Source organism: Rhineura floridana, chromosome 11 (genome assembly GCF_030035675.1).
Source record: "Rhineura floridana isolate rRhiFlo1 chromosome 11, rRhiFlo1.hap2, whole genome shotgun sequence".
Lineage (NCBI taxonomy): Eukaryota > Metazoa > Chordata > Lepidosauria > Squamata > Rhineuridae > Rhineura > Rhineura floridana.
The window spans coordinates 25,587,301-25,718,539 of NC_084490.1; the positions used below are offsets into that span (position 1 = coordinate 25,587,301).

At 40.8% G+C, this 131,239-nt stretch overlaps 4 protein-coding genes across 4 annotated transcripts; all 4 read right to left on the minus strand.

Moving 5' to 3' along the window:
- Positions 1–875: 875 nt before the first annotated feature.
- Positions 876–10,511, minus strand: LOC133367585 (vomeronasal type-2 receptor 26-like). The gene is made up of 6 exons (XM_061591680.1): positions 10,294–10,511; positions 8,740–9,031; positions 6,459–7,295; positions 5,536–5,763; positions 3,439–3,565; positions 876–1,777 (listed from the first exon to the last, which is right to left on the minus strand). Exons 1-6 carry the CDS (start codon positions 10,509–10,511, stop codon positions 876–878), a joined length of 2,604 nt encoding a protein of 867 aa, XP_061447664.1.
- Positions 10,512–21,107: 10,596 nt separating this feature from the next.
- On the minus strand, positions 21,108–67,820 carry LOC133367586 (vomeronasal type-2 receptor 26-like). Its single transcript, XM_061591682.1, has 5 exons — positions 67,536–67,820; positions 65,001–65,843; positions 60,424–60,651; positions 56,837–56,963; positions 21,108–22,021 (listed from the first exon to the last, which is right to left on the minus strand). Exons 1-5 carry the CDS (start codon positions 67,818–67,820, stop codon positions 21,108–21,110), a joined length of 2,397 nt encoding a protein of 798 aa, XP_061447666.1.
- Positions 67,821–81,184: 13,364 nt separating this feature from the next.
- Positions 81,185–89,337, minus strand: LOC133367587 (vomeronasal type-2 receptor 26-like). The gene is made up of 4 exons (XM_061591683.1): positions 88,546–89,337; positions 86,867–87,094; positions 85,463–85,589; positions 81,185–82,086 (listed from the first exon to the last, which is right to left on the minus strand). Exons 1-4 carry the CDS (start codon positions 89,335–89,337, stop codon positions 81,185–81,187), a joined length of 2,049 nt encoding a protein of 682 aa, XP_061447667.1.
- Positions 89,338–103,468: 14,131 nt separating this feature from the next.
- LOC133367588 (vomeronasal type-2 receptor 26-like) lies at positions 103,469–127,454 on the minus strand. The gene is made up of 7 exons (XM_061591684.1): positions 127,285–127,454; positions 116,971–117,259; positions 108,886–109,719; positions 106,771–106,989; positions 106,369–106,495; positions 104,649–104,651; positions 103,469–104,370 (listed from the first exon to the last, which is right to left on the minus strand). Exons 1-7 carry the CDS (start codon positions 127,452–127,454, stop codon positions 103,469–103,471), a joined length of 2,544 nt encoding a protein of 847 aa, XP_061447668.1.
- Positions 127,455–131,239: the final 3,785 nt, after the last annotated feature.

Here is a 131,239-nt window from a genome sequence, read left to right on the forward strand (position 1 = left end):
AATCCCCACAGAGCCATAAAGCTCACTGGGTGACCTTGGGCCAGTCACTGCCTCTCAGCCTCAGAGGAAGGCAATGGTAAACCACCTCTGAATACCGCTTACCATGAAAACCCTATTCATAGGGTCACCATTTTCCATGGAGTCATTGGTTTAAATCATTGCTTTATTCATGGGTAGCACTATTTACTTGCAAATCAAGATGTCCTTGGCTACCAAAGTTCAGTATGTAACAGACAAAATGTGTTTTCCTTATTATAATTCTAGTCATTTATAGACTTGTAAAACCTATAAACCACCAGTGAAAGTGAATAAGTGACTTTATTAACAGAGATCTCTGTAGACTGTTTCTACATTTCATTTTGACCACTGATGAAGGCCTTGTAGAGTGTACAGCTTTGATTGACCAGCAGAACCAGAAGTCCAGTAGCGTTTTAGCGTGCTTAGTTATGCCTGCTGCAGGATGAAATAATAGACCACCAGCCAAGACGTTCAGGAAGATAAACTTTACTTGTTTCAATAGGTTTTTCACACCGTGCTCCTTCGCGCTCTCTCTCCAACCAACCATAACACATTCCTATTACCCCCCACACCTCTGTGTGCTTACTCAAGCCTTTTATTGCTGCTTCTTTGATCTGTTACAGCTGCAGCCTGACCTTAGGAGTTTCTCCCAAGTGCTTTCAATTAATGGCTTAACTCTTTCCTTAACTCCTGCTGTCCTGTCTGGAAAAAAAGGCTGTGTTGCCCACCTAAGCCTGACAGGCCTAAATTAACAACAGGCCAAAATGCACTGCTCCCCCGGTTTTTATAAATAACATTCTTATTGTGGCAGCTTCAGATTTTTTTAATCTCTCGTTTTTTGAAACACCTGAAGATGCCTAATATTTTCTCTTAATTAGTTGTTCCCTGTTGTTCAACTCAGGCCTCAGCACAATAATGTAACACTTTGGGGAAAAGATACAACCAAGCAAACCAGCGCTGGAGGCTAAGATGGAGAAGATCTCCACAGCTACCATGTATTTTCCTTTGGTGCTCAAGTAGGTTGGGACAAATGATAACCAAACACTGCAAAAGACCAACATGCTGAAAGTGATGAATTTGGCTTCATTAAAACTGTCAGGTAACTTCCTGGCAAGAAAAGCAACACTTAAGCTGACAATGGCCAAGATGCCCATGTAGCCCAGAACACAGTAAAACATGATAGCTGATCCCTCATTACATTCCAATATAATTTCTTCAGTCACTGAGTTCATGTCAGCATCTGGGAATGGAGGACAGATTGCCAGCCATATAATACAAATCCCTCCTTGAATAAGGGAGCAGGAAAGAACAATGGATTTGGCCAGTTTTTTCCCCACCCAGTTCCTCACCCTGCTTCCTGGTTTAGTAGCTCTGAAAGCCAAAACCACTGTGAGTGTTTTTGCTAATACACAAGAAAGAGCCACTGAGAAGACAATGCCAAAACTAATTTGTCGTAGGAGACATGTAACCCTCTCAGGTGGGCCAACAAATAGCAAAGCACAGAGGAAGCAGAACAATAGGGAGATAAGCAGAGTGTAGGTAAGGCTCCGGTTATTGGCTTTGATGATAGGGGTGTCATGATGCTTCATAACTGTTCCTAGAACCAAAGCTGTGAACAAAAATAAAGAAAGTGACAAAATAATTAAACTGATTCCTAATGGTTCTTTATAAGACAGGAAGTGATTTTCCTTAAGGATACATACATCTTGGTCCTTGTTTGGATATTGTTCTTCTGGACATTTACAACAGTCATCCATGTCTGAAAATGAAAATATTTAGCCTAAAATTTCTCAAACACCCCATACTTTTTATCCTTCTCATAAAAAGCGTACTGTACATCCCACAAGGTTATTTTCACACGGAAAGTTCCATCTCCAATTATCTTAAAGGTAAAGGTGTCCCCGCACTTGTAGTGCGAGTCATTTCCGACTCTTAGGGTGATGTCTTGCGATGTTTACTAGGCAGACCATATATATGGGGTGGGATTGCCAGTTCCGTTCCCGGCCTTTCTTTACCCCCCAGCATATGCCGGGTACTCATTTTACTGACCACGGATGGATGGAAGGCTGAGTGGACCTCGACCCCTTTTACCAGAGATTCGACTTCCTCCTTTCGTTGGAATCAAACTCCAGCCGTGAGCAGAGCTTCGACTGCGTTACCGCTGCTTACCACTCTGCTTAGTAAAAGATGAATCCTTTGGAATACAAACTCATTCTGCATGATAGACTTTTTTGAAAATACCACTGAGTTCATTTGGGTGTGGAATAATGATGATGGTAACAACTGTCATTATAAGGATAAAGACAGACATATCTTGGTAGTGGTCTCGGAATTACAGAACCGTTTTACTGAAGTTCATAAAATTCAGGGCTTTGGCCCCTTCAGCTGGCTTTGAAAGACTTTTTGATATAGACAAGTCTTAAAAACTAATATGCCTATTTTGTTTTATTTGTTGTCATATCTGCATGTTTCCAGTTTATTTTCTTTTTCTTAGTTTAATTCAGGTTTTAATCAATTTAATTTAATTGTTTTGTTCTTATTCTCTATTTTGATAAATATTACACTGATATATGGCCTATCTATTATCTAAATGAAGAAATAATAATATATTTGGTGGACTTTAGTGACAATGTTAATCTTTGTTTTAGTTGACTGCTTGGAACTTATCTGCCTTATTTTGATATCTGTATGATATATCCAGATTTATTTTAATTTGTAATCTGTTCTGGGATTCATTTGACATGTACTGAAGATAAGAAATGTTTTAAATATTATGTCTGTCTATCTATCTAGATATAGATATAGATATGTGTGTGTGCATTTATATAGTGCTTTCAAATGTTTTATGTACACTATCCCAGTATTATTTATTTATTTATTTCATTAGTGACCTCCAAACTAATTCTGTAGGCAATGTACAATTACTATGTAATAATATGAAATTTATTACAAAAATTACATGAAATTAGAAAGCTAACCACAGTACAATCCACTTCAACATTAAAATATAGAACAAACCTGCAAAAATGGCACAAATTGCCAAGTAAGCCTTACATGTGCCCCATAAGGTAGGGCATTGTTGTTTCCTCCTGAGGCAGAAAGTGGTTTTGATTTGGGAAAAAAAATGGGGTGGGATCTGTCATAAGGACCATCTAATCTAGCGTTGTGTTCTTGGTTTGGCCACCCAGATGCCTATGAGAAGTCTGCAAACAGGATCTAAGTGCAACAATGCTCTCCCCATACTCTCTCCAATAGCAGAGGTAGACCATAGCCATCAGGGCTAGTAACCATGGATACTCTTACCCTTGATGGCTTCTGAACTTGCCCAAATGTGGTCTGATATCTACTCTGACATGAACATAACTCTATTGTATAAACTCATTGGAATCTTAAGATAACCCTGTATATTGCTTTTCTTACCCTTCTGGCTTGAAATTTTCCCTTCTGGACATGGCACACAATCATAGCAACAAAATGGCTTCCCCTCCTGTGTTCTCTTGAAATATCCAGGATAGCAGCTGTCAGTACACACAGAGATAGGCAATACCTAGTACATAAATGAAAAACATGTAGAACATAACTCAGCTCATTTGAGTAATTTGTTGGCTTATAGATTGGTGCTGATTGCATGAAAAATTGTGGAGAGCACATGGCATGCAACTCACTTCCTGTGCTTTCCTATGCATTTGAGATTACCTCAGTGGAGTTCTATATATATTTAAACAACAAGAACAAGAACAAAACAAAATAGACACCCATGATAGAGATCTGTTCATCCAGCTGGGAAAGCCCATCAGAACAAAAATACCTTGAAGTACATATATGAGTGCCATATCTGGAAAGGAATGCTGTTCCACAGAACAGGGGCAGCCACACTGAAAGTCTTGGTCCACGTTTGGAAATAATAATAATAATAATAATAATAATAATAATAATAATAATAATAATAATAATAATAATAATAATAATAATAATAATAATAATAATAATAATAATAATCCAGCTTTCCCCAACCTGGTGCCTTCTAGATGTTTTGGACTACAACTTCCATCAACTCCAACTGTTCTGGCTGGGACTGGTGAAAATATCTGGAAGGCACCAAGTTGGGGAAGGTTGGTTTATTCACTGCTTAAATTATGTGAGATCACTGTAGCTGCTGAAGCTAATTTTGTTGTAGTAATTCTAGTCATGGCCTGCTGCTAAACCAAGCTAAACCAATTCAGCACCAGTTTTATTTCTGCATCTGATATATTGTTCAGAATTCATTGGATCTTTTTCATTTTCTTGACATGTAGTCACAAGGTATGAATTAATAATAAAATTCCAGTAAAGAAACCGACAATTTTTATAACTTTTAAAATTCATTCATTATATCATTTTGCACATTTCCACAAAGAAGCTCAAGGTGATTTCTCCCCTGCCCATTTTATCTTCCTAACAACTCTGTGAGGCAGATTAGACTAAGAGACACTGACTGGCCTATGGTCTCTCAGTAAGGTTTTTGGCTAAGCAGTGATTTCAGCCCTGGTCTCCCAGATCTTCATTTGATCCTTTAACCCAAGGGATGGAGAACCTCAGGCCTGAAGACAAAATGCAGTTCTCTGGGCTCTCTCTTTGGCTCTTAAGACTTTTCCCAGGCCATATCACCTCTTTAGTCACACCCCTTACTGGCCTTGCTTGCAACCCCCCCCCCAATCATTTTTTGTCTGGCTGGAATGTCTCTTTAAACTCTGATAATGCTTCTTACTTCCATGAATGGAAGACAGAGAGGGTGTGTGAATGTGTGTAGGAGATTCCCTGATACACAAAGGTAAACATCTGCTCTGTCCCCTTTTGCTGTTGTTGCCCTGCGCACCACTTACATATAGTTCCTGGAAGGTTGTCCAGGAGGAAATGTGGCCCTCAGAGTGGGGGAAAGAAAAAAAGGTTTCTCTTCCATGGTCTAAGCACTATAGCCCACAGTTAGAAATGTAAATAGAAGAAAAATCCCTGACCTTGGCTTGCTTTCCATTGACAGGGTTTTCCACTTATTTGTGTTAAATTTCATAGCAATGAATTGTGTCCATTTGTTCAGGAAAATATGTTTTGTATTTTGTTTGCCATCCTATCCAGTTATCCAGCTACAACTAGTATCAGGAAGTCATTTTTTTCCCCCAGAGACCTAGCAACATCCAACAACATTATGTCTTGGAAGAGCTAGACCTTAAAAAGTAGCCTAAAAAGGCAGCTTCTCTTTTGGGGTTTTGGCAGCTAAAAACATACTTATTCACTTAGGCATTTGCAGGATATTAGTGTTCAGAACTGATTTGTTTGTTTGCTCTTGTTGTATAGTACAATTGTATTGAATGATGTTATTGTTATGTTTTAGCACACCCTGGGATCACTTGTAATTAAGGACAGGTTAGAAATATTATAAATAAATAAATAACCACCCTAATAAAAAATAAAATAAAATAAATACTCTCAATATTCATTAAGAATTGGAAATCTTCCAGATTAGCCACAGCCAGATTCTACCTGGTTAAAACTGTTGTGCCATGTGATGACATCATCATGAATGGTGAACATCTTGCTTTCAGGTGCCTGAGGATTCAGATTTCCAACTTTCACTCTATGAAATGATTGGTTTGGGAAAGTGATCCAGTTTATAATATCAAATCCAGCTATCAATTGCCCATTCTGGTCAAAAGAAATCTCATCCCCAACACTGTTGTTAAATGAGACTCTTCTCAGAAAGTGATGGAGCTGGATATAAAAGGAAAACACAATAGATAGCAAGAATTTGTACATGGATAACATATGATATTACCTTATAATGAGTTTGGACATTATCTAAGGTATACCACTGGAAGCAGATCTCCAAGGTCTAATCAAGAGCTGACTTGAAAGTTCTTAGAAAACAATTTTCTGAGAAAGCTTGGAAATCTTCCATTTTCTAGCTCACCCTAGAATGTTGGAGAATTTAATTTGTGGCTGGAGAACTGATTCACAGTTGCACTCAAAATTCACAGACTGCAACACTGGAGAAGCTGTTTCTCAGACTAATATGCTGCCACATTTCTGCTCTACTGATAGACATAATTAATGAGATATGCACATACTAGCTGTTGTACATTATACCTACATTACATTTGCATTTTTATACTGGATCTCAATAGAATACTATTAAAGTAGCAGGTAAATAAATTGCTTTGGCAGGAGGTTTATATCATCCAATATATTGCTGCCACATTGAACCAAATACTGGTTGTCTTTCTCTGTGTCAATCAAAGTATTTTAAGGTGCACCCATCTGTTATTACCAACAAATGTTGGACTGGTTCAGCCTATCCTGTGCAACATTCTAAACAGCCACAAGGGCTCTAAATATGGGTTTGGCACTAGAACCTCTTACTGCAGCCACAAAAATGAGTCCCCATCATTGGCTACTCCGGTCATTACCTGCCATGGCTGTTGATTTTGAAGGGTCACCAATGTTCTGTGTTTGGGTTTGCTTGACTGCATGGCATGCAAAGCATGTGCCACGACATAGACAGCATTATAGATATTGTAGCTGTGCCCAACCATGTTCATTTCAAATAAAGCTCCAGGAAGGCTCCCCAGCTTCTCTCCCCCAGTGCATGTTTCATTAGGTTTCTTGCTATCAAATGGATTTGGAAATGCACAATCAAATGCCTGTTCCCAGAAGACCTGGATAAAGCCATCTTCTTTGGTCAATGCATGGTTCCTTGTGTAAAGGAAATTCTGGAATCCTAGTACATCATTTGAGTGAATGGCAAAGGACAGAGCACCATGCATAGTTAATATACCCCAATTCTTTTGAAAAGGTAATGCAATAAGCTCCTGCTGGACTGTCACAATCCACACTTTACCATTAGGGGGCATCACCACCCATTCCATTTCTGGTAGATGTAGCAACCATCTTAAATTTATGATATGTTCTTCATAAACAATCAATGCATTAGCTTGGCTTTGCAACAAAACACTATATGTTGTTGTCATCCAATTCAGCAGGTTGAAAATGTTCCCGATGTAAACTGTCATGATTCTTTCCAAGAAAGCAAGACAGATTCCTCTCTGATGAAACATGGAGACTATGCCTTGTACAAACCTTTCACCATTGTCATCATCTTTAGCAAAGACCCCAACCCATGTCCACCTGAAGTGCAACAGTAGTTGGAGAATCCCCATATATTGATACGCTTCATTAGGGACCATCTGGTAGAAGGAATGGACTTCAGGTGTTTCATTCATGAATGGAACAGAGCCATATGCGAGCTATGGAAAAATAAGGTGGGTTGGTTTTAATGTGAGGGGAGACAAATGTGAAGATTTTCAAAATGAAATATCAATATATTTTCCACTACTCTTGCATTGTAGTGATTGTTCCAAACTGGGTCTAATCCACATTTCAGTTTGTATTTTTAAGCGAAAATATATGCACAATCAACATATATACATATTTTCTTGCTAGTTGGAAATTACAGACACGCTGTCATTTTTAATGTACTGTGGAATAAGACCTGCCCCAGCAGTTGGAACTTTCTTGTTTGTTAAGTTTATTTTTGCTCTGTGCTTCTGTATTTAAGCCTGTATTATTTATTTTGTAATGTTTAATTTATTACAAGTTTGCTAAACTGTTGATTCTTGTCCATTTGAATTTACTGATATGTCTTGTAAAACTCTTCCCCACCCCAGTGTTTTAGGTTTTGATGAGTGAACATTTGTTGTAAGCCTCTGGGTATAGCTGTGGAAAGGAGGCATATGCATAACCTCCATCAATCAAACAATAATCAATCAATCAATATGAAAGGACCCTTAATTAAAAAATGATTTAAGTTCATTGACTATTTGCATTTTGTTGTCACCTCTTCTCCTCTGATGTGAACCATAAGGACTCTAGAACAATCATTCATGTACACACCCAAGGAGTTGCATCCAAGTAAGTTATACCTAGGGAAGGTCAGTTGGCTGGTATCCAACTAAACAGATCCACTAGCTCAAGGATTTCTGCTTGCACAATGGAACTTCCACTCCCTCTTCTTTTCTTGCACATCCCACACCCTTCCCAAATCTGCTCTGAAGAGTTGGAGGAGCCCCAGAACAGATTTAGGGGGCATGAGGCATGCACTGGGAGAGGAGTATTGGAATTCAACAATATCTTGGGAGCCATGGGTTTCCCATCCCAGTTTTATAACTTTCTCAGAATTGCCTTTTTTTCTTTTTGTGTACGAAAAGCAGAAAATGTCACTATTCTGTATAATGATGATGATGATGATGATTTAAGCCATGTTCATTATTCCTGCTGGTTTAAGAAATCTATATCTATTCCAGAGATAAATAAGGAAAAGAGAGGTCACCTCTTTTGCTTATTCAATATACATTTATTTGTGTATTAATACAGTATTCATCCACTGTAATTGTTATGGTTGCTAATGCAATTTTACCCTAACTCCTTTGGGAAAGGACATACTTTCTATATGAGCAATACAGTAAACTTCTAAAAATGCTTAATTCTTTAGTGTTGAATACAGTAAAATATTTTCTGAGTAAACAGGCATAAGATTGTACTACTTGTTTTATAACCAGCACACTTCATGTGGAAATCTGCAAGTCTATCTTAACCAAGACATACTCTGCCTTCATGCTATAGACACATTTAGAATGAGAAAGCAAATGCTAATGAATTATTAAATTCCCACATTTCACCTTAACATCTTACCTGTGGAACTTTGTAGATGCTCAATATCTTTGCCATGTGGAGGGAGGTTTCAGAGTAAAGGCCCCCAATGACAGATATCAGATTGTTCCAGATACTGCACTTGTAGTTGGGAACAAATCTGCTCTGTGTGGAGAGAAGTTTCATTGTGGCAAGATAGGTTGATGTTGCACTCGAGTAGCTTTCATAGATGTGGAAGCCCAAGGTGATATTAGGTAAGATCTGCTGGTTTTCATTGATCTCCTTGATAGCAAATACCAAGGCCAGGGTATGTTGGTAATTCTTAGCCAGTACACTATAATGAGTTTGCATGCCATAGCATAGTAAAACTTTGCACTTAGTAAAGTTGGCTTCATTGAGTTGTGCTTCACCAAGAACATCTGTTTCAACATATGACACTAACTATGCCATCTCAGTTTTAAATACCTTAAGAATCAAAATATACTAAATTGTATGTTATATCCTTGCTGAGTGCTAAGAAGCCCAGATAAGTGAGAAAATGCACATAGTATTGTTAGGGATCCGGGATTGATTTGATGGATGATTTCTATGAAGCCCCTTTCCAGCCTCTGATCTGGGATTGGTAGGGGAAGAAACCCACTCCACTTGTCAGACTAGTTTCCTTTGTTAAAATAGCCTGCTAGCTAATGTGTTTGTCAAGCCTCTGTGTGTATAAAGGTTGGTGTGTTTTCCAACTCATGTTGGGAAAACTCTAAAAAATATTAACAATGTGTAGCACAGATGACAGATCTGTGACTCAAGTGTTTTACCTTTTCTAGTCATTCAGTTTAATTTACAGAGATATGAAATAAATGGAATAACTTGGAGGATTCACAGTGATTTATATCCAGATAAACGTTCTTTAGCACAGGACCTTTGTCAGCTAGAGCAAGGCAATGACACAACTGGAGGAAGGAGGAAAATGTACAGCATAACAGGCATATGAAGAAAGTTTTAAAAAAGAAACTAAGCTTGGAATATTTAACAGATTGAGATGATCAGTGTGAGGTAGTCACTTTTAATTCATGGGGTTAATTTTTTAGAACACACACTTTATTAAAGGTTATTTTGGTTTAGAATTTGAAGGTGGAAACAAAAAAAAGGTTAAAGATGGCATTTCCTTCTAATAGTGAAGGTTGATCTTGCATTCCAAATTTTAAGATGCTTCAAATCTCTTTAAACTGCCTTCAGAATCACGCAAGGGAAAAGCCTTACTACATGCTGTGGGACTTACTTCTGATTGCCCAGTGCAGGGCAGCTATATTCACATTTTCCTGATAAGGAAATGCATTTAACTATAATAATTCATTATATAGTTACAGTGTTTAAAAGCTTAATCCCTGGAATTTACCTCCAGGTAAGTATGTTTAGGATTGCAGACTTAAGTGTCTTTGTTTAAAAAATAGATTGTACAAATGTACAAGTGTAAATGCGACAGAAAAATTGTTCAAGGAGAGTGTGAACAGAGTAAAGCAATGGCACGGGGGTATTAAAAATAGGATCACAACAAGTATGCAAGATACACAGCATGGAAAAGACAAAAATAAGGCTTCTTACATGTATTCACCAATTATGGAGAGATCAGGGTGTTCCGAAAACTCCATAGGTTCAGTAGGCATAAAGACCTGAGAAGTAATGCCACCAATGATAAGTCCTTCTGGCTGAAGATACTTGTGAAAAATAGGGATTGGTTCACTGGTTCTGCAGTTTGTTGTAAGAGCTTTGCATGCCAGATGAGGTAGCAGCATTAGCAGGAAAGCCACCACTACCACCATCTTAAATGGAAAGTTTTCCCCATCATCTGGTTGCCTCATTTTATTTAGACTTCAAGAGTACACCAGTCCAGTTTGAATGGAAATTCACTCTATTGATAATGTTGCTCTTGAGCCTGGTTTAAACTTCAAGAGTTAGAGGTCAGGCTCATACAACCATTCCCCGCCCTGGACCCATATTTGAACATTATAGTGTTTACTTTTATTATAAAACACATTCTTGGACTCTGTGGACAAGGAGCAGAACTAATCGCAGTCATTTTAATAATTACAAGGGGGAATAAAATTATTTGTTCAAATTATGATTTCTCTGTAGTATTGCTGAAGAAAACATGTTTGTCACCTCTAAACATGTGTTCTCAAATTAATTAGTACAGGAGTAGCCAATATGGCCCTGTCCAGATGTTGTTGGAGTACATCTCCAACTGTCATCAGCCAACATGGCCAATGGCATGAGATAATGGGAGTTGTAGTCCAATAACATCTGGTGGGCACCATTTTGGCTATCTCCACATTAATGGTACAGCAAGCAAATGTGTGCTTAGAATCACCAGCAGAAAGAGTAGGCCACCATATAATTGGAGGAGGGAAGTTTCATGAAAGAAGGGTCAAGTAGAAACAGGGCTTTGTGGCCAAGGGCTGAAATAAGACACATACAACAACTATTGTGTTAAACTAATGGGCCACTTTATTAAAAAAAAATAAGATTAGACAAATGAACCTGCAGAGGGGAACTTAAGTGCGGGAGCGGCAAGATGACAATAGGCAAAACCTGTTTCCAGCTGTTAGGGCAATCAACTCCCTGCCAGGCCAAGGGCAGGCCATTGTGCCTACCCCTGCCCCAACCACACCCTGAAGGTGCATAGGGAGGCCTACCTATGTCAGCACCCCAGGGCCCTAAAATTCCAAGCAGATGAGGCATGTTGGCCCTAAATTTGGCCCATAACCTTCCCCCCAGGTCCTATAGCCCTGAGCTGTAGTCCTTCTGAACTGCCAATCACTCCCAAAGCTGCCTAAAGGGGTCACCTAGCTGCCCTTTCCATTTTAACCTTTCCTGCACTTCCTAGCCACAAAAGGGGGACAAACCTCTGTTTAATCTCCCTTTACCCCACTGCCAAGAAGAATCTTGTGCAAGCCCCTCTGCAGGTTTGCTACAAAGATGTCATTACTTACATTGGTCAGGTGAACACTATGGCTGGTCAGGTGAACTGGCTGATACAGCTCAATCCTATCATGTCTTATCCCTGGGTGATAAATAATAGAGATGTCATAATACAATTTTCATACATATATGGACATAACTCATATTTCACTCATATTTTCCATATTCACATATAGATCAAACCCTGTGGATCAAACATCAGTATTCTAATACATATTTTATCAATGGTCACACAAGTACACTTCACCCAGGATTTCTGTAAAAAAATGTTCAAGGGAGCAATCCAACTTGTAGGAGGTTGGTGGCAGTAGAGCTAGTGGAAACAGAGCTGGCAGAAGGGGCCACCACATCCAACCTGGCTGCACCACAGGACACCTCAGCCCGGCATGTCTACCAGGTGGATTGTACCCAAAGACTCCTATTTCAATAGCTGGCCCTCTCCAGAAAGTTGTAATGAAAAAGCACAGCCACTAGCAAAGACTGCTTCACCCATTCCTCACCCCTATCCATCTTGAGTACCAAAACAGCAAAAGCATCACTAACTCAGCAACTCTGAAAGGAAAACAGTCTGTCGCACCAAATGAAGAGTGCATTCTCAACAGGTCTTTCTCTGACATTAATTAGAATCAGCAGAGGGCAATTGTGGACTATTAACCAGCAATCTGATTGATGACCATCTTATCTTGGTTGTGTTTGTTTTGATTGGTTTTAATAGAAGTCACTTTGTGTCACTTTTTGATGAAATAAATGAAAAAATAACAATAATGCTTAATGACAAAAAAGAAAAAAGTGGAATTTATTACTTATTGGAACAACAAGGTACAGGACTCAGCAAATCCATCTGTATTGTTGAGACATATTTAAGAATCCTAAATTATGAGTTCATTGTGGCTATGACAATTAAATTATTGTGTGATAATGTATTTGAATTCTATTGTTATGTTATTGGATGATATATGTGTGACAATTTATTGGAACAATATTGTTATACTAGTGTATTATTTTATATGTTTTTGTACTTTAGCTAGTAAAACCTACATTTTTTAAAAAGAAAGTATCATATTTAGCAGTTGCCAAAAAGACAATAGAGGAGATATGCAATGGGAGTGAGTTCCAAAGGGTAGGTACCTCTACCCTAACTGCCCCATTCTGATATTGTGTGGATATAGTATGGTATCTGCAGGATGCCCTTTCCTGTAGAACAGTGATTGCCACCGCACCAAAGAAGACTCGTGACACATATATGGAGAAATGTTATATTTATTAAAATATAACACATAATCAATCAAATTCAAATCAGCCAATTAACAAACATTAAATACTTCGGGCAGGTGAGGCTCAACCTATCTGTGAGGGTATAGACCCTCCAAACCAGGAGGCAAGTCAGTCACATTGTACTCCAACTCCCCAGTCAAGGATGTGGGAAAACTTATCCCTCCTTGCAATTGGAGTCAGGTATGTGGTTCCAACCTCCGCATCCTGGACCCGCCATACAGACATTCACCATGCTGTGCAAGCTGGTCCCAAGTGGACACTCCCCAGATCCACACCAGACCTTATGCCTTGATGTTTCACCAGCGGGTGCCCTTTACCAAAATGCCTCAGCAGCCTCAATTTTAACCCCAATTACCTCACCTGTCCGAATTCGATGCCACAAGAGGGGATCAGCTGAAGCTTGGTCCCCTCAACCCAAAGAAAACAGAGCCCCCAAACCCAACCTATAATCCTCCAATAATAAATCACACCCACTCTCCAAGAGATGGACACCATCATCCCAAAACAAATGTGGAGAATGAAAGTGAATCCTGTCATGCAGAATATAAGCCCCACCCAATGACAAAACCAAACTCCTAACCTTCCTATTCACCCACTTTCTGGATCTATCGATCCTGTTAGGGTGCTGTGCACCCCTCCAAATTCTTCTCACCAGCATATCGGACCACACTAGAACAAGGTCCGGATATGACTGGATGAGTCCAGTGAAATCCCACGTGATCTTGAGCAGGAGATCCATCCCAGGCCACTGCACCAAGTCATTTTCACCCAAATGAACCACTAGAACATGGGGCCGGTTAGTTGATGACATAATACGGCACACCAAAGGCATTAACACATCCCACAGCATACCCCTCTGAGCCTCCCAGCTAACTGTTGCACGAGCAGAAAGCTGCAGCTGCATCCCGGCAAGAGAAGAGAAGGCCCTCCGATGGGCCCAAACTAAAATCGAGTGGCCACACAGGATGACCCTCGCAGGCACTGGAAGGCTCAGCACACCTAAGACAAAAGAAAAGAAACAACACATTAGAATCAATACCTGATATAAGACTTGAAAGCGGAAGAACGCCACTGTCCTATAGCCTGAATATCCTCAATGCTCATGCCAACCATGGACAAATTATCACACCAGAAACGCACTGTACAATTCTGGAATGCTAAAGGCCAAATATATACAGCCACTACAATTGGGAAGAATTCCAAAAAGGTCATATTTGAAGTGAGCCCAGAAGCTATCCACTCCGAAGGCCATCTCTCAGCGCACCATTGAGATCCAAAAATTACACCGAAACCAATGCCACCTGCAGCATTGGAATGTACTTGTAGCTCAGCTTCCAGTAATAAGTCATCGCGCCAGAAGGAGAGGTAAGCCACATTTGAAAATCCTCTCTCATGCCTAACGTGACCCTAATAAGATGAAACGAGAACGAACACCCTTCATGGCATCACAGAGACGACGAAAGAATGCTCTACCTGGCGAAATGACTTTAGAAGCAAAAACCAAATGACCCAGAAGCTCTTGAAACTGAGCAAGTGTAAGCTTTCTCAATGCCAAGGCTGAGCGCAATCTCTGCCTCAATGTGAGCAACTTATCCTGAGGCAGACTGGAAGACTGGGACTGCGTATCCAAATGAATCCCCAAAAATGAAAGGGAAGTAGAAGGGCCCTCAGACTTTTCTGGAGCTAAAGGGACACCCAATTCCTTAGTTAACTCCTCAAAAGTCCGCATCAAATGCAGACAATGAGAAGTGCCAGCTGGGCCAACGAACAAAAAATCATCCAAATAGTGAGCAGACAAGGAAGAACCAGCCCTTGTCCGTAAGGCCCACTCAAGGAATGAGCTAAAGGTTTCAAATGCAGCACAGGACACGGAGCATCCCATCGGCATTGCCCTATCTACATAATACTGGCCTTGAAACCTAAAACCTAATAAATCAACATCATCTGGATGCACTGGGAGCAAGTGAAATGCGGACTCTATGTCACACTTCGCCATCAAACCACCCTTTCCAGCCTTCCTGACTACCTTAACAGCCTCATCAAAGGAAGTATATCGAACTGACGTATATAATGATGAAATACCATCATTAACAGAGACAGCTTTTGGGAAAGACAAATTATGAATAAGGCGATATTCACCTGGCTGCTTTTTGGGAACTATCCCAATAGGAGAAATCCTCAAATTCGCCAAGGGAGGATAAGTAAAAGGGCCAGAAATCCTATCAGCAGCTATTTCTTTATTCAATTTATTAAGAACCACAGGAGCCATAGCAAACACAGAAGGCTGGTTGGCAGGGGAAGTGGGAACCCTCGGGCCTTCGAAAGGAATATGAAAAGCCTCCAAAAACCCATACCAAAGACATCTAGCAGCCTGTTTATTGGGATAGCTATTTAATAATCTCGCCAGGGGAAGCAACCTAATAGGGCTACTGGCCCTGCGACGTACTGCCGCTGTTGCCAGACCCACGTTTAGGTTGTTGTTGTTCCCCCGATCCCCGGCGAGCCTGACGGGCTCTCTGGCAGAAGGAACTGGGGTGAGTGCTACCGCAGAGTCCACAAGCATGCCTGAACCGACACGGGCGCCTGTAACAGCGTCCAGTACTATTGAAGCTCCAACAGACCTGAGGGGATTGAACCCGCTGTCAGCCCTGGCTGGAACTGGAGGCTGAAGTCTGCACATGCACCAACAGATGCCCGCTATCGGCCCTGTCTCCCACTGAGGGTCTGGCTGAAGTCATAGAACGCAGTCAAAGACCAGGATGCTCAACATCCCAATGAAGCGTGGGGTCCAAGGCCTCCCTTTGTCTGAAATTCTCATCATACCGCAACCAAGCGGTGCCCGAGAATTCCCTAAAGGCCCGATGAATGATGTCCTGATATTTAATCATGGACATGGCCCTAGATGGATAAACCTGAGTTATCACACCCATATACACAGTAAACGCATTAAGCCAATTAGGCCATATGCGATCAACTTTCTTTCTTATCGCTACCTCACGCTCATTCGGATCAGAACCCTCTTTTGGCTTTGTTTCAGATTCCCGAAAAAGGAGTGTGAATATATCAATATATTCACCACACCAAATCTTATCCTTAGTGGAAGACAGTAGATGATCACCCAATGGCAGGGAAGTATCACCCTGTGGATAAACACCAGAGGGAACAGGCAGCGGAAGAGCTGATGTACTAGCTGAAGCCATGGATGGCTGCCAAGGAGTTACTGCCGCAGTAGGCCAAGGAAGCACAGACTGCTGTGGAACTAAGACACCACACATATAAACTATGGATTACTGTGCTCCACCTAGCACCTGAGGAGCTGCAAGACACTGCGGTGTCTGCTGAACCTGCATACTAGAAGAATGTGATGGTGAACACCACTCACCCGTATAAGCAGCTGGAGACGCAACCACTGCAGGTGTGGCTACCCTGGAAGAAACAGTAGGAAGATCTTGAATGCCAGGTTGGACAGGATGAAGTTGTCCTTGGGTAAGACCGGCTCCAGTGGAGACTGGAAGTTGGGAAGAAGTGGATACCAAAGGTGCCGCAGATGGGCAGGCTTGTAGTGCAGGAATGGTGGGCTCAGCTCTGGACGCTGCTGCTTCAAGGATACCAATTCTGGTGACCAAATCGGAAAGAATGCCTGATTTAGTTGCCTTAGCAGCCAAGCGGGCTGACTTCTTACCTGAAGGGGCGGTGCTAGGCCCAGCCCCTGGCTCTGAAGGACGCCTGCGCTCGCCCTCAAGGGCCTCAACCCTCGCCACTAAAGCACGAATTGTCCCCATATCTTCTTTGTCATCCGAGGACAGGCACTCTTGACGTGAGGGGGGGCACTTAGTCACCTGCTTCACCACACAAACCCCTTTTTTTGTTGAACCTTCTTTGGTGGCATGTTGAATTCCAGCTACACTTAAGAACATAAGAACATAAGAAGAGCCTGCTGGATCAGGCCAGTGGCCCATCTAGTCCAGCATCCTGTTCTCACAGTGGCCAACCAGGTGCCTGGGGGAAGCTCGCAAGCAGGACCCAAGTGCAAGAGCACTCTCCCCTCCTGAGGCTTCCGGCAACTGGTTTTCAGAAGCATGCTGCCTCTGACTAGGGTGGCACAGCACAGCCATCATGGCTAGTAGCTATTGATAGCCCTGTCCTCCATGAATTTGTCTAATCTTCTTTTAAAGCCATCCAAGCTGGTGGCCATTACTGCATCTTGTGGAAGCAAATTCCATAGTTTAACTATGCGCTGAGTAAAGAAGTACTTCCTTTTGTCTGTCCTGAATCTTCCAACATTCAGCTTCTTTGAATGTCCACGAGTTCTAGTATTATGAAAGAGGGAGAAGAACTTTTCTCTATCCACTTTCTCAATGCCATGCATAATTTTATACTCTTCTATCATGTCTCCTCTGACCCGTCTTTTCTCTAAACAACAACAACAATTATTAGCAATATGCAATGCAACCAAATACCGTTGTGAAAGTAACCCAGAAACTGAGTCAACAAAAACCTCAAAATGTGAAGAAATTAATCACCGGCACAACCCAATTGGCCAAATCAATTAAGCCACAATGAAATTAAAATGGGGGGGGGATAAGGGTTGAAGAATGAATCAATCCCAAATATTTATAATTTTTTTTATATTTATATCTAAAATAAACTCATTTATTTATATATATCAAAACAATATCACTTAATTATAATTAATTATCTATATGGCTTAACTAAGTAATTAAAAGGAGAAGGGAAATGGATTATAATTAAACCTAAATTAAATTTTGTTTGTTTGTTTTTATATTTATTTATTTCAAAATTACCAATTGATTACAAACCAATCAATTTTATATATCAAATGGGGGGGCTAACCTATTAATCAATTTAACACAACAGGGGGAAACTTGCACCCAGCCTCACCCAAACTCACCAACTACCCGGCCGAATCTGGAACACAGGATGATACAAAGAAGCAGGAAATTTCAACGAAATCACAAGAGGCAGGCCCAACATTGAGGCCCCCAGCTACAGGAAACAAGCTTAGAAAAGCCTCCCGCGCCGCCTCACAGCTGATCCGCAGGAAAAAAGAGGTGGGGAATTTAAAATTGGTTCGGGTGAATTCAAGCAGCCCAGCAAGGCCCTAGAGGTGGCGAAGATAAGGAACGCTGGGTCGCAGTTTAAAGCAGAGCCGTGGGCAGGCCCAGCACCACAACTATAGCGGCAGCGTACAAAATGGAATAGCTGCCCCGCACATGCTGCCCTGCCGGGAAATGGGAATCAAAGTGAGCCAAAAGGAACACCCCCACCCGCTCCGACCCGCCTAAATGATTAAGGAAACTAAGGGAGAAAAAGCAAGAAACCGCTTCAGATACAATTACCAACGACACAGGAGCAAGGTTATTAACGATGAGCCGAAAGATCTAGGTGAGTCACAGAGTGCTCCCACAGCGTGCCGCAAGGCAAAAAAGGCACGTTTTTAAGGAGAAGCAGGCTATATATAGCTGCTCAATCCCTCTCCTAATAGGTCAAGATGCCCCACCTGACCAACTACAAAATTTTCTCAAACCTTCACGAGTCTTCCCAGAAATAGAGTGGCGGCAAACCCGCCCCCGCAAAAATGCAGGAACGCTATTGGTTGGAAATGTAGGGGGATGAAGTGATATTTTAGTTATCCTTCTATTACATATATGCATAAGAGTGTATATACTTGTGTGCACTTGATTATAGTAAAATACATTCCCGTAACAGTTTTTAACATATTTTATTAGAAAACATATAGGAAGTGCTCAAAATTATAGCAAAATGGACATAAATGCCACAAAGGATGGGTGTTGACAATTTTGTACAATTCCTGTTCTACCAGTGCAACTCCCTGCAGTGAGTACATTATTGGCCACTATGCTCAAGGAAGGGCCCCACTGGCAATCAGTAGAGGCTTTTGGTCTCCTTTGGTCTCCTTCTTGCTGGTTCTGTCTGTTCACAGAACTTAAGAAGAAGCCTGCTGGATCAGGCAAAAGCCAATCTAGTCCAGCATTCTTTTCCCACAGTGGTCAACCAGGTGCCCATGGGAAGCTTGAAAGCAGGACTTGAGTCCAATAGCACTCTCTCCATTTGCTATTGCCAGCAAATAGTAATCAAAGTTTTGACAAAGGAGGTAGAATATAACCATGGTGGCTAGTAGCCATTGATCGCCTTATTCTCCATGAATTCATCTAATCCTCTTTTAAAGCTCTCCAGGTTTGTGACCATCACTACATCTTGTGGGAGCAAATTCCATAGTTTAGCTATGCACTGTGAAGAACTTCCATTTGTCTGTCCTGAATATTCCAGTATTCAGGACAACACACAAACAGATTCAGGTGCCAACTAACAATAAATATGCAACATACTTAGTGGTTAAAATGCAAAAATAAAAGACAATAAATCAAGAAGCTTTTTCAACAATTAAACCTTACTACCTTGCTGAAAAAGGGGTAAAACAGATTTGAAAAGATGGGGGAGGAATTAAAATTTTCTTGTCTGGGAAGAATTGCACTCTTTCAAGTTTAAAAATCTTAGGTTGCCACATTACTGGGAAAGATTGGAATACAATCTGGAACAAGAAGCCATTGAGATCTGTTTCAACAAAAAATAAAGGAATACACACTGAAAGTATCTAACATCATGGAAGCTCAGCTTGATTTATGGCTCAATTAGCCCAAACTTCTGGAGAAAAAGCTGGTAGATTAGGCACATATGTACTGTGCATATGTGGTGGAGGTACCTAAATATATAGATATTAGGGATGAAATAATTGCAGAATGTGGTAAGACAGCAGTTCACTCTTTCTATATGCAACCTGCTCTTGCTTTATTAACAATCTATACTGTGCAAACTGCAGAGCTTCCCCACAAACAAATGTCTTTTCTGTTGGTGGCTGTGAGGCAAATCATAGCCAAAAAGTGGATGTTAGAAGGAAGCACTCTACATAAATGGTTTAACTATGGGGGGCTTTCTAAACAAATTCAAGCATCAAGTCAGACAAGTTAAGATGTCTTTGTCAGAAGAGAGTTATGGCATTCTGCAATTGGCTTAGAATCCATTAGGATCTCCTTCAACATCTGTATCATATGGCATATGGTGGAGAGAGCTGTTGGGATAAGAGATCACTACACATTTGGTTTTCAAGATATATATGATAAACTCTTGAAAGAATATATAATGTTATACCATGGCAGTTTATAATTATTTTTGTTTTGTTTTTGTTTTTTAAATACATAGTTTTTTTAAAAAAAAAAATTACTGGGTTAACATGCCCATGTGAATTCTCCTTTAGCATGCCCTTTATTTGAGAAAGTCAACCAATTAATAATAATTTGCCTTTTAAGTAATTAATTAAATGGATGAATGAATTTCATTACATAGGAGAATTTGTATATATTCAAAATAAACACAAAAGTTCAATATATTTACCTGTTTGAAATACTGAAGTATGTGTGATATATCACACAATGTATTAAATAAAACAGACACAAAAGAAAATCTCAAAAATATGTATGTTATACCTTTTTAATTTAACACGAAAGAAATGATCCTCAAAATAAGCATGTGGCACTTACTCTCAGATCCCCTGACCAAAATGTGCTTCACTACGAACAAAACAGACAGTGGTAATTATATTAATAACATCAAATCATCATCATCGTCATCATCATAGCAATAAATGTCTTTTCAATATAATTCATAGAATTATCTAAAACTCTTGTTCTACTTGCAGGGAGGGTGTCCGGTGACTTCTTCAATGAAACTGTTTCATATTTCATATTTCAACCCAAAATTGTCCATTCTAAAATGAGATCCTAAAGAGTTAAAAATATGATATTAACATCTCTGAGTCACTCAAACAACACCAGCTGGATGGATGTCAGTTACAGAAATGTCCCCACTTGGGAATATGAGTATGTGGTAATGCCCAGATAGTTTAAAAATAGTATAAGTCACTGTAAGGCAGCATCAAATATTCCAAGTCTGAATTCATCTGAGAAACTCCTCTACAAGTACCTCCAAGGAGCCCCCAAATGAAATGTTAATAATGGGCATTGTTAAAAATATTGAACATCTGAAACAAGAGCTGATGCAATAGAAAACTAATGTGGGGGGGTGTCTGTGGAATGCCATTATCACAGTCCTCAACCCAACTTTCAATTTTGTTTTTCAGAAGTTCTCCTCATTAGCTGTTCCCTATTGTTTAGTTCAGGACAAAACAAAACAATGTAACATTTGGGAATAAAGATGCAACATAGCAATCCAGCACTGGAAGCTATGATAGAGAAGATCTCCACAGCTACTATGTATTTTCCATTTGAGCTGAGGTAGGTTGGAATGAAGGATAGCCAAACACTGCAAAAGACCAACATGCTGAAAGTGATGAATTTGGCTTCATTGAAACTGCCAGGTAACTTCCTAGCTAGGAAAGCCACAGTGAAACTGATAATTGCCAGAAAACCCATATACCCCAGGACACAGTAAAACATATTTGCAGAACCTTTATTACATTCCAGGACAAATTCTTCCACCCCTGAGTGCATGTCAGCATCTGGGAATGGGGGAGACGTTGCCAGCCATACATTACAAACGCATGCCTGAATGAAAGAGCAAGAAAGAACAGTAGCATTGGCCATGCTTTTCCCCACCCATTTCCTCATCCTGCTTCCTGGCTTTGTGGCCATGAAAGCCAAAACCACTGTGATGGTTTTTGCCAATACACAAGACACAGCAACTGAGAAGACTAAGCCAAAAGCAATATGTCGGAGGCGACAGGTCACCTTCCTAGGTTTGCCAATGAATAGTAAAGCACAAAGGAAGCAGAAATGGAGGGAAACAAGGAGAATGTAGGAGAGGTTCTCATTGTTGGCTTTGACAATTGGAGTGTTGTGGTACTTTATAAATATTCCTAGCACCAGAGCTGTGAGGAATGAAAAAGACAGTGTCAATATGGCTAAACTGATCCCCAAAGGTTCTTCATAGGACAAGTAGTTTACTATCTTGGGAACACAAGAATCCTGGTGGTTGTTTGGATGTTGATCTTCTGGGCATCTGAAACAGTCATCCATGTCTAAAAACGAAAAAAAGTTTTAGTCTCAAGTTTTTGTTTTTCCAAACTTGCTGAAATAGCTCAAATATTCCATATACTATTGTATGAGAGGATTATGACAGATGTTGATTAATTCTCAGTTTTTAATCCAGCAGTGTATATTATGGTACTGTTTATTGTTTAATATTGAATATCACTGACTGGATATAATGATAATTAAACATCTCCTCCTTAATATCTAGAGTTTGAAACATAGATAGTATTTTAATGTACCTATCTACAAATCCAGAGATACAGTTTTCTTCTGGCTAAATTGGAGCTAGTGCTCCAACTGTAATTTTTAAAAAAGTTTTCTCCTTATAATAGCATCTACTCATGATAATTACTAACACCATTTAGAATTGATGTAGTACTTTTTGTATGTTTGTTTAAACCTCATATAATAATCATTAAACCCACTCTATAAGATTGATCATTATTTTTATTCCCTAATGTGACAAGGCAAGAGCCAGTGTGGTGTAGTGGTTAAGGTGCTGGACTATGACCTGGGAGACCAGGGTTTGAATCCCCACATAGCCATGAAGCTGACTGGGTGACCTTGGGGCAATCACTGCCTCTCAGCCTCAGAGGAAGGCAATGGTAAGCCCCCTCTGAACACCGCTTACCATGAAAACCCTACTCATAGGGTCGCCATAAGTTGAGATCGACTTGAAGGCAGTCCAAAGTCCAAATATGACAAGGGGTTTGCTATTTTGAGTGAAAAGAGATAAAATACTCCACTATGCATGAAGAGCTCTTCATGCTGTTCCCTGAATTGTGACTCAGAGTAGTATATGAAATAATCAGAGGTTGCAACCTTCCCTGCCTTGATGGCTCAAGACAGATGACATTGTTATACCACACGTCTTAATGGAACCAAGTGGAAACAACATAAACACAACATCACATAATAAAATGCATAAAATTAATAAAGATATCATTTATCCCTGTGCTTATGGTTTTAAATTGCTACATGGTAGTTTTATTATCTATCATCATGTTCAAATTCTGTTTCCTATAGGACTGAGTTTGCTCAGGGATTTGTCTCTGCTATGACTCCAGACTGTCAAGAACCCTAAGCTTCTCTTTCCATCTGCAGGCGTGACTCTAAAGGACAAATCTCAGTTCCTGGGTATATATTTTGCACTGGAATCCCAGTGGAATCCATAAGATGACTCACCAATCATCATGAACATAATTCTCTGTTAATGAAATACTGCATATAGTGATGCTGTGCAGCTAGGGATATTATCAAATTCATGGTGGTTTTCACTGCCATGAGAAAATGAAGAGCTGCTTACAACGGAAAGGTCTTAGAGTGTTTGAGGACAGATTGGTGACTTGAAGCAGAAAGTAGGATGAAAGAGTCAAGAATGAAATGAAATAGTTGACTTTCCAGGTGTTTATATTCTCAGGATGTACTGTTAGTCATCTAACATCTTTGTACTTGTACTTGTTTACAAGTTCTTTAAATGACAATTTCCATGTCTCCCTTTCCCATATCTTTGAAGAACAATTTGACCCTGACGGCGTCTTTTTTTGTCTTGAGAGAAATAAATGTTATTTTCCCCTTTCACTGTATTAGTGTCTCCTTTACCTTTCTATAGAGAAGAACATGGATAACATCCATCACTGAGGGGACCCCCCCATAAGTGCTGCATATGGGAACATTCTTGTTGGGGATGGAGGTCAACATCTGCCTCCTGCACACAAAACGTTATAATCTCTCCATTCTGATACATGTTTCTCAGATCATATGAAAACACTTACCATTGTGCTTTGAAATTTCCCCAACCGGACAAAGGATGCAATCATAACAGCAAGTTGCTTTTTCCTGCTGCTTTTGCCTGAAGTAACCAGGGTGGCACCTCTTGGTACACACAGAAAGGGGCAATAGCTAGTTTGTGTATGGCACAAAAAAGGCAGAATATTTGATTCAGAACATATGTTTGGAAAATCTTATGAATGCTGGCTCTGCTATTAGGCTAATGGGCAGTTGGCACAGAACAGTACGACGACGACTATCACTACTACTGCTTTTGATGAAGATAATAATAAATTATTTCATTTATTTCTTGCTTTCAACAAAAGTGCCAAAGTGACCTACAGATCTATAAAAACACAAAGGTTACAAACATTTAAAAACAAATGCACCAAGAAAAATACAATAAAAAAACTTCTTTAAAAATGAAATGGGGAGTGCTCATCTAACAATAAAAATATGAACCCTACTCCACCCTGCTAAAAGTAGAACGCCACAAATAGTAAAATGGTATCCTCATTTTTTTAAAAAGAGTATTTGGAATGGATTTTTTTTTAGAATTGGACACAAGGTTCTAAGAAAATATGTTAGAATATTGCTTGATTTTTTGTTTGTTGTTTGATTTTTGCTTGTAATCAAGAAGTGAAAAAAGGAAGTTCAACAACTTGAATCTTGCACTTTGTTTATATATTTTCTGGAGAGATGTGGCTTGCATGATTATTGCTCCCAATCTGCTCCAGTAAATGTCTAAATTTCTCACCAAGCTAAAAAAAAGAACACTTTATATTTCTGTATTTCTGTTCATTTATTTCTCTTCAGACTATATTTCTCAGAATTACAATCATGTCTGTTGTTCTTCCTTGAATTCCATCCACCTTCTGCTTTTCATTCTCTTTGTGTTGTGAGTCATGACAATTAACTGTTTCCCAACACCAGCAAAATAGAACATGTTTTGATGGATCTGTGGAACTTGTTCTTTTATTGCTATGGAGTTTTTGCTTTATCTCCATATGCTCTTGGATAGTAAAGGACATTTTGTATCATGGATCAGATAGCCCTGATTTTCTGAAATGTTGAGTGCTTATCTTGTTTTCCCAGTTGTTTCCAATCTCTCCCAATTATAAATGTAAATATCAGGAATACAAAATCTAGTATGTTGAAGTGCTTAGCACTATCCACTGAAATTCACTTTTTGAAAATCATACCTGGAGGTCATACAAAATAGGACTAATTCCCAAATTACTTACAGCAAATATTTACCTGGTTAAAACTGCTGTGCCATGTGATGTCATCATCATTCATGGTGAGCATATTGTTTTTAGAAGCTTGGAGATTCAGCCTTCCAACTTTCACTCTATGAAAGGATTGGTTTGGAAAGGTGACCCAATTTACAATATCAAATCCAGTTATCAATTGCCCATTCTGGTTAAAAGAAACCTTGTGCCCAGCACTGTTGTTAAATGAGACTCTTTTCAGAACCTGGAGGAGCTGGATGTAATAGGAAAGCATAAGAGAGTTTTCAAGAGGATAACATGGATATTATATGAAACCACCTCATGCTAAGTGAGACTATTTAGCTCAGTACTGTTTAGTCATATGGTAGACGTTATTTAAGATATTATATAGTAGTTTTTCCCAGACCTGTTACCATATAATTAATATATTTAAAATATTTCTATGCTGTCCTTTTTCAGAAATTAATTCTAGGCACATTCACAGTAATACAACAATTAAAAATGCAGCCTCAGAAAAAAGCGGGGGAGGAGAGGGGTTATAAAACAAAACATATGAAATATCTGGGTGAATAAAACAGATGAACACCAATAGGAACAGTTTGTTGAAAGGTTAATATGCGACATTCCTGGCTGGTGGAGAGAGAAAGGTAAGAAATTAGTTCATGAAATGTTGAAGAAAAACTAATCTTTGCATGTTGGGACCTTCTATTAAAGGGACAGATATGGTGCGGACTCATCTTGCACGTTCGGGACATTACCTGCCAAGGCTGAGGATGCTGAAGATTCAGTTTCCTTCCATTCATCATTGCTCTGTGTTTGGACTGCCATGACTGAATTACATGCAAAGCATGTGCCACTGCATAGACTGCATTATAGATATTATAGCTGTGGCCAGTCATGCTCATTTCAAAGAAAGGCCCTGGAAGGGTCTCCAGCTTCTCCTGCCCGGTGCAAGTTTCATTAGCTTCCTCTTTAACAAATGTATTGGGGAATACACAATCAAATGCATGTATCCAGAAGTCTCTTATAAAACCATCCTCTTTTGTTAAGAAATGGTTTCTATTTTGAAGAAAATTTTGGAATCCCGGTATTTCATTTGAGTGAACTGTGAAGGACAGAACACCATGTATGACTTGTATATCCCAGGCCTTTTGATAAATGTAAGATGCAAGCTCTGCCTGGGTTGTCATGATCCACACTTTACCTGTAGGCTTCACAGTCACCAATTCCATTTCATGTAGATGTAGCAACAACCTCAAATACAAAATATTTTTTTCATACACAATGACTGCATTGGCATTGTCATGCCCGCCCGACCCTCAGGGTCCCGGGAACATGCATCAGGCTCAGACCCCCACCCTTAGGGAAATGAGACTGGAACCGAAAAGCTATTACTTCACCCTTGCCAAGGCTGTGTACGCTCACAACAACCCTGCAAGGTAGAAGGTAGGCTGCCACCACCCCTGTATACTGGTCCACTCAGAGCCAGGGGATCTCTGAGCCCAGAAGGTATATAAAACCAAGGTCCTAAAAGGCAAGAGTCACAGTTACACTCCTTGCCAGGCACCTCTGGTTTAACACTTAAAATCCAAGCTTTTAACTTCTTAACCCTCTTTGGTAGTGAGTGACTGAGGTTGGGTCAAAAACACTGAATTTAGAACCACCCCTTCTCTCAAATGAACACACCAGGTTAAATAGAAGTAGCTTTATTAAAATATATAAGTGCACATATCATATAGCAGCAAGTAATCCTTTAAGACCATTCACCCAACAGGGGTTTAGGTTCTTACAAGAGAATTCATACACACAACAAGAAAATAATAAACTAGCTCACCTAACTACTTACATACGAGGTAGTTGGTTGCGTGGCACCTCTCCTAAGAGAGATGGATGTTCAACATAAAGCAATGGAACCAGACATAGGTTGCCTTCCCATAAGCAACCCCAGGAACCATAAGGCAGAAAAGGTTTGGAACTCTGGTGCCAGTCAGCATAGGCAGAGAACAGAGAACAAAGGCTGTGGGTCCCTAGCCCTATACTTAAGGGAAAAAGATCCTAACGGTCCAACATTAATTGACCAATCAGGAATTGACTGATGTAACTTTCTTCTCGATGTTTCTCACATTTTCGCGCCTTCAGGCCCCCCTCCCAACGGTGTTTTCCAACTGCATAGGCCAAGGATGACCTTGGGTGCCAGGCACTGGCTAATCAACAAAGATAAACAGGTGCAGCTTGTTAAGGCTTCTTCTAACCGTCTTCAGCTGGGAAAATGAAACTTAACTTTGCAAATTGGCAAGGCCTGTCCTTTCTGACTATAACCATCTCCCAGAGTCCCTTACTGGAACCAAAGTGTTGTCATCAGATTTCTAATAACTCATGACCATTACAGGTTCATGACACGCCCCTTTTTGGGAAGATGATGTCAGAACTCTGAATAGTTCTGCGTCATCGCCACAGCAACCAGGAATAAGGGAACAATCAAAAAAAAAAAAAATTCCATCAACATTACAATACAGCATATAAAAAAGAAAAGAAAAAACACTTTAATACATTTTAAGCAAGTGAGCTACTTCTTGTCTTATGCCTTCTAATTAAGTTCAAAGTTACAACATAACAAACAATAAAGGAGAAAAAGAAAAAGGAAAAAAAAAAGAAATAAGGGACCCCTAAAACACCCAAAAAGAAAAGAAAACTTTATTATCAAAAAAAAAAAATAATAAAAATAAAAAAAAAATAGAATGAAAAATGGGGTGATCCAAAACTGGTCCAAGTTCAAAAAAGGTCATAAGCCATAAAATCTTTAAAAAGTCCATAAAACATGTTAAAAGCATAAAAGAGTAAAACAAGGTCTAAAAACGGTCCAGAGGTCATCAGAGCCGGGAAATCAGTCAATGGAATAGGCATGAATCAAATATCAATCAACTGGAACAGATAGGCGAGATAGAGCATCAGCTACTATATTATCACGCCCCTTTATGAACTGAATTGTGAAATCAAAATCTTGGAGGGCCAAACTCCAACGTAACAATTTTTGGTTGGAGTTTTTCATCCTGTTCAACCAACACAAAGGAGAATGGTCTGTCTGCAATTGAAAATGACGTCCCCATAGGTACGGGCGTAACTTATCAAGAGCCCAAACCAAAGCAAGACACTCCTTTTCAATGGTAGCCAAATTGCGCTCTCTTGGAAGCAATTTCTTACTAATATATGCAATAGGGTGCAATTCTCCAGCAGCATCTTCCTGGAGCAAAGCAGCTCCAAGCCCAAAATTAGAGGCATCCGTCTGAACTACAAAAGGGCTTGAAAAATCAGGAGCTTTCAAAACAGGATAGTTTATCAACATCGTCTTTAAAGCATCAAAAGCACTTTGACATTTATCAGTCCAAATGACACGCATTGGCATAGTCTTTTTGCACAGTTCAGTTAGAGGGGTAGCAACACTACTAAAATGTGGAGCAAATTTTCTGTAATAGCCGGCTAACCCCAAGAAAGATTGAACCTGTTTCTTGGTCTTAGGGACAGGCCAATTTTGAATAGCTTCGATCTTAGCCTCTAGGGGTTTGACACAATCCTGCCCCACCCTGTGTCCCAAATACACAACTTCTCCCAGACCAAATTGACATTTCTGCGCTTTGATGGTTAGTCCAGCGGCCTGCAGTCGCTGTAAAACAATTCTCAAATGGTTCAAATGCGACTTCCAGTCAGGGCTAAAGATGGCCAGATCGTCCAGATACGCACAAGAAAATTCACCTAGGCCATTAATCACAGAATTAATAAGCCTCATGAACGTGGCTGGGGCATTTCGAAGTCCGAATGGGAGAACCTTGAACTGGAACAAGCCCATATGCGTGACAAAAGCAGATTTCACAGCAGCGTCCCCATCTAGAGGCACTTGCCAATATCCCTTAGTTAAATCCAGTGTAGTGATGTATTTTGCTGCTCCCAGCCTTTCTATTAAATGGTCCATCCTAGGCAAAGGATACGGATCCACTTGGGAAATCTGGTTCAGCTTCCTGTAATCCACACAAAAACGCACTTCATTAGCTTCCCGTTTAGCCACTAGCACAATAGGGGAGGACCAGGGACTAGTAGAGGGTTCAATAACTCCCATTTCCAGCATAGCTTGGATTTCCCTCTCTACCACTTCTGCATTTCGTCCTATAACTCTGTACGGAGAAGCTTGCATAGGGGGATGATCCCCGGTGTTAATGGAATGAATAGCCAAGTCAGTTCTTCCAGGCTTACTGGAAAACATAGGTTTAAAGTCCATCAGGATTTGAACTAATTGCCTTCGTTGCTCCTGAGTCAAACCTTCGGGCAGGGTAATTTCAGTTATCCCCCCTGCTTGTTGACTCTCTGTAACCAAATCCAAAGAATCCTCTGCAAATTCACACGCCTTGGTACAGGCCATAATTAAATGTCTATTAGGAGGCTCAGATTCCTCCGCTGGTAATAAACCAGCCGAGTTAACTTCTGTTTTGCTTTTACAACCTTGAAGGCTTTCCTTCCTTTTTAGAACGGTCTTAATTCCTTGAGAGCCAACAGGCGGCACTTTACATTCCAGCAGCCCCCCTCCCCTGGGCTGCAAAAGCGAACTTTCTTTCTGAGGCTTAGGCAAGCACACAGCCCGTTCCTTTAAAGCCTTAGCTTCTCTCCCACTACCTTTCCAGGTGTTTAACAAAACTTGAGACTTAGCAAGAGCATCCCTCTCCGCCCTACGTTCAGTCTCTTTATGGTGCAGGAAGAGCAGGTCTGTTCCTATCAAAACGTCCCACAAACTGTTGGTTGAATGAACTAGAACTCTATGGCGCCCAGTCCAATTCTTGTATGAAAGCACTAGCTCGGCCACACGAGCTTGCACAGCCCTGGGTCCATAAGCCGTGACAGTCACTTGTAAGTCAGGGACATATTGCTCTGGTTTCACCAAGTGTTCAGCAACACTGGAGAGCTCTGCGCCCGAATCTACCCGTCCCATGACCTGAATACAGTTAACATATATGGGTTCTGAAAACTGCGTTTGAACCCATTCCTTGCATTCCGATGAAAGAGGTTCTGGACAGTCCCTCCCTTGCAGCAAACCATCCTTTTCTTCTCCCTCTTGGCCCCCGGATATATTTTGTACAACACTCACCGACAGGGCTTTAACAACTGGTCCACGAGGGGTCTCAGGACGGTCTTGTGAATTTGGGGCAGAAAATACAAAATCCGATTCTGCTCCTTCATTCTCCTCGGCTGACGACCATGAAGAAAGTTCAGGAGGTTCCGCTCCAGGGGACGTTAAGTCTCTCACGCGTGCAACTGGAGCAACCTTTGGGTTCTTCCTTCCAGCAGGATTGGGCTTAGACAAGGTTTTAGAACAGGAATTAGCCTTATGACCAATTTGCCCACATTTAAAGCAGATTATTTCTCCACGGGGCTTCTCTTGCAATGCAGCCTCGGGCCGGGCGGAAGGCACTTTGAAGTAGCCAGCAGGCCCCCCTTTCTCTTCCTTCGCCGGTTGCCCTGGTTTCTGCATACCTGCGGTCTCTCGCCTCAGCGGTTTCACAGGAACGTACTCCGGTCTCCGAAACAAAGTATACTTTTCTTCAGCTCTGTTTTTAAACATACGATCGGCTAGCATGCCTGCTTCAGTCAGAGAACGGGGCTGCTGGTCTCTGACCAGAGCCATCAAATCTCGAGGGAGGCGTCTGTAAAACAGTTCTTTTGCAAACAGATCTAAAACCTCTTCTCGGGTTACAGCCTCGGCTGTGTCAGCCCAACGTTCCACATTTCTGCCCATCCGTGCAGCAAAGGCTGAGAAGCTTTCCCGAGACTTCTTCTGGTCTGTTTCTAAATGCCGAAAACAATCCTCTGAAGTTAGCGCAAAGTGAGACTTGGCTACAGCATAAAAGTAGTCAAAATCATCAGCATACTCCAGTGGCAAGGAGTTCAACAGTTCTCTCAACTCGCCTTCAGCATTAATGCGTAAAGCACTCATCCAGTACTTTTTAGGCACACCTTGATCCCTACAAGAGTGAGCAAAAACTTGGAAGAAGGTAAAAATGTCATCTGTCTCACGAAAAGTCGGAAAGGATTTTTTATGGAGGTCTGGTCTTCCTCCTCGCGGTTGTTGCATCTCACGAGCAAAGCTTTCCCTACTCCGGCGATCTTCCTCCATAGCCTTGAACTGCAGGGACAACAGCTTCATTTGCTTAGCCAGGTAGCGCTGCATGCTCCTAGGCAGCTCTTCCTCATCCAAATCTGATTCCTCCTCATCTTCGCTATCCTCAGTTTGCTTAGACACGAACTCCTTTTCATCCACAGAAGGCTGAGGTATAAACGACAGAGCAGCAGCGCCTTCTTCCAGCTGAACAAGCTGACTAGGCAACGCAGTGTCTGCCAGGAGCACATCCTCGGCTCCATTCTTTTGAGATCTGGTTTTTATCTTTTGCGACATTCTGCACTAACCTTACTACCCAAAGTAACAAACAATTGTGTCAGAAGTCTCTTTAAAATTTACAACTTGCTGCAATGCACTTATCTCACACAGCGTGTTCACTTAAGAGCAGGAATGGCTTCGATCCTCACCACTGCCAGCCATGTCATGCCCGCCCGACCCTCAGGGTCCCGGGAACATGCATCAGGCTCAGACCCCCACCCTTAGGGAAATGAGACTGGAACCGAAAAGCTATTACTTCACCCTTGCCAAGGCTGTGTACGCTCACAACAACCCTGCAAGGTAGAAGGTAGGCTGCCACCACCCCTGTATACTGGTCCACTCAGAGCCAGGGGATCTCTGAGCCCAGAAGGTATATAAAACCAAGGTCCTAAAAGGCAAGAGTCACAGTTACACTCCTTGCCAGGCACCTCTGGTTTAACACTTAAAATCCAAGCTTTTAACTTCTTAACCCTCTTTGGTAGTGAGTGACTGAGGTTGGGTCAAAAACACTGAATTTAGAACCACCCCTTCTCTCAAATGAACACACCAGGTTAAATAGAAGTAGCTTTATTAAAATATATAAGTGCACATATCATATAGCAGCAAGTAATCCTTTAAGACCATTCACCCAACAGGGGTTTAGGTTCTTACAAGAGAATTCATACACACAACAAGAAAATAATAAACTAGCTCACCTAACTACTTACATACGAGGTAGTTGGTTGCGTGGCACCTCTCCTAAGAGAGATGGATGTTCAACATAAAGCAATGGAACCAGACATAGGTTGCCTTCCCATAAGCAACCCCAGGAACCATAAGGCAGAAAAGGTTTGGAACTCTGGTGCCAGTCAGCATAGGCAGAGAACAGAGAACAAAGGCTGTGGGTCCCTAGCCCTATACTTAAGGGAAAAAGATCCTAACGGTCCAACATTAATTGACCAATCAGGAATTGACTGATGTAACTTTCTTCTCGATGTTTCTCACATTTTCGCGCCTTCAGGCCCCCCTCCCAACGGTGTTTTCCAACTGCATAGGCCAAGGATGACCTTGGGTGCCAGGCACTGGCTAATCAACAAAGATAAACAGGTGCAGCTTGTTAAGGCTTCTTCTAACCGTCTTCAGCTGGGAAAATGAAACTTAACTTTGCAAATTGGCAAGGCCTGTCCTTTCTGACTATAACCATCTCCCAGAGTCCCTTACTGGAACCAAAGTGTTGTCATCAGATTTCTAATAACTCATGACCATTACAGGTTCATGACAGGCATTACTCGTCATGGAAATTTGATATGTTCCCAGAAGCCAATTCAGGTCATCAAAAAGGCTAGTGATATAAAATGTCCTGATTATTTCTAAGAAGGCTGTACAAATGCCATAGAAGGAAAACATTGAAGATAGCATCTTCACAAATCTTCCTCCATCATCTTCTTTAGCAAGGATCCCAACCCAAGTCCACCTGAAGTGCAAAAGTAGCTGAATAATCCCAATGCACTGGTAGGCTTCATTTGGGATCATTTGGTAGAAGGAAAAAGTTTTATCTTTAACAATTATTTCTGGAAGACAGCCATATGCGAACTATAGAAATAAAATTGTATTGGGGTGAGACTAGGGAAGGGAAATAACTAAATAAATATTTGCAAAATGATATGTGTATGCATCAGTACTATTTTATTAATTAATTAATTATTTGATTTACATTCCGCCCTTCCTCCCAGCAGGAGACCAGGGCAGCAAACAAAAGCACTAAAACACTTTAAAACATCATAAAAACACATTAAAATACATTAAAATAAAACAACTTTAAGAACATTTTTTTAAAAAGCTTTGAAGACATTTAAAAAAGGTTAAAAACATTGTTTTTAAAAAAGGTTTAAAAGCATATTAAAAAGCAATTTCAACACAGAAGCAGACTGGGATAAGGTCTCAACTTAAAAGGCCTCAACTGGAATAAAGTCTCAACTTAAAATAATTTGTAATGGTTATTCACAGATGTAAAGTGTATTCAAAATTCAAAATAAGAACTTCAGAAGTTTCAAATGCCTCATGCTCTTTGGAGTTGGGTCTATATTTCCCCAAAACTCAAGAACAGTTCTCAAAGCCCCTTTCAGTATGCAACCTTCCTTGTCAATTCTTCCCCATTTTACCTTCAGAATAACATTCCCATTTTAATGTGGGGGCTGGTTTACCCTCACCCCTACTTTCGCTACATGCAGTGTGGGCATTGCTGGTCATCTGTCAAGGGACCAAGCAGGTTTTTTTGGTAGGGTTCCTCAGTTTCAGAACCCTTCCTTTTTTGCCTACTTCATATTGCTGGGTTTAATTTATTGGCTGCAGGGAGAGATGAAATTGTCTGCCTGTTAATCCATTCAGTACAAGCAGGTGAGGAACTTGAGCGATATTCTTTAGGTATACTGAGGCATCATTAGGCTAAGGACACTCTTCAGAGATCTGGCAATACTTTAGGTCTGGAGAGAACTGGGAGATGCCCATTGTGTTGAACTCAAGTACAGCAGGGCCAGGGTGTCCTTGAAGGATCCACACCCAAAGTTCACCTGGCAAGGAGTGAGTGAGTTATTCCCCATCCTTGGCTGGGGAGCCATAACTACTGCCATATCCCTCCAGGGATATGGAGGGATGCTAGAATTAGTTGAAATCCCTACATGGGCATTCTTTCTAATTTGGTTAATTGGTGAAGTTTTGTTGCATCTCCTCTAAGTTGTTATATTTCAATAAATACAACATTTAATCCCATGCAATGTTTCATGAGTCTTCTTTGTGGGTGTGGGGAAAAAGAGATGGAGAATAAATATTGAAGAAAGCTTCCTGAAGATCAGAGAGAACTTTTCAGTTTTTCCTTAACTGGTGTTCCTATACGTGTACTGATTTATCATTGCTCCTGTGCATACTCAGATTTATTATTATTTTTTGAGATGATGGGATTTATAATTACTGTTACATCTTAGTTTTATATACTGTATGGCTCTAGTTTAAAACATAAATTTTAATTAACTGAAGAACTTAGTTTTGCACCATTTGTATGCCTGCACATTTTTTTGTGTGGTGAACATTATTGATTTGGTTTTAATGAATGAATTGTACTAAAAACACATGGCTGAACCCAGTGTTTTGGGAGACAAGAGACACCATACAACCCTTGGACCACTTCATGATAAAATCCACTGAAGTCCAGGTTCTGATGTGGACAACTGATCCAATCTGGGTAAAGATCTGCCTGGATCTGTGAAATCTACTTTAGAATCCAATTATGGTGGGTTTCCTCCTCCAACCCTGCTTCTGGGTCTCCACAGCATAAAAGTCATAAAGTATGAAGTCTAACACTTCAGCCACACATCCTACCTGTGGGACTTTGTAGATGCCCAAAATATCTGAAATTTCAAGGGAGGTTCCAGCATAAAGAGCCCCGATCACTGACATCAACTTGTTCTGGATTTCACAAATGTAATTGGGGATAAATCTTTTCTGCATGGAGAAAAGCTTGACTGTGGCATGATAGGCTGATCTTCCATCATAGCTGTCATAGATGTTGAAGCCTAAGGTGACATTGGGTAATATCTGATGGTTTTCATTTATCTCTTTTATTGCAAATATTAAGGCCAAGATATGCTGGTAGTTTTTTGTCAGGAGACTGCAATGACAATTATATGATCTATCATATATCAAATAAAGTTTTGATATGTAGGAAAATCCATCAAAATTAAGTTTCATCAATATCGCTTCTAACTAGGGATGGGGGGAGAAATTTGATTAAGCTCATATTTAAAGCTAAATTTATCAAATTTGCACATTCCAAAACAAAATGAAAACTAAAACACAAACATCCTTCAAAATTCGCACTTACCTGAATTTTGTGATTCAGTTCTCCAACCAATGTTTACAAAAAAGCAAATATTAGTGGAAAATTTGCATATTGCTGAAAATAACATATAAAATTATTATTATTTATTTTATTTTATTCAGCTTATATCCCACCTGACTAGCAAACAGCTCTCTGGGCGGCAAACATATACAATAATAAAATTACAAGATCAATATAACAAATATAAAAGTACATCATCTAAAATACCAATTACAACATTTACATAAATAACTTAGATTAAAATGCCTCAGAGGTTTTAACCTGGCGCCGAAAAGATAATAGTGTCGGCGCCAGGCGTACCTCCTCGGGGAGACTATTCCACAATTCGGGGACCACCACTGAGAAGGCCCTAGATCTTGTTACTACCCTCCGGGCCTCCCTATGGGTCGGGACCCAGAGGAGGGCCTTCGTAGTAGACCGTAGTGTACGAGCCGGTTCATAACGGGAGAGGCGTTCCTGCAGGTATCGTGGTCCCGCGCCGTATAAGGCTTTATAGGTTAATACCAACACTTTGAATCTGGCCCGGTAGCATATTGGAAGCCAGTGCAGGCGAGCCAGAACAGGTGTTATATGCTCAGACCGCTTAGTTCTTGTTAGCAGTCTGGCCGCCGTATTTTGCACTAGCTGTAGCTTCCGAACCATCTTCAGAGGTAGCCCTACGTAGAGCATGTTGCAGTAGTCCAAACGTGAGGTTACCAGAGCATGAACCACTGATGTAAGGTCCTCCTTACTCAGATAGGGACGTAGCTGGGCTACCAACCGAAGTTAGTAAAACGCATTCCGTGCCACCGAGGTTACATGGGCCTCGAGTGATAGGGAAGAGTCTAAAACGACTCCCAAACTATGAACCTGATCCTTTAGGGGGAGTGTAACCCCATCCAGGACAGGGTATGTATCCACCATCTGACCAGAGAAACCATCCACCAGCAGCATCTCAGTCTTATCCGGATTGAGTCTCAGTTTGTTAGTTCTCATCCAGTCCATTGTTGCATCCAGACAACGGTTCAGCACATTGACCGCCTCACCTGAAGAAGATGAAAAGGAGAAGTAGAGCTACGTGTCATCAACATACTGATGACAACGCACTCCAAAACTCCGGATGACTGCACCCAACGGCTTCATATAGATATTAAAGAGCATGGGAGACAAGGCCGAACCCTGCGGGACCCCATATTGGAGAACCCACGGGGTCGAGCAATGTTCCCCAAGTATTATCTTCTGGAGACGGCCCGCCAAGTAGGAGCGGAACCACTGCCAAGCAGTGCCTCCAACACCCAACTCCGCAAGTCTCTCCAGAAGGATACCATGGTCGATGGTATCAAAAGCCGCTGAGACATCAAGGAGAATCAACAGAGTTACACTCCCTCTGTCTCTCTCCCGATATAGGTCATCACACAGGGCGACCAAGGCCGTCTCAGTGCCAAAACCAGGTCTGAAACCCGACTGAAATGGATCTAGATAATCGGTTTCATCCAATAGCGCCTGGAGCTGGTCAGCAACCACTCGTTCCAAGACCTTGCCCAAGAATGGAACATTTGCCACTGGTCTATAGTTGTTAAAGTCCTCTGGGTCCAAGGAAGGTTTTTTCAGGAGTGGTCTCACCGCCGCTTCTTTCAGACAGCCAGGAACCACTCCCTCTTGTAAAGAGGCATTTATCACTTCCTTGGCCCAGCCAGCTGTTCCATCCTTGCTAGTTTTTATAAGCCAAGAGGGGCAAGGATCAAGTACTGAAGTGGTTGCACGTACCTGTCCAAGCACCTTGTCCACGTCCTCGAACTGAACCGACTGAAACTCATCCAACAAAACATGACTAGACTGTGTTCCAGACACCTCATTAGGACTAACTGTCATAAAATGGGAATCTAGGTCCCGACGAATGCATAAGATCTTATTCTGGAAGTGCTTAGCAAACTCATTACAGCAGGCTACCGATGTATCTACCATGTCCTGTGGGCCAGGGTGGAGTAGCCCTCGGACAACTCTAAAAAGCTCCGCTGGGCAGGAGAGAGATGACTTAATAGTGGCGGCAAAATGTTGTTTCTTCGCCGCCCTCACCGCACCTACATACCGCTTGGTAGAAGCACAAACCAGCGCATAATTGCATTCGTTGGGAGTTCATCTCCAACTCTGCTCAAGCCGTCTCCTATCTTGCTTCATCGCTCTTATCTCTGGAGTATACCAAGGAGCTGTATGAGCTCTACAAAGGAGAGGGCGCGCAGGAGCGATCGTGTCCACTGCCCGGGTCATCTCTGCATTCCACAGATTAGCCAGGGCTTCGACAGGAGCGCCAGTCCTATCAGCCGGAAAATCCCCCAGAGCCCTTTGAAAAGCATCAGGATTCATTAGTCTCGGGGGGCGGACCATTTTAATAGGTCCCCCGCCCTTGCAGAGGGAAAAGGCCACTGACAGTCTAAACTTCAGCAAGCAGTGATCTGACCATGACAAAGGGAGAGATGTAAGACTCCCCACATCCAGATTACTATCCCCATGTCCAGTAGTAAAAACAAGGTCGAGAGTATGCCCCGATGTATGTGTTGGGCCACTAACATGTTGAGACAGCCCCATGGTTGTCATGGCGTCCATGAAGTCCTGAGCCGCCCCAGACAAAGAAGCCTCGGCATGGATGTTGACATCCCCCAGTACTAATAGTCTGGGGGATCTCAACAATACCTCCGAGACCACTTCCATCAGCTCAGTTAGGGAAGCCATTGGGCAGCAAGGTGGGCGGTACACCAAAAGAATTCCCATACTGTCCCTCTGGCCCAACAGAAGGTGCAAACACTCCAGACCCATAACTGCATGGACATGGTGCTTGGTGAGTGAGATGGAACTCTTATAGACCACAGCAACCCCACCTCCCCGACCCTCAGATCTCCCATGATGCTGAACCAAATACCCCGGTGGGCAGAGCTGGGAGAGACTAACTCCACCCTGCTCGCTTACCCAGGTCTCGGTTATGCATGCCAGATCGGCTGCCTCATCCATAATCAAATCATGGATGAGGGAGGTTTTATTTTGTACCGATCTGGCATTAAGAAGCAGCAACTGGAGATCTGAGGGTTGGCTGAGAGGACAACCAACAACCCTGCGGATATGAGAGGGACCGGAACAAGGCACAGCCACTACATGTCTGGGCCGCGTTCCCCTTACCTGGCATGTTCCTCTCATAACACCATACCTCCCTCTGCCCGTCACTACGGCAATTGGGGCCCCCTCTAGTCTCCCCACTTGATAGAAAGATCTCTTCCCCAGGCACATTGTAAACTATAATACAAAAATACAAACAACCATATATACAAACATACACACTCACACACAACACACACTCACTATACAACCACACCATTCAAATTCAGCCAACATGCCAAAACCTAGGCCCGCATACTGTGCACGCAGATGCCAGCTGCAAGATCTCTCTTCTTCCCACCTAAACAGTCAGATGATGGTAAAGGCCCACAAAAATGTCAGCTGCGGCGAGAAACAAAGCCGCGGCGGCCACAAGGCGACAGCAGGCCAGGCACAGAGCAGCAGCAGTCTCTATGGGCAAAGCCGCAACGGCGGCAGTGACAGAGAAGCACACCGTAGCAGCAGCCGCAGAGAGGAAAGCAAACAAAAAACAAACAAACAGACACAGCACACACAAAAAAACCCAGGCCACCTCAGCCAGCCGGCTTATGTATCCCTCCAAAGAGGGACAGGTGATGGGAATCAGTCACAGCTGGCTGGGTACCTGCATTATATTAGGAGAAATTGCTTGCAAAATTGGGAACATTAGTCAAAACTGCATACAAAAATGTGTTTATTAAAATAAATTTGCGCTAAAATGCTGAAGAATCTTCATGAGGATTGTGAGGCGTCCTTCCCTGGCTCTCCCTGTCAGGTTCCTACCTGCTCGTGGTTACTGCCTGTCTCTAGGCACCACCAGGGACTCCACCAGTCTGGACTGCACTCTCTTATGGTTTACCTATCCGCTCTAGCACAGATCTCAACAGATCCCCCTGCTAGGCAACCACCAGTAACGTCCCAATACTAGTATTCCCAGAGACTCTGAATACTGGTATTGTTATTCTCTTCACCGCTGCCACCATTTGTTACAGTTCCCCTTCAGCCTTGGTCATTACCTTACCCTCCCTTCTGGTCTGTGAAACCCCAGCCAAGGATCAGGCCTTTGGTAAACCAAATTAAGTATATATTACAGATAACAAAGCTAACAAGATTAACAAAATTTCTTCTTAAGGCACATAAGCATATGGTTTTACTCAATACTAATCCGAACTCCACCTCCCTCCTTCTCCACTCTCTCCTGGCAAACAACTCTCTAAACCCCACCAAGCAACCCACTCAGTTCTCTTCTCCCCCCAGATTCCCCCCCCCTTAAACAACAGCAGAGTATTATTCCTGTTCCAGGATTTATACATCGCGTTAACAAATAAAAGTCTCTATGGGGAAAATGTCTTTCTTTGTTCCTCTGTCTAGTCACGTCACTGCAGTCCCAGCCACTTGCCTGGAAAGTCCATTGGCCAGTACATTGTCCTTGCCTTTTATGAACTGGAAGTCAACTTGATAGTCCTGTAGGGCGCAGGACCACCTCTGCAGCATAGTGTTATGGTTTTTCATAGTCTGCAACCATAACAAGACCCGATGATCCGTAGTCACTGTGAATCTTCGTCCCCACACGTATGGGCGCAACTTGTTCAGTCCCCACACGACCGCTAGGCACTCCTTCTGGACCGACGAATAGTTTTTCTCCCTCAGCGTCAGCTTGCGACTCAGGTATGCCACTGGATGTCTGGTGCCTTCTCTCTCCTGTAGCAAGACGACTCCCAGCGCCAGGTCCGACGCATCTGTAGCCACGATGAATGGTTTCTCATAGTCTGGTGCTATTAATATGGGTCCTTGGCACAAGGCTTGCTTCAGTAGATCAAAAGCCTTCTGACATTCATCCGTCCATACCACACGCTCAGAACACTTCTTCTTTGTTAATTCATGCAAGGGGGTTGCTATTTCCCCAAAATTTCTCACAAACTTCCTATAAAATCCAGCCACACCCAGAAATGCCCTTACTTGTTTTTTGGTTAAGGGGATCGGCCACGCTTGTATTGCCTCCACCTTGCTCCATAAGGGGGTGATTTTCCCACTCCCCACCTTATGTCCTAAATAGATTACTTCCTTTAGTCCAAACTGGCATTTCTTAGCTTTTATTGTGAGGCCCGCTTTTCTTAAGGCCTCCAATACTGTTGTCAGGTGTTGGACATGTCAGGCACCGACTTGCTAAAAATGGCCACATCATCAATATAGGCCACTGCAAAATCTGACATGCCTCGCAACACAGTATTGATTAGCCTCTGAAATGAACTTGGTGAGTTCCTTAGTCCCATGGGTAAGGTCACAAACTCATATAACCCATCTGGTGTACTGAAGGCAGTTTTGGCTCTGGATTGCTCGTCTAGTTCCATTTGCCAAAATCCTTTACAGAGATCTAGTGTAGAGATAATGGTTGCTGCCCCCAATAACTCTAACATTGCGTCTACCCTAGGCATAGGATACGCATCTGGGACAGTAATTTTATTGATTAGCCGATAATCAATGCAAAACCTGGTCGTTCCATCTTTTTTCGGAACCAGGACAATACTTGAGGCCCAGGGGCTGATGGATTCCCTGATCACTCCTAATTCCAGCATATCTTCCACCTCCTTTTTGATCTCATTCAAAACTTTCCCATTCACACGGCACGGAACAGTTCTGATTGGGGCATGATCTCCAGTATCAATGGAATGTATAACTATACTGGTTCGGCCAGGTTTGTTGCTAAAGAGATTCCTATAGGTTTTCAAAACTCTCAGAATCTCTTCTTTTACTTCCTCCTTCACCTCCTCTGACCATTCCACTTGATCTACCCCTCCTTTGTCTTTGCTTTCCTGTACCAAATCTGGAAATTCAGGCCCACTTCCCTCAGGGAATAAGGTAACTTGCAACACCTGTGCATCCCTGGTATGTTAAGGCTTCAACATATTTACATGAACCACTTTGCTTTTGTTTAATTGGTCTGTGGTGATTACATACGTCACTGTGTCAAGCCTTTCTCTGATGGTATATGGTCCTTCCCAGTTAGCCTGTAATTTGTCATGTTTCCTGGGTATGAACGCCATAACCATATCTCCCACGAATACACTGCCTTGATCCGTCAGCACTTCATGAGGGAAACCCAGGCTCATAAAGATTTTTAGTAAAGCCTCTGCCACTACAGGGGCTTCCATGGATCTTAGTGCTTCCTGGTGGCAAAATCCACCACCACCAATAGATATTTCTTGCCATGCCTTGTGGGTTTGGAGAAAGGGCCCACCAAATCTATTCCCACTCTATAAAAGGGTTGTCCAATTATAGGAAGGGGCTTTAAGGGTGCCTTAGTCTTTACTCCACTTTTTCCCACCTTTTGGCATATTCCACCAGATAGACAATGTTGTTTTACATCTTTGGAGATGTTTGGCCAATAATAGTGTGCTGCCAATCTCCTCTTGGTCTTTTTTATTCCCAGATGTCCTGCACATGGGACATCGTGGGCTACCTCTAGCAATCTGGTTCTGTATTTGCTAGGTACTATCAATTGCTTCACTGGTTCACATTCATCCTTTCTCTCAGCAGGCATCCACAGTCTATATAAAATCCCATTCTCACAAACAACTTGATTCCTCAGTTTGTCAGTGAAAGGAATCTGTTGGGTCAGAGCTTGTTCCTTTATCTGCTTCAAACTTATATCTTTTTGCAGCTCTTCCCTGAATTGATCTGCCTCATCATTATCAGAGACCACTTGATACAGTTTGTCTCCTTCAGCAGGCCTGCTAGTGGTTGCTATGGTGACCTGAGGCTGGTTAAGAGATTCCACCCTGTTTGTTTCAGCCCCCCTTAATATGGCTTCTTTTTCTCTGCCAATTTGCTGTCTGGTCACTACATAGATCTTTCCTTGGGCGCCCATAACATCTCTTCCCAGTATTACTGGTTCTTGTTGCTGGGCATTAATGCCTACTTTATATCGGCCCTCTCGGCCTCTCCAAGTCATATCCACCAGGGCCACAGGGAAACTTTCTGGTTGACCCCTCACTCCTTGGATAGTCACAGTTTCCTGAGGTAATATTACCTCAGATTTTATTAAATCTGGCCTCAGTAATGTCTGAGCGGCACCAGTATCAAGCAATGCCCAATAATTTGCCCCTTGTACACTCACTTCCTCTCTCAGACTTGAATCAAGGACTATTAGGCGGAAAGATTAGCGGGCGGAGGAGGACTGCAGTCCCCCTGGCATGGGCAGGCCGATATTCAAAGGCTTCTGAGGAAGCTTAGCAGTCATGGAATAAGAGGAGAGGTCCTCTTGTGGATAAGGAATTGGTTAAGAAGCAGAAAGCAGAGAGTAGGAATAAATGGACAGTTCTCCCAATGGAGGGCTGTAGAAAGTGGAGTCCCTCAAGGATCGGTATTGGGACCTGTACTTTTCAACTTGTTCATTAATGACCTAGAATTAGGAGTGAGCAGTGAAGTGGCCAAGTTTGCTGACGACACTAAATTGTTCAGGGTTGTTAAAACAAAAAGGGATTGCGAAGAGCTCCAAAAAGACCTCTCCAAACTGAGTGAATGGGCGGAAAAATGGCAAATGCAATTCAATATAAACAAGTGTAAAATTATGCATATTGGAGCCAAAAATCTGAATTTCACATATACGCTCATGGGGTCTGAACTGGCGGTGACCGACCAGGAGAGAGACCTCGGGGTTGTAGTGGACAGCACGATGGAAATGTCGACCCAGTGTGCGGCAGCTGTGAAAAAGGCAAATTCCATGCTAGCAATAATTAGGAAAGGTATTGAAAATAAAACAGCCGATATCATAATGCCGTTGTATAAATCTATGGTGCGGCCGCATTTGGAATTCTGTGTACAGTTCTGGTTGCCTCATCTCAAGAAGGATATTATAGAGTTGGAAAAGGTTCAGAAGAGGGCAACCAGAATGATCAAGGGGATGGAGTGACTCCCTTACGAGGAAAGGTTGCAGCATTTGGGGCTTTTTAGTTTAGAGAAAAGGCGGGTCAGAGGAGACATGATAGAAGTGTATAAAATTATGCATGGCATTGAGAAAGTGGATAGAGAAAAGTTCTTCTCCCTCTCTCATAATACTAGAACTCATGGACATTCAAAGAAGCTGAATGTTGGAAGATTCAGGACAGACAAAAGGAAGTACTTCTTTACTCAGCGCATAGTTAAACTATGGAATTTGCTCCCACAAGATGCAGTAATGGCCACCAGCTTGGATGGCTTTAAAAGAAGATTAGACAAATTCATGGAGGACAGGGCTATCAATGGCTACTAGCCATGATGGCTGTGCTCTGCCACCCTAGTCAGAGGTAGCATGCTTCTGAAAACCAGTTGCCGGAAGCCTCAGGAGGGGAGAGTGTTCTTGCACTCGGGTCCTGCTTGTGGGCTTCCCCCAGGCACGTGGTTGGCTACTGTGAGAACAGGATGCTGGACTAAATGGGCCACTGGCCTGATCCAGCAGGCTCTTCTTATGTTCTTATGTTCTTATGTTCTTATTACTTCTGTCCAGTTTATCTGGCAGAACTGAACCTTTTTTGCTGTTTCTAAAGCCTTGGGCTCTGTTTTCACTGCCCTTGTCTGAGCAGGATTACTAATGGAGTTGGCAACCTCACATTGAAAACGTAGGTGCCCCGGTCTACCACATTTGTAGCATAATTTCTCCTCACTTTTAGGGTACACAGATCCACTCTGGGGTGTCCTGTGCCCTTCAAATTTTACTGGAGGACTCACTCTCTGTGGTACCACATCCCTTCTGCCAGCATTATATGGTCTTGGTTTAAAATCTCTTGATGTTTTCCCCACCCAGCCAGTTCTGTTGGAGGCGAAGTGATCTGCCATCTCTGCGGCCTCCTGCACCGATGTAGGGGAACGGTCTTTGACCAGGAGCCTTATTTCTGGTGGTAACTGATGGTATAATTGATCCAATATCATGAGGTTTTTCACCTCCTCCACAGACTGAGCTTTTGCACTTGTCAGCCATTTCCCAAATATGTCCATCAGTTTTGCCCCCAGCTCCATGAAAGACCTCCCTGTCTGTATCTGGCAGTTTCTGAAAAGCTTTCTAAAATAATCAGGCCCCAGTCTGAATCTTTTAAACACTGCTTCTTTGAATTCAGCATAGGTGACAGGACTGTCTGAGGGGAAATATTGGTATACCTCAGCCAATTCCCCTTTAATCAGGTTTGATAAATACTGCATGTATTTATCTTCAGGTAGCCCCCACAACTGAGCTGCTTTTTCAAAGGTGCTGAGGTAAATTTGAGGATCTTGACCAGACTCATAGACAGCAAAGTCCTTTGGAGTAATTTTTATTTTTGCTCCATCTCTGTCCTTTCTTGTTTCATCAGAATGAAACTTCTCTCTTTCAAATTTTAACTTTTCTACTTGTAATTCGGCATCCACTGCTCGTTGCTTCTCCCTCTCCTCAAACCCCATTCTCATTCTCTCAGTTTCCATCTTCAACTTCTCAGTTTCCATCTTCAACTTCTCCATTTCCAACTCCCTCTGCTTGTCTTTCCCATCAGCTTCCATCCTCAATCTCTCAGCTTCCAACTCCCTCTGCTTGTCTTTTTCCTCAGCCTCCCATCTTAACTTCTCTCTCAAATACTCTATATAAGCGGGATTGCTTAAGTATCCTTCTGGGGTCTCTTCCCTGACAGGTTGTTTTTGCTGGGCAGTTGCAAATCCTATAAGTGCTACCCTCAATTCATCTACCCCTTTACCCTTGTGAGGTAAATTGAATGTTATGCACTTCTCCACCAGCTCCTCTCTTTTCATTTTTATGTATTCAGCCATGGTGTTTGAGTTCACTCACTCTTTGCCACACACTCTTTGCCAGTCACTCTCACAAGTAATCTTGTTTTGTTATTTCTGTTTGCCACACAACTATTAGGGATTGTCTAGTATTCGTATCTCACTGCTACAGCCAACACCTGTGACGTAGTCTCCTTTGTCACTACGTGTCTTTGGGACTCTCTTTGGTTCGTATCTGGATTCTCTGTTGTTCGTATCCCACCGCTAACACCACATGTGAGGCGTCCTTCCCTGGCTCTCCCTGTCAGGTTCCTACCTGCTCGTGGTTACTGCCTGTCACTAGGCACCACCAGGGACTCCACCAGTCCGGACCGCACTCTCTTATGGTTTACCTATCCGCTCTAGCACAGATCTCAACAGATCCCCCTGCTAGGCAACCACCGGTAATGTCCCAATACTAGTATTCCCAGAGACTCTGAATACTGGTATTGTTATTCTCTTCACCGCTGCCACCATTTGTTACAGTTCCCCTTCAGCCTTGGTCATTACCTTACCCTCCCTTCTGGTCTGTGAAACCCCAGCCAAGGATCAGGCCTTTGGTAAACCAAATTAAGTATTTATTACAGATAACAAAGCTAACAAGATTTCTTCTTAAGGCACATAAGCATATGGTTTTACTCAATACTAATCCGAACTCCACCTCCCTCCTTCTCCACTCTCTCCTGGCAAACAACTCTCTAAACCCCACCAAGCAACCCACTCAGTTCTCTTCTCCCCCCCAGATTCCACTCTCACTCTTCCTTTTATACATTCAGCCATTTTAAACACTCAGCCAATCATCTCGCATTCTACTGCCCATTCACTCCCCGTCTTTCACTCTACTTACCATGTATCTTCTAAACAACCAACACTTACCATATATACATTAATATAGGAACATCACAAGGATATTCTTTAAAAAATCACAAATTGCTGCTGAAATGTGGAGAACTGAATTTAGGATTGGAAATAATAGAAAATGAGAGAACTGAAATTAACAGATCCTTCCATCCCTACGGCAGATCATACTTACTACATCAAGTCATTTAAGTAAAATTTCACTCAACTAAGTTTTTTTAAAGTTGTCAGAGTGTTAATATATTAACTGATTAAATACTGGTTTTAAATATTGAGGGCAAACTCAAAATTAGTTTTCATTGGGAAAATGGCTAACTTTTCTTAGGAGTGTTTGTGTTTTATTTTATTTTTTTAAGAAAGGTCAATTTTATGAAAAAAGAGGTGTATAAGAGGACAATGCACATGATACAATTCAATGGTTTAAAACTATGCAAAAGTCTATCGGTTTAAGTGGCTAGTGTCTGTTTTAATTCATGGGGCTGAAAATAAACAGCATTCATCTTTATTTATTTCGCTTAAATTACTCCTAAAGGGGAATCTGTTACAGCAAAATCAACAAACAGTCTTGTGGCATGATAAAGACTAACTTCTATGGCATAAGCGTTTAGTTATGCCATAATAGTTTAAGCTATGTTGTTGTAAAAGGGAATAGAAAATAATATATTTAAGAAGTCCTTTACTTCTAACTATAATGCAAAGAGCTTGTTTGCTTTGGCTTCAATTCTGTACACACACATCTCAGAGAAAGCTCCACTAAAAACAATGACACTTACTTTCTTCAGATGCATCCATAGTAAAAGACAGAGAAAAGAAATTGTGATACAGCTACTCAATGAGGATGGCAAAATGATAACAGATGACAAAGAAAAGGCAGAAATGCTCAATTCCTACTTTGGCTCAGTCTTCTCCCAAAAGAGGGTCTATGACCCTCCAGAAAAATGTGAAGTTAAAGAAGCAGGATTGCAGCTTGAAACTGATAGACAAATGGTCAAGGAATACCTAATCACTTTGAATGAGTTCAAATCTCCAGAGCCCGATGAACTGCATCCTAGAGTATCAAAGGAACTGGCTGAAGAACTCTTGGAACCACTGTCTATTATCTTTGTGAAATCATGGAGGATGGATGAAGGATGACTGGAGAAGGGCTAATGTTGTCAAAAAGGGCAAAAGGAGGAACTACAGACCAGTCAGCCTAACATTGATCCTTGGAAGAATTCTGGAGCAGATGATAAAGCGGTCAATCTGTAAGCACCTTGAAAACAATGCAGTGATTACTAAAAGGTAACATAGATTCATCAAGAATAAATCCTGTCATACTAATCTTATCTCATTTTTGGATAGGGTATCCTCCTTGGTAGACTATGGGAATGCTGTGGACATAACATATCTTGACTTCAGCAAAGCGTTTGACAGTGCTCCATGATATTCTGATTAGCAAGCTAGCTAAATGTGAGGTGGATGGAATGACTATTAGGTGGATCCACAGTTGGCTATAGAATCATACTCAAAGAGTGCTTATCAATGGTTCCTTCTCAAGCTGGGCAGAAGTAACAAGTGGGGTACCATAGGGCTCAGTCCTGGTGCTCTTCAACATTTTTATTGCTAAGTTGGATGAGGGGGTGCAGGGAATGCTTATCAAAGTTGCATATGATATAAAACTGGTAGGGATAGCTCATAACGGAAGACAGAACCAAAATTCAAAGGGATCTTCATAGGCTGGAGCATTAGGCTGAAAACAACAAAATGAAATTTAATGGGGATAAGTGCAAAGTTCTACATCTAGGGAAAAAACCAAATGCACAGTTATAAGATGGGGGATACTTGGCTCAGCAATATGACATGCAAGATGGATATTGGGATTGTTGTTGATCACAAGCTGAATATGAGCCAACAGTGCAATGTGGCTACATAAAAGGCAAATGCTATTTTAGGCTCATTAATAGAAGTATAGTTTCCAAATCGTGTGAAGTATTGGTTCCCCTTTATTTGGCACTGGTTAGGCCTCATCTTGAGTACTGCATCCAGTTCTGGATACTACACTTTAAGAAGGATGAAAACAAACTGAAACAGGTTCAGAGGAGGGCAACAAGGATGATCAGGAGACCAGAAACAAAGCCCTATGAGGAGAGACTGAAAGAACTGGGCATGTTTATCCTTGAGAAGAGAAGACTGAGAGGAGATATGATAGCACTCTTCAAGTACTTGAAATATTTTCACACAGAAGAAAGCCAGGATGTCTTCCTGATCGCCCCAGTGTGCAGGATACGGAAAAATGGACTCAAGTTACAGGAAGCCAGATTTCAACTGAACATCAGGAACAACTTCCTAACTGGTAGAGCAGTATGACAATGGAACCAATTACCTACAGAGGTGGTGGACTCTCCAACACTGAAGGCATTCAAGAGTAAGCTGGACAGCCACCTGTTGGGTATGATTTAATTTGGATTCCTGCATTGAGCAGGGAATTGGACTCAATGGACTTATAGGCCCCTTCCAACTCTGACTGGTTCCCCATCGGAAAGGGTGTGAGACGGGTGTATTTTATCACCCTATTTATTTAATCTATACACAGAACATATCATATGGAAAGCAGGATTGGACCAAGATGAAGGAGGTGTGAAAATTGGAGGGAGAAATATCAATAATTTAAGATATGCAGATGATACCATACTACTAGCAGAAACCAGTAATGATTTGAAACAAATGCTGATGAAAGCACAAAAGCAGGACTACAGCTGAACGTCAAGAAGACTAAAATAATGACAACAGAAAATTTATGTAACTTTACAGTTGACAATGAGGACATTGAACTTGTCAAGGATTATCAATACCTTGGCACAGTCATTAACCAAAATGGAGACAATAGTCAAGAAATCAGAAGAAGGCTAGGACTAGGGAGGGCAGCTGTGAGAGAACTAGAAAAGGTCCTCAAAAGCAAAGATGTATCACTGAACACTAAAGTCAGGATCATTCAGACCATGGTATTTCCGATCTCTATGTATGGATGTGAAAGTTGGACAGTGAAAAAAGTGGACAAGAGAAAAATCAACTCATTTGAAATGTGGTGTTGGAGGAGAGCTTTGCGGATACCATGGACTGCAAAAAAGACCAATGAGTGGGTATTAGAACAAATTAAACCAAAACTATCACTAGAAGCTAAAATGATGAAACTGAGGTTATTTATTTATTTATTTATTAGATTTATATACCGCCCGACTAGCAATAGCTCTCTGGGCGGTGAACATAAAAAGCATAAAAAATACAATAAATAACAGAATAATACTAGTAATACAGTCAAAAATCAAATACAATAACATTTTAAAAAGTAAATCAATTTAACTTAAAATGCTTCAGAGAATAGGAAGGTTTTGACCTGGCGCCGAAAAGAGAGCAAAGTCGGCGCCAGGCGTACTTCCTCGGGGAGTCTGTTCCATAGTTCGGGGCCACCACTGAGAAGGCCCTAGATCTTGTCACCACCCTCTGGGCCTCCCTATGAGTTGGAACCCGGAGGAGGGCCTTCGTAGCAGAACGTAGTGTACGGGCCAGTTCATATCGGAAGAGGCGTTCTGCAAGATATCGTGGTCCCGCACCATATAAGGCTTTATAGGTCAATACCAACACTTTGAATCTGGCCCGGAAACATATTGGCAACCAGTGCAAGCGGGCCAGAACAGGTGTTATATGCTCGGACCGCTTGGTCCTTGTCAGCAATCTGGCACATCCTACTTTGGACACATCATGAGAAGACCTGATTCACTAGAAAAGACAATAATGCTGGGAAAAACAGAAGGGAGTAGAAAAAGAGGAAGGCCAAAGAAGAGATGGATTGATTCCATAAAGGAAGCCACAGACCTGAACTTACAAGATCTGAACAGGGTGGTTCATGACAGATGCTCTTGGAGGTCACTGATTCATAGGGTCGCCATAAGTCGCAGTCAACTTGGAGGCACATAACAACAACAACGTGTGATCTCTATTTGCAGTCCTTGCTGGGGAAATTAGTTTCTACATTGCTGCAAGTAATTCTGATTCATATAACTGGACTATTAAAAATATTATCTGAAATGATATACATTATAGTTAGGAGAAAACAAAACCTTACAGAGGTTCACCAATCCATGAATGATGGGGGTCTTCTCTGAAGTTATTTGGCTCACTTGGGATGATGACAAAGGATGTAATGGCACCAATTATGAGTTCACCTGGCTGAAAATATTTGTAAAGAAAAGGGAGAGGATCACTGAGAGTCCATTTTTCTATTTGAATCTTGCATGTTATGTGACACAGCAATAAAAGCAGTAACACTATCATCTTAAATGTAAATTCTCTCTGAAGACATAAATTGCTTGGTTTCCACATTATCAATTCGCCAGCAATCCACTAGTCTGGTTCTCCAATGATACACCAGCCTGATTTCAATGACTCACCATACTAATATATTGTTCTAAAGAATGGAATGTAAACACTAGAGGTGTCAGAGATAATTTTGATAGAGCCACACCTGTATTTTGCCTCTTGCCTGAGATTTGAACAAAACAGAGAATCCTTCTCCATCCTTGATCGTCCTAGGGGATACTGTATCTCCAGAGAAGCTTTAACAAGGAGCAGCATTAATTGCAGTAATTTTGATAATTATAAGGGGAGAAAAAAATTCAAAGTTTGATTTCTCTGTAGTATTGTGATGAATACATGGCTGTGTGGCCTCTAAACACATCATTTCTAGCCCATTAACTTGGCATGGACATGAAGAAAATGTGTTGAACAATGAGAGATTGAAACATTTATGAAAGGAGGGGATTTTTTTTGTCAGATATAGAAACGTGCATAGATACATAGATAAGAGTTGAACTGAAAGTTCTGAAAGAAAAACTCTCATTTTGCAAACAGGGATATGAATTCCATCCACAAATAGGTGGGTGGGTATAACATCTGGGGGAATATGCAAAAGTTTCATAAAGGCTGGGTTCTTAAGATTGATGGTAGTCTTTTGCCAACATACCCTGAAAGAAGACTTGAGACACACACTATTAGTGGAAAAGGATATGTTTATTTAAATATGACAGACAGAAGATCTGCAATAATAAGTCAATCAGATAAGTGTGGACAGGTAGAGTTCAATCAACATGTATGAGGGAGTATCCCTCCATACCCATGGTCATGTAAGGAACCACATGTTGGCTTCCCAGACAAGGAATGGGGAAAATATGTTGAATATGTGAACCCAACAATACACCCAGGCATTCACCAAGGTGTTCACAGCAGGCCCTAAAGGGACCCCAAGTATCCTCAAGCCCCAGGGATGTATGATGACTCAGGAGTGCCCCCTAACCCAATCATGCTTCATGGTGGTTGTCAAATAAGGTCCTACAAGTGACAAGATCATAAGGAAGGCAATAGCCACAATTCTCCATGAAGGCCTCTCTGGGGTGCTGCCACTAAGAAGATATTTTGCTTTGTAGCCAATTGCTTCCATTTGCTTGGAAGTGGCGCATGGAGCTGGGCCTCCAAAGAACATCTTTAGATATGGGTAGGTATATGTGGAAGAAGGTGATCTTTGACATAGTAAGGATTCTTATTTTCCATGTATTTTTGTGCAAGAGTTGAACTTTCAAGGCTTAAGAACCTAAGAATATAAGAAGAGCCTGCTGGATCAGGCTAGTGGCCCATCTAGTCCAGCATCTCGCTCTCATAGTGGTCAACCAGATGCCCATAGGAAAGCTTGCAAGCAGGACCTGAGCACAATAATACCTCCCCCCCTTCACACAGTTTGCAGCAACTGGTATTCAAAGGCATACTGCCTTTGACTGAGGAGACAGCATAGCCATTGTGGCTAAGACCATTTGATACTGTTGTCCTCCATGAAATTGTCTAATCCTCTTTTAAACCTGTCCAATTTGGTGGCCATCATTGCCTCCTTTGGGAGCAAATTCCATGACTTAACAATGCACTGCGTGAAGGAGTATTTCTCTTCTCTTAAACCAGGGGTGGGGAACCTATAGCCTGCAGGCCAGATCTATTCCCAGTCACCACGTCCTCTTGACCATTCAAAGGATATAGAGGAGAAACACCAAGTTGCAAGCCTGTCTCTTAAAGGATGGGTAATCTGAGCCAAGAAGGCTGCACACTGACCATTAACCAGCACTACTTCTGTTTTATCTGGATTAAGGGTGCGTTCACACTGCACTTTATTTTGTTATTCTGATGATTTCTTACCTGGTAATTTGCACATTATATTTGATCTTTCACACGACGCACAAGCTAGCTCTGGAATTATAGTGGAATGTAGTGCAAGTTTAGCACAAATTTCTGTGATAAATGATACCAGAAATAATCTGTTAGCAAGGCTGGGAACCCAGAAGAAAGCTGGAGTCTTTTCTTAGCTGCAGCCGCTCACATGACAGGCATCCCAGCATGCACTGCATTCCCATGCTTTAGTCAAGCAGGATTTTTTTTTTTTTGCCCAACGAATGCTGTACTGGTATTCCGGCATTGGCACAGATAGCAGCAGCATTTTCCCCACACACCCGTCTTGATACAACTAAAACAATTTAAAAAGTCAGATCCTAAAGGGAGAGGGCTTGCATGATGATGGGATGAGTTCTTAGACCTCCTACACAGTGGGGAACAGTGTGCATGGGTATATGTATGTATGTACTGCCTTCAAGTCAATTCCGACTTATGGCGACCCTATAGGGTTTTCATGAGGCTGAGAGGCAGTGACTGGCCCAAGGTCACCCAGTGAGCTTCATGGCTATGTGGGGATTTGAACCCTGGTCTCCCAGGTCATAGTCCAACGCATGGGTGAGGGACAAAAACAAGCCGTGTGAAAGATCGTTGCACAAAATGCCAGTATATCTGCTGAAAAGCTGCTCTTCCTCAACGCAAGAAATACTGCAGTGTGAAAGGGGTTTTTGGAAATCAGGACAGAAGTGCTACCTTTTAAATCCGTTAAACTAACACAATCAGCCCCATGTGTGAAAGCAGCCTAAGTTTCAGTTTAAACAAGAACTTTCAGTCCCTCATTGTCATCAGACATTGCTTCAAGTTTTCCACCAACTCTACAGGACCCAATGAACATAACAGTTAAACATGGGTATCACCAGTATTCTGGTTACATCCAAATCTCCAGATAACATCACCTATTGGTTTCATCATGCCAATGTTGAAAAGTATGGGAGATCAGATGGACCCTTGTTGTTCACTATAGGCCACAAGCAGTAGAGTGGAAAAGATGTTCAGCAATGCCTTTTGGGCCCTGCCTACCAGAAAAGTTAGAGCTCCTTAAGACACACACACCCCAGCTCCAGCTCCCCAGCTCCAAATGGCTATGATGGTCAGGGGGTACTGAATACTGCTGAAAATCAACTGGATCACACTGTTCCTGTTCATCTCCAGACAAAATTCACTCACTAGAAAAACAAAAATTATTTCTGTTCCAACACTGGGCCAGAAGCCAAATGAAAAGGAATCCAGATGATCAGTTTCATCTGAAAAAACCTGGAGCTGGATTGCCACAATGTGTTCAAACACTTTGCCCAAGAATGGAATATCTGAAACCAGGTGATAGCTGTTTGAGTAAGAGGAGTGAAGTAGATTTTCCCACTAGAGAATACACAACTGCCTCATTCTTCCTTTTAAGTTTAAATATCATTTGGACAATCATTTCCTTTAAATTAACCAAACTTTAAATATTATTGAAATAATGTACTTTGAGACTATGCCAGCAGTTGCTTATTGTTGTTGCCCCATTAGCTTAACATACTGACAGCTGATGATGTTGGAATTTAGTTAATAGGGAAATAAGACTTCTCTGATAGACTGGTAACCACTCAGTAAAATGGCAGATTACTGTTCTTGCCAGTTATGAAGCTTTGGAAAGAATATGCCTGGAGTGGAAGTGAAAGAGTCTTGGGACAATTTCTGTGATGGGGCCCATGGAGCTATTTAAAAAGGCTATATAATGTAGCTGTTGAGAAACAAAGAAACCCTGAGGAAAATTCCAATTGAATGGTGCAACTACAAATTTCTGAATACTTAACCTTATTGCTTTCTTTTTATTAGTTGTTCTCTGTTGTTCAGGTCAGGCCTCAAAACAATAATGTAACATTTGGGGAAAAAGATGCAGCCCAGTAATATAGCACTGGATACAAAGATAGAGAAGATCTCCACAGCTACTGTGTATTTTCCCTTGGTGCTCACGTATGCTGGAACAAAGGAGAGCCAAACACTGCAAAAGACCAACATGCTGAACGTGATAAACTTGGCTTCATTGAAAATGTCAGGCAACCTCCTGGCAAGAAAAGCCACTGTGAAACTGACAACAGCCAGGAGCCCCATATAACCTAGGACACAGTAAAACATGATGGATGAGCCCTTATTACATTCAAATATAATTTCTTTAGTCAATGAGTGCATGTCAACATCTGGGAATGGTGGAGAGGTTGCCAACCATACAGTACAAATTACTGCTTGAATAAGGGAACAGCAAAGAACAATGGAAATGGCCAATCTTTTCCCCAACCATTTCTTTATATTGCTTCCTGGTTTGGTGGCCATGAAAGCCAGAACCACTGTGACTGTTTTTGCCAAAATGCATGACACAGCAACTGAGAAGATTAAGCCAAAACCAGTTTGTTGGAGGAGACACGTCACCTTCGCAGGCAGACCCATGAACAACAAAGCACAGAGGAAGCAGAACAAGAGGGAAATGAGAAGAGTGTAAGTGAGGCTCCGGTTATTGGCTTTTACTATGATGGTTTCATGATGTTTTAAAAATGTTCCTAGTACCAAAAGTGTGATCAAAGAAAAGAAAAGTGCTGAAACAGTTAATGTGGCCCCCAAAGGTTCTTCATAGGATAAGAAAGTTATTATTTTGGGAATGCATGAATCCTGATCCTCATTTGGATATTGATATTTAGTACATTCAAAGCAGTTGTCCATGTCTGAAAATGAAAAGACATGGTCTCAATTTTCTCATTCTTCAGTCGTTAGTCTCAAACACATTGTCCTACATTCAATGTTATAACAAGATTATGGAACTGTTGGTGGCAGGAAGGATTACTGTTGTTTGTGTACTGGTTATCAGCTCAAGGATTTCCTCATGCTGCATCTGACACTGCTTTGTAAACACCAATAAGTTATTTTGAATATCAACAACAACAGTAGTAGTAGTGGTTAGTAGTAGCAGGAGCAGCAATAGTAGGAACTTGTGTTCGAGCTTACTTCCCCCCTCCTAATTCTTTTTTTCACTTCATATGTCATGAATTTTTAGATTGTGAGCCTGAAAGAACTGGGTTTTGTAAGCTGCTCTGGACAGCCTTTTTGGGTAAAGGGCAGAATATGAATGCTGTAAACAAATAAAGAAAAAATAGTAGTAGTAAATATTATATAATATTAATAGTGTGCTTTAAAATGTTAAAATAATGACATACTGTACATTATCCTAGTAATCCTTACCAGCAACATTTAATGTTGGTTAATCTTGTTATTCCCCTCTGTCATTTTGAAAGGGGGGAAGTGGACCCTTCATCCCAGTTAGCAGTAAAACAAAAAATATTAATGCTGTTTACTTGAACAGGGCCTCTAACTCTCTCCTTATCTTATTTGCATAGGGTAAGTTTGGGGATTTTTTTAAAAAAATTTTGTATCCGCAGTCCAGATACTTTTTAGGATCTGCCTCATGGGCTAAATTTGTCAAGTGGTTGGGACTGTAACAAATGATTTTAGATGATTTGGTGCTTTGAAATACTGAAGTTGGGAGTTCAAAGCACCTCAAAGACAGCAAGGCACTTCTAAATGGAAGGGATTTTACCCCCTTCACTGTAGCAGCTGGTTCAATACAAACCCCTTTGAAGGGAGTTGCATTGAAACAACTGCTAAAATGAAGGGGGACAAAGCCTTTCTTTTAGTAGTGCCTTGTGCCTGTGAGGTGCTTTGAAATCCGATCTTTGGAACTTCAACTGAGCCAGTTCCGGGTCAAGAGACAGGACCCTGAAGAGAATTCACTCGCATACCCGAATCAAGTTGAATGGACTTTTCCACACATCAGGTGATGTACAGGGAGGTCAGTCCAGCTTAGCACTGGGTTTGGGTGTGCAAGAGAGTTCCATCCAGGGAGCCTGAGGCAAGCATATCAGCTAAAGAACATGCATATTGTATCCATTTCCCCCAATAAACACATTTGTGTATGCTTTTCTGTGCATTTTTTTCTAAATTATACACTTTTATGCATTTCCCCCTGTATTTATGTGCACATTTATTACAACTGAAATTGAACTGAAATATCTGGAGAATAGTGCAATCCAATGGATAACTGTGTTCTGATCCATATATGTCTGGGAACTATGAATTGGGTCAGTTCATTTTAAAATGGAGACCAAACAAAATTCTTCTTCACCTCTACTTAGCCCCCCACTTCAATATTGTAATATGTAGATTTGTGCATATAAAGTGAACGTCTCCCCCACCAACCACCTGGTGACGTTTTTGGTTGAGTGGGTGGGCAAAATCTGCTCTTTGAACACAATCTGTCTAGTCTATACAATTTCATGGTTTTATGTTCCTAGGATCATATGATAGCTATGTATACTCAGTCCCTTTTTGGTGGTGGTGGTGATGGTGATGATGTGCTGGTACTCATGCCTTGATAAAAATGGCTGTCATGGCAGCAAAGTGAGTACTCTCTCTCTCTCTCTCTCTCTCTCTCACACACACACACACACACACATACATACCCACACACACACACACACACGAGTCCTGTGCTTACTACTCTTACCATTCTGGTTTGAAATTTCCCCTTCTGGACATGGAATGCAATCGTAACAGCAAGATGCCTTCTGCTCCTGTTTTCTCCTGAAGTTACCAGGATCACAGCTGTCAGTACACACAGAGAGAGGAAATGTCTAATCCATGAAATGTAAAGAGGAGAATATTATGATTACTATTCAGAATATAAGTTTTTTAAAAAAGATTTTTCAGTGGTGGAGCTATGTTTAAGCAAATGGGCTATCAGCACAGGATAATTGTATACTCAAGATTCTGTGACATCCAATAGACTGCTAGTGCTCTTCTACATAACATATGTGATATTATTGGACTTATTTCCCTGTTACAATGATGCTCAGTAACCTGAGTTTGTCATTATCTTAAAACATTTCTAAGAGAAGTGTGATCAGTACAGTCACTGCCGTTGCTCTCATACTTCTCTACATAATGTCTATATCTACATACTTTTAAAGCTTCATCATTTCATTCATGGCATGTTGTGGCAAGGCATAAATCAGAGTTTTCCAACCATACTTCGAGAGTGGTGCAGTGTTAAAATAAGGGATACATAACCTTTATTTCCATTGAATTTTCTCATTTGCCTCCACACGCTCTCTTACACCTAAGCAAATATTATGAAATCTTCTTGTATTTCTTGTACAAGAATATTCTTCTGTTTCTGATCAGATTCTGTCCATCTTTTTTATTTTTATATTGGAAAAATATTATTATTAAATTTGTATCACGTCCTTCCTCCCAGTAGGAGTTCAGGGTGGCAAACAAAAACACTAAAAATACTATAAAACATAATATAAACAAATATTAAAATGTATTAAAACAAAACATCTTTACAAACATATTAAACAAGACATCTTTAAACGCATTTTTTAAAAAATATTTTAAAACATCTTAAAAAGCAATTCCAACACAGATGCAGTCTGGGATAAGGTGTCTACTTGAAAGACTTATTGAAAGAGGAAGGTCTTCAGTAGCTAAAAAGATAACAGAGATGGCACCTGTCTAATATTTAAGAGGAGGAAATTCCAAAGGGTAGGTGCCACTACACTACAGATCCATTTCCTATGTTGTGTGGAACGGATCTCCTGGTAAGATGGTATCTGCAGGAGGCCCTCACCTGCAGAGCGCAGTGATCTACTGGGTATATAAGGCTGCTCTCCAACACCTGCTGTGACCGCATTTATGAGTGCGACGAGGCCGCTGCTGCTGCCTTCCTCAGTGATGCCACCTACACCCCAATGAGGGGTTGCAGCTCTTGGCAGCTTCCTTCGCTCAGCGGACTTACGAGCAGGACTTTCGTGGAGATGCGCCAGCACCTTTGGTCATCTCGATGCCGCTGCTTGAGGCTGGGCCCGCCAGGAAGAGCCATGGCGGGTGGCTGGTGGAGACTTAAAAGCACCTTCCAAGCTCCCAGCTGGGCTGGCCCAAGAAGAAGGGCTTCCTGGAGACCTCTCGGGAGGTCCCTGCCTTGAGGAGAGGACTTCTTGCTGCTAAAAGGAATAAGACTGCGAGTAACATCATGGGTGGGGTGTTTCTAGGAGCAAAGCTGAAAGTGTCTTAATTTCCTTTTATTTTTGCCATATTGCCAAGAGGTGTTATGTGGCCTGCTAAAGAATGTAATATTATACTTATAGTGTTTAAAAGGTTTTTGTGTTTGCTGTGACATTTGTTGTTTTATTACTGCTATTGTATTATTTTATTATGAAATTGTTTTTGTAATTGTTGTTTGCTTTTGTTGTTGTAAGCCACTTTGAGCACAGGTTTATTTTGTAAGTCGCTTTGAGTTCCATTTTGGGGAAAAAGTGACTAATAAATAAATAAATAAGATCTTTCAGGTATCCTGGTCCCAAGCTGCATAGAGGTTTGTATACCAAAACCAGAACCATGAACTTAGCCCAGCAGCTAGTGGGCAGGCAGTGCAATTCTTTCATCAGTGGGGTGACAAACCATTGAGCCCATGTGGGCTTTTTCAGGAGCAGTCAGATCACCACTTCTTTCAGGGCAGCTGGAACCACTCCCTCCCACAATGACACATTGATCACACCCTGGATACACTCAGTGAAACCAACTCGGCAAGCTTTAATAAGCCAAGAAGGGAAAGAGTCAAGAGGACACTTTGCTGGCTATATCGTTGCAAGCACCTTGTCCATGTCATCAGGCTGAATCAAATGAAACTAATCCCAAGAAGTTGCAGCAGACATTACACTGAACACCTCACTGGGGACTACTCTCTAGATGTGGATGGGGCATCAAGATTGCTGTGGAGGCAAGCAACTTTACCCTCAAAATGCCTTGCAAACAACTCACAGTGGGCCTCTGAATGGTCTAATAATCCATTTCCTGGAGTTGATGTCAACAGACCCTGACAATATGGAAAAACTCCACTGGACAGTTACTTAAAGATGCAAAGGTGCCAGGGAATTGGGCTTTTTTTGCTGCCCTCACCACTACACAGTAGGCATGGTTATGATGTGTTACTCATGCCCAATCGACCTCATAGCATGTCTTTCACCGCTTGCACTGTAGCCATCATCCAGCCTGTTTCATCATCCTAGCTCACTGGTATATTGTGAAATGAAATATTCTTGTATTTCTGATCAGTTTCTGTCCATGTTTTTATTTTTTATATTGTTGCTTTTAAGAAGGTAAGAGAATAAGAAGAGCTTGCTGGATCAAGCCAATGGTCCATCTGGTCCAGCATCCTGTGGCAAGCCTATAAGCAGGATCTGTGTGCAATAATACTGTCCCCTGCTGAGGATTCCAAGAACTGCTATTCAGGAGCATACAGCATCCAACCATGGAGGTAAAGAAAAGCCATAATTGCTAGTAGCTATTGATAGTGTTATCCTCCATGATGTTGTAATTGGAAGTTCTTGTTATTACCAAAAATGTAGTTTCATACATCAAAAAATTATATGCACACTTGTCTTGATTATTTACACAAATTGACAGAAATGCAGTGCATTATTGCTTTATAAACAATTTAAAGCACATTCTGTGTTCAGCTTCTCCATTTAGCTTGCACAAGAGTTTGCTGATCTACCTTCTAACTGATTCCCTGTCCAGCAGAAAATGCATTAGACATAATGAAGATTTAGGATAGTAACCAGCACTAGGTGATCCATATTAATCCCAGAAACTGAAACTGAAGATTTAATGATTATAATACATACCATAACGCAAGCTACAGTGGCAATTTGGTGCCAACTCATATTTGATGTGTCATGAGCTATGAGTTTCGCACTAATCTTGTATTTATTTTTAATAGTGATAATTATCTAGACAGAAATTTTCCATGTGGCATGTGTACTTTTAACTGCTGTTTCCCAAGATCAGGATATTACACAGACCAATATGACATTTTAATCTATTTATTCCTGTGCATGCTTTTGCAGAATGTTGATGTTAAGTCTGCTTTTCTAATTATTTGCTATCCATCCTAGTTTTGTTCCTAAACATATATGCCAAGTATTGGGAACTCAGTTTACTTACAGGTTTAGCACTGTCTCCTGCCATTCAGTTTCAACACCTTCAGTTCATTCATGTGGAATATTTCCCATACCTGCCTTCAGACCCTACCTGATTAAAACTGCTGTGCCATGAGATGGCATCATCATGAATGGTTAACATTTTGTCAGGGGGAGCCCTGGGGTCCAGCCTTCCAATTTTCTCTCTATGAAATGACTGGTTTGGGAAAGTGATCCAGTTCACAATATCAAATCCAAATAGCAATTCTCCATTCTGGTTGAAGCAAATCTTCTCCCCGACACTGTTGTTAAATGAAACTCTTTTCAGAAAGTGGTGGAGCTGGATACAAAAGGAAAATAAAAATGTCTATTAAGAAAATATGAATCTGCTTCATCTTTACTTGGACCATTACTTATCTAGTTAGTACAGTCTACTCCCACAGACAGCCGCTCCCCAAGATCTTATTCAGATATCTTTCCCACCTCTGTTTCTTGATATTCTTAGTTTGAAGATAATAGGTGTGGCAACTTAATTTGAAGATGTTGAATTTATAATGTTGTGTGACACCTCAATCTCTGAACAGTGTGAGACTTCCAGAGGTTGCTGCACTTTACCTTGGGGTTGGTTTACTTGGAAAGAATGTTAGTGGAGGCTATGGTGTCTTTTAGGATATACGGTTTATTTAAATAGACTCACAACCTGAGCTCAAGTTGAAAGGTTTCGCAGCATTAACAGTCCAATAGATCTTGCTTTGCCATCAGGTTTGTAGAGAGGCACCCCGAAGCCATGGTGCAGCAAGCCAGCCTCTCTGTGTCTTCCTAACTCCCAGCTTCTCCGCAACATGGGACTAAAACCACAAGCCTCTCCTTGACTCCAAGATGGGGAGTGAAGGGTCCCTCTCCTGAAAAGAATTCCAATAATCGATTCTACAGATTCATCAGATTCTAACCTGGGCACCATTAGACGGCCCTCACACAAAACCTCATTCCAGTGACTTGGTAGTGGTGCCACAGTTGTTATTTATTTCATTTATTTAGGTAGATATAAATGGCACTCAATTTTTTAAAAATAAAATAAAATAAAAAGGCTCCTGCTGGGAGGAAGGGTGGGATATAAATCAAATAATAAATAATAATAAATAAAGAAATAAAGAAATAATTTAATAAATAAATAAACTCCAAACTCCAACTGGCACTACAAGTCACCTGATAGACAGAACAAATAAGTGGTTTGACAGGGAGTGTGTTAATCTTAGGAAAAGAATTCAATCTGCTTACTGTTTCTATCGTGCAAATAACGAATGTCAGCTCCCGCATTCTTACTGTGTGTTAAGGAAAGAATATAATAAGCTTTTAAATCAGAAAAAAGTGAGGCAATCAGGGACTCATGGCAAATGCTGATTCCAGCATCCATCACACGTAGCTCTAAATCTTTTTGGAAGCTTGTCTCTGGTGCTTTAAGTGACATCCATGAAGCAGCAAGAAAAATATGCTAAGGCCAAAGCCGAGAAAAACATGGGTGCATTGACCCGCTCCTTTTATACTTGCCAGCAGCCATCCGTGTTTACAGAACCAAGGTAGTCCCCTTAATTCTCTATGGGGCACCAATTTGGTTCCCATACCTCAAGGGTTCACTCGAAGGAATTCAATCTTTTTTTCTCAGGTCCATTTTTGGTGTCCCAAGATGTGTTTCTGGAGCTACCCTTAATCTGGAGGCTCTCTGAAATGCTCAGCTTGGGTTTGTGTTATTCAATACTGGCTTCGCTGCTGCCTTGCGGACACCCACAGCCCCTTTACGTCCCTGGTAATGAGAGATTCCTTTGAGCCATGTTGGGCAAAGGTGGTAGCCAAAAAAGTTATCTTAGTAGGTCTCTCTCCCTCTGATTTGCTCTCTATGGAGCTTGGAAGTGCCAAGATGATAGTTAAACAGAGGCTAGCAGATATTGACACCCAAGAGCTCTCGGCAGCTGCCCAGGGCCCCTGCTCCGCCCTAACAGTGAGCCTATCAGGACTTCCTTGTAAAGATGGAATGCCCTATCTTAGCTGGTTATCTGTTTCCAAGTATAGGAGGGCATTTTCATTGGCCCGATTTAATGCCCTACCATCTAAACTCTTGGAGGGCAGATACAATAAAATCCCAAGCAACAATAGGCACTGTCCCTGAGATAACATCGAAGTGGAGTCTATCTTACATGTTTTGTTCAACTGTAGATACTATGCAGGGCCCAGAAAAGATCTAATATACCCAGTTATGCAGTCCTTCCCTGGCTGCCCCCTTGAGTCTCTTCTGATCGCTCTACTTGAGGGTTCTGACAAGGCAATTACCGTGCAGGTGGCAAAACTTCTGAACCTGGCCATTTTAATCAGACCCTGTAAGATTGTAAATGGCAACTAACTCAATTGGATTGTTTTTTTGTCTGCTTTAGTTTCTGATTTCAAGCATTTTTTATCTTTTTATCTTTAATATTTAATACCATGTTTTTGTATTTGTGGTCGGTCGACTGTAAATAAATATTGTTGTTGTAAATAAATAAATACAATTTAATAATAAAAAATAAATAGATATCCCTTTAAGTGGTTTACATAAAATTGTATAAAATATTAAAATAGTAATAAAAACTAAAAGTAATAATATAATTATCAAATATAGATACACTCAACAGTTTTTATTAAAGCACACAATAAAATTAGATGTCTGGGTATTGTTATCAGGGGGAATGGGAGTCAACACTGGGCAATGATGTTCCATTAGGAGTACCAGCAGAAGAGGGAAGCACTTTAGGTAGAGTTGGAAGCTGAGCACTGTAAGGGGGCCCACACCACTTGAGGTCCAGGAGCTACACAAGTAGACCAAGCAAAGTAACAGCTTCTGGTAGAGGAGTTCTGCTACAAATGGGCCAATCTGTGACATTGCTAGGCTGACACCCAGGTGCCACTGCCCAGTTCTGAGCTGGAGAAACATGGGTGGTGGCTTGTCTCTGTGTCTACTAGGCAGTTGGAACAGTAACTATTTTATTGGAGGGGGAGTAAAAAAAAAGAAGAGGACTAGTGCAAACTTCCATTGAGCGGTGACTATTGGCTTGCAGTAGGTATCATGGAAATGGAAAAGGGAAGGAAGAGGTAGTGTTGGTTTTCAAAAGCAGTGAGGAAGTTCTTGCATCCATTGCACAGTTATGAATGAACTTCATACTGGGATTTTTCAAGTCTAGCTTGCTGGAAAGGAAGGGATGAGTATAGGAGTGATTTTTGGTGTAATGTTGGTGTTAAGATCTGCTGAATAATAATAATAAGGTCCTATTGCTCCTTATTTGGGACTTTGTTGAGCCAATAGAAGGCATGGCAGCAGGAAACAGGGGCTCTTTTTGGAAGAGGATTCTGTGTCCACATTTACATCATACATTTATTCCACAATTATTCCACTTTAAGCAGTCAAGAAATCTCTAACCTGATTGACAGATATTTCCTTACATGAGATAATATTTAATAATAATCCAGATATGGTACTATGTGGACATGTTTTAAGGCCTCATGAACTTTTAAGATCAGAGAAAGGTTTGAGATAGCAGTGTAAACCTGGGAGATCACCAGTTTCCATAAGCATCTGTCCATAGCTAAGGTCTTCATTAGAGGCCCTTCTCGGAGTACCTGTGCCATGCAAATATTCAGTGGGCATAAACATTGATGTCATTTCAGCAGCAGGCAAGCAGTAATATGCATGCATGCATTTATTGTAGGGCTTTCTAATATAATGTAACATGATTTATCTCTGCTGGTGATTTTTATGCTGCTTTTTATGCATCTTGCTGCTTTTAGTAGGGCTGTGCTGAAAATTTCCAGAGTTCTATTTGTTTTTTGCCAATTGCCATTAATTAACAATAAAAGAAATTGTATTTGAAAACTGTCAAAGGAAAGAGAACATTTCTCAGAAATTATCCTGGATGGAGTGCAGGATATATATATATATATGTATATATATGTATATATGTATATATATATATATATATATATATATCCATATATCCATATATATATATATCCATATATCCATATATATATATATCCATATATCCATATATATATATATCCATATATCCATATATATATATATCCATATATCCATATATATATATATCTATATATCCATATATCCATATATATATATATATATGCTTACCTTACTTCTGAGGTAGCTGAGGGCTGTTTGTGAATGTCCTTTCTTTCATTCTGCAAATCATCTCACCAGTGGTTTCCATTTTGCAGCCTTCCTGGGCGCCCATGTTTCAGTCAAACCCAAGGAAAGCATCATGAGGTAACTCCTCCCATGGGGCTTTTTCAGATAAGGAAGTTCAGGATAGTTGCAAATGCTGGATAAATTTTTACTGGAAAGAAAAACATACACACCATCCTTGGCTACCTTGCAATGATAAGGTAAGGTCAAAAATCCTGCACTGACCAAAATTGTAAATAAATTCAAAAGTGCCTGGAGAATGAGGCATAAAGAATGGAAGCAACTTTTGCAGAAGAATGAAAATGTTGAGAATTTGGAGGGCATATTTCAGCACAACACTAGCTTTACAGTAAGTGTAAGTAGTAAACTACTGAAAAGAAGTAGGGAATACTCTCTGAAAGTGGTATATGTGACAATTATGGGTGGTGTGCCCTTTTGTTTCTTCTTTCTTAGGCTATTACCTGCCATGACTGTTGATTCTGAAGATCAAGCCTTGCTCCCTTCATCGTTCCTCTCTGTTTCAGTTGACTTGATTGCATGGCATGTAAAGCATGGGCCACAGCATATACAGCATTGTAGATGCTGTAACTGTGCCCAGTCATGCCCATTTCAAATAAAGCACCAGAAAGGCTCTCCAAATTCTCCTCCATAGTACAGATTTCCACAGGTTTTTTGCTAGGTTTTGGAAATGCACAGGTGAATGCTTGCTCCCAGAACTCCTTGATAAAACCATCTTCTTTTATCAGTAAATGATTTCTAGTTTGAATAAAATTCTGGAATCCTAATACTTCACTTGAGTGAATTGTGAAGGACAAAGCACCATGGATGCCTTGTATATCCCAACTCTTTTGAAGAGGCAATGCTGTGAGCTCCATCTGGGCTGTCATAATCCACACTTTACCTTGAGGTGCCATTGTTACTAACCCTGTTTCTGGTAGATATAGTAATATTCTCAAATATAGTATATGATCCTCATAGATAACTAATGCATTGGCATTGGTCTTCATGAAACCATATATTTTCAACAAAGAATCCAGTATGTCGAACATACCCAAGACGTGAACTGTCTTGACACTTTCTAAGAAGGCAGCACAGATACCATGGATGGGAAACACTGCAAGTAAGGTCTGCACAAATCTTTGTCCATTCTCATTATCTTTGGCAATGATACCAACCCATGTCCACTTGAAGTGCAACAGTAGTTTGACTATCCCTGCATTTTGGTAGTCTTCACTTGGAACCATTTGGTAGGAGGAAATACTTTCAACATTATCATTTATAACTGGAGCACAGCCATACATGAACTACAAAAATAAAAAGTTTGATTGACTGGTAGAAAGAAGGAGAAATTGTTTCTAAATATTAACCAAGTTTAGCATTTTAGTTTCTTTCTTTAGAAAATATTTATGCATCAAGAGGACTTTATGGGAAAGATATGGACACGTTCAGTGTAAAAGTATTCATTTTCAGTTCACTGAATAATTTAGTTTTGCACCAAACTGTGATGCATTGACAATGGTGGGAAATGTGGAATTTGGAAAGCTGTAAATAGGAACTTCCCCAGTTTGGAAACACCACATTTTGTGTTGTAACCTAGGTACAACATTTACTTGCATTGAGGAGATGAAGAAAAGGAACATTCCATTTTCCTTCCTTAACCTAAATGTCTTTGGTCAATAATAGTATTGGTGTCAAGGTGATTTTTTTCCCCATGTGTAGTGGAGGTGTAGGAAGGCTAAACAATACTCACAAATAGTAATAACTCTGGGCACCATCAGCCTGCCCACAGACAAGGCTGCATCCCAAACCCTTGATGGCAATGTTGTTCTTTTAATTTAACAGTTTATATAACAGTTACGTTAAAAACACACAACCATCCTTTAAGTGGTTTACATAAAATATTCATTAAAATAGCTATTAAAACAGACTTTAAAAACAGTAATAATAAAATTATCAAAAATATTAATAGAATCAGTGTTTTTTAATGTACACAATAATATTACTATACATGTCTGGATACTGTTATCGAGCAGGAGTCAACATTCCTTCCATAAGGACAACTGATAGGAATGGGAAGCATTTCAGGTAGTGCTGGAAGATAAGCACTCTAAGGAGGCCCACACCATCTCACTCTTGAGGTCTGGGAGCTCCACAAAGTGGCCAACCAGGACAACAGCTTCTGGCAGACCAGTGTAAGAATTTACGAACAAAAAGAGCTTACTGGATCAGGCTAGTGGGTCATCTAATCCAACATTCTGTTCACAGTGGCTAACCAGATGTCTATGGAAAGCTTCCAAGCAGGACATGACCACAATAGTATAACAGATTTAAGGTCAGATCACTTTGTCAGATTTAAAGTAAGATTGCTTGTTTGTTATAAAGGAAATTAATGTATACATTTTTATCAGCTAAAATTTAAATAATTGATTTAAATAACTGTTGATACTGATATTTTAGAGGTAATTTGTATACTTATTTAAGGAAAATATATTAATATTTAATATATATTCCATAATATCTTTATATATATACACAACTGTGATGTTAAAGGTTTTTTTATTATCATAGGAATATTGAAAGGTTTATAAAATAGGATGTGTTGCATTATATGATATTCTTACTAAAATCTGTATTATCAGTTAGAGTTTGTATGGCATAACAAATGTCTTTGTTTTCTATGCTAATATTATTGGCTATTGAAGTGAGTGTGATTATCCTAAATCCACTGGAAAATAAGACTTTTGGACCATCAACTGCAAATATAAAATCCTCAGTCAGCTTATTCTAAACACACTTACAAGAGAATAAGTCCTATTTAAAGTCAATGAGAAATATTTCTGAGAAAACATACATGCATTTATGCTGCAATAAAGTGACATTGTTTCATAGTAGTATGCCTTGTGTATAGGTTTATCTCAAAATATTCAATTCTTCTCCACAATAGTAACATGTAGAAAGACAAGGAATGTATTAAATAAGTGCAGCATACATCTTACCTGTGGAACTTTGTAGATGCCCAAGATATTTGCCATGTGGAGGGAGGTTTCGGGGTAAAGGGCTCCAATGACAGACATTATGTTGTTCTGGATGCCACACTTGTAGTTGGGGATGAACTCATTCTGGGTAGAGAAAAGTTTCATTGTGGCATGATAAGTCCAACTTGAACCATATCTATCATAGATGTGGAATCCAATGGTGGCATTAGGTAAAATCTGGTGGTTTTCATTTATCTCCTTCACTGCATAAACTAAGGCTAAGACATGCTGGTAGTTCTTCGTCATTACACTGTAAGAGGAAAAATTCTGTATTACAGAGACATTCTGCACAAAATGTCTAGATTTCTAATGAATATTGACTTTTCAAAATTTTGGACATGTTTGCTGGGAATATTAAATGAAAGAAAATTATATGTTCTAGATTTTTAGAATATTAGAATAGGAATGCTCATTGTGAAGGTTGAATTGTAAAAAAATAATCAAATTATATTTAGATTCTATAAGACATCTCTCCTTCATCCCCCAACAAAGATAAAAACTGTCCAGTTCATTAGAATGAAAGTAGAGCTCAGTTCCTGAAAAGCAACTTCTTTTAACATTGCTGCAATGGCATTTCTCTCTACCTGTATACCATAATGATACTGGATAGGTGTACTTCTGCTAATGTTGTCTATGATAGGAGAAAGTAGGCTAGGACCCATTACTACTACTACTACTACTACTACTACTACTACTACTACTACTACTACAACAACAACAACAACAACAACAACAACAACATTTGCATACCGCCCCATAGCCAAAGCTTTCTGGGTGGTTTACTGTTCTTTGCACTATTGCTGCAATCTTCTGCAGTGATCTGGAAGTAAAACTTTGATCACAGTGTGCCTTGCTTTTTCATAAGATTGAGCTCTAAGGGCCCTATACACATTTATCTGGAAGTAAGTCCCACTGAATTTAATGAGGGCTTACTATTCAGAAGGCATATATAGGATATAAGTGTAAGAGTGTAAGTTAGATAGCGATACAAGAGCAGGCTAGGGTGTAAGCTGCTTCCTGGGCTTGGGTTTCCCAATGGGGCTTCCTGGCCCATAAAGAACATAAGAACTGTGAACATGTAATAAAATTCTGTTCCCAAGAGTTGCCCCCCTTTACCCATCCCTTTCCTTACTACAAAAGTCCTTCAAAAAAGTGGATTTGTTGTGCAAAAGCAGAGGGTCACTTTAATCCACTTCAATTACACAAACCTAAATTTGCTGGTGTGCAACTGAATCCCTCCCACAAAATAGTGACAGTCTGGAGGGGGTCACAGAGAAATTCACCAACTTCATGTTAAATGATGAAGAGACTGAAAAAAACTTATCAGGGTGAGATATTTCTTTCAATATGCATCCATTTCAATAGTGCATGTTAACATTGGGGGATAGAGAAATATAGATGCCATGAAGTGATAAAAGAGGGCTGTTCTGAAAGGCCAGCCTGAGAGACTAAAGAACGTAAGTTAATGGAAGTCTAAGGAGCACTTTTCCAACCTTACGGTAAGCAGAAGAAGAGGTGATCTGATTCAGGATGATGGAGAATGACACATTTGCCTATCTGTGGATCTGATCTATGTGTGGTATCCTGGCTTGTAGCACCTACAGTTTCCTGAGTTCAGATAAAATGGACAACTTTGGCTTAAAACAAAAAAAGAATCTAAATTTAAATTTGCTCTCCTCACTCACAAAGGAGAGGAGAGAGCATCTGAGATCAAAAAGAATGGCTTGTGACAACAGAGAACACAAAAAGCTGTCGCTAGAACTGAAACAGTACTGAGCTAGAAGAACCAATTGTGAAGGTATAAAGCAGCTTGCTATGTTCTTATGTATCATTAGTATAAACATGCCATACCACCATAAGCACAAATTGGGTAGCCAGAAACATAAGGGTTAACAACAACAAAACCTACAAGGAATTAACGGATAGCAACCAACTTTCAAATTTTGCAAAACAGACAAGGCAGTGTGGCAAAGTTAAAAACCCAGGTTGCACCTGGGAATTGTGATATTGGCCCACCGGCAATGATGATGATCTTTTAAATGAGAGTGGGGAGCTGAAAACCAAATATCTAAGCTTTGAAAGAGGGCCAAAAGATGTAGCTGATTGGGAACAATTATCAGAATAATATTTATGCTAACTAGTACTACATCTGCATAGCAAGCTCATGGTAATGAGTTACATGAGGGAGTTACATGAGTGGCCAACTCACCACATCTTTTACTTGTATCAAGTAACCTATTAGACCAATTTTCTGTGAATGAATAGTACATAATAATTCTCTTCGGACCACTGAAGAAGACCAATTGGATGAAAAAACATCAGGTTATTGTTATTTATTGGTCATATGAGGATTTTGATGAGGCTTTGACATGAATAGACATGTGAATTTGATATTATATATTAACTTTGCAATGTTATCTGCTTTGATCACACTTTTATATTTTTTACATTAGATTAAAAGTGTACTTTATTTTCCTGTAATATTTAGGGACATTTTACATTATAATTCCTACCCAACTTATTATTTGAGTTTGGAGTTTTTAAAATATCTAAAATATACTAGTCACACTAAGTACTGTTCTGAGACTAAAGAATAATACTCTGAATTAAGTAGATCTCATCTGAATTAAGTAGATCTCATCAATTAAAGAGTGAATAGCATATATATAAGATACAAATAGCATGAGAAGAGCATAAAAAAGATGGTGGTGGGTGTCATTCCCTCTTTGGAGGTGTCCTCAGAGAGGGAAGAGGAGGATGACTCAGGAGTAACAGCAGCAGACCCAGAGGGAAGAACAAATGAAACTGAGGATACAGCTCCCACTCCCTCTCAGCTGGAGAGTGTCCAAGACACAACTGAAGCCCTTCAACCAGATTCAGACAGCAAACAAGAGACTCCCCTCCCACCTGCAGAGTGAAGATGACACAGAGTCATGTAGCAGTGTTGTTAGCCTGTCCGTTTAAGACAGATGCCAGAGGACTGATTACTTATACCTGTCTTAGGGAGTGGGATTTAAATGACAGCTCCTGGGTTCAGCATGTTGCTGACTACAATGTCAGGTGTGACCTCTGTGTTCCTCCTATTTTCCAGAACCCAGACCTTCAGACTGATCTCTTGGAAAACTGGTCTAGGAATCTCCCATTGACGACACTTCTTGGACACAGACTTGGCATGTGAGCTTGCAACAAATCTTCTGACCTTATCTTGCCTCCCCACTGGTTATCTCTCTAGCCTGGCAGATTTATAACCCAAGCTTCCAGCTGAAGACTTTACGACCCTGACAATTACTAAGAAATTTTAGCCCAGCCTGCATCCCGCCAACGCTGACATATCCCTGTAAAAGCTGACAGTGAGGAAGAAAAGATCTTATCACCCAATCTGGGTGGGTGCGCCTCCCTGCTTTTAAGCTCATGCACACACATGTATACACACACACCTCAGCATCTTTTAGCCCCAGGGCCGCAGTATGCTTCCCTTCAGTTTTGTAACCTGATCCGAAGCACTGAGAGAGAGAGGGGGGGGAACTTCCTTACAGTTTCTCAGGCATCTTGCTCTGATGGGGATGTTCAGTGAAGTTCTTTGAATCATCAGGCAAAAAGACTAGTGAAGTAATGCCACCAATAATGACATCACCTGGTTGAAAATATCTGAGAGAAATAGAAGGGGGACCGCTTATGGTGCATTTTACTGCACATGTGTTACACCCCATGCGAGGCAGCAGCATCAGCAGCAAAAGCACTAATGCCACCATTCTAAAGGGTCCGTAAATATGTTCATTTAATTGTTCTCACATTCTCCTTTGAGTCTCCATAAGTACACTAGGAAAGCTGGAAATTGGGGTATAAATACTTAAGAATTGGATTGACAGACCCTTGCCTTTCTCTAGCCTCAGATCTGATCTATCTAGTGAAGATGTATGCTATGCACTGCTTAATTTGATACTTCTCCACAAAGCATTAACTGGGAGCTGACTTGATCACAGTAATTTTGATAATTAGAGAGGGAGAAACAAATCTATTTTGAATTCTCTGTGATACCGCTGAAGTAAACATGTTTATCACCTTCAAACACAAGTTATTTCTAACTCATTAGTGGAAAGACTAGAAATGTGGACATGGAAGGAAGCACAGCAAGAAAAGAGAGGAGGGAAATTTTCAGAGAGCAGAATAGATGAGCTAGGATACTTTTTAGTGATGGTGAATATGTGATTTGTGTACATATTGTCACTTTCACCCCAATCTCCAAGCAGTGAGAATGGTTTCCTTGGAATGAAGTCACTGGAGGCTTGTGGTGTTTTTGTGATATATGACTCTATTTATACATATACAGGCTGAGCATAAGATGAGGGTTCACAGCATTAACTCAAACAAATATTGGTACCCCATCAGATTTCTTTGAAAAACCCCAGTGCCATATCACTAGATTCTCACAGAGGGCCATACACTGCACTGCATTATAACCTCTTTAACCAAGCTGGCCGAGAGAGCGTTGGATGTGGTGTTGGAGAACCTCTTCATAGTTGTGTTGGGGTTCAATATCCACACCAAGGTTGCCTTAGATAGGCACGCTCAGGACTTCATGGCCTCCATGACAGCCATGTTTCTTGTTGGCCCAGCCCTTATGGCCTGGCATACCCTCAACCTAAATTTTGCCACAAAGCAGATTGGTAATATTCAGTTGATTGGGGATGCTTATTGTGAGTCTGCAGTCATGGGCAGATCATGCCCTGTTGAGGGATGGATTGAATGCAGAGGTTAAGGAGCCACTGAGATGGTCCATCTATGGTGACTTATAGAATCAGATGGATTCCTGAATGCGGTAGGGGATTTTTCAGTTGTAATAGTTGACATTCCTGTCAAAGCTCTTGTCTCACTATGCACAGAAATGTATTAAGCCATTGACACAATTACCCCTGAGTGTGCTGTCTGTCAGTGTGGCGTGCACAGGTCACATTGGCACTTTAATGATCTGCATGGAATGAAACAGGAGGGCTGATAGCTAGAGCACAGGTGGCATAAATCCTGGTCTGAACCTTACAGAGCACAGGTGAGAGCATGGGATGGCAGTGGACAAGAAAGCTGACTTCAACACCAACATTGCACTGCAAGTAGACATCTGGCAGAGCTTTTCTGAGTGGTGAATAAACGTTTGTCATCAGGCCGGAAGAGTGTTCCTCTGACACTTTCAGAAGCTTGGTGTGACAATTTTGTGAGGCCCTTCAGGGATAAAATTGCTCAGATTTGGGCAGAACGGGATGCAACAGTTAGAGCAAGTGCTATGGAGGCGGTCAGAGCGCTGTCTGTTCCATCCATCCATTCCACACAACTTAGGAAGTGTACCTTTAGTATTGTGGCACCTACCCTGTGGAATTCCCTCCCCTTAAATATTAGTCAGACTCCATCTCTGTTGTCTTTTTGGTACCTGCTGAAGACCTTCCTCTTTCAACAAGCTTTTTAAGTGGAGACCTTATTCCATTCTGAGTCTGTGTTGGAGCTGCTTTTTAATATGTTTTTAAAACCTTTTTTTAAAAAAAAAAAATAGATGTTTTAAATGCTTTTAAAAATGATTTTAAAAATGTTTTGTTTTAATATGTTTGTAATGGTTGTTTTGTTTTAATATATTTTAAAGTCTGCTTTTATGATGTGTTTTGTTTGCCGCCCTGGACTCCTACGGGGAGAAAGGGAGGGATATAAATCTAATACATACATTAAAAAAAATAGAATTCTATGCTGGATCACTTTTGATTATTGCAGCCTAAGGATGCAGACAAGCGGTTTGCAGTGGTGTGGTCAACTACTTGCCCTCTTGACACTTGCCTATCTTGGTTTCTTAGAGCTAGCTGAAAGGTATTGACTGGGTTTAATCAAGAAATGATTGATGTTTGGTTGGAGGAGGGAGAAGTACCATTTGCCTTGAAGGGGGTGGTGGTGCATACCCTACTTAAGAGACTCCCCCTGGAGTGTTTAACAAATATTGCCTAGTGGTGTATATTCTCTTTTGAAGCAAGGTGCTCCATAGTGCGGTGATGGCTTTAGAGAAAACTGATTATCTGAACCCATTTGAGTTCAGTTTCAGGCACAATCATGGTACTGAAACAGCTTTGGTCATACTGGTTGATGAGGTTTGTTGTGAGAAAGATGGGGAAATGTGACCCTGCTCATTTTTTTTGACCTCTCTCTGACTTTTGATACTGTTTGTCCTGGTTCTCAACCAGAGAAGCAGGATTCAGGACTCAGAGGCTGGGTTTTGCACAAAGCTTTAGGCATTCTAGGCAGGAATCAGGATACAGAACAGGAGCAGACTAGGTATATCTCAGGATACAGAATAGGAACTGGCTAGGCATGTCCCATAGAATGACTAAGCATGTCTCATGAACAGACTAGACACGTGGCAGCAACAGCAGATTTCATCCAGCAACTCTAAATATGAGAGAGGTGGGCGGGCACTCTACTGGCACTACTCTGGCATTTTATAGCTTGTGCTGCAAGGCAAGAGCTTCTTCTAGGGAAATACACTTATTCTTTTAGCTGAAGCCTCCTTTTCTCAATTCTATGTGACCTTAGTCAAATTGCTGTCACTGACTCTAACATACTGCTTTGACTTTGCTTCTTCTGGAAGAGTCCAGGCTGTTCACCAAGTTTAATCTGTTTGACAGCTAGGTCTGTTTGAGTTGGATACTCATAGGAATTCCTTTCTCTCTGTAATAGATGCTGGGGAAGACTCGCCAGACTCAGAGCTGCCAGAGATATCTGGAAACATTTCTCCTGTGTTTTCCCCTGCCCTCTCTGTGACATCTAAATTTCCACTATTCATCCTCCCAATCTTGCCAAAGGTTCTCCTTGGGGCCCATGACATTGTTGTCCATGATATCCTTCTGGAATGGCTTTCGGAGGTGAGAATAGGAGGTGCTATATTACAGTGGTTTCACTCCTACCTTCAGGGTCATTTCAAGTACTTGGGGGGGGGGTTGCTCAGTACCATGGAGATTGTTCTGTGGCATTATGCAGGGTTCCATCTTGTTCCCCATGCTATTTAACAGCTATTTGAAGCTTCTGGGAGTTGTCATCAGGAAGTTTGAAATAACAACAACAATTAAACCTTCCACATATGTTCCAAGGCAATATATACAACATAATAAAAAAATTAAAAGACAGTTAAAAACAGCACAAAAATAGCAATATTAAGTGGAAACTCTTGGCAGAGATCTATTCATCCAGCTTGGATGAAAGCTTGCCAGAACAAAAAGGGTCTTCAGTTGTTTCTGGAAAGGGCAAATAGTGGGGTTCTGTTGTATCTCAACAAGAATGATGCTCTACACAATAGGGGCAACCACAATGAAGGCCTTGCTCTGAGGTACTGTTGAGTGGGGTTCTGATGTCTTTGGAACTTGGAGAAGAAGCTCTCTTGCAGACCACAGTGACCTTCTGGTAATATAAAGGTTAATACAGCCTGTCCAGTAACCTGGTTCCAAGCTATATAGGGCCTTATGTATTAGTAACAAAAGCTTGAACTTGGCAGAAGCAGATTGGCAGCCTGTGCAAATCCCACAAACAAGGTGCTATATGTTGACAGCAGTTCACCCCCACGAGCAACCTAACATCTGTATTCTGTATCAGCTGCTGATTTCAGACAACCACAAGGGTAGTCACATTGTAGTAATCCAGCCTTAAGGCTACCAATACATGGGCAACTGTGAGCAAGCTATTCCCAATCCAGGAATGGCTGTAGCTGTCTTACCAACTGTATAAATTATACTTACCAGCTACTATAAAGTTGTCCTAGCCACTGAGGACACCTGCAGCTGTAGAGACAGAGCTGGATGCAGAAGCACTCTGAAACTATACACCTGTTCCTTCAGGGAGAGTGTGACCGCTTCCAGGACAGGCAAGACACCAATTTCTTGGATCAAGGAACCACTTCCCCACGGTACATGTGCCTTGACAGGATTCATGCTCAGTTGATTAGTCCTCATCCAGCTCACCACTGCATCAAGGCATCAATCCAGGCTCTTCTCAGTCATTCTTGATTCAGATGTTACAGGGAGATTGAGTTGGGTATTACTAACTCTATCAGTGCCCTTTGTGACTGATCAAATGTAGCTGGGATGTGTGCCTGATGGGTTCTGATGATATCTTGCTCCAAATCTCATAATGACTGCTCCAATGTAAAATAACATTGAAGACACCCCAACTTATCCAACTTATCCAATTGTATCTTCTGGAACTATCCCTGGATATAAGATCAGAACCATTGCAGAACAGTGCCCTGATACCCATCACCTGTACAATGAGAGGTCTAGCAAGATCCACAAGGTCACACTCTCTCTTTCCCTCTCCTAATAAAGGCCATCTATCAGGGCAACCAAGGTCAATTCAGTCCTAAATCCAGATTGGCATGGGTCTAGATGATCAGTTTCCTCCAGGAATGCCTGTGCAGTGCCACCACAACCCTTTTGAATACTTTGTCCCAAGGGGGGGCATTTGTGATTGGGTGGTAGTTGTTAAATACCATTGGGCCCAGAGTGTTTTTTTTTCAGGAATAGCCACACTACCCCTTGAAGAAGGCAGTAGCCATCACCCACTCATGCAAACATGCATTCACCACACTCTGAACCCATCTAGTCACACATCCCAGCTACCTTTGATCAGTCACAAAGGGCACATTGTTTGAGCACATACAATTGTACTGTCAATGTCACCAGGCTGCAAAAACTAAAACTAATCCCACAAAGCATGGCTTTGCGGACCATTGGAAACCTCAGCTGGAGTTTGTATCAATCATGGCAAATTACTCTGTCCACAAATTGTCCAACAAGCAACTCACAGAGGGTCTCTTAGATGTTCCAAGCTTCATCCACCAGTATAGTCTATGTACCACCCAGAAAAACTGTGCTGGGTAATTACTTGAGGACCCAAAGGAAGCATCAGAGTAGTCCCTTTTTACTGCTTTCACTGTCACACGGTAGGAATGGTCGGTTGTCTTTGCAGCAGGACTTTCACTACCTGCACTCTACCTGTTGTCCAGCCTGTTTCATCACATGTAGCTCCCCAGTGCTCTAGGGGGCCAAATGTGATCTACAACATCAGAGAGGGCTCTCAGAAGCAATTGTATCTATGGCCCTCTGCAGGACAAGGGCTTTAGCAGATCACCAGCTCTATCAATGGAAAATTCCCAGGGCATTCAGGAATCCACTGGAGTCCATACATCTAACCCATTCCCCACCCCTATAGGTGGGAAATTGGAACTGTTAGCCCAAACTTTCCCAGGAAGTCATCTAGTTATGACAACTGAGTTGCGAACCCCGCCCCCCCCATTTTTTGACCACCAGGGGTAAATACCAAAATAAGGGTATGTCCCATACTATGTGTTGGGCTGATGACCACTTGAGACAGCCCGTGGTTGTGGAGGCTATGGCATTACAGGCCAAACCAGTGACAGAAGCCTCATGTGGACACTGTAGTCCCTCAGGACAGAGTAATCCCTTTGCTCCATCTGAATCAGGAAAGGCAGTATATGTGCTAGACCAATACTTGGAAGCAATGATGGGATGGATGTGGGCCAATAAATTGAAGCTGAATCCTAATAAGACAGATATGTTATATGTGCTGAGTCCTCAGGCCAACGGTGGGTAGAGAGGGTTTTATGGATGGGGTTGCACTCCCCCAGAAGAAGCATAGTTTGTGGGTACTCCTGGATCCAACCTTGTCACTGGAGGCTTAGGTGGTCTTGGTTGCTAGATATCCTTTAGTATTTCTAGCTCCACAATTAAAATGTGTAATAAAAACAAGCCTACAATAGTTAAAACAACATTTAAAATAAGAGGTTCCAGTCAGGAGATGTGGGGAATGTTCATCTAAACAGGTATGTCTTCAAAGGTGGATGGAATGTCAATACCAATGGGGCTTCTCATATTTTAGCAGGGAGAGCATTGCACAACAGTAGCGCCACCACTGAAAAAGTTGACCTGCATGTTACTACAAGCCAATAGTCATCAGCCTGTGTCAAAATTTACCAGGCTCAGTTCATTGATCTTAATGTCCTTAGTGGGCAGTGGAGAGGAAGACAGTCTTGGTCCAGAGTTGTTTAAGACTTGTATGTAAGTAACAGGATCTTAAAATTGGTTCAGTGGTTAACAGACAGTCAGTGCAGATCCCTTAGCTTTGGTATAATATGTACCTGATATATCACCACACACTACCCAGGCCATGGCATTTTGCATCTGTCAAGCTGTCAAATGACAGTTTGGTTAATGGAAAAATATTTCCTACCCATTACTTGATCCTAAATCAGCCTGCAAAAACCTTTTGGTTGAGGCACATGGAATATATTTGCCACATTTCTATCTGTCACTGTTCTCCATGCAGCAGCAAGCTTGATGCAAAAACAGGAGGTGAAGTCACAGTGGTACCCCATGCTTCTACCTTCTTCACCAAATGCTTCAGCCAGCCTTCATCCAGTTGTGACTTTTCTTCCAGCTTAGCCTTATAAATGACCAATTTATCTCAAAGAAACTTCAAAATGTTGTCAACCACACCAGCTGGGAAATGTTAATTTGACCCTAAGCAGCCTCATAAGTGATCTGCAAATGTTTACAGAGTTTAGCAATATTTCACAACTATGTATTTTCTCACAATATGCCATGGTGATTCTGGAAATGAAGGAATTCTGGAAATATTGAGTTGCTAACATTTGCATCAAAAAGTGAAATTCAAAGAAAAGTTGGAAAGTGTTGCTCAGGCAAAATAAGTGCAATAATTTAGAGGGAAGTTAATTGTGAGATTGAAACAATTCAAGGGGATCCACATATACCTATGGACTATTTATACATTGCTTAGAGGAGCATGGTTGCTATCATCTTTTGGTTGTTCCCATGTCACTTCCAATAATGCACTGAACCTCAGGTAGGATAGTTCCAATTCAAAGACATCTGCTTTTTCTGTGTTTCTATACAAGAGTCTCTTAGTCCTGGAAGTTTTTTGTTTTGCTTTGAATCTTACAGAATTATTTCCAAAACTACTACAGAGAAATTGATCAGATGTGTTTTTTTCTTCTTCTGTGATTTTTCTGGACATGGTGCCAGCAAGGGAGCAATTATATATCTGGCATGTTGTCAGTTACATACTATGTAATTTTTCTTCTCATCAAGATGTCCTATGGATTTCTGGTAGTTAACACATAACTTCACAGTAACCAAGACAACAGTTAGCTTTAAACAAAACGAAAAAATGTTTTCCCCATTCCTTGTTGTAGTTCAGTTTTACATTATTTAGTTTATTTACTATTTATATTTATAAACCAATTTTCTATTAAAATAGCTGAACCATCTTCTAATAAAAAGATATAACAACTATAGTACAATAATTTGTCATTCTATAATAATAATAATAATAATAATAATAATAATAATAATAATAAATGTGAAAGGCTCGTCACTCTTAATTTCTGCTCTTTAGAGCAGGTGGTGCTGGAAATTGCAACTTGCTGTAGAAGCACAGCCAGTTGTCATTACGTAATATGCCTACAAGCAGAAGGTGTGGCATCTCTATCTCAGGGGAAAGGGTGATTATATAACCACAAAAGGGCGATTATACTATAGCCAGAATGAATTTTTCATATTCCACCATGGAATTGAAAATATCCCCAATGTTATTCTGCTGCTTCCCATAAGCTCATTTCAAAACAAAATCTTACAAAACCTATAGACCTGGACTCAGAAATGCTTGCTTAACAACCCTCTAAGTTTTCATGGTGATACACAAAACACTCAGAGAGAATCCAAAATCTAAAACAAGCGTAAAATAATCTAGACCCCTGTTAGACTTTTTTCTGTCAGTGATCTCATAGTTTGCTGAAATTAAAAATCAGACATGATTACAGAGTACATATAATCCTATTACTGACCATGCCCCGTATTCTGACTTTCATCTTCTGCAGTTTAAAAGTTAAAAAAAAATGCATGGCTGATTTTTAATTAATTTTGTAAAAATTATCATTGGAGTCTATAATTGTTCAGGCAACTGTCAATGTTCTAAAAGCCAGACACAGCTATTTCACTGGGCTAATCAGAGGGCCACACCCACATCAGCCATTTATTCCACTTTAGACAGGCATGGCTCCCCCAAAGAATTATGGGAAATGTACTTTGGGAAGTGTGCTGAGAGTTGTTGGGAGACTCCTATTCCCCTGACAGTTCAAATGGTCAGAGTAGTTTAATGGTCAGCTCTTTCCACAGAGAATTCTGGGGACTGTAGCTCTGTGAGGGAAATAGGGCATCTCCTCTCAGCACCTTTCACAAACTACACTTCCCACAATTCTATGGGGGAAGCCATGACTGTTTAAAGTGGAATCAATGTCTGTGTGGATGTGGCCAGGAACAACTTAGATTTAAATTTGGGTGGAAGGCTACATGTGTCTGCTGTAGAATAAAAAGGTGGGGGAAAGCCCCCCAAATAATGTTGCTATTAACAATATTTTCCTTTTAGAAAGGAAAGGGGCTTTCCCTCACCCACCCAAACCCCTCTCCCTGTCCCTCCTCCCCCCTCCCTCAGGTCATTTTCACATATCCTAACATTATTGCACAGGAGTAAATCCCATTGAACTCAACAAGCATGCAAACGATCAAACCTACCCTACCCTCCTCCTTCCTCCTCTCCCCTCCCTCCTATTCCCTCATTCTGGCCGCTCCTCTCCCCTTCTCCCTCTCTCCTCCCCTTCCCTTCTGTCTCTCCCCTTCTCCCTCTCTCCTCCCCTCCCCTTCTCTCCTCCCCTCCCCTTCTCTCCCTCCCTTTCATTCCTCCTCCTCCTCCCCTCTTTCCTCCCCAGCCCTCTCTCCCTCCCCCTTCTCCTCTTCCTCCTTCTCCTGTCCCATGGTCACTCTCACCTATCCTAAGCATGATTGCGCAACAGTAAATCCATTGAACTCACTAAGCATGTAAATGTTCAAACATGCCTCCTCCTCCCCCCTGGGCAGTTTCACCTATCCTAAGCATGATTGCATGGGAGGAAATTTCATTGTAATTCAATAAGCATGCAAATGATCAAACCTACCCTACCCTCCTCCTCCCTCCTATCCCCTCCCTCTCCTCCCCTCCCCTTTTCTCTCTCCTCTCCACCTTCTCCTCTTCCCCCTTCTCCTGACCCATGGTCACTCTCACCTATCCTAAGCATGACTGCACAAGAGTAAATCCATTGAACTCAATAAACATGTAAACAATCAAACTTGACTTGGAGAGGCCCAAATTCCTCCAAATAGGCCTGATCTGGCTTGGTGCACAGCACTAGTAAATATGTACTATGGAAGTTTTATAGGGAGAAAAGTGTACTGCTGTGGATGCACAGCTGATTTGTTATGAGTTCCTTTCTCTATAAATATTCCAAAATGACTCCCAAACATAATTTTAATTAGTTCAAGCATTTAAAACATTATAAATCTTACACACACAGCTTCTTAAACTGATGATAAATGAAACCTATTATGTTGATGTACATCTTATTGCTGGAGTCAATATCCCAATAGTTGTTTAAGGGGACATACTGTATATTTTTAGGCAGAGGTTGATGATATTTTATTTCTGAGAAGCTAAGGTAAATTCTGTTTGCATTATATTCTTCAATGCTTTTTCCACATTAGCTTTTTCTTGACATTTAGGGCCGGCCTCAGGACAATTAGGTAACATTTGGGGAAAAAGATGCAACTCAGTAATCCAGCACTGGAGGCTAAGATGGAAAAGATCTCCACAGCTACCATGTATTTTCCTTTGGTGCTCAGATAAGTTGGGATAAAGGATAGCCAAACACTGCAAAACACCAACATGCTGAAAGAGATGAACTTGGCTTCATTGAAAGTGTCAGGTAATTTCCTGGCTAGGAATGCCACAAGCAAACTGACAATGGCTAGAAAACCCATGTAGCTCCTGACAATGTAAAACATGACAGATGACCCCTTGCTACATTCCAGTACAATTTCTTCAGTCATTGAGTGCATGTCAGCATGTGGGAATGGGGGAAAGGTTGCAAGCCACACAGTACAGATACTTGCCTGGATAAAAGAGCAGCAAAGTACAATGGATTTGGCCAGTGTCTTCCCTACCCACTTTCTCATCCTGGATCCAGGTCTGGCAGCCATGAAAACCAGAACCACTGTGATGGTTTTTGCTAATACACAAGACACAGCCACTGAAAATACTATGCCAAAAGCAGTCTGTTGGAAGAGACACATCACCTTCTGAGGTTCTCCAATGAACAGCAATGCGGAAAGGAAGCAGAGCAGGAGGGAGATGAGGAGAGTGTAGGTGAGGTTCTGGTTATTGGCTTTGACAACAGGAGTATCATGATGCTTCATAAATGTCCCTAGCACCAGAGCTGTGAACACAAAAAAGGAAAGTGCCAAAATAGCTAAGCTGATCCCTAAAGGCTCATTCCAAGACAGGTAGCTAATATCTTTGGGGATACATAAATTGTTGTCCTTGTTTGCATATTGATCATCTGGGCATTTAAAACAATCATCCATGTCTGGAAAAAGAAAAAAGAAATAGTCTCAGTTTTCTCAAATGTAGTATAATCAGAGCTTGGAAAGGTTGCTTTTTTGAACTACAGCTCCCATCAGCCCCAGTCAGCATGGCCACTGCATTGGGCTGATGGGAATTGTAGTTCAAAAAAGTAACTTTTCCAAGCTCTGAGTATAATTGCTTTTTGTGTAGAAATTTCCCCATATCCAGTTATATGAGAGGATCATGAGATTAAGGATGGAAAGAGATTAAGGATGGCCTTCTTTCTTTCCATTTTGGAGTTTGCCTGATTCTGGGAGAATGCATTTTGAGTGAATCTCCAAACTGGGAAAATATTGATGCAGTGAATCTGTTTGTGCTGTTTCACTGTTGGGAGGCGGGGGCAGGGGCACAATGGGAAGAACATGCTAGCATCCTTTCCCAGAGGCACTGGGCAAATGGTGTTGTCATGACTAGAGATGGGGGAGATTCAGTTTGAACTTGAAGCTAGATTCATCAAAACATGCACTTTCCAAAACAGTATGAGAACCAAAACATAGCCTTCCTTCGAAAATAAGAGTTACCCAAATTTTGTGATATAATTTTCCAACCAAGCAATGTTTACAAAAATGCATATATTAGGGGAAAGTGTGCACAAAAGGATTATGTTTTTAATTGTTGTAAACCACCCAGAGAGCTTCAGTTATGGGGCGGTATACAAATGCAATCAATCAATCAATCAATAATGGTAAAAAAATTCAACAATGCACTATATTAGGAAAAAAAATGCTTACAAAAATGTGTGAATTGCTCAAAATTGCATACATGCATGTGTTTATTAGGAGAAATTTGTACTAAAATGCTGAAGAATTTTTATGAGATTTTTTTAAAAAAAATCTTAAATTGCTGAAGAAATGTGGAGAATCAAATTTAAGAATGGAAAAATGAAAAACCTATTGAAACGAAATTGAGAGATCCCTCCATCCATAGTCATGACACTGCAGCAGTTGGTGGCTCAAAGTTAAAAGGAGGAAGAAAATCAGCCCCACCCTGGAGCCCCTTCCCTCCACCCAAAACTGATTCATTGGTCAAACCATGGTCCCCAGATGACACCAGAAGCACCACTCTCTATTTGCCACCTGAAGACAGAATGCTAAATTGATTGTGTACCATTTCAGTCTACCCCTGGGAGGCACTTTGATATGTATATACTTTTTATCAGTAAAATTAAGGATTTTCACTCTTAAACGATCCTTTTTTCTATATCAGTCCTACAGGCTTTATGAAACCACCCCAGGAGCATTTTAATGCCTATTGGCTTAAACAGACCTAATTGGAAGTTATGTCTTTCCCCCTTTGAACAGCAGCTCTAAAAGCTGTATCACAATTTGCTTTGTGAATAACTTTCAGTTCAGTGTATTGCTACGCAAGAAATCTTTATATACAATTGTAAAACAACATTTGACATGTATATAATTCTTTTTGAATGTCACATAGTTGTTCTGTGCAGATGTGCTGCTACTTTGCCAACCTGCTAAAATTCACTAATAGGAAAAAAAAACCCTTGTGGATTAAGAACCTACCTGTAGCCAACATATATTTTTTATCAAACTTTAAAAAACAGGGAAACTGGGCAGCTAAAGTGAATGCACCAGGTGAGCAGGAGACATGACTTCCTCTCTGAAATAATTGTACTGCCCTACAAATTTGTAAAAATAAAAACACAATTTGGGTTGGTCTTTCACAGTCCAATCCACTTCCTGTGTAGCTTAGAAGAATTTGGAAACATGTTCATTTCTCTCTTTTTACACTTAAAAAAAGGTAAAGGTGTCCCCGTACTTGTAGTGCGAGTTGTTTCTGACTCTTAGGGTGACGTCTTGCGACATTTACTAGGCAGACCATATATATGGGGTGGGATTGCCATTTCTGTACCCGGCCTTTCTTTACCCCCCCAGCATATGCCGGGTACTCATTTTACCGACCATGGATGGATGGAAGGCTGAGTGGACCTTGACCCCTTTTACCGGAGATTCGACTTCCTCCTTTCGTTGGAATCGAACTCCGGCCATGAGCAGAGCTTCAGCTGTGTTACCGCCACTTACCACTCTGCGCCATGGAGAGCTCTCAATTCTCTCTGACTGTTTTGTGTATCGCCATGAAAACATAGAGGGTTGTTAAGCAAGCATTTCTGAGTTCAGGACTATAAGTTTTGTAAAGTTTTGTTTTGAACTGAGCTTATGGGGAGAATGGCATGGGGGTGTTTTTAATTTAACATTGCAGAATGCAAAAAATCCATGCTGGTTATAGTATACAGTCTCTCTTGTGGCTGTATAATTTATGCTGCTGTAAATCTGGAATACAGACTGTATGGAACCTGTGGTTCCAGTTCCAGTGTACATTCTTCCTCCTATGTGAAACATATTAATCCAAACTGCAAGACTAGGGCTACTAGCTACAGTGACTATGTTCTATCTTCCCTGTTGAAGGCAGCATGCCTCTGAATGCCAGTTGATGGGAATCACAATTGGGAAGAGTGCTGTTGTGCTCAGGTCCTTCTTTCAAGCTTCCCGTAGGCATCTGGTTTGACCACCATGAGAAAGGGATGGTGGACTGATCCAGCAGGCTTTTCTTATGCTCTTACTATAATAATATATAATGGACTGCCTTCAAGTCGATTCCAACTTACGGCGACCCTATGAATAGGGTTTTCATGGTAAGCTGTATTCAGAGGGGGTTTACCATTGCCTCCCTCTGAGGCTGAGAGGCAGTGACTGGCCCAAGGTCAGCCAGTGAGCTTCATGGCAGTGTGGGGATTTGAACCCTGGTCTCCCAGGTCATAGTCCAACACCTTAACCACTACACCACACTGGCTCTCACTGCTCTTACTATACGTGCACTATACTTTGTGCCATTCTGGCCTTGGGGGAAAAAATAGGAGCTGCACTTCTGAATAGTATTGTGTGTGGAGAAGAGAAATAACATTCCTGCATAGTCTGGCCTATATGCTAATGTTTCATAAATAATGCATTTAATATGTTTCCTTATTTTTAATTTTTTTTAGCTTTGTTTTATTAATGTTTTATTGTGTATATACGAGATAGTAAACCTAAGTTTAAAACATGTATTATTTTGTAATATTGCATATTGCTGTTCCTGAATTTATATTGATTTTCTCTGTGCTCATATGTACATAGAACTGCCATACATGTTATCAGGAACCTACAATAACCCCATAATTAAGAGCATAATCCTATACATCTGCTTAGAGGCAAATCTCACTTAGTTCAATGGGGCTTACATCCAGGAAGTGAGTATATTTGTAACCATGTCTACTCTGAAGTAAGTCCTATTGAATTCAGTGGTACATATGTGGGGTTAGGATTGCAGCTGGGATCACTTACCGCTTTTGTTTGAAATCTTGCCTTCTGGACATAGGATGCAGTCATAACAGCAAAACTGCTTCCCTTCTAGCTTTTTTCTGCTATAACCAGGGTAGCAGCTGTCAGTACACACAGAAAGGGGCAATGCCTATGTCATAGCAAAAATGAATATATCAGTCAGAACATATATTTAGGGAATTTGTATCTGAATTGCGTATGTTCTTTTAAGGAAATGGGGTGTTGGCACAGACTAATGCCATCTGTGTCTTTGGCTAAAGGTGAGCTCTATGTGCATGTAATTGTATGGAGTCTATACTAGTAACTGGGTTCACTGAGCACACCAGGGTTTGTGAATGAGTTTACTGCCAGTAGGCATACTCTTACCATCAGGCGAATGTTTAGGCAGCAAGACCAGCTAACCCAGAGAGGTTAGAGGTATAGACTGCTAACATTGTCCCCCTCCCCCTCCACAAGTGCAATGCATGAAGGTGAAGTGAGAGTTACTGTTTTCATTATTATGTAACATTATTTTTATTATACTACAGTTATTAAAAAAAACCCTAGTTTATTTGTGTGTAATGACCTGATAGTGCCAATTTACTATAAATCATCCATTTCAAGTCCTTTTTATGTATCAGCTATGCAGATAATTACCCAGGCACATATATGCACCTCCAGTTGTTCTTCCCCAAGGGCATTTAGAAATGAAAATTTCAATGTTGAGTTAATCCACATGATTTCCCCCCTTAAATCCAGTCTTGCTCCTTAATCTCAGTGACGAGAAATTCCCCCCTTGCCGGTTTCTCTAAAAACTTGAACAATTATCACACATTATATGCCTTATTATACACATATTATATGCATACTAATTGCATGTACGGTACCAGCACATAAACAGATACATATAAAACTGCATATAACTGTATAATATACACATGTATTAATATATTTATAAAATTATGATGCAGAAATAAGGTACAACATTGGCCTTGGCTCTTTTATATGTAATTATGGATTTTACATATAATATACATTTTTCATATAATTTTGGTTAAAAGTTTGCATATAATTAGTCAGGCTTTAAAAAAAATGGATGAGCAGCTCATGCATACAGTAAGCAGGTGCTTAATACAAGAGGCACGGGTCAGAATTACCAATTTCCATGTATAAATCTGTTTAAAACGGATTCCCCCTCCATCCCTAGTGAGGGATCCTATATGCTTGTTCAATTTTATCCTGTGCAGATATGTTCAGTATAATTTATTATATTCATTCTCAAATATCCTGTTTTCCCAAAATGGCTGCAATTCCTTCATGCCATGCAAATACACAAACCAGGAATTTTGCATGTTAAGCATTGTCCAATTAAATCAAGCTTGGTTATTGAAAATGAGACTTCTAAAGTAACCTGCTGCTAGTGCCCACCTGGTTAAAACTGCTGTGCCATGTGATGGCATCATTGCGAACAGTGAACATTTTGTCAGGGGGAGCCTGGGGATCCAGCCATCCAACTTTCACTCTATGAAAGGATTGGTTTGGGAAAGTGACCCAGTTTATAATATCAAATCTTTCTGTCAACTCCCCATTGTGGTCAAAAGAAACTGTTTCCCCAGCACTATTGTTAAATGAGATTTTCTTCAGAAAGTGGTGGAGCTGGATATGAAAGAAAGTGCAAATGTTTATAAGTTGAGGTCAGTGGATAATAGATGAAACTGTAGCATACAAAGTCTGACTACAGGCCTATCTATTCCTGGACTGACTACTTCTAATGGCAACATGTTCCAATATCTCATGGAGAAGTCTTTCCCAACCCTGCTTCTTCAGATGCATCAACTGGACATGATAAAAAAATTGGAACCATTTTTTTTGCAGAGGGAGAATGAATTTTCCATTTCTCAAGAGTAGGGTTCATCATTAGCTGTAATAGTAGCACAGGTTCTTTTTTTCTCATCTTTTTTGTTTTGCTTCTGCGTTGGCATCCTGGTCACCATTTCACATTCTCCACAATTTTCTGGACCAAGAGTAATTCAGGGATTTTTTTTTTTTTGAGAAATGGCAGCCACCAGAACAAAATGATGCAGAAAATTCTAGGGAGATGTATGTGTGTTGGGGGGGGGGAATCTCAGACTTTTTCTGAAACTTTATTTTCTCATCTCTCTCTTTTTTGTTGTTGTTTTCCTTATCAGATGTTGCCCACACTACCATGTCCTGAAATGACTGGCTGTTTAGGATACCACTTGTGGTTTATGCCTTTTAAGTTGTGTAACATTAAAAATAATTCCCCTGAAATATTTCTTGCAATGTCTTGCAAGATTTCATATCAAGGATTTTCCCCAGAACATTTACTCTTTCAACTGGCAGGCAATGGTACTAACCAAGACTGGGTCCATTATTGTGTATTTAAATAGTAAGCTGAATGAAGCACTCTAATCAGCAGGTCTTTTTAAGAAGACAGATGTCATTTCAGTACTGAAGGAACTCAGTTTTGATTTACCTTCAATCGTCCTTCTGATAAAAAATGACACGGATATCAACAATTTCCTGCTTGCAAAAGACATTTCCCCAACAGCAAAAGACATTTGTATGAGGTCACATACTGCCACCTTATTCCTATGATTCAATGTAGGTTTCTGGGCTTGGGAAAGGGGTATGGTGCAATAGAGATGGGCACTTTGCAAGTACTCATGAGCTTTTGTGAGCCTTTGATTTAAATATTAGCAAGGGCTTGGGATATTTGGGGGGTAAACAGGGACATGAAGGATTCTCTAGAGCAGGGATGAGGAACTCTGCATATTGCTAGACTCCCATTAGCCCCAGCAAGTGTGGCTAATGGTCAATAATGATGGGAATTGTAGTTTTGTTACATCTGGAGCATTACAGATTCCATCACCGGTATAACTTAAATCATTTCTGCATGTTGATAAATTCAATACAATACTTCAAAATATATGCATGTTGTACTTTCAATACTTTTATGGACCCTAAATGAAAAGGAAATATTTAATAGCCATTTAAGGTACTTCCTAAAAAAGGAAAGACATCCAGAAGATGAAAAGTTAGTTTCTATGCAGTATTCTTCCATATTTGCCTTCTCAGGCCATTACCTGCCACGGCTGTTGATCCTGAAGATATAGGCTCCTACTATTCACCATACTTCTGTGTTTGGATTGGCATGGTTGCAAGGCATGTAAAGCATGGGACACAGCATAGACAGCATTGTAGATGCTGTAACTGTGTCCAGTCATGCTCATTTCAAAATATGTCCCAGGAAGGGTCTCCAGTTTCTCCTGCCCAGTACAGTTTTCTTCTACCTTCTTGCTAACAAATAGATCCAGAAAACCACAGCCAAATGCCTGTGCCCAGAAGTCCCTGATAAAGCCATCTTCATTTGTCCAGAAGTGATTTCTAGTCTGAATGAAATGTTTAAATCCTGGTACCTCATTTGAATGCACTGTGAAGGACAGAGCACCTTGGAGGACGTTTATATCCCAGCTTCTTTGATAACTCAGTGATGTGAGCTCCATGTGGGCTGTCATAATCCACACTTTACCTTTAGGCTGTATTGCCACCCATTTCATTTCGGGTAGATATAGCAGCCACCTCAAATGTGAAATATTTTTTTCATAAACAATGATCACATTGGCTTTGCTTTTCATGGAAACATCATATATTCCATTCAACCATTTTAGATCATCCAAAAAGCTACTGAAGAGAATGATTTTGATTCGCTCTAGGAAGGCAACACAGATGCCATTTAGCGGAAGCATTTCAGTGATGGTCTGCACAAACATTTCTCCATTGTCATCATCCTTCACAAGGAGCCCAACCCATGACCACCTGAAATGCAGGAGTAGGTGGAGAATCCCCTTACACTGGTAGCCTTCATTTGGGACCATCTGGTATAAGGAAATTGTTTTAGTTTTATCTGTCATCACAGGAGCAGAACCATATGTGAGCTGAAGGAAGGGAGGGGTGGGTGGATGGTTGTGGGGGAGATAAAAATAAAGCATATTTTTTAAAACAGAAAATAATAAATGTTGGCTGAAACTCTTCCAAAATGTTGACTCAAATGTCATCTAGAGTTGAAATCCATATTTCATTTGTGTTTTCAATGCCGTTATGCACACATTTGCTGACATGGCAAATGTGACATAATTATATGTTCTAAAAAACAGTAATAGAAAGGGTTTATAAGGTGCAGAGAGGAGAGTCTTAAGCCCAGGTCTCTAGCAGCAGTCTACTACACTACATTTCCTAAGGTACTAGTATTTTGGAGGCTCTGGAAACCAGGCAAGAAGGGTGTCTCACAGGCTTTAGTTCCAGCCTGCAGAGAGCCAGTTGACTTTTGATTTCACTTTTGATTTCTGTCATGAGTCCATATAAAGTTCTTCTGAACAATCTGTCCTGAGTGTGAGGACTCACTCCTTTATGTCCTGTATCATGATCCCTGGCTGTCTCTGACCTAGTTTCACTTCTGGTTCCTCCAACCCTCCATTGCAACTTTGGAGCTTTACCTTTTGTCTAGGTCTGACTCCACACTTCCTTGCTTTTCTTATCCTTGACTGCCTGTACTCAACTGGTCCCAGTTAGAGTTTATCTCAGGGTTAGGCCAAAGCCTGACAATGTTCCTTCCAGGGACCTGGAGCTGTTCTGAAGCTGGAATGTGGTTAACACTGCCTGCTTTTGAAGCACATTTTTATATCTGCTTATTTAGTAAGGAATAAACGTATAAGTTATTATTCAACATTGTTCAAATGAGTTTATCATAATCACACACATGCTTGAATAAAAAAAGAAAGAAAATCCAAGGACAAGTAATTGATCAAAGTAAAAAAAAATACAAAATGGCTATGGAATTCAATTATGCCATGTTTGTAAGCTGATAAAGCTAACCTATATTATTCACTTCAGAGAAGGATGGGAAGGACTAAACAAAGTAAGGTCTTTAAAACAAAGCTGGAAATATTTCCTACGTATGTTTTTTCCGAACTAAATGCTACCCTGGGCTCCTTTGGAAGGAAGGGTGGGGTATAAATTTAATAACTAAATAAATAATGAGGAACAAAGAAAGAGGTGCTGAAAAAAGCAGAATAACAGGAATTAAATGCATTTGGTTATCTAGATCTCAATTTTTCAACAGATAATTTTTTACATAACCCCGTTTTGAATATGACCAATGTTGAATTGGGATAAAATACCAAAGGAAAGTGTGACCACATAGAGACTAAGTTGTAAGTGAGCACCATATGTAAGATGTTAGATCATGAATTGCTTAAATAGTGTAGTAGTTAAGCCAGGGCACACTGAGTTGCATTTTCCATTGTTTGGGGTACAAAAGAATGGTTTAATTATTACCTTAAATATTTTAGTTATTTACTTTCAATATTAGAATTTCTTTCTTTTTTTAAGCTACATTAGTAAAGAGAAAATATGTGTTGGTGGCTTATTGCATTCCCATAAGACATCCACATACTGTACCTGTGGAACTTTGTACATGTCCAAGATGTTTGCTATCTTGAGGGAGGTTTCAGAATAAAGACCCCCAATGATTGATAGTAGGCTATTCTGGGTGCCACACCTGTAGTTGGGAGTAAATCTGTCCTGTGTGGAGAGAAGTTCCATTGTAGCATGGTAAGTCCACATTGCATTGAAGTAGCTTTCAGATATGTAGAAGCCCAAGGTGGTGTTAGGTAAAAGCTGGCGGTTTTCATTTATTGTGTTCACAGCATATACCAAGGCTAGGGCATGCTGGTAGTTCTTAGTCAGTATGCTACAACAGGAATTGCATGTTGTATCAAAGGGAATTCTGCACTTAGCAAAAATCATTGACAGTGAATTGTAATATACCAAGAATATGTGCTTCAGATAAAAACACTCATTACATTATCTCACATAGGCAAATGGGGAATATCATATTATTTTTATGAGGAAATGGCAGTAGGCACTGAGGCCTGAAATTTAAAGCACACATTTTCCCCTTCAAAAGAGAACTCTTTGTTTTCTGCTGAGGAGAGTGTAAAGTCACTAGGGTTTGAAACTAAAATGTAGACATAGCAGCCTGGGGGCAATGACTCATATGGATTGGAAAATTGTTTCAGAAATCACTGTCCATAGCTCTAAGATAAATAGTTAATCATAATCTTCTCCTGGATACTACAAGCTGCCAGGGGCTTAGAGTGGATAATCCCCTCCAACTTCATTTTTCTTAATTCTTTCTGGCTGACACTCAATATTCTATGGCTCCATGTGACCACTCAAAATGCTAAGTATGGGAAAGGCTGTTTGATTTATTTGTTTTATTTACAAAATAACCCCCATACGTATGCTTATCTAGGAAATCCCCTGAATATTTGGGAAGCACTCTGCTATTTTTAAATGGCCCTTTTCATATCCAAACACTATTACAGGGGATGAAGGAATGATTGGTTACATTTCCTCTTTAAGTTCAGAGATGGATTGTTCCAACAATTCCCTCTGGTCCACTTTGGAAATACAATAAAGAAATGGAATAGGTTTTAAAACTATTATCTCATTTACATTTATTCTGTGACTGGGAACATAGGTCCTTGCATTGAGGAAACTGATTCTAAAGGCCTTCTTCAGAATATGATCAGGACAAATATGCACGAGAGAGAGAGAGAGAGAGAGAGAGAGAGAAACTCCTTACAGAGGCTTACTGATTGATGACTGATGTGGTTGATCAATAAAATTACTTGCTTCTCTAGGCCTGAGAGCAAGGGAGGTAATGGCACCTATGATGAGATCACCTGGCTGAAAATACCTATGAAGAATAGGAAGTGGATCACTGATACTACATTTTAGTATTTGCACCCTGCATGCCATATGAGGCAGCAGCAGCAATAAAAGCAGTAATACCATCACCTTAAATGTAGATTCTCCCTGAAGACACAGACTGTCTGCTTTCCACATTATCTTTTGATACTCCAAGGGTATGCTAGGCTGTACTTCTCACTCTGCTCATATACTCCTCTGGAGCTTGGGCTATACATTCTAAAAAAGCTGTGATCAGACTGATGGAACCATGCCTATCACTGCTCTATAGCCCCTGGTCTGAATGGTGCAGAATATTTATTTATTCATCATCATTATGTCATTTGTTTGCTACAAGTTACATGGCCTCTGTAATTTTGCCATGAAACAAATAATCACAGTAATTTTGATAATTAGAAGAGGTGGGGAATATCCTGTTCAAGTTAAGATTTCTCTGCGCCACTGTGAAGAACAAATGTTTGTTAGCTACAAATACAAGATAAATTGCTCTCATTAGTGCAGAGGCAGGAGGCATAGAGGCATCAATAGGTGCAAAACATCAGGCAGTGGTTTTAATTCAGACTAAGCTAATCATTTTAGGTCCCATTGAAATCAATGTGAAAAGTTAGTCATGATGGCTGACTTAGTTTCCATCAAAATAAATGGGTGTTAAGTGCAACTAACTTGTTTGCTAACAATGTTAATATTTTGTTATTTAAATTTTTGTTGACTGTATTTTTTTTCTGATGTGTATTTTGTATTTGTGGGTTTTTTTGTGAGCTGCCTTGAGGGCCTTTTGGCCGAAAGGTGGCATAGAAATAGAATGAATAGATAATAAATAAACTTAGTGCAATGCCCATGGCATGCTTAGAAAATAAAATGGCCATCAGTATTGGATTTGCTGATGCCAAGTAACCCAAGCAGGGCCGGCTCCAGGAATGCAGGGGCCCTTGGGGATTAGCCTGCCCCAGGCCCCTCTGCTTCCCTTCCACAATCCCACGGATCACAAGACAAGTTTCCGAACCACCCACCATCCCCTGCCATCCCCAGCACGCATTGCTGCCATCAACCAAGATGGCGGCAGAGGCTTCAGTCCCTTACGGAAACCTGGGCGACCATCTTTATTGATGGCAACCCTGAGCGTACAACAGAGAAAGGTAGGTGAAGTGCGGGGGATGGCAGGCGGCTCGGAAGCTCATCTTGCAATCTGCGGGATCGCGGAAGGGAAGCGAGAGGCCCCTCAGGGGGCCACCAGGGGCTCCTAGAGCTGCAGGGCCCTCAGGCCAGTGCCCAACCTGGCCACCTTTGGAACCGGCCCTGAACCCAAGGCAATAGCAATAAATTAAATAATTGACTGCAATCCTATCCTCTCTTATCTGGGAGAAATCCCCACTGAATTCACTAGGACTTACTTCTGAGTAGACATATTTAGGATTGCACTGTAATTTAAGAAAGAAAAAAGGAAAGGGAAAGCAACTGTATGAAAGATGTGAAATTAATTGCATTTTACTGTTTGAATGATTAAACTATTTTTATTTATCAATTGAATGAATTTATGAAGCCACAAACAGCTTATAAACCAACAAAACAATGTTAAGAATACATCATGGTTAAAATCAACAAAAAATAAAAAAATAATGGCATTACAACAGAGACAAATGTGGTTTTTATTAATCAACCATGAAAAGAATGAGGTGCTTAACAAGTAAAATGAATGGAGCAATTAAAAAAACAAAAAAGAGTTCTTGTGTACCCCCAAAATGGGCTATCCTTACTTGTAATACCAAACCTTGATGGTAAAGTGCTAATCAATTTGAAATCAAAATGGTTCTACACAAAACTAAGATAGTGTTTGTATGAATTGGGCTCTAATATAAGATAGTGTTCCAACAGAACTTAAGGGTCTCCCTATATATTCAGAAGACAGAGCATATATAATTGAGTGTTGAATGCAATATTATTAACACATCCTTCAATCCAAGTGTGTATATGTATATATGTGTATAGGTATATAATAACAGAGATAGGTGACTGCTGAAAAATGAAATGGACTGCCTTTTTTGAACTACAGCTCCCATCAGCCCCAGTCAGCATGGCCACTGCAATGGGCTGATGGGAATTGTAGTTCAAAAAAGTAACTTTTCCAAGCTCTGAGTATAATTGCTTTTTGTGTAGAAATTTCCCCATATCCAGTTATATGAGAGGATCATGAGATTAAGGATGGAAAGAGATTAAGGATGGCCTTCTTTCTTTCCATTTTGGAGTTTGCCTGATTCTGGGAGAATGCATTTTGAGTGAATCTCCAAACTGGGAAAATATTGATGCAGTGAATCTGTTTGTGCTGTTTCACTGTTGGGAGGCGGGGGCAGGGGCACAATGGGAAGAACATGCTAGCATCCTTTCCCAGAGGCACTGGGCAAATGGTGTTGTCATGACTAGAGATGGGGGAGATTCAGTTTGAACTTGAAGCTAGATTCATCAAAACATGCACTTTCCAAAACAGTATGAGAACCAAAACATAGCCTTCCTTCGAAAATAAGAGTTACCCAAATTTTGTGATATAATTTTCCAACCAAGCAATGTTTACAAAAATGCATATATTAGGGGAAAGTGTGCACAAAAGGATTATGTTTTTAATTGTTGTAAACCACCCAGAGAGCTTCAGCTATGGGGCGGTATACAAATGCAATCAATCAATCAATCAATAATGGTAAAAAAATTCAACAATGCACTATATTAGGAAAAAAAATGCTTGCAAAAATGTGTGAATTGCTCAAAATTGCATACATGCATGTGTTTATTAGGAGAAATTTGTACTAAAATGCTGAAGAATTTTTATGAGATTTTTTTTAAAAAAATCTTAAATTGCTGAAGAAATGTGGAGAATCAAATTTAAGAATGGAAAAATGAAAAACCTATTGAAACGAAATTGAGAGATCCCTCCATCCATAGTCATGACACTGCAGCAGTTGGTGGCTCAAAGTTAAAAGGAGGAAGAAAATCAGCCCCACCCTGGAGCCCCTTCCCTCCACCCAAAACTGATTCATTGGTCAAACCATGGTCCCCAGATGACACCAGAAGCACCACTCTCTATTTGCCACCTGAAGACAGAATGCTAAATTGATTGTGTACCATTTCAGTCTACCCCTGGGACGCACTTTGATATGTATATACTTTTTATCAGTAAAATTAAGGATTTTCACTCTTAAACGATCCTTTTTTCTATATCAGTCCTACAGGCTTTATGAAACCACCCCAGGAGCATTTTAATGCCTATTGGCTTAAACAGACCTAATTGGAAGTTATGTCTTTTCCCCTTTGAACAGCAGCTCTAAAAGCTGTATCACAATTTGCTTTGTGAATAACTTTCAGTTCAGTGTATTGCTATGCAAGAAATCTTTATATACAATTGTAAAACAACATTTGACATGTATATAATTCTTTTAGAATGTCACATAGTTGTTCTGTGCAGATGTGCTGCTACTTTGCCAACCTGCTAAAATTCACTAATAGGAAAAAAAAACCCTTGTGGATTAAGAACCTACCTGTAGCCAACATATATTTTTTATCAAACTTTAAAAAACAGGGAAACTGGGCAGCTAAAGTGAATGCACCAGGTGAGCAGGAGACATGACTTCCTCTCTGAAATAATTGTACTGCCCTACAAATTTGTAAAAATAAAAACACAATTTGGGTTGGTCTTTCACAGTCCAATCCACTTCCTGTGTAGCTTAGAAGAATTTGGAAACATGTTCATTTCTCTCTTTTTACACTTAAAAAAAGGTAAAGGTGTCCCCGTACTTGTAGTGCGAGTCGTTTCTGACTCTTAGGGTGACGTCTTGCGACATTTACTAGGCAGACCATATATATGGGGTGGGATTGCCATTTCTGTACCCGGCCTTTCTTTACCCCCCCAGCATATGCCGGGTACTCATTTTACCGACCATGGATGGATGGAAGGCTGAGTGGACCTTGACCCCTTTTACCGGAGATTCGACTTCCTCCTTTCGTTGGAATCGAACTCCGGCCATGAGCAGAGCTTCGGCTGTGTTACTGCCACTTACCACTCTGCGCCATGGAGAGCTCTCAGTTCTCTCTGACTGTTTTGTGTATCGCCATGAAAACATAGAGGGTTGTTAAGCAAGCATTTCTGAGTTCAGGACTATAAGTTTTGTAAAGTTTTGTTTTGAACTGAGCTTATGGGGAGAATGGCATGGGGGTGTTTTTAATTTAACATTGCAGAATGCAAAAAATCCATGCTGGTTATAGTATACAGCCTCTCTTGTGGCTGTATAATTTATGCTGCTGTAAATCTGGAATACAGACTGTATGGAACCTGTGGTTCCAGTTCCAGTGTACATTCTTCCTCCTATGTGAAACATATTAATCCAAACTGCAAGACTAGGGTTACTAGCTACAGTGACTATGTTCTATCTTCCCTGTTGAAGGCAGCATGCCTCTGAATGCCAGTTGATGGGAATCACAATTGGGAAGAGTGCTGTTGTGCTCAGGTCCTTCTTTCAAGCTTCCCGTAGGCATCTGGTTTGACCACCATGAGAAAGGGATGGTGGACTGATCCAGCAGGCTTTTCTTATGCTCTTACTATAATAATATATAATGGACTGCCTTCAAGTCGATTCCAACTTACGGCGACCCTATGAATAGGGTTTTCATGGTAAGTGGTATTCAGAGGGGGTTTACCATTCCTTCCTCTGAGGCTGAGAGGCAGTGACTGTCCCAAGGTCACCCATTGAGTTTCATGGATGTGTGGGGATTTGAACCCTGGTCTCCCAGGTCGTAGTCCAACACCTTAACTACTACACCACACTGCTACTGGGGGACAAATTTGGAGGAAATTTCACATGTCAAGGATCACCAACATGGTATCAACCAGTACATGCTATGCAATCCACAAAAAGTAAACATTTCCCCAAAATCCAGAATACATGTGAGACTGCTTTTCCTGCTCAGTTTCTGCTTGAACTGGCTTGGCTTCTCCTACACTGATTTTAATTAATTAATTTTATATGGATTTATTCCATATTCATATATGTGGTAAACTGCTTTGGAATTTTTTTATGAATAGCAGGATATATATATATTTATAAATAAATGCAAATAATACATCATTTTTGAAAACTCATAAAATGAAAACTGGTACTATTGTCTTGGTTTCTGTGCTTTCTTCCTCTGATTCTGGGCTGCATTCATGACAATAATATTGGAGAGAGTATCATAGGTTATCTTGTGCAACCTCCTGATGGTTACAGGAAATTTAGAGTTAGACCATCCCCAGCAGTTGGCGATCCAACAAGGGAAAGCCCACCATGAGCTCCACTGTCCCATTGATGTTACTATGAACTGTTTCAACCAGATACATCCTCCTGTAACTTAACCCCATTCAATCTTGTAACAATCTTTGGTAGTGCACAGTGCAAGTATTTGCCCTCTTCTATGTGACTATGTTAACAGCTGGTATAGCACAGTGGGGAGGAGAGCCTGGCTGGGAATCCAGAGTCTGTGAGTTCAAATCCCTGCTTGTGTCTCCTGGGTGTCAAGGGCCAGCTAAAGATCACCCCCATAGTGAGTGGCTCAGGGGTTACATGCCCTGCCACCTGTGCAGCCGTGAGCAAGCTTCATAGTCCCAAGGAGCCCAGTTGCCCCCCAGCTGGCAGTTGCAGATGAGGTAGGGGCTGGCTTGTGCAGCTGTGGCAAGCTGAGCAGACCCTAGCCAGTTGGGGAGGACTAGCCTCAGAGCAAGGCAATGGTAAACTCCCTCTGAATACCGCTTACCATGAAAACCCTATTCATAGGGTCACCATAAGTCGGGATCGACTTGAAGACAGTCCATTTCCATTTTTCATTTCATGTGACAGGTTTTCAGGTATTTGAAGATTGTTTCAAATCATGTTCCTGTCAGTCTTCCCTTCTCCAGGCTAAATGTACCCAGTTCCTTCAACCTTTACTCAGATGACTTGTTTTCCATACAACTAAGCATCATTTTTGCCCCCTCTGAACCTGTTCCACTTTGTATCATTCTTAAAGTGTGGCACCCAGAACTGGACACTGCACTTTACATGAGGACAGACCAGTATTATGACTTGAAAACTATGGTCATCTAATGTAGCCTGAAATTTCATTAGCCCCATCACATTGCTGACTCATGTTAAGCATATGATCAGCCATAAACTCAAGATTCTTTCCCCAGGTTCTATTGCCAAGCCAGGCAGCCCCCACCCTACACCTATATGTTTACTTCATTTATTTTTACCTAAATGCAGAACTTTGCATTTGTCTCAGTTGAACTTAATTCTGTTAGTTCTGGGACAGTTTTCCATTCTGTCAAGCTCATTTTGAATTTCATTTCTGTCTTTAGAGGTGCCAATTATCTCTTCCAGATGTCACACTTAAGCCTTATAATTCTAAAATAAGGCCCAAGAAGGGTTTCCCTGAGTGTGTGTGTGTGTGTGTCCCATTTTACAGAGAATCTAACCTAGAAAATTATATTTCTCTCATTATTCATCCTAGAAATCTGTGTGTCTTAGTTTGCACAAGATAAAAGAGTGGGGGGTGAAATATGTTCTAGCAAACTCCTAGGTGTGCTCTATGTTTTTAATTGGCCATGGCCAGCTTTCCTAAAGTGGAGTGGTTTAAGCACACCAGGCTGAAAACATGCATCTTGGGCAGGCCAAGTTTGTTTTTTCCAACAGCTGGAGTCATTGCTTAAGTAGCAACATATTGTAATCAGTCTGATTTTACATCTAACTGCAGTTTCAGATTCAATTGTTAATGCACCCAAAATAGAAATAGAACATAGCCTCCAGTTTGAAACACAAAAGGCTGTCTTCACCGTCATATGCTATTAACCAATAAAAAGGCTTTGGAATTAATAAAAATAAATTTGACACATATTTCTAGGATGAATAATGAGAGAAATATAATTTTCTAGGTTAGATTCTCTGTAAAATGGTAGTAACACAGGAAAGAAGCAAGGTAAGAACACCGACAAAATACAAAAATGCAATTTTCCATCTTCGGAGATGGCAGGTGTTGCCACCACTCACCCTATGCTCAGAGGCACATGTTACCAAATTCTTCCAAACTACACAGGAAGTGGATCGGACTGTGAAAGACCAACCGAAATTGTGTTTGCATTTTGACAAATTTGTAGGGCAGTCTAATATCTCAGAGAGGAGGTCAGGTCCCTTGGTGCATTCACTATAGCTGCCCAATTTCCCTGCATTTTAAAGTTTGATAGAAATATCTGTTGGCTATAGGTACATTCTTAAATGCAAGGGGTTGTGGGTTTTTTTGCCTTTTAGTGAATAAATCTAAAGGTGGCCCTTTAAATCATGCTAAGCATTTTGCCTCTGCACCACTGAATTCCGTTTAAAATCTGCAATATTGTGTTCTGTAGAGTATCAATTGCCTTTCTGCTGCAAACATAAAAGAGTTAACAAATGTGTTTTCTATTCCTCTGTCGTGGGGATTTGGCTCCTATGTTTACTGTATGACTGAGAGCACATTAGAAGGTAAAGCTTGGATTTAGATATAGAATTGGGTGAAAATACCACAAACCAAATCAGATGAGTCAAACATATAGCCTTTAATGCAACATAAACTGAACTATTATTCCTCGACTATCCAGGAATATTGGGAAAGTAGTCAGTGCTCTCTTTGAAATGAAATAGGTTCCTGCATCAATCTGTTGTCTAAATTGTCTTAAAAATCACCCCTTTGTTACAGGATAATTACAAGCAGACATAAGAGAGGACTCTTATCCTAAACTCTGACTGTGTTATAACTGTAGATTATGTGTATAATTGTAGAGGCAGACACCTCGCAGAAACTTGACAAATGTATTTAATGAACCTAACATGTTTTTGATTTTGACAGAAAAGGCAGTGTAATCCTTTCCTTGCTGGTCACTTTTGTACCTCAAATCACCATGCAAGTATAGATAACAAGAATATTGGTATCACCCCCCTCCCATAGATCAGAGATGCCTGAGCTTGGGAGGATGAAACAAGCAAATAGCCTAAGCTGCTGCTTCTTCTTCTTCTGTTTCCCATGGTGAAACAGAAGCATACACTCACACTTCAAATACTGCATAGTTTGATACTTATGCTTTGGGGGTTGAGCAATCTTTTATTTAGAGAATATTACATTTACAAGAGTGATTTTAAAAATACAGCAAGAAACACAACTACATCTGGCAGCAAAATGATTTATTTATTTTATTTTATTTATTTATTTAGTTTCATTTATAAACCGCCCATAGTGAATGGCTCTCTGGGCGGTGTACAAAAAGGTTAAAATACAGAATATCACAATAAAAACAGCCTACAAACAGTAAACACAAACAGCAACAAGAATAAAAAATTTAAAGTTATAACATTAAACGCTTAAAATGCCTGGGAGCATAGCCAGGTCTTAACCTTGCGCCGAAAAGACAGAAGCGTCGGCGCCAGGCGTACTTCTTCGGGGAGGCTGTTCCACAGTTCGGGGGCCACTACAGAAAAGGCCCTAGATCGAGTAACTGTCCTCCGGGCTTCCCGATGGGTTGGTACCCGGAGGAGGGCCTTAGATGCTGAGCGAAGTGACCAGGTAGGTTCATAGCGGGAGAGGCGTTCCACAAGATATTGCGGTCCCACGCCATGTAAGGCTTTATAGGTCAAAACCAGCACCTTGCATCTGGCTTGGAAACAAATGGGTAGCCAGTGCGAACGGGCCAGAACAGGTGTTATATGCGCTGACCGGCTGGTCCCCGTCAGCAGTCTGGCTGCTGCGTTTTGCACTAGCTGAAGCTTCCGAACTGTCTTCAAGGGCAGCCCTATGTAGAGCGCATTACAGTAATCCAGCCTAGAAGTTACCAGAGCATGAACAACTGAGGCGAGGTCATCCCTGTCCAGATAGGGGCGTAGCTGGGCTACCAACCGAAGGTGGTAGAACGCATTCCTTGCCACCGAGGCCACTTGCGCCTCGAGAGACAAGGAAGGATCGAAAAGAACCCCCAGACTACGAACCTGTTCCTTCAAGGGGAGTGTAACCCCATCTAGAACAGGGTAAACATCCACCATCTGGGCAGGGAAGGCACTCACCCACAGTGTCTCAGTCTTGTCTGGACTGAGTCTCAGTTTATTAGCTCTCATCCAGTCCATTATCGCGGTCAGGCAATGATTCAGCACATCCACAGACTCACCTGTAGAGGATGAAAAGGAGAAATAGAGCTGCGTGTCATCAGCGTACTGGTGACAACGCACTCCAAAACTCCTGATGACGCCACCCAGAGGCTGTATGTAGATGTTAAAAAGCATGGGGGACAAAACCGACCCCTGAGGGACTCCACAATGGAGAGTCCAAGGTGTCGAGCAATGTTCCCCAAGTACTACCTTCTGGCGACGATCTGCCAAGTGGGAGCGGAACCACTGCCAAGCAGTGCCTCCAACTCCCAACTCCGTGAGTCTCCCCAGAAGGATACCATGGTCGATGGTATCAAACGCCGCTGAGAGATCAAGGAGGATCAACAGAGTCACACTCCCTCTGTCCCTCTCCTGACAAAGGTCATCATACAGGGCGACCAAGGCTGTTTCAGTGCCAAAACCAGGCCTAAAACCGGATTGAAATGGATCCAGATAATCGGTCTCATCCAAGAGTGCCTGGAGCTGACCGGCAACCACCCGCTCCAGAACCTTGCCCAAAAAGGGGACATTTGCCACCGGTCTATAATTGTTCAAGTTATCTGGGTCTAAGGAAGGTTTCTTTAAAAGAGGTCTCACTACTGCCTCCTTGAGGCTACTAGGGACTACTCCCTCACTCAAGGAGGCATTTTTCACTTCCTTGGCCCAGCCGGTGGTACCAGTCCTGCTAGTCTTCACTAGCCAAGATGGACAAGGATCTAGAGCAGACGTGGTCGCCTGCACCATTCCAAGTACCTTGTCCACTTCCTCAAGCTGCACCAACTGAAACTCATCCAATAATGAAAGACAAGACCGTGTTCTGGACACTTCAATGGGGTTCCCAAACTGTGGTCCATGGACCGCTAATGGTATGTGAGAGTAATTTGGGTTCACATTAAATAGCCATATTTATATTAACCACATTTCATTGCTTCCTTTGTTTCCTATGGAATGCAAATTGTAATTCAATAATATACAGTATAAGTAATAAAAGAAGCAATAAAATGCAATTAAAATCAGAGAACATCTAGCACAGTGCATTGCAATTGCTATAACAGGCAGACAAATCAGTAAGTGATCCACCAAGACCCTCAATGAATTTCAAGTGGTCCACGGGGGGAAAGTTTGGGAACCATGGTTTTAAAACAACCCCCAAAGAAACTGACCTTGCAAAGTTACGAAGCAACTTTGCATATTGCAGCGGTGGATAAAAAAAGGGGAAAAACCATCTTAAGTAATTCTAAAGTACTAAATCCACCAGGAAGCAAAATATAATAATAGAAAACTGATGAACAAGCTGTTGAAGTTTTAAGTGGATTTGATCTATCCTGAAAGACCAGGTTCAATTTTAAGATTCCAACGCTCTGAAAACTAAAGAGGGTAGGTGCTTGTGATGATGTACACCAAAACAGTCTCAAAAGCACTCTACCCACCTGTGATCCCAATAACTGGTATTCAAAGGCATACTGCCTCTGGCAGTGTGCCTTTCAAGGGATATGTATGAAAGAATTTGCATAATGTCTCAATGAGGCAAATTGCTCAGGCTGCTAGGCCAACATAGGAAGAAGGGCCTTACAACACCTGGCAACATTCCATTAGTTTGGGATGGAACCTGATTGTCTTCAGGCTGTAGAATGAACTGATATCACTCAGGATAGCATCGCCTATAGAACCTTGGCTGACTAATGAGTGAAAAGCCCAGAGAACAGGAGGAAAGGTGTTTGATGCTAGAGACCCAATTCAGACATCAATTTCATTACCTTAAAATTCTCCCATACTTTATTTTCTTTTATTCAAAGTTTAAAGCATTCCAGAATGTGACATGGTTCAGGATTTTTTTTTTTTGAAGTGGAGTCCAAATGACACCTCACATTCCATAAATGACAGAAACGGGGGGGGGGAGGATCTTGTGTTTAAATGACTGTTTTCTTAAAGTGCATATCAGTCCAGAATCCTCCCCCCCCAAGGGGCTGTGGATGCTATCTGAGGCAGAAGTATGAGGGAGTTCCTAAGACAGAGAGAGCTGGGGAAAAGCCAGTTGAATTCTCAAACATCATTTTGAACTCTGTCATGATATTCAACGTTTCCTCCTAAGCAGCTGTTCCTTATCATTTAGTTCGGGCTTCAAGATAATGATGTAACATTTTGGGAGAAAAATGCAACCCAGTAATCCAGAGGTGGAACATAAGATGGAGAAGATCTCCACAGCTACCATGTATTTTCCTTTGGTGCTCAGATAGGTTGGAACAAAGGATAGCCAAACACTGCAAAAGACAAACATGCTGAAAGTAATAAATTTGGCTTCATTGAAACTGTCGGGTAACTTCCTCGCCTGGAAAGCCACAGTAAAACTCACAAACGCCAGGAAGCCCATGTAGCACAAGACACAGTAAAACATAACCACAGACCCCTCATTACATTCCAGTATAATTTCTTCAGTCACTGAGTGCATGTCAGCATCTGGGAATGGGGGAGAGGTTGCCAGCCACATAGCACAAATTGCTGCTTGGATAAGGGAGCAAAAAAAGACAATGGACCTGGCTAGGCTTTTCCCCATCCATTTCCTCATGTTGCTTCCTGGCTTAGTGGCCATGAAAGCAAGGACCACAGTGATGGTTTTGGCCAATATACAAGACACAGCCACTGAGAAGACCATACCAAAGCTAATTTGTCGGAGGAGACATATCACTTTCTGAGGTGGGCCAATGAATAGCAATGCACAAAGGAAGCAGAGCAGGAGGGAGAAGAGCAGAGTGTAGGTGAGGTACTGGTTGTTGGCTTTGACAATGGCAGTGTCATGATGCTTCATAAATGTTCTTAGCACCAAAGCTGTGACCATAGAAAAGGAAAGTGCCAAGATGGCCAAAGTGACCCCCAGGGGCTCTTCATAGGACAAGAAGGTTACTATCTTGGGAAGACATGAATCCTGGTCCTTGTTTGGATATTGATCATCTGGGCATTCAGTACAGTCATCCCTGTCTGAAAATAAGATTTAGTCTTCTAGTTATTTCAAACATTCTGTCTTTTTCCCCCTGTATATGTGTATGTATGTGTGTGTAACAGCAACTGTATATGTGTATGTGTATGTATATATGTGAGTAACTGGAACAGCAAAATAAATTTTCACTCCAGCTATGTGTCAGAGGCCTCGATAAAAGTGTAAGTTTTAAGAGGTTGCCTGAATAAAAACAGCATGAGGGACAACCATATCTTTATCAGGAGGGACTTCCATAACTGCGGCACCATACTGAGACTACCTGCTCTGCATCATCACCCCATGGGCCATGTAAGTTGCAGGGACTACATACATCATGTCTCCCACCAATGTGAAAGCCCAGACTCATAGCTACTGGGGAATGTGCTCTTTCAAGTACTCCAGTCTTTAGCCACACTAGAAAAGATAATAATGCTGGGAAAAACAGCAGGGAGTAGAAAAAGAGGAAGGCCAAACAAGAGATGGATTTATTCCATAAAGGAAGCCACAGACCTGAACTTACAAGATCTGAACAGGGTGGTTCATGACAGATGCTCTTGGAGGTTGCTGATTCATAGGGTCGCCATAAGTCGTAATCGACTTGAAGGCACATAACAACAACAAATTGAGCCTGGTAGCCAGGTGGCAGCCAGGACAGTGCTTAGCTTGATAAGGGAAATTATGCATCAAATAAAATTTATTTTAGTGCTGTTTCCAGAGAGATTCATCTAGTTTGGTTATGTAGTTGAATGGTTCATGGTTTAGAGTTTTTTCTTTTAATATCTTTTTCTCATACTGAATCACAAAGTGGTCTAAAAATAAGTCTGGTTTAATGAAAATAACATTTGTCACATATATGTCCTTGTCATATGGAATTGTCCAAGTGTGTGCTATACTGGTGGACATTTGTTTCAGGAGACTGTCAAATGCTCCCTTCTGTATTTCTGTATTTACTGGCCACCTATTTCATACATGTATGGAACTACAGGGCACATTCCTTGGTACCATGAGAGTCCTCTTTCTGAATGTGATGTAGAGCCCTGATGAAACAAATTATTAAGCAAAATTTTAAAAAAGTATTCAACAATGCAATCCAATGAATGGTTTACACATGGTAGTCCTATTGCATTTCTATTGAGTTCCATGGAACTTATTCCCAAGTCTAATGTAATAGTGTGTCAAAAATTCAATTTTCTTTTTCTTTGTTACCATTCTCCATCTAATAATGGGAAAATATGTTCTATGTGATAATTATCAAAGAGGAGAGAGCATTTCAATGCAATACCCATGGATTGTATGTAGGCTTGTGTGCAGGCTTTTATTTTTCACTCATACTTACCTATTTTTGAGGTGGTGGAGGGTTGCTTGTGAGTGTCCCTTCTTTCATTCTACAAATAATCTCACCACTCTGCAGCTTTCCTTGCTGCCCATGATTCAGCTAAAGCCCAGGAGAAAACATCATGAGATAAGTACTCCTACAAGGCTTTTTTCAGAAGCATGGGCAGCTGGGGAGGCTTCAGAGTCCTGGAGAAATGTTAAAATGTAAGAGAAATGTTTAATTGAAAGGAAAAGAAAGCACTTATCTCATCCCCCTCCACCTTGCAACCATAAGGCAAGGTCCAAACCCTGCAATTACCAGTGTTCTAAAGAAATGTTCAAGTGTCCTGAAAATGAGGCAGAAAACTGAAGTCTCTTCCACAGAGAAAGAAAACAACAACAACAGAGAAACATTTGAGGACAGATTTCAGTACAGCCTAGTGTCCATGGCCACCACTTAAATAGATCCTTTCAGCTAGACTTCTAGCTTTAATATTTCAAGTTGAAGTAGCTCCTGAGGAAAATCCATTATATTCAAGTGTAGATTAAGTGGAGTGTTTTTACAGAAATAAACGTCTTGCTACAGATGCTTCTGTGTAGCCTGCCCTCCATCATGATGTAAACATGGATCTTATCATGAATGTTCCTTAGAATCACGAGGTAACACTGCACAGTACATCTCTTACCATATTGGGATGACATTTTCCCTTCTGGACATGCAACACAATCATAACAGCAAAACTCTTTCTGATCCTGCTTCCTCCTGCTATAACCAGGGTGACAACTGTCAGTGCACAAAGAAAGAGGTAGTGTCTGTTCCATAAATGGGAAAAAGTAGAGTATTAACAATTGGAAATTATGTTACAGAATGCATCTGATTTGTCTATGCAAGTAAATGTGATATTGGCACAGAACAATGATATCCTGAAACTTCTGAACAGCCCACAGACTGATGGTGGTATATGTGGTAAGTGACATCACAGGACTTCTTTTCTTATGTGATATGCAACATATTCATATGCAGTACACATTTACACTCACAGTATGTTTGCACCTCCAGAATTCATTCAAATTGGAGCAAACCCTACCTTATTAAAACTGCTGTGCCATGTGATAGCATCATTGTCAACAGTAAAGACTATTCCTTGAGGATCTACCGTTCCAACTTTCACTCGTTGGAAGGTTTGGTTTGGGAAAGTGACCCAGTTTATAATATCAAAGCCAGCAATCAATTCCCCTTTTTGGTTGAAATAAACCTCTTCACCAGCACTGTTGTTAAATGAGACACATTTCAGATAATGGTGGAGCTAGATAAAAAAGAAAATAAAAATTATATGAGTATGTCAATAGATCACATATACAGTTGCCTCATATTGAGTATGACATGATCCTTGCCAGCACAGTGGTCTATATACCTACTCAAAGTAGACTACTGGGCCCAATAAACTGCATCCTAGAGTATTAAAGGAACTGGCTGAAGAACTCTCAGAACTGCTGTCTATTATCTTTGCGAAATCATGGAGGACTGGTGAAGTGCCAGATGACTGGAGGAGAGCTAATGTTGTCCCTATCTTCAAAAAGGGCAAGAAGGAGGAACTGGGGAACTACAGACAAGTCAACCTAACATCAATCCCTGGAAAAACTTTGGAGCAGATTATAAAGCAGTCGGTCTGTAAGCACCTTGAAAACAATGCAGTGATTACTAGGAGCCAACATGGATTTATGAAGAACAAATCCTGCTAAACTAATCTTATCTTGTTTTTTGATTGGGTAACCTCCCTTGTAGACTGTGGGATGCTGCGGACATAATATATCTCGACTTCAGCAAAGCTTTTGACAAAGTGCCCCATGATATTCTGATTAGCAAGCTAGCTAAATGTGGGCCAGATGGAACAACTATCAGGTGGATCCACAGCTGGCTCCAGAATCATACTCAAAGAGTGCTTATCAATGGTTCCTTCTCAAACTGGGTGGAAGTAATGAGTGGGGTACCACAGGGCACGGTCCTGGGCCCAGTGCTCTTCAAATTTTTATTAATGACTTGGATGAGGAGGCACTGAGCATGCTTATCAAATCTGCAGATGATACAAAATTGGGGGGGCATAGCTAATACCGTGGAAAACAGAAACAAAATTCAAAGGGTTCTTGATAGGCTGGGCTGAAAACAACAGAATGAAATTCAACAGGGATAAATGCAAAGTTCTACACTTAGGAAACAGAAACGAAATGCACAGTTATAAGATGGCTCAGCAATACGACATGCGAGAAGGATCTGGGAATTGTCATTGATCACAAGCTGAATATGAGCCAACAGTGTGATGTGGCTGCAAAAAAGGCAAATGCTATATTAGGCTGCATTAACAGAAGTATAGTTTCCAAATTGTGTGAAGTACTAGTTCCCCTCTATTCAGCACTGGTTAGGCCTCATCTTGGATACTGCATCCAGTTCTGGTCTCCACACTTCAAGAAGGATGCAGACAAACTGGAACAGGTTCAGAGGAGGGCAACAAGGATGATCAGGGAAATGGAAACCAAGCCCTATGAGGAGAGACTGAAAGAACTGGGCATGTTTAGCCTTGAGAAGAGAAGACTGAGAGGAGATATGATAGCACTTTTCAAGTACACGAAAGGTTGTCACATAGAGGAGGGCCAGGATCTCTTCTCCATCATCCCAGAGTGAAGGACTCGGAATAATGGGCTCAAGTTACAGGAAGCCAGATTTCAACTGAACATCAGAAAAAAACTTACTAACTGTTAGAGCCATACGACAATGGAACCAATTACCTAGACAGGTAGTGAGCTCTCCAACACTGGAGGCATTCAAGAGGCAGCTGGACAGCCATCTGTCAGTAATGCTTTGATTTGGATTCCTGCATTGAGCAGGGGGTTGGACTTGATGGCCTTGTAGGCCCCTTCCAACTCTACCATTCTATGATTCTATGATTCTAGTGCAGAACTCTTTTCTAGCCCTTCTATTGATATATTGTAATTGGAAATTCCAGAGATTTAAAATGGTATCTTCTGCTCTATCAATAAACTAACTGCCATTGTTCAGACCAATGACCAAGGCTATTAATACCATCTTATGGAGTTTGAGGTTGTCTGAGGTCATCTGACTTAGGGCTAAGTCAGATTGTAGAGCGTTTCTGGTATTGCACAGACAAATATATTGTTTTGCCATGTTGGCTTGCATGGGGCATTACCTGCCATGGCTGTTGATCCTGAAGATTCAGTGCTCCTCGCTTAGACCGATCTGATTTCATGGCATGTAAAGCATGTGCCACAAAATAGACAGCATTGTAAATGTTGTAGCTGTGACCAATCATGTTCATTTCAAAAAAAGTCCCAGGCAGGGTCTCCAACTTCTCTGCACCAGTGCAGATTTCCTCAGTTTTCTTGCTAACAGATGGATCTTGAAATTCACAGTCAAATGCCTTTTCCCAGAAGTCCTTGATAAAACCATCTTCCTTTATCAAGAAATGTTTTCTGGTTTGAAGAAAATGTTGAAATCCTCTTACTTTATTTGAGTGAATGTTGAAGGACAGAGCACCATGGATTGTTTGTATATCCCACTGCCTTTCATAATGATTTGCTGTGAGTTCCATCTGGGCTGTCATAACCCACACTTTTCCTTTAGGCTTCATAGTCACCAATCCTGCTTCTGGGAGATATAGCATCCACCTCAAAAACAAAATAGTTTCTTCATAGACAACCACTACATTGGCATTGCTCTTCATGGAAACATTGTATATTCCCAGAATCCACTTCAATATATCAATAAAGTCACTGATAGTAAATATGATGATTCTTTTTAAGAAGGCAACACATATTCCTTTCAGTGGAAATTCTGCAAGTATGGTATGCAAAAACCTTTCACCACTGTCATCATCTTTAGCAAAGATCCCAACCCATGTCCACCTGAAGTGTACAAGTAGCTGAAGAATCCCTTTATACTGGTATGCCTCATTTGGAACCATCTGGTAGAATGAAAGGCTTTTATCTTTATCATTCATCACTGGAGAAGAACCATATGTGAGCTATAGAAAGGATGGGTGTGTCAGGAGCATATATATGCAGACACAAATTAAATGAAATGTATGTGCACTGATTGTGCAAACCACAGGGTGAATTGCTTGACTTGCATGAAGGTTGTAGGTGTCAGTCATTATTTAGATAGCCTGTAAATGGGACTGGTCAATGGTCAGAGTGATACCACAGAGTTCAAAGAATTTATTTTATCTAACAAAAAATATACTGCTTGATTGTAAGAAGAACCTCTGAGTTCAGAAAAATAAAAAACTCACAAACATTAAAATTGTCAATAAAACACAAAGTTAAAAACAACTTGTGTTTTTTTAAAAAAATCAAAATCAAAATGCAATTAGCATCAACAGTAAATTAAACAAAACACACATCAACTTCTTCATGTTTGGATACACTTATCTGGACAAAAATGTTTTTAGTAGGCACTAAAAAGAGTACAGCTGCCTGATACCAATGGGCAGGGAGTTCCAAAGTTTAGGTGCTGCCACACTCTAAAGACAGGTTTCTTATACATGTGAAACAAATATTATGTGATACTTCTAATAGTTCTAGTTCCATAGATCAAAGTGTAACTGTGAGGTCCTGAGATCAAAATGTAGGTTGATAAAGTAGGATGTTGAAAGTCAGGAACCTCAAGTTAGCTTTCTCTGAAATGCTATCAGTTCCACATGTAGTGTCAGCTAGATAGTCACAGCTGTATGGTCTCAATGTGTTGATGACACAGTGATGCCAGGAGGAGAGATTTGAATTTTTAGTTACTGAGGAATACTTGGGGGCAAACTGTTGGTCAGTGAAGCATGCTGTGAGACTCACAGACAGGGTTTTTTAGCAGAGAGAGTGAAACCTGAAGCAGAAGGGTTAAACTGTGAGAACAGAGTGCCAGACTGTCAAGGTCAGCTGCTGGCTGGGAAGCGTGATAAGGTGGGAGACTTGCGGAATCTCAGAGTGGGGGAAGAAATGTCTGTGGAGAGAACTGTGTCTAATGTCTTTGCCTAGTAAAGACTCTTACAAGAAACTTGCCTGGCCTGTCTTATTCCTGTTCTATGCGGCTCTTGGATTCCATCCTTGTATGATCTACACACGCAAACACGCAACAGGGGTTATGGGCCCAGCTTATCATACATGGTAGCGGGTTCGAGAGCTGTTGACGTGGCATTGTTGCAGAAAGAAACAAAGTGCAAGTAAGAGGCAAGTAAGAGTGGGCAACATGGCTGTAAACCTGTTATCCGGGATGCCGATGGAGAGGCTGAGTGCTGTAAACTACTCCAGCTGGAAATGGAGAATGAGAGCAGTTCTGATTAAAGAAGATTTGAATGATGTCGTAGAAAAACCCCCTCCGGCAGCTCCTTCAGCAGCGTGGCTGAAGAAAGATAAGAAAGCGAAGGCTTTTATTACTCTGGGGCTGTCTGATTCTCAACTGTTGCTGGTGAGTAATGAGCCGACAGCTAATCAGATGTGGGAAAAGCTAAAAGCCGCTCATGTGCAACAAACTGCGGGGAGCAGGCTGTGTTTAGCGCGGAAACTTTATCAGATGCGTTTTACAGATGAAGTGACTATGACAGAGCATCTGGCTGAATTTTGTAGATTAAATGCTGAGCTGCAAGATAGAGGAGTGCAGCATAGTGGCATTCAGATGGTCTATATCCTGTTATCTTCATTTGATCAAAAATGGGATGTGCTGGTCTCGAGTCTGGAAACTTTACCTGATGGACATCTGAATTTGGACTTTGTAGAACAGAAACTTCAACAAAAGTGGAATAGAAGACAAGAGAATAAGAAACCAGAGAAAAAAGGGACTGTGGCTGTACAACAACAAAATCAAAGAAGCAGGCAAGAGACTAAAATATGTTACTTTTGTGGGTCACATGGACATATACAGAGACATTGTTTAAAGAAGAGGAATAACAGGGGCTTTGAAAGTCAGAGAACAAGCTTGAACTTTGTTACTAGGGAGGACAATAAACTCATTAACTCTAAGTGGCTTCTCGACAGTGGAGCGTCTAATTGCCTAATCACAGACTCTAGTTTATTTTACACTTCAAAGCCGACGCAGGAGAAGCTTTATCTGGCTGACGGATCGACTCAGGACGCGATTGCAACAGGCACTCTGAAGTTGGGTAATAGTTGGAACTATTTTAACAGATGTATTATTGGTTTCTGGTTTAAAATATAACATTCTATCAGTTAGAAAATTGGCTCAAATAGGTTGTAAAGTTACATTTGAAGGGGATAGATGTTTTGTGAGAAAAGATGGTGAAATATGCATGCAAGGGAAATTACAGAACTAAATGTTTATGGTTGAGTGCAATCTTGATAAACACACGTGTGCATGGATAAGAGTTAATAAAGATAAACTTGATAATTGTTTCCATGAATGGCACAGAAAACTGGCACACGCACATTTCGAAAAGATACAAAACACCCCAAAGCATAGTCAAGATTTGAAATTAACGCATTGTGAGCATGTGGATTAGTGTGAGGTATGCTATAAAACAAAAATGACTGTGACTCCGGTAAATAAGAGCTGTGAAAGCACAACCACTGAACCCTATCAGCTCATACATGTGGATTTGGCTGGACCTTGTCAGTGCTCAAAAGGTGGAGCAAGGTTTTATTTAGTGATTGTGGATGATTTCTCCAGATTTACACATGTGTTCTTATTGAAAAAGAAAAGTGATGCAGAAGAGAAATTAAAGGCATTTATACAGAGGACAGAAACACAATATGGGGTTGTTATCAAGAATATCAGATCAGATAGAGGTGGTGAATTTACCAGTAATTCATTTAAAACATATTTGGAAAAGAAGGGAATAATACAGAGTCTCACTGCTCCCTTCAGCCCATCCTCCAACGGAACTGCAGGAGGAGGAACCGGTCATTGCAGAATTCAATGAGAGCCATGCTAGCAGATGCTGATATGAATAACACTTATTGGGGTGAATGTATTCTGTACACTGTTTATATTCAGAACCGCCTTATGCACAGAACAATAGGCATGTCTCCCTATGAGAAACTGACTGGAAGAAAACCCAGGGTGAAACACATAGAACGTTTTGGGGCAAAATGCTGGGTACATGTAGCAAAACAGAACAGGCATGGCAAATTAGGCTCAAGAGCTCAGGCAGGACGCATTTTTGGATTTCAGAATTCATACTATAGAGTTTGGTTGCCTGAGAAACAACAAGTAGTGTTAAGCAGAAGCATAAAGGTGATAGATAAACCTTGGAGAGACAGTCAAACAGTTATCCTAGATAGTGCAAGCAAGCAGGAAGCAGCAGATGTTCCTTTTGGGCAGCAAATTCCTTTAAAAACTGCATTGACTGATCTAATACACGGTGGCAAACGTACTGTGACAAGACTGAGAGGTGAAGACATGGCAATGCAAGATACAGAAATGCCAAGCACAAGTGCAAACACAGGTGCAGGTCCAAGTAAAATAGAGAGTGAAGAAGAAATGGAAATAGATAATGTTAGAAGGTCAGAGAGAAAAACGAAAGGTCAACCACCTCAGAGATTCACATTTAATGTTACACAACAGAATGATGAAACAGACACATATCCAGTAGAATGGGAAAAAGAAGGGCCAATAGATAAAGAAACAATGGATCTCATGTGGAAGTTTTGTGTTGAGGAATGAAATATAAATGTATTATCAAATAAAAGTGAACAAACATGACTCTGTGAAACCTGTGTGAATAAAGAAATAAAGAAACAAGAACTGAACTGAAAATGTAAATAGAAACTGTAAGGAAACAAACTGATATGTATTGTGATGAAAAGTTAATGTTGTAGAAATGTAATAATGTAACATGAAGTTTTGTAATCTGTAAGTCTCAGGTGGGGGCTGTTGGTCAGTGAAGCATGCTGTGAGACTCACAGACAGAGTTTTTTAGCAGAGAGAGTGAAACCTGAAGCAGAAGGGTTAAACTGTGAGAACAGAGTGCCAGACTGTCAAGGTCAGCTGCTGGCTGGGAAGCGTGATAAGGTGGGAGACTTGCGGAATCTCAGAGTGGGGGAAGAAATATCTGCGGAGAGAACTGTGTCTAATGTCTTTGCCTAGTAAAGACTCTTACAAGAAACTTGCTTGGCCTGTCTTATTCCTGTTCTATGCGGCTCTTGGATTCCATCCTTGTATGATCTACACATGCAAACACGCAACACAAACCAGGCCTGTACAAAAGGAATGGGTTTTACTTGAACCATTATAGAAGCAGACTGTTGGTGCATATTTTTTAAAAAATATATGGCACAGCAGCTTTCAAACTGAGTGCTGGGGGGAAACCACCAGGAGCTGAGGAGAGTTTGGTTTGGAACAAATTTCCACATCAGGAGAAGACAAAGGTGAAAAAATATGATAATTTAAATGGGAGGTAGAACCAGGAATTGAGAGTGTAGGGCACATGATAGCAATTCAGGGAGGCCAAAGCACTGCAGGCTAAAGCACAAGTGTCAAAGACACTTGGGAAGAGACACTATATATAGAAGCCATTGAATCAAGATGAGTGAGCTGGGGTCTTTGGTCTTAGAGAACAGCATAGATATAGTGGGCATAACAGAAACCTGATTGAATGGAGCAAACTAGTGGTTATATCTGGATATAAACTCTATAGAAAGAACAGGGAAGGGTGTACTGGAAGTGGTGTTGTCCTGTACATTGGGACATTGAGTCCCAATGAGTCCAGAAAGTCAGAAATCCCCAAAGAGGTAAACTCTTCCACAGAATCATTGTAGGTAGCAATACTGGACAATTGGGAACATTCTATCATCACCTTGAACAAAATGGTGAGGAGTGTCATGAGATGAAGAATGAAAACAAGAAAGCATGTGTTGTAGTAATCAGTGGCTTCAACTACCCTGACATAGACTGGATACACATGTGTTCCAGTCATAACAAAAAGGTAAAAATTCTAGAAACCCAAAATGATTGCACCCTAGAAAGTTGGCCATGGAACCGGCCAGAAGGATGGCCACCCTTGACTTAATCTTAAGTGGTGCACAGAACCTGGTGAGAGGTGTACGTGTTGTTGAGCCAGTTGGAAGAAGTGACCATAGTTCTATTTAATTAAACATATATGTAAATAGACAATTGCCATGAAAACCCAACCCACTCACATTTTACTTCAAAAGAGAAAACCAAAAATGAGGGGACTGGTAAAAAGGAAGATGAAAGGGAAAGTCAATAGGTGCAAATATATCACAAGTGCATGGGAGTTGTTAAAAATCACAATATTAGAAGCTCAACTAGAATGTATACCACAGATCAAGAAGGGAACTACCCAGGCCAATATTACATCAGCATGGTTAATGAGCAGAGAAAGCTATTTAGAGGCAAAAAATCTTCCATTAGAAAATGTAACTGATGTCCAGATGAGGAGAATAAAAAAGAACAAAGACTTGGCAAAAAATATACAGGCACACAATATGGAATGCTAAAAATGAATCTGAGTACCAGATTGCTAAAAACATAAATACCAATGATACCAATTGTTCAGGTAAAAAAAAAAAAGGATTGTGAGGAGTTCCCAAAGAATCCCTCCAAACTGGATGAATGGACAGTAAAATGGTGAATGCAATTCAATGTAAACAAATATGTTAACATCATTGCTTTTAGATTTTAATGTTATTGTATTGATGTGTCATTTTGTGCTATTTGGGCGACTAAGAAATCCAATAAATAAATAAATAAATAAAATATAAAGTGATGTACATTGGGACAAAATCCTACCCCACCCCTTAGTTTTGCATATACACTCACAGGGTCCAAACTGGCTGTGACTGACCAAGAACAAGACCTTGGGGTCATAGTGGAAAGCTTGATGAAGATGCTAACGCAGTGTGCAGCAGCTGTGAAAAAGGAGAATTCCATGCTAGGGATCATTAGAAAATGGACTGGAAATAAAACTGATGATATTATAATGGTACTATACAAATGGAATACTGTGTACAGTTCTGTTCACCTCACCTCAAAAAGTATAATGAAGAGCTGGAAAAGGTTCTGAAAATTGCAACCAAAATGATCAAGGGGATGGAGCAACTCCCCTATGAGGAAAGTCTACAATATTGGGGGCTTTTCACTTGAGAGAAAAGGTGAGTAAGAGGAGACATATAAGATTATGCATGGTGTGGAGAAAGTGGATAGAGACAATTTATTCTCCTCTCAAAATACTAGAACTTGGGGACATCCAATGAAGCTAAACAATAGAAGATTTATTCTTCATGCAGCACATAGTTTAACTATGGAATTCTACAAGAGGCAGTGATGGCTGCCAACCTGGACGTCTTTAAAAGAGGTTTAGACAAGTTCATGAAGGATAAGGCTATCGATGGCTGCAAGCCATGCTGGCTATGTTCTACACTGTCAGAGGCTGTATGCCTCTGAATACTAATTGCCGGGAATCACAGTTGGGGAGAGTGATGTTGCACTCAGGTTCTGCTTGTGGGCTTCCCATAGACATCTGGTTGGCCACTATAAGAACAGAATGCTGGACTAGATAAGCCATTGGCCTGATCCAGCAGGCTCTTCTTGTGTTCCTATGTTCTCATTCTCATGAGTTCCATTTCCTGCTGCCAGATATGGGATGTGTAGTATAGTGAAATATTCTAGTTTAAAACAGTTCAGTGAAGAAGAACTTAGTTTTGCTGATCACATGATTGTTCATTGTTCTGTAATGAATCCTTCCTTTTTTATAAACTTTAATTTTTAAAACAATAAATCATACATTTTTCCACATATGTCCTCATGAACACTCCAACATTAGTAGTTTTTAATACCATAAGCAATGAACATCAGTAACACCTGGTAAAAAAACTCCTATCATTGTGAAATATCATACATGCTTTCCCAGCATTTGCCTGGATTCCAAAGCTAAAGAAGGAGAGAGAGAGAGAGATCCCATCTCTCTTCTTCAGTCAGGATTTGTTAAGTTCATAATACAATATTCAAGTGAGCAACTATATAACAGTTTGACAGTGCAGCACTAAATATGTCTATTCAGAAGTAAGTTTCACTGAGGTCAACAGGACTTACTTTAAAAAAGTAATATGTACATAGAACATCTTTATAGCATAAACCTATGCATATTGAATTATTTCCTTGTCTCATTGATGTGAATGGGGATTGCTCCTGAATAAGAACATCTTTGGGTTGTGTCCAACTGTGTCATGCTCATAGTAGATGCACTGAAAGTAATGAGCATAACTAACTTGTTAACTGACTTCTTAATGGATGCACCCACACACCCTACCTGTGGGACTTTGTAGATACCCAAGATGTTTGCCATCTGGACGGAGGTTTCAGAGTAATGATCCCCAATGACTGATATCAAGTTGTTCTGGATGCCATATTCGTAGTTGGGAATAACTTTTTTCTGTGTGGAGAAAAGTTCCATTGTGGCATGATAGGTCCACCTTGGACCGTAGTTATCAAAGATGTGGAAGCCCAAGGTTATGTTTGGCAAGATCTGATGGTTTCGATTGATCTGTTCCACAGCAAATATCAAGGCCAAGATATGCTGATAGGTCTTAATATGTACCCTACAATAAGTATTGTATCCTGTATCAGATGGAAATTCTGCACTTAATAAAATCCTTATGAATAGGCTATGCTTCCCTAAGAACATCCATTTTAGAAGTCAGCACTCACTGCACCATCTAATTTCATTAAGTATTCATATTATGTCTGTACAGTAGTGGACAGTGAGGTGGGGTGGAGATGCTTATTGGATCTCTCAAAAGCTGAGTTGCTCCTGTTTACCTAGAGGGGGAGTGGTGAGGTAGCAACGAGGTTGGTATGGTACAAACACACAGACAGACCCAAATCCAGTCCTCCTGCTGGTGCATTTGCAACATGCCAAACTTGTCATCACCTTGCCTTTCCAATAAACAGCAGTGACTCTGCTGTTGGGAGGGAAGTACCTCTGTCCCGCTACACCATCAATATTGTGACTGTACTAGGAAATGCATTTTATAATTGCTTTTGGACTGCTTATTATTATTATTATTAATAAGTAGTAGTAGTAGTAGTATTTAGATTTATTTGCTCCATTATCATTATTTCAATTTAATACCCACCCTTCACCAAAGATCCCCAGGTGAGTCACAACAATTTATAAATACAATTTTAAAAGAAATCACAGAAACAACAATACGGTGATATGTCTGTCTGTCATCTATCTATCTATCTATCTATCTATCTATCTATCTATCTATCTATCTATCTATCTATCTATCTATCTATCTATCTATCTATCTATCTATCTATCTATCTATCTATCTATCTATCTATCTATCTATCATCTCATGTGTCAAAGGCCAGGCTTAAGAGGTGCAACTTCAACATACAATTATTATTATTTATTCATTAGATTTATATCCCACCGTTCCCCCCAGTATGGTGAAAACTGCATAATGAAGATGCCAGATGCATCTCTGTGGGGAGAGAGTTCCACAATTTAATAGCTGCCACTGATATTACCCTCTTCTGGCCACCCACCATCTGAAATTCTGAGGGCAGTGGAATAGCCCCCTCTCCTGATTTTAATAGCTGAGAGTGTCTGTAGGGAAGGAGATAGTCTTTTAGATCTGTAGGGTCTTAGAGCACAATCCAAACCAAACATTTGCCAGGATGAGAGAGTTCAGATTTGGCCAAACCTGGGCTTTCTCAGCTGAGCCAGAGCTCAGCTGGGTCTATGCTAGCATAACTCCCTTATCCTGGAGTTGGAGATATACTGGCATATGTTTCTTATACCAGCTCAGCCTAACTGTAAGAAGTTGGTGTAACTTAGGCTGTTATAAGTTATCCCTATTCCAAATTCCATTCAGGAGCTTCTGGGAGGGGCTACTGCTAGCTGTGACCGTGGAACTAAGTTTTGAGGAATAGGCTCCAGGCCACATGACCAAGCTGAACAGGGTTTGGAAAGCTGTAAGTCTCACCTTGCCCTGTTCCACCCCGCTACTCCCTTGGAACATCCCTTTTTTGGATTTACCTTGGCTTAAATTATGACAGTTTAAGTTACACCAGCTCCAGCTCAGCAAGGATCTTGATCTCTGCTGAAGATCTGCAGAATTCATAATCTCTTATCCCAGTGGATCTTGGATTGTACTGTAAATCATTGGGGGGTTTAAACAGTAATGTGAGCATCTTGCCAAACAACACAGCAGTTTTAAAATGGGGGTTGCATGAGTTCAGAATGGAACCCCAGTGAGTAATCAGCTGCTGCATTTTAAATCAGTTGAAGTTTCGGTACCATCTTTGAAGTCAGCTCCACTTACAGTGCATTGCAATAATCCAGTCTGGAAGTACATGAACATGGAGTATAGTGTCCAAGTCATCTCTATCCAAAAGGGGTTGTAGGTGGTGAATCAGCCAGAGCTAGAAGTAGGCACTTCTAGCCTCCAAGACCACCTGAACCTTCAGTGATAATGTTGGATCTGAGGAAAGTCCCAGCCAGAGCTTGGCAAAGTTACTTTTTTGAACTACAACTCCCATCAGCCCCAGCCAACATGGCCACTGGATTGGGCTGATGGGAGTTGTAGTTCAAAAAAGTAACTTTGCCAAACTCTGCCCCAAGCTATGGACCTGCCTATTCCAGGGGAGTGCAACTCCATCCAGAACAGGTCATCTTTCTTCCTTCCAGACTTGAGAAATGTCTGCTGTTTATTGTTTATTGTAACGTTTATTGTTAAAGTTATTTTCATTGTTCTGTTGAAACCAAAACATTAAAAAACATTACAGGCAATTGCAAGTGTAAAACGTTGCTATGAATAAACGTGTTATATCATAAAATCATCCAAGATGTAAATTGTTTGACTGTTTTATTTCTACTATAAGGTGGAAATATTTGAATTAAAGGGTATACATTTATAAAATGAATAAACAGTGTGGGGGAGGGGAAACTTGTAAAATGTGCTATCGCAGAGAAACCTGCTTCTGCAGAGAACTGCATCAGATAAGACAAAACACTCAAACAACAACACTTCAAAACACAATCACACTAAAGTATGGGCAAATAATGGCATTAAAGCTTCAGTTCATCCTACAAATACTTCTCAAAGATAAGTGCACAGTTAGAATTCCTTTTCTATGTTCTCTTTTCAGGAAACGGTCCTTGTTTCTACAGCCAAACCCAATAAACTGCTGGATATAGAAGGTTTTGGGAGTTTTAGTTCTAACTCTAGCAAAAGATCTCTGTGTCAGTGCTCAACCCCTTGCTTTTGCAGCTGTCTATTATTTGCATTCCATCTTTGAAATCAATGATATAAAATGCAACAGGTCTCTTTCAGGAACACAATTAGAAAAGGGGATCAGGATGGGTAAGGAGATCTTAACTAACTAGGAAAAAAATCAGTCATTGAATCGCAATCTGTCAAACTGGTCTACCTAAGAATACAAACTGATATCGCCATAGTGAAGACATGGGGGGGGGAGAATCCTCACTCCCCACTACTTACACAAGGTCACCAATTAGGAGCTTTGGGTTTTCTCTGAAATCATATTCTTCAGCAGGTATGAAGACTAGAGGAGTAATGCCACCAATAATGAGGTCACCTGGTTGAAAATATTTGTGAAGAATAGAGAGGGGAGCACTGGCGCATTTTATACCACCGCTCTTGCACACTATATGAGGCAGGATAAGCAAAATGATTAATAACAGCATCCTGACAGAAATATCTTCTCAGGAAACTGATATCCTTGTTTCCAGAGTATCTATAGAGTATGCTGAAGTATATCAATCACATCTGAATGGCTGTTCACTGTTCTTGCATGCTGATCAGGTGTCTGGAGGATAAATCATGAAGTATGAGAAATCAGTTGGGACTTTGTCTGTACACAGTCTCTAGACTTAAATTAGAATGTTCAAATTATGATTTCTTTAGGGCACATATGAAGAAAACATGTTTGTCACCACCAAACATCAGTATTTTCTAAATTGGTTAGAGACATGTGAGATTTAAATGCCCCAGAGGATAATGAAGGTCACTTTAAAAAATATAGTGAAACAGGACATATTAGGGGTGACAGTAGGGGAAGCAGTCTGTGGGGAATTTTTGATGTTTTCTTTGTTATGCCTGACTAATTCTGTCCAAAAAAACGGAACCCTCTTTGCCAGAGGAAGAAAACTTTCAAGAAATTGTAGAAAAACTGTTTGGCACAGCACTCGTTGCAACCTAGGGATCACAAGCTCCCAGTGATTAACAAAATTCATTATATTGTGATTTGTCCAGAACACCTGAAACATTTCATCGTTCTCCTGCATCTCCAGCTAAAATGATTAGGTAGCACATGAGGGGAAAGAGCCCTCTCTGCTTGAGAGCCTGGTTGCTGTCAGTCAGAGTAGACAGTAGTGGACTCAACAGAAAATTAGTCTGACTGAGGATAAGGCAGCTTCATATGTTCATAGAGTCAATTACTTGTACCTGTCTCTCCCTGCCCCCCCCATGACTATTTGCAGCTTCCTGGGGTGTTTTTTTATTTTGCAAATAATATGGGGGGGATATTGCTCAATGCCACATTGCTGATTCAATTGCTCCACACAGAACTGTCTCACCAAGTGGTGCACAGCTACTACTCTAGCTTTCTGGCAGGCAGGTCACTGTGGTACAAACACACCAACAGAAGTGTCAGCTTGGCTCCACTGGGGCATTTGTACTTCACCAACCTCCCTGCTCTTCACCTCTCTCTCCCCCAGTAAGCAACAACAACCCACCTGCTAGGAAACCAGCACAGTGTCTCCACCCTACTTTGCAACCCTCAGCAAGTTTCAAGTGGTCTGTGGGGAAAAATGTTTGGAAACTGCTACTCTCATGATTTCTATGCAATGGACAGAGCAGTCCTGAGTCATGGAAACCAGCATGCTTTACATCAGCTTAAATGAAGCCAGCATGAAGTACCCCAGATTCAACCACCACTCAGGAGTGAGGCTACTCCTGGCTGAGCTGGCAGATGGCAAACAATCCTGTAAAATAGTTTGACTCACCCCACCCTTGTGGTTTAAGTTCATCCAGGTCGCCAGGTCACACAGTTAGAATCCAATGCCCCCACCCAGTTCTGCTTCTGCCACTCCCCTAGAACACCCATTAGGGAGGTAGACCACGGCATAACTTACGTTGGTCTCATCTCAGTTGCTTGAGCCCCAGATGAGACAGGATGTTACGCTGGTGCATCACTGGCTGAGCTGGGATGAACAAATTATGTTGGCATCCAGAGCTTGGAAAAGTTACTTTTTTGAACTACAACTCCCATCAGCACAATCCAGTGGCCATGCTAGCTGGGGTTGATGGGAGCTGTATTTCAAAAAAGTAACTTTTCCAAGCTCTGGCATAGCCCAGATGAGCTGGGAATCAGCCAGCTAGCCGGAAATCCTAACTTGATCTTCCCAGGGAATCTGGGGTTTAGATTTCACCCTGACTTTAACACTTTTTTTTGTATAAATCAGTCCAAGATTGATTATGAGTAAATGCATATTTTCTGTGCCTATGAGGTATGCAAGGTGGTTCTGAAGTTTTTTTTTTTTTTTAAACAACTTCATTTTCTTTAACTTTCTTAAAGGTCAAGTATTTCCGAGAAAAAATGTAGCTCCTCAAAATGGGAGTAGAAATGTCCAAGAAATTTGAAGTGTTTCCAGGGCTTATGGGGGCAGCAAGCTGTCTGATCTGAAAATGGGTAATATTAGAGGGTTCAGTAGAATACCTTTGGGGATTACTTTTATATACACAATTACAGGATCACTTCACTGTGAGAAGAACACACCTGACAATTATTTTACCTGCACTCTCACCACTGGAGATGAACAGACTCATATGGTTCCAGAGTGGCTTTCAGAGTGAATTTCAACATCCAGAATGATTTGGCAATCCATTCCTCACATGTTCATCAGAACACAAGAACCCTGCTGGATTAGAACAAAGACCCACCTAGTCCAGCATCTTGGTCACACAGACAGATTCTATGGGAAATTCACTGGCAAGATATGAGTATTGTAGCACTCTCTCCCGGTCATGTTCCTCAGCAACTGGTGTTCAGAGGGATGCCGACTCTGAAACTTGAGAGATTGCCTTTCCCCTTATAGATTCAGTAGGTCACTGAAGTCTGCAGGGGTGCTTCTCCAGCATGTTCCAAAAATATCAGACGCCTGCTTCACAGCAACTCAGAGCAGGGCTTTCAGTGTGCCTACACCTGTTCTGTGGAATAGCATTTATCTCAAGATATGACAGGTGTCCACCATCTACGTTCTGCAGAAACTTTCCCAGCTAGATGAATGGGTTTCTGACATGAGTGTGAATTTTGTATTGTTTTTTATTTGTTTTAAATATATAATTTTGTGTTTTTAACTGGTTTTTTTGCTGCTTATTGAACACCACCTCGATTGTATAGAAGGTGATTAATAAATTAATGATAATTAAAACAATAATGATACTGGAGGTAATATATAGCCATCATGAATAGTAGCTATTGACAGCTTTATCCCCCATGAATTTGTCTAATTCCCCTTTTAAAGCCAACCATTGTAACAGCTTCATCACTGCATCTTGTGGGAGGAAATTCCATAGTTTAAGTATGCACTTAAACATACCCTTAATAATGAAGAGGCTTTTTCTGTCCTGAATCCCCCATAACTCAAATTCTCCCTATCAATTTTCTCTGAACCTGGCATAATTTTATATACTTCTAGTATGTTCCACATTATATGCCTTTTATTCTATCTTTAAAAGCCACAAAAATTGTCTTTCCTTTTAGGGGAGTTACCCCAGTTCCCACATAATTTGGGTTGACATTTTTTACTCCTTTTCCAGCTCCTAGGCTATCTATCTGCAATAGATAATGACCCTATCACCTTCAGTGAATATATGTGATGAGAACCAGCATTGCCTGGAGATGACCTGGACTAAACAATGCCATTCACTCATATTATATCTGGAATTGGCCTGGAATCTTATAGAAAGTGGTTTCTGGACCTATTCTGGGAATGTTTCTGTCCTGACCAGAACCAGTGGATCCATCCCACATTTCTATCAGGATCCTTTCTGACCCAGACACTGAAATAATCTCTTTGGGGGATGAGATCTGGGATCCCATGGAGAACACCACTTGCCAACTGAAGACCTGGATTAACTTGCAGTAATACAAAGCAGGCTTGAAGAGCCCCATCTAAGGGATGCCTTACCCAGGCCTCCCAATAACCCTAACAACTATATCCCAGGGCCTGCCTTGATGGCTGTTTCTTCCTATTCAGTCCATGGGCATCAAGAACAAAGGCAGCAGCAGATTGGGGGTGAAGACCATTCACCACAGCAGCAGCTGCTTGGCTCCCAGAATGCTCTATCACTAGTAACTATTTGGGAGCAACAATCTACCTAAGAGGCCAGAGAAGCTCCAACTGAAAGTAGTGACCCAGCAGAAGACCAGGGAGAGGAGTAGCTAGTATCAGTATCCTGAGGGGCCTTGCTTGGTAAACAGTACCCCTTTGAGCTCTTTAATGTCCAGCTCTAGAATTCCATGGCTCAGCTCCACACCTTCATGTTTCAGCCACTGCTACAGATGCAGTCTATCCCAATAGGTTAGGTATAGAACTCTTCTATATCTAAAAACAATTTACTTCTATAAACTGATAATCAACTGTAGAAATCTTATGACAGCTACCAGATTGTTCTGGTTGTCACACTTGTAGTTGGAAATAAATATTTTCTGCATAGAAAAAAGTTCCATTGTAGCAAGATAAGTCCATGTTGTATCAAAGTAGCTGTCATAGATGTTGAAGCCCAGTGTGATGTTGAGTAGGATCTGATGATTTTTGTTTATCTCCTTTATAGCAAATACCAAAGCCAGTGTGCTTGTAGTTTTTAGTTAGTACTCTGCAATGAGAGTTAGATGCCATGCCAGATAAAAAGCATGCACCTAGGAAATAATTTTATCCCTGAATTATGTTGTATAGCCAATCACTGGAAGAATCTAGATGTAAATTGAAGAGGTGTAGAAATGGCATGTGAATGGCATATGTCTCCTAATTATTACCCCAAACCCCTGATTTATGGGGGTGCTGATTGCTTCTACACAGGGTTAGTGCTTTGCACACTGTAATCATCATGTATTGCAATTTAGAGAGCTCAGAGAATAGCCTTTGTAATATTGTTTAGAAGAAGCTGGAAAAGAAGTTTCAACTCTGTCTGTACTCAGAAACAGCCTTTGGGAAGAGTTATTCAGTTAATCAAAACAATGCAGCTTGTCCCACGCTTCTGCTCTGTCAGGTGGGATTGTTTATGGCTTTCTCAAGCTTTGAAGGGATGGTGAGCTAATTGGCTTACGAATGTCCTCACTTGGCTAATGTAAACAAGTAGCCTGATAATCAAAACAAGCACTCAACCTTGAGAATGCAGCTGCATTCTCAGTCCAAGGTGTCAAAAGGGCAGGGTCAGGAGAGATTGCCTGATAGTTAAGCCAGAAATCAGAATGATGGGAAGATAATGATGTAATAGGTGTAAGGTTCCCCTCCCAAGGGGTCTTTGAGGGATAAATACTGGACCCCCTAGAACAGGGAGATTAATTCTTCAGGGGTCTCAAGAGCCCCAATCAACCTCAGCACTTTTTTAAAAAGGTTTTTTAAAGATGTTTTGTTTTAATGTATTTTAAAGTATGTTTTCATGATGTTTTAAAGTGTTTTTAGTGCTTTTGTTTGCCGCCCTGAGCTCCTGCTGGGAGGAAGGGCAAGATATAAATAAATAAACATCACCTTGAAGAAAAACCAGCTTGAATATAAAACTGAAGACTCAACCCCTCCCAGATAAGAATTCTTATTTTGCTGTTGGGAGGTTTCCAGCCAGTGATGAGTGTAAGACGGGGGGGAGGAGAGGAAGATGCCTGTTGGCTATTTAGTTTCATTTTAGCTATTAGCAAATGCTGCTCTAATAAACCTTTCATTTCTTCACCACCAGCAGTGTTCATTGCCTTTTGAAATCTCAAATGTAATTGGTCTTGTGCTTGGCAAGAGGCTAGGCATTTGGCATTACATATGTTCTGCTAAAACATCTGTGTCATAATCTGACACACTCACCAAGCAATTTCAGTAGGTATACATTGAGAATGGATGGTAGGGCTTCTGATGTGTAATCTATCCATCCATGTAAAAGACATTTTATGACCCATAGTTCTTCTGCTTTCCATATTTATTTTAGCTAGTTCCAACAAAAGAGCAAAGCATAGGTTTAAATGTCTGTCTGTTTGAATAAAAATTTTCTGCATTCCACATTATATCTATTCACCACTGACCATCATTTGTAACTATACAAACATTAAACAAACAAAGCCTGGCTCATACAGAAATATAAACTTCAACAGACAAAACAAAGACAGGTGAATGACAGAGAGGTTGCTTCCACCAGGAGACTGAAACATTGGCATAAGGGACAGCTGCTAAGAAGAGAAGAAGCAATTGTGTATTTTGCGGTGTCATCAAAAATTAAAGTGCATGGCTTTTAACAATGTAATCCATTCTGTGCAGATACACTGTGTTCAATGGGGCCATTTATTAAGTGTGCATAGGATTACAGATAGGCAGAATGATCCCAATGAAGAATCAGGTAGGTGCAGAGTGGTGGATCCTTAGATCCTTATGGCCATGGTGGAAGGCAGGGTTTTTTCTCCAAGCTGTCACAGTAGAAGAAGATGGAGACCCAGATGGAGTCTCCCCCTCCTGGAAAGGAATAACTTAGGATCCAGCAGTTCTGTAGATGGTCTGGCAAATGGGCACCACTTATTCTTAACTCCCTCTAGCAGCATGTAACAGGAGGTTAGGGTCAAGTTTAGAATAAAAGTTGTTGCTGTTTAAAGTGAATTTAATTCGTTGGTTCATACGTCAAAATAGTAATCCCATTTTCATTGCCCTGTGTACCCTAGAATTCTTAATGAATTGGCAGAAGATAGGAAATGAATCATGAAAAGAGACAGAGTGGCATGTGACATGACAAAATTCAGTTGTTCAAAACCAAAGGGATGTGATAATAGAGGAGAGGGCAAAAGAAATGGAAAAGGAAACCATGAAGACATCTATAAAGCAGGATCATTTATAGTGGGATTTTTTTTTATAAAGCTTCAAGTGGATCATAGGGGAAACATCTTGAAAAATGCAAAGAAACAAAGGGAAAAAACCAGATTGTCATTTGAATGTTACAGTATTTGTGGTGACTGTCCCTACTGTTATACCCAAACATTTGTAGGGTTGAATAACATATTCCTACAATTTTTCTTAACAAAATCATAAAGTCCTTTTAAAGGTGTTTCCTCAATCTTATTGCACTTTACTGGTACTTTAGATTAATCATGGTTTCATTGTTAGCTTGAGATATAAGCCAGGAAGAGCTATAATAGTGTCCTCTAATCGCTCCGAAAAGTACTCTAAGGAAAGAGAGGAAAGAATGGTGATGGATGGGTAATTTTGATCAAAGTTTACCTCCATCTGTAAAAACTATTGCTTGCAATCCTGTTAATTAATGTATCTACAAAAGACTAGTCTCAACGGGAATATGATCTTGACCATCTGTGCTATCAAATGAAATTAATGACTTACAGTGGCTCATCAATCATTGACTGATAGGGATGGTCACTGAAGTTTGTTGGGCCATATGGTCTAAAGATCTGAGGGACAATATCACTAATGCTGATGTCACCTGGCTCATAATACTTGTGAAGAATGGGGAAAGGGTCAATGGTGATGCATTTATTATATGTTATTGTCATGCATCCTATATGAGGCAGAAGTGTGAAGACCACCATTATACATTTTAATATTCCATCTAAATCAGTATTTCTTTGGCTCCACATTATCATAAAGCCTACTTGTATTAGACTAACTTGAATGACCTCTGACTGCTGATAGGTAGTAAGTTGATGAGTAGGCTGATGGAGCCATCTCTGTCTCTAACCCTTAGGCTCCCTATGAATGGTGTAGGGAATATTTACTATATTACAGCCTTTACTACATTTGTTATTAGTTTTGCAATTATTACAGAAGGTCCTGGATCTCTGCAGGGAGTTTGACAAGGAACTGAATCAAATATAGTCATTTTATAATTACAGGGGGAGATAATTACTGATATGACTATAAGGTTTCTGTGAAACTGATGAAGAAAATAAGTTTCCTGCATTTAAGCCAAACATTTCCAGTAGGCCTTTGTGGGTCCAGATTATACATTTACAAGTTGAAAACAACAACTGTACAATATTTTTTTAAAAAACAACAACAACAACAAAAGGCCAACTATTGCAAAAATACATCTTCTTGATTGTCTGCATAAGCCTGGTGAAACAGAAAGATTTTTAGCAGGCATTAAAAAGTTAAAACAGAAGTTGTCTGCTGAATCTCTGTTGGCAGAACATAGCAGACAACTGGGTTGATGACTGTGATGAAGGGGTACCATCCCTTGGTACCCTTCACTGTACCAGGAGCCAATTCCCTACCCAGGGTGAATGATCAGGGCAAATATCCTTCCCTGCCAATGCTGTGCATGCTCACAACAGCCCTGCAGTGTAGGTAGCTGCCACCACCCCTTATGCTGGTTACCCACTCTGAGCCAAGGGGAAACTCAAAACCCAAAAGCCATGGATTCCAAAGAGTCAGCAGCCAAAGAGACACTCCTTGCTCTGGAGTCTTAGGCAAACACCCAATTTACACAATAGTCATGGTCAATGGTCAAAGTACCAGGTTTAGAACTAACCTCCTGAAATGAACACACACTGGAATAGAAGTAATTTTATTAAAGAGTAAGAGAGGTGCACAGTTACAGCAGCAAAATGGTTCCTTAATATCCACACCCAAGAGGGGCATGGTAAAATATAGAGAGTTCAATCACAATAGAAAAACAAGAAAGCTATCCACCCTAGCCTAATACTTACATAAAAGCTTTCAGTTGCATAACCACCTTTCCTCACAGAGATAACAGTCAGGATGGCAAAATGGAACCTCACCGGGCAACCTCAAGTAGACATGATGGGACCCAGAAGAGGAACAAAATTTAGAATTTTCTGCCCATACTTATGGCAAAATCCCCAGCAACAGAGGCCAGAGACAATTATCCAATCAGGGGCTTCTGCATGAGGTAAGGGTCCATCAATCACCAGCCAAATGACACTTTCCCTCTAAAGCTTCCCAGACTTTATGACCTTGATGGAACCAGGCCTCTACTGATAAGAAGGTGTTAGGCTGGGCCTCTCTGATTATCCACAACTGGGAAATAAAACTGCCAATTCATGGCCTCATTGCAAAAACCAAATGTTAACCTGTGATGATCCCACACTGTCAAATGAAATCCCACAATTCCCTGCTACACAACCATCTTGGCTGCAGGTTTTCATGACAATGACACTGATGGATCAATTTTGTGTCAGTGTTGAATGAGCCTCCCCAACTTAGTAAGTTGTATGTGATTTGACCTGGAAAAGAAAGCTAACAGAGAAATGAAAATTTGCATGCATATTCAAAATTTGCCATAGGTCCCCAATCTTTTTGGATCCCTGAGGAAATTTGGAATTCTGAAAACATGTCATGGACGCACACAAAAAGGCTGTCAATGGGGCATGCCTATTCACAGATCTCTGGCTCAGCTAGCTGGTTCCCAGCTCAACCGGACTATGTTGGGATAACTGGTTCATCCCAGTTCAGCCACAGATACGGCAGCTTAATGTGCTTATCCCACTCAACAGACACACATGGCAGCATAAAAATAATGTCATGGGCTTTCTGGGGGAGTGGCAGGTAGGGGCTGCGGGAGCTTATGCTGGATCCTAACTCCATTCAGCTCAGTCATGTGATCTGGCAACCTAGCTGAACTTACAGTGGTGTAAATCAAATTCTATTTTACAGGCTTGTTTTCCCTCTGTCAGGCTTGGGTCAGCTCATCTGGCAGTACCTTGCTCCTGAATGGGGTTTAGATGTGGCATACTTTAATTTGGTTTAACTTAAACAGGCATAAATTACACCAGCTTCCATGACTCATGTTTGCTCTGTTAGTTGGATAACACCATGTATCTTTTACTAATTATATAACAACAACAACAACAACAATAATAGTTGTTTCTGTTATTTTGTCAATCTTGTATTTCCTCTCGTTAATATATCAGCAGGGATATTGAGTTGGTAGGTATTTAGGAACACTACTGCTTCTTAGAGTGACACATTCTGTGTTGACCTGGATTCTAGTAGCTTTGATTACTTGTTATGCTATTTTTTATTATTAATATGAGGAATATATCTTCAACCCTCTGGCCAAGAAATAGATTATATAATAATTAAATCTGGAGGGAAAGGAACTTACTCTGAAAAAAAATATCTCTAAATGTATGCTTGGAACAAATGGTGGACTGGATCAGGGGAATAATCTGAGATTCATCCCAAAGAAAGTAGAGTTGATGATGGTGAGAGACTAGGGTGGATATCTGGTGGTTCCCTATGCCTGAGGTTCAGTTGGCCTTAACTAGGGACTGATCCTTTAGTGTGGCAGATCCTGCTCTGTGTAACTTCCTAGTAGTAGAGGATCATCAGGAACCATCTTGCCTTCTTTTAGATGTGTTCGGAAAACTGTATTGTTTTAGACAGTTCTTCACAATTTGAATTTATCTTTTTAACCAACCAGTATCTACTGAATTTGTATGCTGTATATTGTCTTGATACATTTTATGAAAGTGTGGATTATGAATATTTTAATACTAAGGTCTGCCCGCTGCTTACTTCACTTGCCAACCCCCGACTCTCCCTCACTTGCCTTCAGCTCCACCAGCTTCTCTCACCCCTAGACAATGCCAACCCCCACTCCTGCCAACTAATGCCTTAGATCTTCCCCTTTCCACTTCATGCTGCTACAGAAGCCAAGCAGGATGAAGAGTTGGGTCTGGCAGGAGAAGTGGTGTGGGGAGGTCTGAAATGGTGGCCAGTCTGTGGATCTTCTTCTGCTACTGCTGCCACCACCTTATCTGAGCTAATTCTTTATCCTAATCAGCAGTGGCCCTGGCGAATTACCAGGGTGGCTGGCTATTGCTTCTGGCCACCTTCTTCCTTCTGCACTGCTCCTCCTGCTGGGCCAACTCTTCATTCAAATTGCTGGTAGCAGAAGTAGTGGGTCCCCAAGCTGGCCAGAGAGGAGGAAGGTTGCCAGTAGTGGTGCTAACCAATCTGGGATTCTAGATTCCAAGGGCAGGGGCCCCAGGGCTGGCAGGTGGAGGATCCATCAGAGACACCACAAGCATATCTCATTTTTCTGTTACCTCCATCCCAAGGCCTTTTATTATTTTATTATTATGTATTTTAACTGCCATTTCAACACACTTAGGAACACATAATACAGTGTTCTAGTTAACATGTTTTATTTCACTTATATGTGTGTTAATCCTGGTGCACCTAAGGGCCCAATTCTTTTGGAAAGCTAATAATTGCATGTGTTGTCAACTTAATTGCATACCCTGTTATTCTCTCAAAGGCCTCTCCAGATTCTCTGAATGATGTGGCCTGACATTCTCTCTTAACAGTTCCT

Coding starts and splice junctions, on each gene's coding strand:
- LOC133367586 (XM_061591682.1), bottom strand. CDS start 67,820: ATGACGAAGAACTACCAGCATGTCTTAGCCTTAGTTTATGCAGTGAAG. Junction 65,844..67,535: donor GCATCTACAAAGTTCCACAG/GTAAGATGTATG, acceptor TTATTTTTGTAG/TTCATGTATGGCTGTGCTCC. Junction 22,022..56,836: donor GGAAATTTCAAACCAGAATG/GTAAGAGTAGTA, acceptor TTTCGTTTTTAG/ACATGGATGACTGTTTCAGA.
- LOC133367585 (XM_061591680.1), bottom strand. CDS start 10,511: ATGGTGGTAGTGGTGGCTTTCCTGCTAATGCTGCTACCTCATCTGGCA. Junction 9,032..10,293: donor TCCATAATTGGTGAATACAT/GTAAGAAGCCTT, acceptor AACTCATTATAG/TGTACTGGCTAAGAATTACC. Junction 3,566..5,535: donor GGCACAACAGTTTTAACCAG/GTAGAATCTGGC, acceptor TTTATGTACTAG/GTATTGCCTATCTCTGTGTG.
- LOC133367588 (XM_061591684.1), bottom strand. CDS start 127,454: ATGACAATAACATATAATAAATGCATCACCATTGACCCTTTCCCCATT. Junction 109,720..116,970: donor GTATCTACAAAGTCCCACAG/GTAGGGTGTGTG, acceptor TCCTTTCTATAG/CTCACATATGGTTCTTCTCC. Junction 106,990..108,885: donor AGGATCAACAGCCATGGCAG/GTAATGCCCCAT, acceptor TTTTTTATCTAG/CTCCACCATTATCTGAAATG.
- LOC133367587 (XM_061591683.1), bottom strand. CDS start 89,337: ATGGTCCCAAATGAAGGCTACCAGTGTAAGGGGATTCTCCACCTACTC. Junction 85,590..86,866: donor GGCACAGCAGTTTTAACCAG/GTGGGCACTAGC, acceptor GCTATGACATAG/GCATTGCCCCTTTCTGTGTG. Junction 82,087..85,462: donor CAAGATTTCAAACAAAAGCG/GTAAGTGATCCC, acceptor TTCTTTTTCCAG/ACATGGATGATTGTTTTAAA.